Genomic DNA, 144,179 nt, shown 5'->3' on the forward strand with positions numbered 1-144,179 from the left:
AAAAAGAGGAAAAAAAATAGAGCTATGAACTAGAAAAAAAAAAAAAAAAAACAAAGCTATGAACCCACATCCAGAAACTGAGGTAAAAAAACAAAGCTATGAACTTAAGGAAAAATAAATAAATAAAAAGAACCAGGGTTAAAATAAATGAATGGAACAACAAAAAAGAAAGTGAGGAGATAAGAGTGCCTTACCTAGTGATGGTGGAGAAAAAATGAAAAGAAATGCATAGAGTTTTGTGCAGCTTTGTTCATCCTTCATGAATGCAAAGAGCTTTTTGGAGCTTTGTTCTTCGTTCGATGGTGATTCACTTCCTCTCCTTCGATTGTAAGCTTCTTTCACAGTGATAGGTAAAGTGCAGTGGGTGGGTTGGTAAGAGTTGATAGATAAAGATGTCTGGGCCATTGAATTTTATTTCTAGACAAATCTAGACCATTGAAGATAGTTTGTGGGAGAGATATTTGTGAAAGTAAATATGAGCTATTGTTTTTAAATTTGGACAAATCTGAACAATTATTTGAAAGACATTTACAAATTAACCCTTCCATTTTTATATAGATAAATAAATAAATATATTAATATTTTTTGCTTAACAAAAATATATTAATATTACTTGCTTAATAAACATTTTAGCATTTTCATTGCAACAATCGCCCACTCTCCAAACTAACAAACTTTAACAAACAAAAATATAACTCATTTTTATTATTTTTTGTCATATAATACATTTTAATACATATTTTAGTGACTCCATTGTGAATGCTCTTATAGTGTTTCAGACGATGGATGGAATATTACAAGGTTGTTTTGGGTTTGCAAGTTATTACACGTCTATTTTTTTAAATAAATAAATACAATTCAAACATATAATTATCGATATTTGATGAGTTTTATATTTTATATGAATAATCTACACAGAAAATATTAAATTTTGAACCGTTGAAATCATGAAGGCGGACTCAAAATGGCATGCAAAGCACCAAATTGGACCCTCCAGTTAGATTGAAGAGAAGCCTTCCTCTTTTTTCTCATTTCTAGACACAATATTTTCTTAGAAGGGAATTGCAAATGATTGGGGAAAAAATTATAAAAATATAAAATTGCAAGAGTTTGTAATAAGTTAGTCTAATTGTACCATCTCACAAACTGACTGGTGGGAGACACTTGGAACCATTTTGGTAATTCAAACAACACAGATAGAGGAATTTTGACTTTGCCAAACTCAAACCCAAACCCAAGTTTATTTGATTGTAATTTTTTTAAAAATAAAAAAAAACAAAAACACAAAAAGCTTTTCTTTCTATCTGACTCTCGCTCTCTCTTATTTCTTCTAAACTCCGGAAATTATAATGAGTAAAATAAACTAGTGTTTGATTTCACAAGCCCAAAACTCTTCTCTTGGCGTTGTTTGAATTACCAAATGTAATTTTAAGAGTCTCCTCCCTGCCACCAACAAAACTCACTTACATTTTCTCTTAATTACTCTCTGTTGGTGATACTTACAAATAAAACACCAGAAAATACACAAAATAAAAGTTACAACAATTAATATAAGGGCTGAGGCGCGGGAAATTCACTCTTTTTAAGGAGATTCAAGCCCTCTGCGGTTAGGCAAAGCCACACACCGGTGCAGTAGAAAAACCTTGACTTGTCCCCCCTAGGATACAACAGCCTGACTAAGTCATATGGTTCACCAATACTGCACAATTGGTTAAACCCAAAGCTTTATCACACACACCCTTTTTATTTGCCTGATAATCTCACTCAAGACATAACAACACAACCAAAACTTCTTCACTTCTCGTGTTCACCCAAGATAAGACATAGTTCAAATTATATATAACAATCTATCTTGGTGGCTAAGTAAAGATGGACTTAGAATGGATAAGTCTTGGTGGACCAAGACCAAGACTTGCAAAAACTTGGAGATTGTCTTGGTGGATAAGGAATGGATGACTTGGAGAAGACTTGGATAGATAAACATGGTGGACTTGACCAAGACTTGAAAACTTACCTTGGAAGTCTTGGAAATGATAGGAATGAGGAGACTTGAAAACTTGGAGGCAAAGAAAAGAAAAGACAACGATAACACATTAACACATTATAATATTAAAATACCTGCTAACATTCCCCCACCTATTTTAATATTATAGGTAACAAAACTGAGATTATTAGGCAAATAAAGATATTATGCATCATGGTAGGTGTGCTCTGCATTGAACCTCCATTAGTGAAACAATAATATCTACTCCAGAGCCAATAGTATGCTCAGCATTGAACTATGACTGCATAAGGGAAATAAATAATTATTGTACACACATAATATTCCAGGTGTTCACAAAAGCTTTAAAAGCTAGCACATTACGGCCTTGTGCGATCCCAGGATTCATGAGTGTATTTGAGAATTAGCCCAAATCTCATAGGTAGCGGCCCCACTACCACACTCACATAGGTGAATTCTGTTAAGGGTGCTCCTGTAACTATGACACCCCACTCAATAAGAGCTACAAAACTTCATTAAGAGTTTTTTTAATAACTCAACCTCTACAACGTTACAGGATAAATGCACTTACATCATAGGGATAGGAAAAAAGTAATTTAATGCATTTCTCATGGCCATCATATGATCGTTTTTCTCATTGAACCTAGTTACAGGATCTCTGGTCCGTGGGTTGAGTATCCTCATACATGGCTCCTGCTATATTCAATGGGCTTCAACCCATCCCCCACGATGTATTCCAGACTCTATCTCTTGCTAAGGCCTTAGTTAATGGATCTGTAAGATTATCACCAAATTTAATATAATCCACATGTATGATGCCATTATTCATATAAGATCTCACAGTACTGTGTTTTCTTCTGATAGGTCTGGATTTACCGTTGTAATAACGGTTATTAACGCGACCAATTGCTGCGGTGCTATCACAATGAATCAATATAGGTGGAATTGGTTTTTTCCAACAAGAGATTTCATTTAACAAATCTCTCAACCAATTTGCTTCTTCACTAGCTGTAGCTAAAGCAATAAGTTCAGCCTCTATAATTGAATTAGCAATAATGGTTTGTTTTTTCAATTTCCAACTTATAGCACCACCTCCCAATGTAAATAAGTAACCAGTGGTTGATAATGAATCACTTGACAAGGTATTCCAATCGGCATCACTGTAACCTTCAAGTACTACATGATACTTATTATAAAACAAGCCATATTTTATGATACCAGATAAATAATTCATAATACGCTCAATGGCTAGCCAGTGATCACTGCCAGGCTTGCTAGTAAACCTGCTAAGTACTCCAACTGCATAGACAATGTCAGGTCTAGTACAGTCAGTCGTATAACGCAAGCTACCAATCATACTAGCATATTCCTTTTGATTAATTACATCATCATCATTTTCAAGAGGAAATAAACGCACATGAGGATCAAAAGAGTAAGAACATGCTTGCAATTATAAAAGTTATATTTTCTCAAAATTTTCTCAACATAATGTGACTGATCAAGAAATATACCATCACAGGTTTTGGTAATTTTCATTCCCAAAATATAATTAGCCTCACCAAGATCTTTCATATCAAAATGGCTACTAAGCATATTTTTAGTTTCCACGATGATATGCAAATTAGAGCCAAATATAAGTAGATCATCCACATAGAGGTTAATAATGACATGTGAATTTTCTTCAGATTTATAGTAAATGCATTTATCACATTCATTCGTTTTATAGCGATTCTCAATTATGCAGGAATCAAATTTCTCATGCCACTGTTTAAGGGCCTGTTTTAAGCCATATAGGGATTTAACTAGCTTGTGTTAGATAATATCTCAATGGGACCACATAATTAAATGTGGTGTTATCATTTATAAGAAGCCTACAATTTAAGTGATTCAATTTAGTTAATAGGCTTAAGGGTATATGTGTTATGGACCTAATGTGTAGATACTAGTTGTATAATTTCTATTTCTATCAGGGGCAGAAATTGAAATTAAAACATATTGGTTAAAGTTGGTTTTCATTCCTTTTGAACTTCCACAACCTTTCAGTTTTGAAAACCAATAATGGTTAAAGTTGGTTTTCATTCATTTTGAACTTCCACAACCTTTCAGTTTTGAAAACCAATTACAACCTTTAAAAGGTTATGGTCCCTATTCCTTCCCAGGTGGAAATAAGAACACTGCCATTTTTTTTCTAAATCCTCTCAAGGAAAAACATAAGGCACCAAAGGGGAAAGGATTAGAAGGCAATAACATAATCAATAACAAAGAGTTCATTGATAATCACGCTTCCGTTTAACCGTTCATCAATGGATTCAGGTATGTCATTTTGTCTTGATTTCTTGATAATACACATGGTAAATGATCCAAAGTGTAAGGTTTATGTTCTGAAATTTATGTTGACAATTGGTATCAGAGCATGCATATCATGTGTCTTATCAGAATTGATATGCTTTATTCATTCTATTTAGTTTCCTGGAATCAGATTCTGAATTTTCTTATGGATGTAAATTCTGTTTTTTCCTGTTTTGTTCTGTGAAAATGGCAATCTGTTTTCTGGAATTGTAAAATGATTCGGTGGGCAGTTTTTTTTTTTTTTTCCTCTTAAATGGATGAACATCATGTATTTATATATATATAGATATATCTTGCGATTTGATCGGTTTAATTTTGAACATCATAAAAACAAAAAAAAACTATTTGTTTTTGGACCCGTCAATTCTATTTATATATGTATATATATAATTGGAATTGCTGCAGATTATATAACATATACGGGGTCACAAATTTAGAAATCTTTAAATTTAATGTAATTTCATACAACGTCTACAGAAATTTAATTTTCTAACATTCTCAATATAAGTCAATTCAAACAAGATGTCATAAAAGTGATCTCTCTTGTCTAGATTGTTTTATATGGAATGTTTTGAAGTTCATGTCTGTGTATCTCATACGGGTATTTATCGGTCCAAAGACATGATTAAGACTTGGCAGAATTACACACACATTTTGTGGTGATAAACATGTGCCAATTGTCAAGAAAACCTAATGTGAATAATAAATCCATCAAAAGATAGATTTGTTATTTGACATAACTTATTGTCAATGTTTGATCATTACAACAAGAATACCACTTACAGTTAATATCACTACCCAAAGGCTTGGTATTAATGTTGTGCTAGGTATCTTGAGATGTTGTCATTAAATTAATTTATTTAGAGATTATCTGTTTGGTAACTTAATGTGAGCATAATTGTTTATTCCTTTTATTTTCTTTTCTATTCAGCTTTAATGTCGACTACTTCAATCTCTGCCAACATGAACAATGTTCCAATGTTAAATGGAACAAACTTTAAGGACTGGAAAGAGAACATATTGATTGTTCTCGGCTGCATGGACATAGACTTGGCATTAAGGATGCCAAAACCAAATGCTCTCACTGCACAAAGTACTCCTGAGGAAACTGTGTACTTTGAAAAGTGGGATTGTTCTAACAGGCTAAGTCTTATGATCATGAAGCGTGGGATTCCAGAAGTTTTTCGGGGTGCAATTACAGAGGATGTTACCGTTGCCGGTGAATTTCTTTCAGAAATTCAAAAGCGTTTTGCTAAAAACAATAAGGCTGAAACAAGCACGCTTTTAGCAAGCTTGATTTCAATAAAGTATAAAGGCAAGGGTAATGTTCACGAGTACATCATGGAAATGTCTCATCTTGCTTCAAAACTTAAGGCACTAAAGCTCGACCTATCTGATGATTTGCTCGTGCATTTAGTTCTCATCTCTCTTCCTGCACAATTTAACCAATTTAAGGTCAGTTATAACTGCCAGAAGAAGAAATGGACTCTCAATGAGCTCATTTCATTTTGTGTGCAAGAGGAAGAGAGATTGAAGCAAGAAAGGACTGAAAGTGCTCATCTGGCAAGCACCTCCAAGCATACGGGCAAAAGAAAGCATAAGGGAAAGGAAGTTGCTATTCCTCAGGGTCCAGAACCAAAGAAACAGAAAGTGCAGGATGGTTGTTTCTTTTGTGGCAAGCCCGGACACAGAAAGAAGGATTGTGCCAAATACGTCACCTGGCGTGTAAAGAAAGGTACATTTCATGTTTTGGTCTGTTCTGAAATAAATTTAGCTTCAGTCCCAAGAAATACTTGGTGGGTAGATTCTGGTGCTACTACTCACATATGTGTTTCTATGCAGGGTTGCCTGAACTACCGAAAGCCAACTGATGCTGAAAGATACATCTTTGTGGGTGATGGCAAGTCAATAGAAGTGCAGGCAATAGCGCACTTTAGATTATTACTGAAAACTGGTTATTATTTGGATTTATTAGACACTTTTGTTGTACCGTCCTTTAGACGGAATTTAATTTCTGTTTCTGTATTGGACAAATTGGGATATTATTGTTCTTTTGGAAATATGAAGTTTAGTATGTCTATTAATTCCAATGTTGTTGGTACTGGTTTACTTAATGTGTTTGATAATCTATATTTGCTCGAAACTATTGCATCTTATAATGCAACCTTGCACGTGGAATCACGAGGTACAAAGCGTAAATTAACTAAGGAAAATTCAGCCTCATTATGGCACAAACGCCTAGGTCACATCTCTAAATCTAGAGTTGAGCACCTTGTGGCTGATGGAATTTTGGACTCTCTTGATTTTTCAGATTTTGATGTCTGTGTGAGTGTATCAAGGGAAAACAGACCAAAATAAAGAAATATGGTGCCCATAGGACTACAGATGTCTTAGAATTAATTCATACGGACATTTGTGGCCCATTCCCTATGGCGTCTTGGAATGGTCAACAATATTTTATCACATTCATAGACGACTATTCCAGATATGGGTATCTATTTCTTATCCATGAGAAATCACAATCTTTGGACGTATTCAAAAAATTTAAGGCCGAAGTTGAGTTACAACTCAACAAATGGATTAAAAGTGTCAGGTCTGACCGTGGTGGTGAATACTATGGCAGATATGATGGATCAGGTGAACAACGTCCAGGACCGTTTGCAAAATACCTGGAGGAATGTGGAATCGTCCCACAATACACCATGCCAGGATCACCTAGCATGAATGGTGTATCTGAGACGAAACCGAACTCTTAAGGATATGGTAAGAAGTATGATCAGTCATTCTACTTTACCAGAGTCTCTCTGGGGTGAGGCTCTAAAGACAGCAACTTATATCTTAAATCGGGTGCCAACTAAAGCAGTTGTAAAAACACCTTATGAGCTTTGGGTTGGGCGAAAGCCTAGTCTAAAACATTTGCATGTGTGGGGGTGTCCTGCTGAGGCAAGGCCTTATAAACCTCATGAACGAAAATTGGACTCTAAAACCATTAGCAGCTACTTTATTGGCTATGCCGAACGATCACGGGGTTACAAGTTTTATGATCCCACAAATAGGTCAATATTTGAGACGGGAATTGCAACATTTTTTGATGATGTTGAGTTTGGGGGGAGAAATCCAGTTAGAGACATTGTCTTTGAGTAGGAAGCAGGAGTAATCAACCTGTCATTGCTCGAGAAGTAATTTCGGATCCTCAACCAGACAATGTTGTTCAAGATAATATAGTTCAAACCCCCATTCAAGATGAGGTAATTGTTCCTGAGGAACAAACTCTACAACCTCAACCTCAAGAATCTGTGCCATTAAGGCGATCCACCAGAGAAAGGAGATTTGCATTTTCAGATGATTATATTGTATATCTCCAGGAACATGAGGTAGAAAATGGAATGTCGAAAGATGATCCAATCAACTTTCGTCAAGCCATGGAAAGTTCCAACTCTCATAAGTGGATAGAAGCCATGAATGAAGAATATAAGTCTATGCAAGACAATAAAGTTTGGGAACTTGTCTCATTACTAGTTGGTGCGAAGCCCGTAGGTTGTAAATGGATATTTAAAACCAAAAGGGATTCAAATGTTAATGTGGAGAGGTATAAGGCACGTCTTGTAGCCAAAGGCTTTACTCAAAAAGAAGGAATTGACTTTAAAGAAACTTTCTCTCCAGTTTCTTCGAAAGATTCTTTTAGGACAATTATAGCACTTGTTGCATATTTTGATCTTGAGTTGCATCAGATGGATGTCAAAACAGCTTTTCTTAATGGTGACATTAAAGAAACAATTTATATGGTGCAGCCAGAAAAACTTTGTGTCAGGAGACCCAAAGAATATGGTTTGCAAATTGACTAAATCCATCTATGGACTCAAACAAGCTTCTCGTCAGTGGTACTTCAAATTTCATCAAATTCTCACTTCGTATGGTTTTGAAACTAATGTTGTTGATGAATGTGTGTATCACAAGTTCAGTGGGAGTAAACACATATTTTTGGTTTTATATGTTAACGACATACTGCTTGCCACAAACAATATAAACTTATTGCATGACACCAAGAGATTTCTATCTAAGAATTTTGAAATGAAAGATCTTGGTGATGCTTCCTTTGTATTAGGAATCGAAATACTCCGAGATCGTTCTCGGGGTATTCTGGGATTATCACAAAGGAGCTATATCGAAAAAATACTTAATAGATTTGGCATGCAAAATTGTAAATCAGGTGAAACCCCGGTTGCTAAGGGAGACAAGTTTAGTCTCAGCCAATGCCCGAAGAACAGTCTTGAAATTCAAGAAATGCAGAAGATTCCTTATGCCTCGGCTGTAGGGAGTCTAATGTATGCTCAAGTATGTACGCGTCCGGATATTGCGTTTATAGTTGGCATGTTAGGCAGATATTGAAGTAATCCTGGCATGGATCATTGGAAAGCAGTCAAGCGTGTTATGCGATATTTACAGAAAACAAAGGAATATATGCTCACATATAGGAGATCGGATAAGTTAGAGGTCATTGGATATTCCGACTCCGATTTTGCTGGATGCCAAGACAGTAGGAAATCCACATCAGGCTATATTTATCTGTTAGCTGGCGGAGCAATTTCTTGGAGGTCTGCAAAGCAGACGCTCATAGCTTCATCCACCATGGCCGCAGAATTTGTAGCATGTTATGAGGCATCAAACCAAGGGATATGGCTGCGGAATTTTGTCACTGGGTTGCATATTTTGGAAGGCACTGCAAGACCACTTAAGTTATATTGTGACAATAAGTCTGCAGTTTTATATTCCAATAACAACAGGAGCTCGACAAAATCAAAGCATATTGATATCAAGTTCCTAGTTGTAAAAGAAAGAGTGCAGAGTGGACAGATTTCCATAGAGCACATTGGGACAAACTCCATGATAGCGGATCCACTTACGAAGGGACTACCACCCAAGGTCTTTCATGAGCACACTGCTCAGATGGGTGTTGTTCTATTTGAGAACATTCTGGTTTAGTGGGAGTTTGTATTTATATTACTGCTTTATGTCAGCCTTGAGTTTTATCTATGTAATTAGTTTAATTTCTGTAGAAATGAAATATTCAGTTTATTACGCTTTGTTACGTATTGTGAAGTATTGATCTCAATAAAGTTAAGTAGGACCAGTTGGAAATAGGCATGTATGGATCACATCACATGTAATTTCCATGCTATGCATCCATGATTGATCTATGTCATTTAGCTGTATTAGTATACGTGACCATTGGTGGGTCGAGTTACGATTGATGTAACGAAGACCGCTTTGATCCTATATTAATATAGTTAATGGCCAAGATTGTTTGGATACCCTCAAGTTATGATAACAAATTTCTGAGCTCACTAAAGTTAAGCACATTTTTCAGGATACATATGTGGTCCAATGGGAGATTGTTAGATAATGTCTCAATGAGACTACATAATTAAATGTGGTGTTATCATTTATAAGAAGCCTACAATTTAAGTGATTCAATTTAGTTAATAGGCTTAAGGGTATATGTGTTATGGACCTAATGTGTAGATACTAGTTGTATAATTTCTATTTCTATGAGGGGCAGAAATAGAAATTAAAACATATTGGTTAAAGTTGGTTTTCATTCCTTTTGAACTTCCACAACCTTTCAGTTTTGAAAACCAATAAATAGAAATTAAAACCAATAATGGTTAAAGTTGGTTTTCATTCATTTTGAACTTCCACAACCTTTCAGTTTTGAAAACCAATTACAACCTTTAAAAGGTTATGATCCCTATTCCTTCCCAGGTGGAAATAAGAACACTGCCATTTTTTTTCTAAATCCTCTCAAGGAAAAACATAAAGCACCAAAGGGGAAAGGATTAGAAAGCAATAACATAATCAATAACAAAGAGTTCATTGATAATCACGCTTCCGTTTAACCGTTCATCAATGGATTCAGGTATGTCATTTTGTCTTGATTTCTTGATAATACACATGGTAAATGATCCAAAGTGTAAGGTTTATGTTCTAAAATTTATGTTGACAGCTTGCACACTTTGCTTTCTTGATCGGGTTCCACAAAACCCTCAGGTTGATCCATATAGATTTCTTCACCCAGGTCTCTATTTAAAAAAGCTGTTTTAACATCCATTTGATGAATTTTTAGATCATGAATTGTAGCCATTGCAATTAATAATCTAATGGATGTAACTCTAGTAACCGGAGAAAATGTATCAAAAAAGTCAAGATCTGCTTGTTGTTTAAAACCTTTTGCAACAAGCCTTGCTTTATATTTATCAATAGTTCCACCCGGTTTAAGTTTTTTTCTCAAAACCCATTTATAGCCAATAGTTTTACAACCTGGTGGTGAATCTACTAATACCCAAGTTTTATTGGATAATAATGATTCCATCTCATCATTTACAGCCTCGTTCAAAAAACAGAGTCAGGAGATGCCAAAGCTTCTTGTAAAGTTAATGGAGTTTCCTCTACATTAAAAACATGATAATCAGGGCCAAAATCTTTTTCTAATCTGACTCTTTTACTCCTTCTTGGTTCAAAAACTACAGTATCTTGGTTTTATAAAAGAGGAATAGAGGAACCGGTTTCAGATAAAATATTTTCTTGATAATTTTGACCCCCACCATTTTTAGATTTAAAAGGAAATTTTTCTTCATGAAAAATTGCATCACCTGATTCAAAAATTATTTTGTTTTCAATATCAAAAAATCTATAGGCTGTACTATTTGTTGCATATCCAAGAAAAGCACAAGTGGCAGCTTTCACACCTAATTTAGATCTTTTAGGGTCCACAAGTCTAACAAAAGCTAGACAACCAAAAACTCTCAAATATTTCAAATTTGGCTTATGCCCTTTCCACAACTCAAAAAGTGTAACTTTTGTTTTTTTATGTGGCACTCTATTCATGACATAACATGCAGTTAAAATTTGCTTCTCACCACAAATTTGAAGGAGCACTTGCTTCAATTAGCATAGTATTTGTTAAATCAGTTAAAGTTCTATTTTTCCTTTCTGTTACACCATTAGATGCAGGTGAATATGGTGGAGTAGTTTCATGGATTATTCCCAAAGACTGAGCAAACGAGTTGAATCCAAAAGATTCATACTCCCGGCCTCTATCACTTCTATATCTTTTAATCTTTTTACCGAATTGATTTTCGACTTCAAGAAGGAATTCTTTAAATTTTTCAAAAGCATCACTTTTATTTTTCAACAAATATACATATGTGTATTTTGAAAAATCATCAATAAAAGTGATAAAATATCTATTTCCACCACGTGTTAAAATTCCTTCAAATTCACATAAATCAGTGTGAATTAATTCTAACAATTCAGTATTTCTCATCACACTTTTATGAGGCTTTTTAGTTATTTTTGCTTGACTGCAAACTTCACGTTTCTCAAACTTATTTGTCAGTTTGGGAATTAATCCTAAACTACTCATGACTCCCACATATCGGCTATTAATATGACACAGACGAGTATGCCAAAAATTCATAGAAGACAGCATGTAAACAAAAACATGTGCTTTCTTATTCTCAACATTTAATTTAAACATTCCATCACAGGCATACCCTTTTCCCACAAATATGCCTTTTTTAGTGATTACATATTGGTCACATTCAATAGTCTGCTTGAAACTAGCTTTGTTGAGCAAATAACTTAACATCAAATTTTTCCTCATAGACGGTGTGCACAATACATCTTTTAAAGCAAGCACACGTCCATAGGTAAAATTCAACTCAATATTCCCACACCCAAGCACCTTGGTTAAACTGGAGTCACCAGGCATAACAGTTATCTCCTCATTAAAAGGAGTGAAATCTTTGAACCAATCTTTATCATAGCAGACATGCCAATTGGCACCAGAGTCTGCCCACCACCCTTCCACAGATTGAACCATAAAAATATCTGTGATCATAGCCACAAATGGTTCCTCTGTAACATTAGCCTGTGGTCGAGACTGTTGTTTCCGAAATTTGCAAGTTCGAGCAATATGCCCACTTTTGCCACAAACAAAACATGTCACATTTGTTAGATCTTGTGAAGGGGGTTCTTGATTCCATTTCTTTTGCCTCGGGTAATTTTTATTTTGTGGCCTTCCAGTATTTTTTCAAATTTTCTTAGCTGGCTTCAAGTGACTATTTTTATGAAATCGACCTTTAGGTAAAGTATTTCCAGAAGTTAAATTTACCTTTGTAGTAGAATGCACTTATGTCATAAGCGCATCTTCTCCTCGTGCTTCCTCCTCCACCCAAATCCTTGTGATTAGAGTCTCCAAGGACATCTCTTTTTGCTTGTGACGTATTGACTTTTGGAACTCCCTCCAAGATGATGGAAGTTTGTTAACAATACCTGCTACAACAAGATTGTCTCCAATTTTGATGCCTTCAGATCTAACTTCAGCTACTAACATATGAAAATCTTGAACTTGCTCCACCACTGATTTTCCATCTATAATCTGATAGCGGAAAATATGGCTTGCAGCATATTTTTTAACGCCTGCCTGTTTAGTGTCATATTTGTTCTGCAAGGCTTTCCAAATTTTCTTGGCAATGGTGTAAGTAGTATCATAATAATCATAAAATTGATCTGAAAGACAATTCAAAAGATAGTATCGACATTTATACTCATCTGTGTTGTATTTTTCGATTTTTTCAAGATGAGCAGCATACTCCTCGTCGGTCATCTCTTCCGTGGGGACTTTGCTAGGATTTTTCCCAGTCAGGATATACGCCACCTTGAGGAGACTGAGGTAGAAAAGCACCTTGCCTTTCCATCTCTTGAAATGAGCTCCCTTGGACCGGAAGGGCTTGTTGAGATCGCCGGTATTCTCGTTGGGCTTCTCCAGTACTGGCTCCATGAACTTTTTCTATTTGAATCTCCTTAAAATTGTTGGTGATACTTACAAATAAAACACTAGAAAATACACAAAATAAAAGTTACAACAATTAATATAAGGGCTGAGACGCGGGAAATTCGCTCTCTTTAAGGAGATTCAAGCCCTCTGCGGTTAGGCAAAGCCTCACACCGATGCAGCAGAAAAACCTTGACATGTCCCCCCCAGGATACAACAGCCCGACTAAGTCGTATGGTTCACCAATACTGCACAATTGGTTAAACCCAAAGCTTTATCACACACACCCTCTTTATTTGCCTGATAATTTCACTCAAGACATAACAACACAACTAAAACTTCTTCACTTCTCGTGTTCACCCAAGATAGGACATAGTTCAAATTATATATAAGAATCTATGTTGGTGGCTAAGTAAAGATGGACTTAGAATGGATAAGTCCTGGTGGACCAAGACCAAGACTTGCAAAGACTTGGAGATTGTCTTGGTGGATAAGGAACGGATGACTTGGAGAAGACTTGGATAGATAAGCATGGTGGACTTGACCAAGACTTGGAAACTTACCTTGGAAGTCTTGGAAAGGATAGGAATGAGGAGACTTGAAAACTTGGAGGGAAAGAAAAGAAAAGCCAACGATAACACATTAACACATTATAATATTAAAATACCTGCTAACACTCTCAATTACAAATCCCAGCTAAGATTTAACATTCCCGCAAAGTCAATTATTAAATCTAAAATCAGAGTCGGCATAAATATAAGATTTAACAATTGACACACACTTTTTAAATCAACACTCTTCAAAAGTCTATACTCATACTCAGTTGTTCACTAGAAAGAATTTTCAATCAACATAAGATTAATTGTGGCTTTATTTGTTCTTACAAAATGGATTTGCTGCCATTACAAAGTACAAACTCATCATGCACCAATTTGTTTCAACTTTTTTCAACTTTCCATGTGTCATTCTCTATACTTCCAATCACTACAATTTTTTTCTCAATGTCGGCCACCGTATACTTCTCTCTCTCTGTCTCACTCTCACTCTCAATGTATGTGTATATATAGTTGCTGATGCAGTAGCACAAAGCATCAACATTCTTTCTAGTTTCTTCAACACTCATGAACAACTCGAGCATGGCTTCGATGTTGATTCTCAGTCTCATTTGCTTGTTTAATTTCTACCCCACCATGGCCCAAACAGAGAAAATCCCATTGGGAAATAAGCCAAACACATTGAAAACCTACATTGTACATGTAAACTTGCCAGAAAACAGAGTTTTCTCTAGGCATGAAGATGTTAAAAATTGGTACCACTCATTTTTACCCACTACCACTACAACCTCAAACAAACCATCATCGTCTCACATGGTGTATTCTTATCACAATGTGGTTAATGGGTTTGCAGCAAGATTTTCAGCCGAGGAAGTTAAAGCCATGGGAAAAATTGAGGGGTTTGTGTCAGCTCGGCCTCAAAGAGTATATTCTTTACATACTACTCACAGCCCTAGCTTATTGGGGTTGAATCTGAATTTTGGGGCGTGGAAGAGTTCAAACTATGGCAAGGGTGTGATTGTTGGTCTTCTGGACACCAGAATTACTGTCTACCACCCTTTGTTTAACAACGAAGGAATGATGCCTCCACTGGCTAAATGGAAAGGCTAGTGTGAATTTTAAGGGACAACCTGTAACAACAAGCTCATCGGCGCAAGGAATTTCCTCAGTGACCAAACCACCCCTCCATTTGAGACGCTAGGACACAGGACCCACACGGCAAGTACTGCTGCTGGGAATTAGTGAAAGGTGCCAATGTATTTGGTCAAGCAAATGGGACGGCGGCAGGGATGGTACCTCTAGCCCACTTGGCAATTTACAAAGTGTGTACAGAATTTGGTTGTTCTAAAGTTGACATGTTGGCTGCAATGGATGCAGCCGTGGAGGAAGGTGTTGATATCCTCTCACTCTCCATCGGTGGACCCTCCATTCCTTTCTACGACGATGGCATTGTGGTGGGAGTATTTGGTGCGATTAAAAAGGGCATATTCGTGAGCTGCTCTGCTGGTAACTGTGAACCCTTCAACGCTTCGCTAGCAAATAAGGCTCCATGGATTCTAACTGTTGGCACAGGTACCATAGACAGAAGCATAAGAACCACTGTAGTGCTTGGAAACAATGAGTCCTATGATGGACAGTCCGTATTCTAGCCTAGTGATTTCCCTTCAAACTTGATGCCTCTTGTAGACCCGAGCAAAGACAACCCAAATTCTACATTGTGCAGCCCCGGATCGCTGGATAAGATTGATGTCAAAGGAAAGGTAGTGTTATGCCAGAAACATAGTTCTAAATATCGACTGATACACTACGTATCAGCCGATACGTATCGAAAAAATAGGACACCGCAACAGATACAGGCTGGTGTACCACTGAGATTGAAAGTCGCAGGCGTATCGGCCGAGTCCCGGTATGTATTGGTCTATAACCATTAAACATGCCGTTACACAAGTCGCGACGGACCGATACTCACCGGTTCGGACCGGTATCGGAAAAAAAAAAGCTAAAAAACTTGTGAAATGATTTTTAAAATTTCACCGCCGTGACACTCGATTCCCGATACGTACCGATCAATACTACCAATACCGATACTCCGCGATCGATACTGTTATGTTACCCGATACCGCGATTTAGAACTATGGCCAGAAAGGTTATGGAGGAAGAATTATGAAAGGACAGACTATGAAGGATGCTGGTGGTGCCACTATGATTCTCATGAACGCACAGCAAGATGGGTATAGTACTGTAGCCGATACCCATGTTCTTCCCGTTTCACATGTGAGTTTTGCTGCAGGAATGAAGATCAAAGAGTACATAAATTCCACAGCAACACCTATGGCCACAATCATGTTTAAAAGAACCATCATTAGAGACGTCTCTACTCCCATGGTTAGTTCCTTCTCTTCAAGAGGCCCAAGCATACAAAGCCCTGGGATCTTGAAACCCGACATCATTGGTCCTAGTGTCAGCATCATTGCCGGGTGGCCTGTCTCGGTTGAAAACAAGACCTATACACCACTAAGATTCAGTATCATTTCCAGGATCTCAATGTCATGTCCTCACTTCAATGGCATCGCAGCTTTGATCAAGAGTGCACATCCAGAATGGTCCCCTGCTGCTATCAAGTCCACAATCATGACTACTGCTGATCAACTAACCTTGACACATACGCCGATTCTTGATGAAAGGTGTGGGGATATATTTTCTGAGTACCAACACGTGGCCAAGGTGACGCCGACGTGTCAGCCGGGGTGCCACGTGTCCTGGTCGTGACGTCGAGGTTATCTCGGCTAGGCCGAGGTTATCTTTGAAGATATCGGAGCCCGAGATAAGCGGATAAGGGACAAGAGTCCTAGAATGAGGAAGGACCTTAGCCTGGATAAGGATAAAGATCTTAGGGAGTTTATCTTTATCTATTGGAGAGTCCAAGATAAGCACTGAGCAGAAGTCCATTGAAGCTAGGCTTTTATTGGGACTAGGATTGAGTTGGCTATAAAAGAGAGGCACCCCCAATGGGTCTAAGGTACGCAATTTGTACTCTGAATAGTAAATTGAGCACTTTTTCTATCTTTGAAAGATAACTGACTTAATCATTGGAGTGCCCCCGAATAGACGAACCACCGCCGGAATCTCTTCTTTCTGTTGCAGGTCATTCAGGTGTCATCTATTCTGCCGGTGCTCTCCAGTTGAATACTGAGTTGGTAGTGTAGTCGGAAATACACACACACAATTTGGCGTCATCTGTGGGAAAGAAAGGATAATATATAGCCAACGACAGACAGAAAGAGAAGGTTGGGGACGACACCCCTACTGGGAGTGGAAGACCTATTGACCTAAACGTCGAGGAAGACAAATGCAACGAAGAAACTCGTGATCAGAATCACAGAGGAAAGGACGTCGGTCAGGAAGGCGACGTGCCAAAGAAAATGGACCAAAGCGGCTACTATAACGAGGATAACCTCCAGGTATGGAAACATGCATGCCTGTGGAGGGATGAAGAGATGAAGGGGTTGGCGAACAAATCGGCAAACCTGCAATCGATCGTCAATTTCATGATACAAAACAACGTCATGCAGCCACCATTCCCACTATAGGACACGCCGATTCCAGCGGCCAATGCCCAGAAGGGAGGGCAGAAAACAATCCCAGTAGCCCCCCAGCACACTAGGAGCGAAAAACATTCTCACTAGCCTTCAAGGGATTTCGGGAGAGAAGAGCCGAGAAGGGAAGAATCTCGAAGGACACAACGCACCAAGGGAGCAGATCCCAAAGAACATCGGCATGTTCAAAGGCATGAGTTGTGCTTCGACACAACTGATGGAGAAAAGTTGAAGAGGGCTCACAACGAAGCTAAGAGTAGTGCTCCTAAAAGGTTGAAGTCAAGAGATAGCCGAGCTCCTAGGCGGACCAAAGAGGACTTGAGAGATTACCTCAAGAGAAAGCAACAAAACGCCGAGGTAACTTCCCCTATTAAGCCGAGAACACCATTCTCGGTGGAGTTGGACAAATTTGAGGCCCCGAAAAGATTCAGTATGCTGAGGTTCCAGATATACGATGGTAAGTCGGATCCCAACTTTCACGTCGGTTTATACCTGAACTCGATGGCATTGTACACTGGGAACAAGTCGTTTCTTTGCAAGGTGTTCCCCTCATCCTTTGGGGAAATCGCATCGGATTGGTTTCACAAACTGCCGAAAGGAACTGTGAAGACCTAGGAAGGCCTGGCCGAGATGTTCATGGCCAGGTTCGTGACAAACAAACTACAACCATTAAGGGTAGACGCCCCGATGGCTTTGAGAATCAATGAGGATGAAGGCCTTAGGGCCTACGCAAAAAAGTATTATGAGGTGTTCAACCGAATACCCGAGTGCAACCAGGAGGTGGCGGTCGTGTCTTTCAAAAACAGCCTAAAAGATGATTTTGCACTACGAAAGTCATTGGGAAAGACATTGCCAAAAAGCATGGAGGAGCTTATGGCCAGAATTGCAAAATATGCCAGAGCCGAGAAAGACATATCAGGGATTAAGGCGACAAAGCAAGAGAAAGGAAACAGCTCGCCGAAGCGAGGTCGAGGTAACAATGGATCCAACAAACAAGAGATAGGACTGAGGACCGCACAGGCAGTCACAACTGTATTTCGAATCCCAGTTCACAAAATCTTGGATAAAATCCGAACCCAACCCTATTTCAGAGCACTGGCAAGGGTACCGGGAGAGTTTATGGAAAGAAGCCTTGGGAAGCATTGTGCTTACCATAATGAAGATGGGCATCTGACTCAGGGTTGCAGAGCCCTGAAGTCACACGTAGAAGACCTGGTAAGGCAAGGCCATTTGAGGGACCTTGTAAATGAGGCCAGGACAAGGGAAGAGCAAGCAAGACTTCCTCAGGCACCAGCAGCTCCACCTCCCCTAGCACAGCAACCACAGGTAGGCAGACCTCAAGTAATTAATGTAATTCACTCGAAGGTCAAAGAAAACGAAATACAGGGAGAGACCCAGAAGGTAAAGCACTTGCAGCATATGTACCAGGTCCGGCAGAAAAGACCTCGGGCCGAGGAGTGCCAAGGACCAGTAGTGTCCTTTACTGAAGCCGACCTGGAGATGGTACAACATCCGTACAACGATGCCTTGGTAGTGTCCCTCCAAGTTGGGGAGTGCCAAGTGAAGCGCATTCTAATTGACCAAGGTAGCACTTATGACATCATGTATGTCAGATGTTACAAGGAGCTTGGCCTTCACCCAGACGATATTGAGCAATCCAATGGCCCAATGGTGGGGTTCAATGGAACGCCGACGTGGCCACTGGGAGCAGCAAGCTTAGAAGTGCAGGTTGGCACCAAGAAGATAAAGACAGAGTTCACCATAATCGACACACCCCTCCCCTTACAATGTTATCCTGGGAAGGCCATGGTTGCATGCAATGGGGGCTGTTCCCTTAACATTGCATCAGTTATTGCGGTTCCCAATAGAGCATGGGATAGAGAAGGTCAGAGGGGATCAGCTACAAGCAAAGAACTGCTCCATGGCAGCAATGAAATCTATCTGCAACATACAAGAACCAGAAAGGGCAGAGATCGAAGACGAGGACGTGAAAGTCCTAGAGGACATCGGCAAGGAGCCAGCCGAGAAGAGTGAAGAAGCCCTAAAGAAAATCCTCATCCAGCAGAGGCATGAAAAACGCTTCTTCCTTCTTGTAGACGCGCCCGCGTGGGCCTCATGCTACAGTTCGGACTCGATTTGTGTCACGGTTCTAAGTCTGAACCAAAGAGTCCAAATCTGGCAAATCGTTTTGAGAAACAGATTTTTGAAAAAGTAGTGCCAAACATGGACTGCTTTGCCAGATACAGAGTCGCCACCTAAATATTTTTTGTGGGAGAATTTAGGAAACCCTGACTCGGTGCCGAAGGCCACATGTCCGTCATCACCGGAGTTGTCTCGGCTCGGGAGCTTGGGTACGATCGGGGAAGGTCAGCTATGAGCACCCCCTTTCGCCCGGTCCGAAGACCGGCCTCTACTAACCGTGATATCCGTTTTTGAAAACTTTATGTGTTCTTAAACCAATTGTTAGCCTAAAATTACTATGTTATGCGCGCAGCAAACAAGTATAGACCAAATCGCCCAAATTGGAATAAAAACATTTCACATTTATTTTGAAAATGGTTTGCTACTCGCAAGTAGGCTAAAATACAGATTTTGCAACCCTTAAGTGGGTTTTTTTGGAAAAGACGGTTTTGCCACTATCTAGTGGGCTTAAAACAAATATAGTTTTAACGCATTATCCCAATTTAAGCAATTTGACCTCCACCCACAGGCATTCAAGCAATTTATCTCATGTAAACACTTAGCCGCATGGCAAGCATACTTATTATGGCAACATTCACACACATGTTGGATGCTAAAGCATAACCACTTACATTGTACTCCGTGCCAAAACAATAAACTAGTTAGCAAATGTGCATGTCCTAGTTCATGTTATTTTGCCTAATGCAACACATACAAGATGCAATTTTAGTTAGGCTCGGTTAACCTAAATATGGCATACGATATGCAACCAACTGATTCATGTATTCAATTTTGAAATTTGAAAATACGAATGCGGTTAGTATGATGTACCGAGCTCGGTGCATGTCAATAAATGCAGGAATGCACGCATGCATATCATAAGGTATGCTAATTTCAAAATTGCCCTAATCTACCATCATAAGCAGGTAAATAAAAGGGAAGAAAGAAATGGGGATTGGAAGACATACACACACTCACCCACACTTATTACATGTTTACCCTCACTCAGAGGGTACGAATTAATATTACAGTCCCAAATAATAGACAAATAAAATTATTACAAAGATTTCTAATTTAATTTAAAGGAAAGGTGGCGAAGGAAAGAAAAGGGTAGCCGCAGCCTCTGCCTCGGGATGCGCGAATGATGCGTGCTCGAATCCGTCTCGTCCGAAAAACCCGTACTGTACTCCTGCCTCCTCTGTTTGTACTGCCTTGTCTTTCTGAAAATTGCCAAAGTACTGGAGCAAGTTCCTTGCGTCCTGCAGAGCACCACCGGCCGGACAGAATTACCACCGGCACTTCACAGTTCCCATCGGCATTTTATTGGATTCACCGGCACTCCAGATAGTGCCGGTCGGCACTAAATTCTGCCGGTCGGCAGAAACTTCCTGCAGAAGACAATTTGACAGCAAACAGAGAACAGACAGTGCATGGCATGGAGTTCTTGGACACATGTAAGCATGGTCATACTTCTTATCATATTTTGAACTCAAAGAAGCATGACCTTCGATCTTCGAGCCATCAATGGTGCATGATGGCTCAAGGGATCAAATTTGCCACTTAATGTAAGGATGTATGCAACAAACAAAATGAAAACCGAGGCCTTATCAAGTTGGAGTCAAAGGTCCCGATGACCGGGAATCGAGGCACATTACATCACTTGAAGTATGAATGGTCCTTGATTCCCACACTTGGTTTGACACCCCAAACCGAGTAAATGCAATGCATGTTATGCTCATAAGGCTCAAATGCACTATGCCACCAAGATGTAAAGCACAACAAACATTATGCAACCAACATGACAAAATGTATGATGCCAAGCATACAAGGTACAAACATGATGCAAACATGGACCAATTTGACCATGCGATTGATATGCTACAAGGCTTAATGGAATAACCATGCAACAAACATGAAGCAAGCATGCAAGAGGGCCTAAAAGTGATAAAGGTGCAGACCTTTATTCTCCTCTAAACAGCACCAAAAATGCTCAAAATGATAGACAATCAACTCATGTGAACAAGCAAACTTATGGTCCCAAAGTTAAGGCACAAAAGGGGACAACTTTCCCCCACCAATCATGACCTCTCATGGCATGATCAAAGCAAGTAAAAAAAGAATTTTTGCATGCAAAATAGGACCCCAAAAACTCCTAATATGGCAGCTAAAGTATCTCCCATGAAGCATATGCACTAAGGCTCATTCCTAGGCATAAGAGGACACACCCTCAAGGCATGAAAGAGGCCATGCATGCACACATACAAGCATGATTCTTGGACTAAAATGTGGTCCTTAGATGATGTTAAATCATGAGGGTAATCACAAACATACATGCTAGAAGTCAATATGCTCAAAGCTTTCAAGCCAAAATACAAGGCAACCCTAACAAGCATGTCAAGCATGATCAAATGGATAACCACCAAACTTTAAGCATGGGAAAACAATACTAAAGCTTCATGGGACCAAGCCAACATACACAAGAATCATGGCCTAATCATGATATGTACTTCTAAGCAAAGTAGAGCAATACAAAGCAAGTATTACAAGCATGCAAGGAGGCATAAATCCGGCCAAAAACAGAGGTTGCATATGACCTAAAATGCCTAAAAATTTTTTGAAATGAGGCCAAGGATCATCAAGCACACATGCTACCCTTTTGAGCTCAATAAGCAAGGAAACAAACCATGAAGGGAGAGGGGTGTCCCTCCCCTATGCAAGACTTCAAACCATCCTTTTTTGACACTAAAATACACTGATTTTCAGTGGTCAAAAGACCAAAACACTGAAGTGAACAAAACCTTATGAAAGGAGCAACAAAATGGATCAAACAAGGCCTATAAGGGTGAGTTTGCACTCAAACCACAAAGTGACCTTAATGAAAGTGCTAGAGCAGGAAAATATGAGCCTTTTTCATGTTATACATAAGAGCTAAAACAGCAAGCAAGATAGGTAGAAAACTATTGCAAGTTTGGGGAATAAAAAGCAAGATGCTCACCCTTGAAGAACCCTTGAAGAACAAATGGTCTAGCCCTCTTCTTTTGATCAAAACTAGTCCAAAAACTCAAGAAACAACCCCCCAAGTCCCTCAATCTCGGAATAAGGTGTAATGGTGTGTGTAATGGTGCAAAAGTAAGGTAAAAACCACCTTTTGAGCTAAGAAACACACACAAGAAGGGAGAGAGAGAGAGGTATAGAGATAATATGTATCTATATCTCTAAAGGCTGGTTTTTGCTTCTAACTTTCTAACCTAGAACCAAGAGGAAAGCCCCTCTCTTATAGGACTCCCTCTTGCAAAGCTTATACAACAAGCTTGGCTAGAGGGAAATCCCTCCATACACGTGTATGGAGGAGGGAAAGAGTTGGTGCCAGCTATCACAGCTGGCACAAAATATCTCCATAAAGTGGATGAACAGTGGTCGGCTTCCCAAAAATGCTATTTCGGCAAAAAACAGTGCCGACCGGCAACATATTATGCTGACCGGCAATAAAGTGTGCCGACCGGCAAACAAAAGTGCCGATGGAAGAGTAAGACCATCCGGTGGCCTCCAGCCACTGCCGGTGGTGTGTGGGGATGCCTCATAAGGCATTCCTTGCCCTTTCAAGGCAAAACACAAGTGTTCGGTGCAAAACCAGACACTAAACGGTCAAGTTCGGAGATATTGAGGCAGGGCGCGCGAGCCGAGACCTCCGGGAACTCTGAACGAACACGATCATGGATAATCACCGTGTGTTCAAACAGTGACGTCCAAGTCTTGAGGACGGTCAAAAATGGGGTGTCTACAGTTGCCCCTCTTTGACAGAGCTCGAGAGTCATAACAATGACGGGAGTGAATGTCAAAGTCCAGAGATGACCCATTTTTGACAAGGCCGAAGACTAAGACAAACATGCAAGACAAACAAGATATGCGCCCGAAGGCAGGGGCAAAATGCAAGACAATGCAGAGAGCCGGACATAACTTATGATCATTCAAAGAAAGCTGTAACGAAGCATACATGCGACAGTTTTAAGCTAGTATACACCAAACTATACTACAATGCAGAAAGGATGCAAGAGAATTATACAATTCTCGATACGTCTCACTCGGGAGATACAATACCTGTGCGGCTCGTCCGGTTACACCAGCCTTAAGCGAACCGTACATACAATATCGTGCCTGAAAAGAAAACAAACTTAACAGGTATAATATCGTTAGCAACATGCAAAGTAGTGTACTCGAAATGCGTGACAGCGCAAAGCAAGTGGGGAGCATGACAATGCATATTGAAATACAACTAGGCAAGTAGAGCAAGCGGTCTACGCAGGCGACGAAATTGATCATAAGCACGCGGTCTACGCAGGTAACGAAACAAACAAGCGGTCTACGCAATTAAAACATGCGGTCTACACAGGTGACGAAACTAAGCATGCGGTCTACGCAATCAAAATATGCGGTCTACGCAATCAAGACATGCGGTCTACGCGGGTAATGAAATCGATAAATCATGCGGTCTACGCAAGGAAAACATGCGGTCTACGCAGGTAATGAAATTAAACATGCGGTCTACGCAATCAAAACATGCGGTCTACGCAGGTAATGGAAATAAACATGCGGTCTACGCAATCAAAACATGCGGTCTACGCAGGTAATGAAATTAAACATGCGGTCTACGCAGTCAAAACATGCGGTCTACGCAGGTAATGAAATTAAACATGCGGTCTACGCAATCAAAACATGCGGTCTACGCAGGTAATGAAATTAAACATGCGGTCTACGCAGTCAAAACATGCGGTCTACGCAGGTAATGAAATTAAACATGCGGTCTACGCAATCAAAACATGCGGTCTACGCAGGTAATGGAATTAAACATGCGGTCTACGCAATCAAAACATGCGGTCTACGCAGGTAATGGAATTAAATATGCGGTGTACGCAATCAAAATATGCGGTCTACGCAGGTAATGAAATTAAACATGCGGTCTATGCAATCAAAACATGCGGTCTACGCAGGTAATGAAATTAAACATGCGGTCTACGCAGTCAAAACATGCGGTCTACGCAGGTAATGAAATTAAACATGCGGTCTACGCGATCAAAACATGCGGTCTACGCAAGTAATGGAATTAAACATGCGGTCTACGCGGTTAATGGAAAAGATTACAAACATGCGGTCTACGCAGGTAATGTAATTAACATGCGGTCTACGCAAGTAAAGAAATTGATTACAAACATGCGGTCTACGCAAGGAAAGAAATGATTACAAACATGCGGTCTACGCAGGTAATGTAATTAACATGCGGTCTACGCAAGTAAAGAAATTGATTACAAACATGCGGTCTACGCAGGTAATGTAATTAACATGCGGTCTACGCAAGGAAAGAAATGATTAAAAACATGCGGTCTACGCAGGTAATGTAATTAACATGCGGTCTACGCAAGTAAAGAAATTGATTACAAACATGCGGTCTACGCAAGTAATGTAATTAACATGCGGTCTACGCAAGGAAAGAAACGATTACAATGATGCGGTCTACGCAGGTAAAGAAATAAGGTGCGTAAAGCTGCGCAACGGAATGCAATGCACAAAACAGCGTGATGGTTTGAAATGCACAAAACAGTGCGCTAGTTTGAAATGCACAAAACAGTGCGCCGATTTGAAATGCACAAAATAGTGCGACAGTTTGACATGCACAAAACAATGCGCCGGTTTGAAATGCACAAAATAGTGCGACGATTGGAAATGCACAAAACAGTGCGATTGATATGCGATACACATGGGGCAACTTTTGGACCTTGTAAAAGTCAAAAGGATACGAAAGGATACACCTTGTATGAATTGGAGTGCCACGCACATAAGACACGACCCGAGGTCAAAACGGAGGCCGGTTGAGCATCGGAAATGCACTTTCTTGCACCTTCTTGAGCTATGAAGACCAAAAACTTCTCACATGGCCTAAACAAGGCTGTGGAAACACCACCGGCCAAAAGGGGAGGCCACCTTCATAAAAACAATTCTATCGGCACCAAAAAGTGCCGGCCGGCACAAAACATTGCCAACCGGCAAACAGTTGCTGATGCGGGGCAGTTTTGACTTTTCACTTTGGGTGTTTTAAAATAGGGCTTCAAGCCCTATTTCCTCACTTCTCCACCGCCGAAATCCCTTGCCCTCTCTCTCTAGAGTGTTTTTGTTTCACTTTTCGTCCATTTCTTCGCGTTCTACGCTCGTTTCGTCGTCGGATTCGCGATTCTCTTCGCGTTTCGGACATTTTCCACCGATCACATTTTCGTTTCGATGCCTCTTTTGGCGTTCCCGCCTTTTCGGGGTTTGTTCCCCTCACTGTCCTCTTCATTCCTGTGCCTTTTCACATTCCGGCCTTCCCGGTCATTTCCGACCCTCTCAGGAGTTGACTTTCCGGTTGACTCTTCGTATTCCGGCCCGGTTTTCCTTTTCCCGACCATTTTCACACCATTCTCTATATGGCGGACGACATTCCACGTGGCGGGACTCCCCCGGACCATGAGATGGATCCCGGGGTCGAGCTCTTACCACTGAGCGAGCGCCCGTTCGACCCGGCGACCTACCGGCCGGCGATTCATATTCTGCCCCCCGACGGCCTGCGTCAGTTCCGGAGCTTCGAGAGGCATGTGGCGCCTGAGCTACTGCTGCGTGAGCCTACCTCCCACCTTTCATTCGGCGCTTCTAAGGTAACTCCCTTCTTTCTGCTTTACTTTCTGCAATGTAGGATACAAAACTGCCATAGTTAGTTGTATTCTCTAACTGCTGAAATCTGATACGCCATAGACCGTAGTTGACTGTAAACATACATACAACAGATATCTGTTTGAGACTGACACATGCACACACACTGCACTAGCCCTAAATCACCCAAACACACGGCACACACTGTATTTCACTGCATACACATTGGCACCCAGTATTTGTCTGAATCTGTCAAACTTGCACACATGCCACATCTGTTCTGAAACACCCAAACACGCTGACACAGCACACGTATTTCACTGCAAGCACACCGGCACACGGTATTTGCCTGAATCTGACAAACTTGAATACATGCCATATCTGTCCTTTCAAAACTGCATTTTGAATGTTGTCTTGCAATTGTCATTTTCTGTTTGTAGGAGGGTTCCCATACCATTCGCGGGTATGGGAATACTGGTGCACGGGAGTGGTATGATGAGCTCCCTGATGCGGTCCAACGCATCGTGGACCGGGCGGGCTTCGACACCTTCTGCCGAGGGCTCTCTAGGTTGTCCACATGCAGACCTCTTCTTGCTGCTTTGGCGGAGAGGTGGTGGGACACCACCGATTCTTTCCACTTTTCTGCTGCAGGGGACATGACGATGACCCCTTATGACTTCTCGATGCTCACAGGCATCGGGGTAGGGGATGATCCGATCCCCTTCGACACCGACATGGATGAGTGGACCGCCGCTCAGGTCCATCTACTGGGGGAGGCGCCGCCACTAGCTCGTCCAGGTTTCGTCCGATACTCCTGGTTCGAGGTCCAGTTTCGGGTCCAGCCCGCATTGGAGGAGGAGGCGCAGATGACCCCAGAGGACGAGGAGAGGTATGCTCGCGGCTTCCTCATGTTCCTGTTCGAGACTACCATCTTCACCGACCGGGCGAACACCGTGCCTCTCTGTCTTCTCAGCGCACTGGTGGACGTCCGGGACATCTTGCACTATGACTGGGGTGGCGCTGCTCTGGCCACTCTCTATGGGTACATGAGCTCGGCTTCTCGCGGCAGCGGCCAGCTCCTCGGAGGCTACTGGCGGGCTTGGGAGGTACACTTCTTCTCCGCTTTTTTCATTTCTGTCTCGTACTTTCTGTACTCTGTACACTGCACACACTGTAGTCTGCTCTATACTTGTTGTATACCGTACACACGGCACACACATACATTGCACAACACACGGCTCTGCCATTTCTGCTTCATTCTGTGTATCCTGCTTTATCTGATGGTCATACTGACATCTGTTTTGCAGCTGTGGGTTTACGCCTACTTCCCTAGGCTTGCACCCGTACCAGTCGCGGAGCCTCCTCCGGCTGTCCCGTTCTCGAGTCGCTTCGACGGGAGATGCACCCGGCGACCACGGGAGACATTCGGCTTCTTCCGTCGATATTTTGACACCATCACCCCGGCCGAGGTATGTTTTATTTTCAGTTTACTTAGCTTCGCTTTCCCACTGCAAATTTCAATAACAGTAGATAACAAACTGTCTGTCACTTTCAGATCACTTGGCGGCCATGGGCTTCCTTGCCATCGGCGATGCGGGGTCGGTTCCCTAGTGCTGAGGAGACCTCGCGTTTCCGGATCTTGCTAGAGGGCCCGGTTTGTCGGGCTTGGTACCTGGGGGAGCGTTTTCTACGCCAGACCCGCGGGTTACCTGAGCAGATAGTCCCGGCTCACCCTCCTGCAGAGATGAGGGAGACCGAGGGGCTGACCACTGAGCAGCTAGATGATTACTCCATCGGCTGGGAGGAGGCCGGCTTCCGAGGCACCGGCGACTATCAGGAGTACGTGCGGACGTACCTGATGCGCCCCCTGAGTGGTCGTCGAGCAGAGGGGGCCAGGCCTGTAGCATCGGCGGCTGGGGCCAGAGCGGGAGCAGGGGTTGGATCTTCGAGGAGGGCCCGGGTCCGTGGTAGGGGTGGAGCGCAGGGAGGATGGGGAGCTAGCTGGCCTGCCCTGCCTGCTGTACTGACTTTCCAGGGGCAGGGTGGGTCGACCTATCAGATCCCCTTTGCCCCTCCACCGGCTGGTCATGAGTTCATTGACGTCCCCGACTTACCGTCGGTATGTTCTACTGCATTTTGTACAGTTATTCAATTCAGTTTACTTGATATTCCACAGAATATTGATGCGTCTGATACTTTTGCAGGCTTCTTCGGGGTACACCCGTCAGTCGTTGGCGATGAATGCCTCGATGATGGGGATGCTCCAGCGGACATTTGACCTCCTAGCCGTCTACAGCATACCGGTATGTTCTTCTGACATTGGCCTCAAACCATTCATACACTGATTCACATAATCTGATTCGTGGCACCACACTTGATACACTGATCTCACAGCATCTGACACACTACATACACTGTATTCTGCACCGTACTCTGTACTGATAAACTGCTCACGGCATTCCTACACTGTACTCATATACTGCATTCTGCACTGATAGACTGCTCACGGCATTCATACACTGTATTCTGCATTGCATTCTGCACTGATAAACTGCTCACGGCATTCATACACTGTACTCGACGTTGCATTCTGCACTGATAAACTGTCTACAGTATCCTGATGCATTTCACTTTTGTGTACTTTTTCAGCCTCCTTTCCAGATTCCCATGGCGGGAGGTGCTCCAACGAGACCTTCTGTCCCTGCTCGGGGGAGAGATGAGGAGGGCAGGATATTTCCCCGTACCAGGGGAGGGCGTACTCACGTCGGGAGTAGCTCGCGAGCTCCAGTCCCGGATGATGACGACGACGAGGAGTCAGAGGCGGAGGCAGAGGCGGAGTTTGAGTCATCGGAGGAGGAGACCGAAGACGGTTCTAGCTCGGGCTCTGACGACGATGCTGATGATGCTCCTGGACCCTCGTCCAGGAAGAGGACTAGGACGGACTGACAGCCTTTGGAGTGCTCGACATGGATGCAGATTTTTTTTATCTTTCTTCTTTCTTGTACTTTTCTTTTTGTTGGTAGATAGATTACCTTGTACTGCCGCAGGCAGATTTTTGTTTCCAAAACTTGTACATTTGAAAAGATGATGAAATGAAACAGACTTTTTATCTGAAAAAAGTGTTTACATTTACACATTTCATGCATTGCATCGCATCTCATCATGTTACACCTCAATGTAAATGAAATTGATTGGTTGTCTGAAAGTTAAACACTTGCACTGTAATAATCAGATAACTTAAACAGCCAACAGCAAAATACACCCAAGCAACCTATTGCCTGATTCTAGACACACAGCCCTTGCTCTACTGGGGATTAATCTGCATACAGCCCATAACACAACATTCGATTCATTCTGCACACGGCAATTCTCAAACAAACAGCCCAATTTGACAGGACGGACCTCAAAGATGGAACCGGTTGGAGTCGAAACACGTTCAAATGTAGAGAATGGCACATCATTCTGAGCATAAATGATTTTTGAAATCGAATGAGGGTTTTTCAAACTGGGATGTCGAGTCTACAACTGAACACAGCAGGGAGGACTCAAATATAGGTACACGACCTAAACACAACGAGACATGCTCGGAAAAGACTAAAAACAAAAGACGAGACCGTCAAATCAAAAGGACACGACACGCAGACGCTTTAGCGAAGATGGGGGACCTCGGACCACGAGGAGCCAGTTCAATCTGGGTATTGTTTCCCACCCTTTCTGATTTGTGATCCTTACATCACTCGACTCTCAAGCTCGGATTTTCTCTCAAAACCTTTTTCCTCACTTTTCTCTCAACTTACACCTCTCTATTCTTCAATCTCTCATTTTCCATCCCCCCCCCCGGGGTGACTGATGAATGAACAGGAAGTTGCGGGTTCACGCCCGATGCCGTTAGCTCACCGCTATTTCTTCTGGCGGGCAGAGTGCTCTTCTGGCAAGTACGTCGGTGACGGGGGAAAGACAGAACGCCTGGCTCAACTATGCCCCTAGTTCATCATTTTAACCATTTTTTCGTTTTTCCTTTCTACTAAAACGGTTTTGATCAAAACGAGAGTCGGATTAACGTACTTGCTCGATTTTTGATTTGAAAACCGTGCAAGTCAGGCTGTAAACACTGAAAATTTTCCCTTTTGGGTCCAAGACAATGGTCCGATTTTGGAAAATGGAATAGTTTTCGAGAGGATAGTCAACCTCAGTAAAAATTTTCAAAAACTATTTTTTTCAAACAGCTGATGCTTAACAAGCATAGAACTTACTCTTCGAGATGCGCAACCTCGGATCGGAGGCAATGGAAAATTGCCCCTGGTTTGAAGGGGGGTGGGAGGCAACGGAAAGTTGCCCCTAGTTTGAATGGCGGCTCACGGCGGCTCGTGGCAACGGAAAGTTGCCCCTTGTTTGGGATGGTGCCGCAGCAATCTGTAAACAGTCTCCATTGGCGATGGTCGAACTCTCAGACACAGAGATGACGAAGACGGTCACAACACATATATGGACACAATCACCTTGAAGGGTGTTGGCCACTAGACTTTGGGGATGAAATCGAAACCATTGCATGGACTGAAACGCTATGAAAGCGTTGGGGGCTGGACTTCATGATGAAGTTGCCTACGTATCCCAAACATGGGAATCAAGCCTTACGTAGTTCCGGTTAAGGTCCACTCGGGTATTTTAACCTTCACTTTGTTTGGCTCTCATTTTTGCCAAGGCGCCCAATGCGGGTTTTCGACCTTGCGAGCTTCTTTTCTATTTCCTCTCTTTTTTTTTTTGCATTTTTTCTTTTTCTTTTCTTTTTTTTTTCTTTTCATCATTTTTTTTTCTTTTCTTCTTTTTTGTCTTTTTTGTATTTTTCTCTTGCTCTAACTTTTGCCTGGGTCGCCCTTCCGGGTTTTCGGCCCAGCGAGCCTCTCAAAGGGTAAAAGTGTAGCAAGTCCATGCCAAATGGTTTTTTGGAATTGAAGCCTCTCTGTGTCTAGGAGAACGGCTGTTGCACTGATTTGCAGAAGAATCCATCAAGGTTGCTCCACGAGCTTCTTCCGGCGTGATCTACTCCTTCTGATTCGGCTTTTGGTGCCTCTTGCTCGAGGGCTACTTCAAAACTGGCCACACGGGCCTTTCATGGCGTTTGTCCGTTGAACTTTCTGAACGTTCTGAACGGGTTCAAACTTGGAAAACAAATAGGTTGAATCTTGAGGCTGAGAGCGATCCTAGGTTGCGCAATCTCAAGAGCGATTCCACACGGGTCTTCACAGGGCCGCGTAAAACATTTGTTTTTGAAAGTTTTTAAGAAAGCGACGAATCGCTCGCGCCGAAGATAGTGTGGAACCAATCTGGATCAGGCCAGGGTCCTTCTCAGTACTCACGCCGACAAGCATGATTTTATTCATTAAAAGGCTTAGCACGCCTCTCTTTCTCTCAAAATGATCAAAATTTTGCAAAACCCGAGGAATTCCTTCCTCTTCGTTTTCATCACCGCAGTGTTCAAAAGGTTTGTTTTTTTTAAAAAAAAAACTTAGGTTAATGCAATGAGTTTGGCGCGCAGGAGAGCAGGCGAGATGTACTGTCAGCCCGATCAAATTCTCTGGTACTTATGCTGAAAGCAAGCATGAAGTTTGAGATAGCAGCAGCTGTTTCAATTGGCTCTGTTGGTGCAACTGGCCCCTTGGCAGAAACAGACTCAAAACAAAAATAGATAATAATTACAAAACAAAATGGTGTTCGAGGCGACATCCCAGAATCACCTGGTATTATATACAACGGGGACTGACCCGATACAACCAGACAGACCCTTAAGCAAAAAAGACTGACTCGATATCCAAGCCAGGATTTACAAAACTCGGTTTCACCGATGCTCAAAAATGCGTGCCAGACGCTTCATCCAAAATGTATCAAATGTTGCCCGCAGGCGGTTCACTTTACATACTCGCAGTATCTGAGCCCTCGAAATCCAACAACTGAGTGGTGACGGGCTTGCTTGAGGTGGGTGGTAGGATAACCTTGTTATCAATCAAATCCTGCACTTCATGACGAAGGCGGGAACATCCATCGGTACTGTGACCGAACTGTTGATGGTACACGCAGTACAAGGTAGCATCATGAGTGGTGGGGAGATTCTTCGGGAGTGGCCGGGGCTCCAAAGGCTTAAGATGCCCATTCTTCGCCAATATTAACAATGCCCTAGACAAAGGCATGTGGAGGTCGTGAAAGACCCTGCGCCCTCGGGGCAGGTACTTTGCAGTTTGAGGATTCTTGCCAGATGCACTGGCGAAAGGATCAGCTGGCGCTGCCTTGGCTTTTTGAACCTTTCCCGGTGCAGGGTTGGGAACTACAGGGATTGTCTGGGCATGACGGGGCCCATCCCGGTTTTCTGCCTGGCTTGAACTGCCTTTGATTGGAGCGGGGAAAGCGTCATCTACAGCTTTGGTCACTATTGCAGATGTTTGTTACTTGTTCATTCCTCTGACTTTCAGAGCCTCGACTGCCCACAACAGTTGTTCAATAGGGTCGGCGTCTACCTTTGCCTTGTCCTTTCCCCTGGCCTCAGCCTGATCAAGGGTCTGGGTTGGTGCTGGCATGTCGTGGCTATAGCCGGAAGCCACCTCTGGCTGGCTGAGCTCTATCACAATCCGCCCCAGTAGCGGGGGCTCCTGTGGTACAAAATTCCCGGCATACGGCGCCGCTGGCGGTGAAGTCGACATTCCATAGGCCAGATCGGCCACGGACCTCTGGAGATCGCCTATCATCCCCATCAATTCGAAGGTGGTAGGCTCACGGGCATGGTATAACTGGGGAGCCCAGACTGGGTGCACAACGGGCAACCTGGGCGGGTGTGACATACTGATGTTGGCCTCACTCTGCGGAGCGGTCCCCAGCTCCAATGCAGCCGTTATAACCACAATTTCTTGTGAACTTTGTGTCGCCATAAATCTTGCCTCAGCAAAGGGGAGACACTGGCTGTTCTGTATCAACTCTGCAACTCTCTGAACTGAAAGAAAAACAGACAGCATTTCAGCCCAAACTGATCAAACACGGGTGTAGCCAAACAACTGTACCCTACTGCTGATCACTGTTCCCAGATTTCTGTTCCCAAAATACTGAATCTGATACCCGCGGATAACTGATTCTCAACAATACTGATTCTGGCGCCTTCGGGCCTGATACTCAAACTCGCAAACTGGTATATGCGTTCCTGTAGAGATACACTCTAAAAGCACATTGCAAGTAAAAGATAGCTCAAAACACCCCTATGTTGGGGTAGGGTTTCCCTGTCCTATTTTGTCAGGAGCTAGGGTTTCACTACGCACACAGCGGTTTCAAACAACCTATCGGGTAAGCAACCTGTCCTAGTTTGGAATGGTCACTACGGATTCCGAATATGCACTAGGTCAAATGGTCAAAAGGGTGCCCCGGTAAAAACCGGGGTTTGTGTTCCCATACTGTCACAGCCCATAGCCGGTCAACCTTACGGACATGCCTTGACAAGACAAGCCTCCGGCAAACCGTTCAGGAATGGCAGATGGCAAACACTGTGTTCCTAGGCGCACCAATGCACATGCAATGCAAAGAAACACATAAATGAGATCAAAACAGGATATCACGAGTTCGAGTCAAGCTCTCTAAGTCCCCAGCAGAGTCGCCAGAAACTGTAGACGCGCCCGCGTGGGCCTCATGCTACAGTTCGGACTCGATTTGTGTCACGGTTCTAAGTCTGAACCAAAGAGTCCAAATCTGGCAAATCGTTTTGAGAAACAGATTTTTGAAAAAGTAGTGCCAAACATGGACTGCTTTGCCAGATACAGAGTCGCCACCTAAATATTTTTTATGGGAGAATTTAGGAAACCCTGACTCGGTGCCGAAGGCCACATGTCCGTCATCACCGGAGTTGTCTCGGCTCGGGAGCTTGGGTACGATCGGGGAAGGTCAGCTATGAGCACCCCCTTTCGCCTGGTCCGAAGACCGGCCTCTACTAACCGTGATATCCGTTTTTGAAAACTTTATGTGTTCTTAAACCAATTGTTAGCCTAGAATTACTATGTTATGCGCGCAGCAAACAAGTATAGACCAAATCGCCCAAATTGGAATAAAAACATTTCACATTTATTTTGAAAATGGTTTGCTACTCGCAAGTAGGCTAAAATACAGATTTTGCAACCCTCAAGTGGGTTTTTTTTGAAAAGACGGTTTTGCCACTATCTAGTGGGCTTAAAACAAATATAGTTTTAACGCATTATCCCAATTTAAGCAATTTGACCTCCACCCACAGGCATTCAAGCAATTTATCTCATGTAAACACTTAGCCGCATGGCAAGCATACTTATTATGGCAACATTCACACACATGTTGGATGCTAAAGCATAACCACTTACATTGTACTCCGTGCCAAAACAATAAACTAGTTAGCAAATGTGCATGTCCTAGTTCATGTTATTTTGCCTAATGCAACACATACAAGATGCAATTTTAGTTAGGCTCGGTTAACCTAAATATGGCATACGATATGCAACCAACTGATTCATGTATTCAATTTTGAAATTTGAAAATACGAATGCGGTTAGTATGATGTACCGAGCTCGGTGCATGTCAATAAATGCAGGAATGCACGCATGCATATCATAAGGTATGCTAATTTCAAAATTGCCCTAATCTACCATCATAAGCAGGTAAATAAAAGGGAAGAAAGAAATGGGGATTGGAAGACATACACACACTCACCCACACTTATTACATGTTTACCCTCACTCAGAGGGTCCGAATTAATATTACAGTCCCAAATAATAGACAAATAAAATTATTACAAAGATTTCTAATTTAATTTAAAGGAAAGGTGGCGAAGGAAAGAAAAGGGTAGAAGCAGCCTCTGCCTCGGGATACGCGAATGATGCGTGCTCGAATCCGTCTCATCCGAAAAACCCGTACTGTACTCCTGCCTCCTCTGTTTGTACTGCCTTGTCTTTCTGAAAATTGCCAAAGTACTGGAGCAAGTTCCTTGCGTCCTGCAGAGCACCACCGGCCGGACAGAATTACCACCGGCACTTCACAGTTCCCATCGGCATTTTATTGGATTCACCGGCACTCCAGATAGTGCCGGTCGGCACTAAATTCTGCCGGTCGGCAGAAACTTCCTGCAGAAGACAATTTGACAGCAAACAGAGAACAGACAGTGCATGGCATGGAGTTCTTGGACACATGTAAGCATGGTCATACTTCTTATCATATTTTGAACTCAAAGAAGCATGACCTTCGATCTTCGAGCCATCAATGGTGCATGATGGCTCAAGGGATCAAATTTGCCACTTAATGTAAGGATGTATGCAACAAACAAAATGAAAACCGAGGCCTTATCAAGTTGGAGTCAAAGGTCCCGATGACCGGGAATCGAGGCACATTACATCACTTGAAGTATGAATGGTCCTTGATTCCCACACTTGGTTTGACACCCCAAACCGAGTAAATGCAATGCATGTTATGCTCATAAGGCTCAAATGCACTATGCCACCAAGATGTAAAGCACAACAAACATTATGCAACCAACATGACAAAATGTATGATGCCAAGCATACAAGGTACAAACATGATGCAAACATGGACCAATTTGACCATGCGATTGATATGCTACAAGGCTTAATGGAATAACCATGCAACAAACATGAAGCAAGCACGCAAGAGGGCCTAAAAGTGATAAAGGTGCAGACCTTTATTCTCCTCTAAACAGCACCAAAAATGCTCAAAATGATAGACAATCAACTCATGTGAACAAGCAAACTTATGGTCCCAAAGTTAAGGCACAAAAGGGGACAACTTTCCCCCACCAATCATGACCTCTCATGGCATGATCAAAGCAAGTAAAAAAAGAATTTTTGCATGCAAAATAGGACCCCAAAAACTCCTAATATGGCAGCTAAAGTATCTCCCATGAAGCATATGCACTAAGGCTCATTCCTAGGCATAAGAGGACACACCCTCAAGGCATGAAAGAGGCCATGCATGCACACATACAAGCATGATTCTTGGACTAAAATGTGGTCCTTAGATGATGTTAAATCATGAGGGTAATCACAAACATACATGCTAGAAGTCAATATGCTCAAAGCTTTCAAGCCAAAATACAAGGCAACCCTAACAAGCATGTCAAGCATGATCAAATGGATAACCACCAAACTTTAAGCATGGGAAAATAATACTAAAGCTTCATGGGACCAAGCCAACATACACAAGAATCATGGCCTAATCATGATATGTACTTCTAAGCAAAGTAGAGCAATACAAAGCAAGTATTACAAGCATGCAAGGAGGCATAAATCCGGCCAAAAAAAGAGGTTGCATATGACCTAAAATGCCTAAAAAAATTTTGAAATGAGGCCAAGGATCATCAAGCACACATGCTACCCTTTTGAGCTCAATAAGCAAGGAAACAAACCATGAAGGGAGAGGGGTGTCCCTCCCCTATGCAAGACTTCAAACCATCCTTTTTTGACACTAAAATACACTGATTTTCAGTGGTCAAAAGACCAAAAAACTGAAGTGAACAAAACCTTATGAAAGGAGCAACAAAATGGATCAAACAAGGCCTATAAGGGTGAGTTTGCACTCAAACCACAAAGTGACCTTAATGAAAGTGCTAGAGCAGGAAAATATGAGCCTTTTTCATGTTATACATAAGAGCTAAAACAGCAAGCAAGATAGGTAGAAAACTATTGCAAGTTTGGGGAATAAAAAGCAAGATGCTCACCCTTGAAGAACCCTTGAAGAACAAATGGTCTAGCCCTCTTCTTTTGATCAAAACCAGTCCAAAAACTCAAGAAACAACCCCCCAAGTCCCTCAATCTCGGAATAAGGTGTAATGGTGTGTGTAATGGTGCAAAAGTAAGGTAAAAACCACCTTTTGAGCTAAGAAACACACACAAGAAGGGAGAGAGAGAGAGGTATAGAGATAATATGTATCTATATCTCTAAAGGCTGGTTTTTGCTTCTAACTTTCTAACCTAGAACCAAGAGGAAAGCCCCTCTCTTATAGGACTCCCTCTTGCAAAGCTTATACAACAAGCTTGGCTAGAGGGAAATCCCTCCATACACGTGTATGGAGGGGGGGAAGAGTTGGTGCCAGCTATCACAGCTGGCACAAAATATCTCCATAAAGTGGATGAACAGTGGTCGGCTGCCCAAAAATGCTATTTCGGCAAAAAACAGTGCCGACCGGCAACATATTATGCTGACCGGCAATAAAGTGTGCCAACCGGCAAACAAAAGTGCCGATGGAAGAGTAAGACCATCCGGTGGCCTCCAGCCACTGCCGGTGGTGTGTGAGGATGCCTCATAAGGCATTCCTTGCCCTTTCAAGGCAAAACACAAGTGTTCGGTGCAAAACCAGACACTAAACGGTCAAGTTCGGAGATATTGAGGCAGGGCGCGCGAGCCGAGACCTCCGGGAACTCTGAACGAACACGATCATGGATAATCACCGTGTGTTCAAACAGTGACGTCCAAGTCTTGAGGACGGTCAAAAATGGGGTGTCTACAGTTGCCCCTCTTTGACAGAGCTCGAGAGTCATAACAATGACGGGAGTGAATGTCAAAGTCCAGAGATGACCCATTTTTGACAAGGCCGAAGACTAAGACAAACATGCAAGACAAACAAGATATGCGCCCGAAGGCAGGGGCAAAATGCAAGACAATGCAGAGAGCCGGACATAACTTATGATCATTCAAAGAAAGCTGTAACGAAGCATACATGCGACAGTTTTAAGCTAGTATACACCAAACTATACTACAATGCAGAAAGGATGCAAGAGAATTATGCAATTCTCGATACGTCTCACTCGGGAGATACAATACCTGTGCGGCTCGTCCGGTTACACCAGCCTTAAGCGAACCGTACATACAATATCGTGCCTGAAAAGAAAACAAACTTAACAGGTACAATATCGTTAGCAACATGCAAAGTAGTGTACTCGAAATGCGTGACAGCGCAAAGCAAGTGGGGAGCATGACAATGCATATTGAAATACAACTAGGCAAGCGGAGCAAGCGGTCTACGCAGGCGACGAAATTGATCATAAGCACGCGGTCTACGCAGGTAACGAAACAAACAAGCGGTCTACGCAATTAAAACATGCGGTCTACACAGGTGACGAAACTAAGCATGCGGTCTACGCAATCAAAATATGCGGTCTACGCAATCAAGACATGCGGTCTACGCGGGTAATGAAATCGATAAATCATGCGGTCTACGCAAGGAAAACATGCGGTCTACGCAGGTAATGAAATTAAACATGCGGTCTACGCAATCAAAACATGCGGTCTACGCAGGTAATGGAAATAAACATGCGGTCTACGCAATCAAAACATGCGGTCTACGCAGGTAATGAAATTAAACATGCGGTCTACGTAGTCAAAACATGCGGTCTACGCAGGTAATGAAATTAAACATGCGGTCTACGCAATCAAAACATGCGGTCTACGCAGGTAATGAAATTAAACATGCGGTCTACGCAGTCAAAACATGCGGTCTACGCAGGTAATGAAATTAAACATGCGGTCTACGCAATCAAAACATGCGGTCTACGCAGGTAATGGAATTAAACATGCGGTCTACGCAATCAAAACATGCGGTCTACGCAGGTAATGGAATTAAATATGCGGTGTACGCAATCAAAATATGCGGTCTACGCAGGTAATGAAATTAAACATGCGGTCTATGCAATCAAAACATGCGGTCTACGCAGGTAATGAAATTAAACATGCGGTCTACGCAGTCAAAACATGCGGTCTACGCAGGTAATGAAATTAAACATGCGGTCTACGCGATCAAAACATGCGGTCTACGCAAGTAATGGAATTAAACATGCGGTCTACGCGGGTAATGGAAAAGATTACAAACATGCGGTCTACGCAGGTAATGTAATTAACATGCGGTCTACGCAAGTAAAGAAATTGATTACAAACATGCAGTCTACGCAAGGAAAGAAATGATTACAAACATGCGGTCTACGCAGGTAATGTAATTAACATGCGGTCTACGCAAGTAAAGAAATTGATTACAAACATGCGGTCTACGCAGGTAATGTAATTAACATGCGGTCTACGCAAGGAAAGAAATGATTACAAACATGCGGTCTACGCAGGTAATGTAATTAACATGCGGTCTACGCAAGTAAAGAAATTGATTACAAACATGCGGTCTATGCAGGTAATGTAATTAACATGCGGTCTACGCAAGGAAAGAAATGATTAAAAACATGCGGTCTACGCAGGTAATGTAATTAACATGCGGTCTACGCAAGTAAAGAAATTGATTACAAACATGCGGTCTACGCAAGTAATGTAATTAACATGCGGTCTACGCAAGGAAAGAAATGATTACAATGATGCGGTCTACGCAGGTAAAGAAATAAGGTGCGTAAAACCGCGCAACGGAATGCAATGCACAAAACAGCGTGATGGTTTGAAATGCACAAAACAGTGCGCCAGTTTGAAATGCACAAAACAGTGCGCCGATTTGAAATGCACAAAACAGTGCGACAGTTTGACATGCACAAAACAATGCGCCGGTTTGAAATGCACAAAATAGTGCGACGATTGGAAATGCACAAAACAGTGCGATTGATATGCGATACACATGGGGCAACTTTTGGACCTTGTAAAAGTCAAAAGGATACGAAAAGGATACACCTTGTATGAATTGGAGTGCCACGCACAGAAGACACAACCCGAGGTCAAAACGGAGGCCTGTTGAGCATCGGAAATGCACTTTCTTGCACCTTCTTGAGCTATGAAGACCAAAAACTTCTCACATGGCCTAAACAAGGCTGTGGAAACACCACCGGCCAAAAGGGGAGGCCACCGGCTGGCCACCGGCTGGCCACCGGCATAAAAACAATTCTATCGGCACCAAAAAGTGCCGGCCGGCACAAAACATTGCCGACCGGCAAACAGTTGCTGATGCGGGGCAGTTTTGACTTTTCACTTTGGGTGTTTTAAAATAGGGCTTCAAGCCCTATTTCCTCACTTCTCCACCGCCGAAATCCCTTTGCCCCTCTCTCTAGAGTGTTTTTCTTTCACTTTTCGTCCATTTCTTCGCGTTCTACGCTCGTTTCGTCGTCGGATTCGCGATTCTCTTCGCGTTTCGGACATTTTCCACCGATCACATTTTCGTTTCGGTGCCTCTTTTGGCGTTCCCACCTTTTCGGGGTTTGTTCCCCTCACTTTCCTCTTCATTCCTGTGCCTTTTCACATTCCGGCCTTCCCGGTCATTTCCGACCCTCTCAGGAGTTGACTTTCCGATTGACTCTTCGTATTCCGGCCCGGTTTTCCTTTTCCCGACCATTTTCACACCATTCTCTATATGGCGGACGACATTCCACATGGCGGGACTCCCCCGGACCACGAGATGGATCCCGGGGTCGAGCTCTTACCACTGAGCGAGCGCCCGTTCGACCCGGCGACCTACCGGCCGGCGATCCATATTCTGCCCCCCGACGGCCTGCGTCAGTTCCGGAGCTTCGAGAGGCATGTGGCGCCTGAGCTACTGCTGCGTGAGCCTACCTCCCACCTTTCATTCGGCGCTTCTAAGGTAACTCCCTTCTTTCTGCTTTACTTTCTGCAATGTAGGATACAAAACTGCCATAGTTAGTTGTATTCTCTAACTGCTGAAATCTGATACGCCATAGACCGTAGTTGACTGTAAACATACATACAACAGATATCTGTTTGAGACTGACACATGCACACACACTGCACTAGCCCTAAATCACCCAAACACACGGCACACACTGTATTTCACTGCATACACATTGGCACCCAGTATTTGTCTGAATCTGTCAAACTTGCACACATGCCACATCTGTTCTGAAACACCCAAACACGCTGACACAGCACACGTATTTCACTGCAAGCACACCGGCACACGGTATTTGCCTGAATCTGACAAACTTGAATACATGCCATATCTGTCCTTTCAAAACTGCATTTTGAATGTTGTCTTGCAATTGTCATTTTCTGTTTGTAGGAGGGTTCCCATACCATTCGCGGGTATGGGAATACTGGTGCACGGGAGTGGTATGATGAGCTCCCTGATGCGGTCCAACGCATCGTGGACCGGGCGGGCTTCGGCACCTTCTGCCGAGGGCTCTCTAGGTTGTCCACATGCAGACCTCTTCTTGCTGCTTTGGCGGAGAGGTGGTGGGACACCACCGATTCTTTCCACTTTTCTGCTGCAGGGGACATGACGATGACCCCTTATGGCTTCTCGATGCTCACAGGCATCGGGGTAGGGGATGATCCGATCCCCTTCGACACCGACATGGATGAGTGGACCGCCGCTCAGGTCCATCTACTGGGGGAGGCGCCGCCACTAGCTCGTCCAGGTTTCGTCCGATACTCCTGGTTCGAGGTCCAGTTTCGGGTCCAGCCCGCATTGGAGGAGGAGGCGCAAATGACCCCGGAGGACGAGGAGAGGTATGCTCGCGGCTTCCTCATGTTCCTGTTCGAGACTACCATCTTCACCGACCGGGCGAACACCGTGCCTCTCTGTCTTCTCAGCGCACTGGTGGACGTCCGGGACATCTTGCACTATGACTGGGGTGGCGCTGCTCTGGCCACTCTCTATGGGTACATGAGCTCGGCTTCTCGCGGCAGCGGCCAGCTCCTCGGAGGCTACTGGCGGGCTTGGGAGGTACACTTCTTCTCCGCTTTTTTCATTTCTGTCTCGTACTTTCTGTACTCTGTACACTGCACACACTGTAGTCTGCTCTATACTTGTTGTATACTGTACACACGGCACACACATACATTGCACAACACACGGCTCTGCCATTTCTGCTTCATTCTGTGTATCCTGCTTTATCTGATGGTCATACTGACATCTGTTTTGCAGCTGTGGGTTTACGCCTACTTCCCTAGGCTTGCACCCGTACCAGTCGCGGAGCCTCCTCCGGCTGTCCCATTCTCGAGTCGCTTCGACGGGAGATGCACCCGGCGACCACGGGAGACATTCGGCTTCTTCCGTCGATATTTTGACACCATCACCCCGGCCGAGGTATGTTTTATTTTCAGTTTACTTAGCTTCGCTTTCCCACTGCAAATTTCAATAACAGTAGATAACAAACTGTCTGTCACTTTCAGATCACTTGGCGGCCATGGGCTTCCTTGCCGTCGGCGATGCGGGGTCGGTTCCCTGGTGCTGAGGAGACCTCGCGTTTCCGGATCTTGGTACCTGGGGGAGCGTTTTCTACGCCAGACCCGCGGGTTACCTGAGCAGATAGTCCCGGCTCACCCTCCTGCAGAGATGAGGGAGACCGAGGGGCTGACCACTGAGCAGCTGGATGATTACTCCATCGGCTGGGAGGAGGCCGGCTTCCGAGGCACCGGCGACTATTAGGAGTACGTGCGGACGTACCTGATGCGCCCCCTGAGTGGTCGTCGAGCAGAGGGGGCCAGGCCTGTAGCATCGGCGGCTGGGGCCAGAGCGGGAGCAGGGGTTGGATCTTCGAGGAGGGCCCGGGTCCGTGGTAGGGGTGGAGCGCAGGGAGGATGGGGAGCTAGCTGGCCTGCCCTGCCTGCTGTACTGACTTTCCAGGGGCAGGGTGGGTCGACCTATCAGATCCCCTTTGCCCCTCCACCGGCTGGTCATGAGTTCATTGACGTCCCCGACTTACCGCCGGTATGTTCTACTGCATTTTGTACAGTTATTCAATTCAGTTTACTTGATATTCCACAGAATATTGATGCGTCTGATACTTTTGCAGGCTTCTTCGGGGTACACCCGTCAGTCGTTGGCGATGAATGCCTCGATGATGGGGATGCTCCAGCGGACATTTGACCTCCTAGCCGTCTACAGCATACCGGTATGTTCTTCTGACATTGGCCTCAAACCATTCATACACTGATTCACATAATCTGATTCGTGGCACCACACTTGATACACTGATCTCACAGCATCTGACACACTACATACACTGTATTCTGCACCGTACTCTGTACTGATAAACTGCTCACGGCATTCCTACACTGTACTCATATACTGCATTCTGCACTGATAGACTGCTCACGGCATTCATACACTGTATTCTGTATTGCATTCTGCACTGATAAACTGCTCACGGCATTCATACACTGTACTCGACGTTGCATTCTGCACTGATAAACTGTCTACAGTATCCTGATGCATTTCACTTTTGTGTACTTTTTCAGCCTCCTTTCCAGATTCCCATGGCGGGAGGTGCTCCAGCGAGACCTTCTGTCCCTGCTCGGGGGAGAGATGAGGAGGGCAGGATATTTCCCCGTACCAGGGGAGGGCGTACTCACGTCGGGAGTAGCTCGCGAGCTCCAGTCCCGGATGATGACGACGACGAGGAGTCAGAGGCGGAGGCAGAGGCAGAGTTCGAGTCATCGGAGGAGGAGACCGAAGACGGTTCTAGCTCGGGCTCTGACGACGATGCTGATGATGCTCCTGGACCCTCGTCCAGGAAGAGGACTAGGACGGACTGACAGCCTTTGGAGTGCTCGACATGGATGCAGATTTTTTTTATCTTTCTTCTTTCTTGTACTTTTCTTTTTGTTGGTAGATAGATTACCTTGTACTGCCGCAGGCAGATTTTTGTTTCCAAAACTTGTACATTTGAAAAGATGATGAAATGAAACGGACTTTTTATCTGAAAAAAGTGTTTACATTTACACATTTCATGCATTGCATCGCATCTCATCATGTTACACCTCAATGTAAATGAAATTGATTGGTTGTCTGAAAGTTAAACACTTGCACTGTAATAATCAGATAACTTAAACAGCCAACAGCAAAATACACCCAAGCAACCTATTGCCTGATTCTAGACACACAACCCTTGCTCTACTGGGGATTAATCTGCATACAGCCCATAACACAACATTCGATTCATTCTGCACACGGCAATTCTCAAACAAACAGCCCAATTTGACAGGACGGACCTCAAAGATGGAACCGGTTGGAGTCGAAACACGTTCAAATGTAGAGAATGGCACATCATTCTGAGCATAAATGATTTTTGAAATCGAATGAGGGTTTTTCAAACCGGAATGTCGAGTCTACAACTGAACACAGCAGGGAGGACTCAAATATAGGTACACGACCTAAACACAACGAGACATGCTCGGAAAAGACTAAAAACAAAAGACGAGACCGTCAAATCAAAAGGACACGACACGCAGACGCTTTAGCGAAGATGGGGGACCTCGGACCACGAGGAGCCAGTTCAATCTGGGTATTGTTTCCCACCCTTTCTGATTTGTGATCCTTACATCACTCGACTCTCAAGCTCGGATTTTCTCTCAAAACCCTTTTCCTCACTTTTCTCTCAACTTACACCTCTCTATTCTTCAATCTCTCATTTTCCATCCCCCCCCCCGGGGTGACTGATGAATGAATAGGAAGTTGCGGGTTCACGCCCGATGCCGTTAGCTCACCGCTATTTCTTCTGGCGGGCAGAGTGCTCTTCTGGCAAGTACGTCGGTGACGGGGGAAAGACAGAACACCTGGCTCAACTGTGCCCCTAGTTCATCATTTTAACCATTTTTTCGTTTTTGCTTTCTACTAAAACGGTTTTGATCAAAACGAGAGTCGGATTAACGTACTTGCTCGATTTTTGATTTGAAAACCGTGCAAGTCAGGCTGTAAACACTGAAAATTTTCCCTTTTGGGTCCAAGACAATGGTCCGATTTTGGAAAATGGAATAGTTTTCGAGAGGATAGTCAACCTCAGTAAAAATTTTCAAAAACTATTTTTTTCAAACAGCTGATGCTTAACAAGCATAGAACTTACTCTTCGAGATGCGCAACCTCGGATCGGAGGCAATGGAAAATTGCCCCTGGTTTGAAGGGGGTGGGAGGCAACGGAAAGTTGCCCCTAGTTTGAATGGCGGCTCACGGCGGCTCGTGGCAACGAAAAGTTGCCCCTTGTTTGGGATGGTGCCGCAGCAATCTGTAAACAGTCTCCATTGGCGATGGTCGAACTCTCAGACACAGAGATGACGAAGACGGTCACAACACATATATGGACACAATCACCTTGAAGGGTGTTGGCCACTAGACTTTGGGGATGAAATCGAAACCATTGCATGGACTGAAACGCTATGAAAGCGTTGGGGCTGGACTTCATGATGAAGTTGCCTACGTATCCCAAACATGGGAATCAAGCCTTACGTAGTTCCGGTTAAGGTCCACTCGGGTATTTTAACCTTCACTTTGTTTGGCTCTCATTTTTGCCAAGGCGCCCAATGCGGGTTTTCGACCTTGCGAGCTTCTTTTCTATTTCCTCTCCTTTTTTTTGCATTTTTTCTTTTTCTTTTGTTTTTTTTTTCTTTTCATCATTTTTTTTTCTTTTCTTCTTTTTTGTCTTTTTTGTATTTTTCTCTTGCTCTAACTTTTGCCTGGGTCGCCCTTCCGGGTTTTCGGCCCAGCGAGCCTCTCAAAGGGTAAAAGTGTAGCAAGTCCATGCCAAATGGTTTTTTGGAATTGAAGCCTCTCTGTGTCTAGGAGAACGGCTGTTGCACTGATTTGCAGAAGAATCCATCAAGGTTGCTCCATGAGCTTCTTCCGGCGAGATCTACTCCTTCTGATTCGGCTTTTGGTGCCTCTTGCTCGAGGGCTACTTCAAAACTGGCCACACGGGCCTTTCATGGCGTTTGTCCGTTGAACTTTCTGAACGTTCTGAACGGGTTCAAACTTGGAAAACAAATAGGTTGAATCTTGAGGCTGAGAGCGATCCTAGGTTGCGCAATCTCAAGAGCGATTCCACACGGGTCTTCACAGGGCCGCGTAAAACATTTGTTTTTGAAAGTTTTTAAGAAAGCGACGAATCGCTCGCGCCGAAGATAGTGTGGAACCAATCTGGATCAGGCCAGGGTCCTTCTCAGTACTCACGCCGACAAGCATGATTTTATTCATTAAAAGGCTTAGCACGCCTCTCTTTCTCTCAAAATGATCAAAATTTTGCAAAACCCGAGGAATTCCTTCCTCTTCGTTTTCATCACCGCAGTGTTCAAAAGGTTTGTTTTTTTTTAAAAAAAAAACTTAGGTTAATGCAATGAGTTTGGCGCGCAGGAGAGCAGGCGAGATGTACTGTCAGCCCGATCAAATTCTCTGGTACTTATGCGGAAAGCAAGCATGAAGTTTGAGATAGCAGTAGCTGTTTCAATTGGCTCTGTTGGTGCAACTGGCCCCTTGGCAGAAACAGACTCAAAACAAAAATAGATAATAATTACAAAACAAAATGGTGTTCGAGGCGACATCCCCAGAATCACCTGGTATTATATACAACGGGGACTGACCCGATACAACCAGACAGACCCTTAAGCAAAAAAGACTGACTCGATATCCAAGCCAGGATTTACAAAACTCGGTTTCACCGATGCTCAAAAATGCATGCCAGACGCTTCATCCAAAATGTATCAAATGTTGCCCGCAGGCGGTTCACTTTACATACTCGCAGTATCTGAGCCCTCGAAATCCAACAACTGAGTGGTGACGGGCTTGCTTGAGGTGGGTGGTAGGATAACCATGTTATCAATCAAATCCTGCACTTCATGACGAAGGCGGGAACATCCATCGGTACTGTGACCGGACTGTTGATGGTACACGCAGTACAAGGTAGCATCATGAGTGGTGGGGAGATTCTTCGGGAGTGGCCGGGGCTCCAAAGGCTTAAGATGCCCATTCTTTGCCAATATTAACAATGCCCTAGACAAAGGCATGTGGAGGTCGTGAAAGACCCTGCGCCCTCGGGGCAGGTACTTTGCAGTTTGAGGATTCTTGCCAGATGCGCTGGCGAAAGGATCAGCTGGCGCTGCCTTGGCTTTTTGAACCTTTCCCGGTGCAGGGTTGGGAACTACAGGGATTGTCTGGGCATGACGGGGCCCATCCCGGTTTTCTGCCTGGCTTGAACTGCCTTTGATTGGAGCGGGGAAAGCGTCATCTACAGCTTTGGTCACTATTGCAGATGTTTGTTACTTGTTCATTCCTCTGACTTTCAGAGCCTCGACTGCCCACAGCAGTTGTTCAATAGGGTCGGCGTCTACCTTTGCCTTGTCCTTTCCCCTGGCCTCAGCCTGATCAAGGGTCTGGGTTGGTGCTGGCATGTCGTGGCTATAGCCGGAAGCCACCTCTGGCTGGCTGAGCTCTATCACAATCCGCCCCAGTAGCGGGGGCTCATGTGGTACAAAATTCCCGGCATACGCCACCTGGGCGGGTGTGACATACTGATGTTGGCCTCACTCTGCGGAGCGGTCCCCTGCTCCAATGCAGCCGTTATAACCACAATTTCTTGTGAACTTTGTGTCGCCATAAATCTTGCCTCAGCAAAGGGGAGACACTGGCTGTTCTGTATCAACTCTGCAACTCTCTGAACTGAAAGAAAAACAGACATCATTTCAGCTCAAACTGATCAAACACGGGTGTAGCCAAACAACTGTACCCTACTACTGATCACTGTTCCCAGATTTCTGTTCCCAAAATACTGAATCTGATACCCGCGGATAACTGATTCCTGATAACTGATTCTCAACAATACTGATTCTGGCGCCTTCGGGCCTGATACTCAAACTCGCAAACTGGTATATGCGTTCCTGTAGAGATACACTCTAAAAGCACATAGCAAGTAAAAGAGAGCTCAAAACACCCCTATGTTGGGGTAGGGTTTCCCTGTCCTATTTTGTCAGGAGCTAGGGTTTCACTATACACACAGTGGTTTCAAACAACCTATCGGGTAAGCAACCTGTCCTAGTTTGGAATGGTCACTACGGATTCCGAATATGCACTAGGTCAAATGGTCAAAAGGGTGCCCCGGTAAAAACCGGGGTTTGTGTTCCCATACTGTCAGAGCCCATAGCCGGTCAGCCTTACGGACATGCCTTGACAAGACAAGCCTCCGGCAAACCGTTCAGGAATGGCAGATGGCAAACACTGTGTTCCTAGGCGCACCAATGCACATGCAATGCAAAGAAACACATAAATGAGATCAAAACAGGATATCACGAGTTCGAGTCAAGCTCTCTAAGTCCCCAGCAGAGTCGCCAGAAACTGTAGACGCGCCCGCGTGGGCCTCATGCTACAGTTCGGACTCGATTTGTGTCACGGTTCTAAGTCTGAACCAAAGAGTCCAAATCTGGCAAATCGTTTTGAGAAACAGATTTTTGAAAAAGTAGTGCCAAACATGGACTGCTTTGCCAGATACAGAGTCGCCACCTAAATATTTTTTATGGGAGAATTTAGGAAACCCTGACTCGGTGCCGAAGGCCACATGTCCGTCATCACCGGAGTTGTCTCGGCTCGGGAGCTTGGGTACGATCGGGGAAGGTCAGCTATGAGCACCCCCTTTCGCCTGGTCCGAAGACCGGCCTCTACTAACCGTGATATCCGTTTTTGAAAACTTTATGTGTTCTTAAACCAATTGTTAGCCTAGAATTACTATGTTATGCGCGCAGCAAACACGTATAGACCAAATCGCCCAAATTGGAATAAAAACATTTCACATTTATTTTGAAAATGGTTTGCTACTCGCAAGTAGGCTAAAATACAGATTTTGCAACCCTCAAGTGGGTTTTTTTGGAAAAGACGGTTTTGCCACTATCTAGTGGGCTTAAAACAAATATAGTTTTAACGCATTATCCCAATTTAAGCAATTTGACCTCCACCCACAGGCATTCAAGCAATTTATCTCATGTAAACACTTAGCCGCATGGCAAGCATACTTATTATGGCAACATTCACACACATGTTGGATGCTAAAGCATAACCACTTACATTGTACTCCGTGCCAAAACAATAAACTAGTTAGCAAATGTGCATGTCCTAGTTCATGTTATTTTGCCTAATGCAACACATACAAGATGCAATTTTAGTTAGGCTCGGTTAACCTAAATATGGCATACGATATGCAACCAACTGATTCATGTATTCAATTTTGAAATTTGAAAATACGAATGCGGTTAGTATGATGTACCGAGTCCGGTGCATGTCAATAAATGCAGGAATGCACGCATGCATATCATAAGGTATGCTAATTTCAAAATTTCCCTAATCTACCATCATAAGCAGGTAAATAAAAGGGAAGAAAGAAATGGGGATTGGAAGACATACACACACTCACCTACACTTATTACATGTTTAACCTCACTCAGAGGGTCCGAATTACTATTACAGTCCCAAATAATAGACAAATAAAATTATTACAAAGATTTCTAATTTAATTTAAAGGAAAGGTGGCGAAGGAAAGAAAAGGGTAGCCGCAGCCTCTGCCTCGGGATGCGCGAATGATGCGTGCTCGAATCCGTCTCGTCCGGAAAACCCGTACTGTACTCCTGCCTCCTCTATTTGTACTGCCTTGTCTTTCTGAAAATTGCCAAAGTACTGGAGCAAGTTCCTTGCGTCCTGCAGAGCACCACCGGCCGGACAGAATTACCACCGGCACTTCACAGTTCCCATCGGCATTTTATTGGATTCGCCGGTCGGCACTAAATTCTGCCGGTCGGCAGAAACTTCCTGCAGAAGACAATTTGACAGCAAACAGAGAACAGACAGTGCATGGCATGGAGTTCTTGGACACATGTAAGCATGGTCATACTTCTTATCATATTTTGAACTCAAAGAAGCATGACCTTCGATCTTCGAGCCATCAATGGTGCATGATGGCTCAAGGGATCAAATTTGCCACTTAATGTAAGGATGTATGCAACAAACAAAATGAAAACCGAGGCCTTATCAAGTTGGAGTCAAAGGTCCCGATGACCGGGAATCGAGGCACATTACATCACTTGAAGTATGAATGGTCCTTGATTCCCACACTTGGTTTGACACCCCAAACCGAGTAAATGCAATGCATGTTATGCTCATAAGGCTCAAATGCACTATGCCACCAAGATGTAAAGCACAACAAACATTATGCAACCAACATGACAAAATGTATGATGCCAAGCATACAAGGTACAAACATGATGCAAACATGGACCAATTTGACCATGCGATTGATATGCTACAAGGCTTAATGGAATAACCATGCAACAAACATGAAGCAAGCATGCAAGAGGGCCTAAAAGTGATAAAGGTGCAGACCTTTATTCTCCTCTAAACAGCACCAAAAATGCTCAAAATGATAGACAATCAACTCATGTGAACAAGCAAACTTAAGGTCCCAAAGTTAAGGCACAAAAGGGGACAACTTTCCCCCACCAATCATGACCTCTCATGGCATGATCAAAGCAAGTAAAAAAAGAATTTTTGCATGCAAAATAGGACCCCAAAAACTCCTAATATGGCAGCTAAAGTATCTCCCATGAAGCATATGCACTAAGGCTCATTCCTAGGCATAAGAGGACACACCCTCAAGGCATGAAAGAGGCCATGCATGCACACATACAAGCATGATTCTTGGACTAAAATGTGGTCCTTAGATGATGTTAAATCATGAGGGTAATCACAAACATACATGCTAGAAGTCAATATGCTCAAAGCTTTCAAGCCAAAATACAAGGCAACCCTAACAAGCATGTCAAGCATGATCAAATGGATAACCACCAAACTTTAAGCATGGGAAAACAATACTAAAGCTTCATGGGACCAAGCCAACATACACAAGAATCATGGCCTAATCATGATATGTACTTCTAAGCAAAGTAGAGCAATACAAAGCAAGTATTACAAGCATGCAAGGAGGCATAAATCCGGCCAAAAAAAGAGGTTGCATATGACCTAAAATGCCTAAAAAAATTTTGAAATGAGGCCAAGGATCATCAAGCACACATGCTACCCTTTTGAGCTCAATAAGCAAGGAAACAAACCATGAAGGGAGAGGGGTGTCCCTCCCCTATGCATGACTTCAAACCATCCTTTTTTGACACTAAAATACACTGATTTTTAGTGGTCAAAAGACCAAAACACTGAAGTGAACAAAACCTTATGAAAGGAGCAACAAAATGGATCAAACAAGGCCTATAAGGGTGAGTTTGCACTCAAACCACAAAGTGACCTTAATGAAAGTGCTAGAGCAGGAAAATATGAGCCTTTTTCATGTTATACATAAGAGCTAAAACAGCAAGCAAGATAGGTAGAAAACTATTGCAAGTTTGGGAAATAAAAAGCAAGATGCTCACCCTTGAAGAACCCTTGAAGAACAAATGGTCTAGCCCTCTTCTTTTGATCAAAACCAGTCCAAAAACTCAAGAAACAACCCCCCAAGTCCCTCAATCTCGGAATAAGGTGTAATGGTGTGTGTAATGGTGCAAAAGTAAGGTAAAAACCACCTTTTGAGCTAAGAAACACACACAAGAAGGGAGAGAGAGAGGTATAGAGATAATATGTATTTATATCTCTAGAGGCTGGTTTTTGCTTCTAACTTTCTAACCTAGAACCAAGAGGAAAGCCCCTCTCTTATAGGACTCCCTCTTGCAAAGCTTATACAACAAGCTTGGCTAGAGGGAAATCCCTCCATACACGTGTATGGAGGGGGGAAGAGTTGGTGCCAGCTATCACAGCTGGCACAAAATATCTCCATAAAGTGGATGAACAGTGGTCGGCTGCCCAAAAATGCTATTTCGGCAAAAAACAGTGCCGACCGGCAACATATTATGCCGACCGGCAATAAAGTGTGCGGACCGGCAAACAAAAGTGCCGATGGAAGAGAAAGACCATCCGGTGGCCTCCAGCCACTGCCGGTGGTGTGTGGGGATGCCTCATAAGGCATTCCCTGCCCTTTCAAGGCAAAACACAAGTGTTCGGTGCAAAACCAGACACTAAACTGTCAAGTTCAAAGATCCTGAGGCAGGGCGCGCGAGCCGAGACCTCCGGGAACTCTGAACGAACACGATCATGGATAATCACCGTGTGTTCAAACAGTGACGTCCAAGTCTTGAGGACGGTCAAAAATGGGGTGTCTACACTTCTCGGCTTGGGCTTAGCCAAAGAAGAGGAAAAAGAACTGGAGGCATTCTTGAGAGCAAACATTGAAGTGTTTGCCTGGGCGCCTTATGAAATGCCAAGCATTGACCCCGAGGTCACTTGTCATAAACTGAACGTAGACAGGTCGGCCAAACCTGTAATCCAACGAGTAAAAAGACCGACATTGATGCATGTCGAGGCAGTGAAAGTGGAAGTAGACAGACTTCTGAAGACCAGAGCCATTCGAGAGGTAAATTACCCGACATGGCTATCGAATACAGTGGTGGTAAATAAAAAGAATGGTAAATGGAGGGTCTGCGTGGACTTTACCAGCCTAAACATGGTCTGTCCCAAAGGCAGTTTTCCTTTACCCAAGATTGACCAACTGGTGGATGCTACTTCAGGGTATGGAAGGATGAGCTTCCTAGATGCCTACAGGGGGTTCCATCAAATAGCCATGTACCCCCCAGATGAGGAGAAGACTGCATTTATCACCCCAAAAGGGTTGTATTGCTACAGAGTGATGCCTTTTGGGTTGAAAAATGCAAGAGCAACTTACTAGAGATTGGTAACCAAGATGTTCAAACACCTGATTGGCGGAACAGTGGAGGTATACATTGATGACATGGTCGTGAAGACCAAGGAGCCTGAGAATCATCTTGAAGACTTGAGGGCAGTTTTTGACATCCTTAGAACATATCGGCTCCGACTCAATGCATCGAAGTGTGCATTTGGAGTTGGATCTAGTAAGTTCTTGGGATACTTGGTAACCAGAAGGGGCATTGAGTCCAGCCTAGATCAAATCAAGGTCATCCTAAAACTGAAAAGCCCAACATCGGCAAAGCAAGCACAGATGTTGACTGGAAGGGCTGCAGCCCTGAATAGGTTCATAAGCAGAAGTTCTGACAAATGCAAACCCTTCTTCAGCTTAGTGAAGAAGGCCACAGACTTCTTATGGACAGAAGAATGCAAAGTCGCCCTGGCCGACTTGAAGAAGTACTTAACCATGGCTCCAGTTCTTTCAAATCCAGAACCTAAAGAGGAGCTATTTATGTACTTAGCAGTTTCGAAACATGCAGTAAGCGCAGTGGTAATCTGAGAAGAAAAAGGGGAACAAAGGGCTGTTTATTATGTAAGCAAAACCCTGGCTGATGCAAAAACTAGGTATTTACCCTTGGAGAAGTTAACGCTGGCCTTAGTAATGGCTTCAAAGAAGCTGAACCATTACTTTCAAGCCCACAAAATTGTGGTGCTAACTGAACATCCTTTGAAGTCCCTGTTACAGTAGGGAGATCTGACAGACAGAATAGCCAGGTGGGCAGTGGCCTTGGGCCAGTATGACCTGGAATACAGACCCAGAACAGTAATCAAAGGCTAAGTCTTGGTCGACTTTGTGGCTGAGTTCACTCCAGGATCCATTGTACATCGGGCTCCATTGAGCCGAGGTGAACGATGTCCAAGCGAGCAAAAGGGAGCCCAGCCGAGGGCAACAGAACAAAGGAAAGAAGAAAACCTCAGGCCCTGCAGCATTTACATCGGCGACTCCTTTCGACTGTTTGTTGATGTGATTTCAAACCGACAAGGAGCGGGGCAGGAGTAGTACTGGTATCTCCAGATGGCCAAATACTAGAACAATCCATTCGTTTGGGGTTCAAGGCGTCAAACCATGAAATGGAGTATGAAGCACTGATTGTAGAACTGAAACTGGAAATAGCAGTAGAAGCAGATGAGGTGATAATCTTATGTGACTCTCAGCTTATAGTTAACCAGACAACAGGCGAGTTCGCAGCCTAAGACGAAAGGATGTCGGCCTATGTGAAAGAGGTCGGCAGATTGATGGCCCTATTTCAGAATTTTCAACTATAGAAGATTAGCCGAGATGATAACAGTTACGCCAATGCCCTGGCCAACTTGGCTAGTGCAATACAACCTAGAAAGGCAAGGACAATAATGGTTGACTACTTGTCGGGCCCGAGCATCAAACCACTGACCACAGAGCGTAAAGCAATGTGTGTGGACATGGGACCAAGCTGGATGGATGCAATAATAGCATTCCTGAAAGAAGCAAAACTGCCAAATGATCACAAAGAGGCACACAAGATCAGATTGAAGTCAGCAAGATTCAGTCTGACAGCAGAGGGACATCTCTACAGAAGATCCTTCGTTGGATCCCTTTTGGGGTGTGTACATCCTTTACAAGTTGAAGATTTTTTGTACGAAATACATGAAGGAATATGTGGAAGCCACGCTGGGGGCAGATCACTTGCTCATAGGGCCATTACCCAGGGGTATTGATGGCCCTACATACAGAAAGATACAGAAGCCTATGTCAAAAAGTGTGAAAAGTGCCAGAGGTTTGCACCTCTGATACACCAACCAGCAGCAGACCTAAACCCAGTATCCAGTCCTTGACCGTTTTCCCAATGGGGTATGGATCTTGTTGGGAAACTGCCCCAAACAATCGGGCAAAGGAAGTACTTGCTGGTAGCAACAGATTACTTCACCAACTGGATAGAAGCTGAACCCCTTGCCAAAATTAGAGACGTGGATGTGAAGAGCTTCATATGGAAGAACATCATCACCAGGTTTGGGATCCTAAGAGCAATAGTTGTAGACAATGGAACACAATTTGACAGTAAGCTACTCAAGAGCTTCTGTGCAAAATTCAAAATCAAGAATTATTTTTCAACCCCAAGTTTTCCTCAAAGCAATAGACAAGCAGAAGCGTCCAACAAAGTTATCTTGGATGGGATAAAGAAGAGGTTGCAAGCAGCAAAGGGAAAGTGGGTAGATGACGTGCCCAGTGTACTCTAGGCATATCGGACTAGGCCGAGAAGATCAATGGGGGAATCCCCATTTGCCATGGCCTACGACACAGAAGCAATCATTCCGCTGGAGGTCGGCATCCCAGGAATCAGAACCCAGGCAATGGAGAATGGAACTAATGATGTACTCTTAGCCTGAGATCTGGATCTGCTAGAAGAAAGAAAGGAGAGAGCTGCAATTCAGCTGGCAGCATACCAGCAGCAACTTGCCAGGGCTTATAATAAGAAGGTCAACCCAAGGGAGTTTCAAGTCGGTGACCTAGTCTTGAGAAAATTCGTTGGCAACAAGAAGGATCCTAGAGAGGGCAAGCTTGGCCCAAATTGGAAGGGACCCTATAGAATCATCTCGGTATTGGGCAATGGGGCATATCGGCTTGAAGATAATGAAGGCAAAGAGTTGCCAAGGCCCTAAAATACTTGCAATCTAAAATTTTTCTATCATTAGACTATCTTGTTCTTTGTTATTAGCCGAAGTAATAAATAAAGTTTTAGCTTGATTTTTCATACTTGTGACTGATAAGGTAGTTGATGATGTTTTTGGAAAACATGCATAATGAGAACCCAAGTGGAACTTAAGTTCACATTATGGGGCTGATAGTTGGAAAATGGTTCCTGGCAAGGTAGAATATACAAGCTAAAATCAGTCTAACACTTGTTGAAATTTGTGAAAAATTTACAAGTTGAAGTTAAACCGAGATCATATTTAACACTTATTGAAATTTGAGAAAAATTTACAAGTTGAAGTTAAACCGAGATCATGTTTAACACTTGTGGAAATTTGTGAAAAATTTACAAGTTGAAGTAAAACCGAGATCATATTTAACACTTGTTGAAATTTGGGAAAAATTTACAAGTTGGAGTTAAACCGAGATCATGTTTAACACTTGTTGAAATTTGAGAAAAATTTACAAGTTGAAGTTAAACTGAGATCATGTTTAACACTTGTTGAAATTTGAAAAAAAAAATTTACAAGTTGAAGTTAAACTGAGGTTATGTTTAACACTTGTTGAAATTTGTGAAAAATTTGCAAGTTGAAGTTAAACCGAAGTCACGATTAAAGGAAGATTGATTTAACACTTGTTGAAATTTTGAGAAAAGTTTACAAATTAAGGCCAAGGTTATATTAAAATAAGTACTTGTGTACTTGCTGATGTAAACTGCTGGTGGGTATAACCGAGGTATTTCACCCCGAGAAGATTACACAGTTAAGGTGTACATTGAAGATATGCACAATATTCTAAGTATAAGAGTCATACAAGCATTCAAAGGAAGAAGTTGTATTTACATTCAAAAGATGGAATGTCGGCCACATAAAGAGCTTACATTGTTTCAAAGAAAGAAAAAAATTACAAAGGAGAAAAACATCAAACTAAGGCTCTTCAGAGCCTCCGACTGGTTGGGTCTGAAGTTCGAAAGACTGCTGAAAAGACATCTCGGCGGCCTTCTCAGCCGCAAGCTTGGCATCTATTTCTTGAAGGGTTTGGTCGAGGCTCTTGTCGACGATAGGCACGTCCGATGTTTCCTTCCCAGGAGTAGCATCCTTGGAGACCTCCTCACCCTCCTCATCTTGAGTCAAGTCCAGGACTTGCGCATTTGGAGTAGGGGACTTGGCCCCAGCAGCTTCCTTCGACTTCCTCACCAAAGCTTCCTCCTCAGACTCAGAATCGTCTTCGGATTGGCTTGGAGTAGAGGGGGAATGGCAGGGGTAGGACGTCGACTTTCTTGAGGGGGGAGTCCTCGGGAACGTCAAGCTTTTTTAGAGTGGCCATCCAACCAAGGGTGAAACCCTTGTTGCAAGCCTATTTCATTTTTTTTTTTGTAATCCTCCTTGACGTCGGCCGCCCCCTCTGCATATGCCCTCTCATCGGCGGCCTTGATCTCGGCCTCCTTTGTGGCCAGGGCATCTTGGAGTTCTTTCTGGGCCTCGGCCGTCTTTTCTTCAGCCTCTTTCTTCTGGGCCTCAAGAACTTTGTTAATGGCCTTAGCGACATCCGTTTTTTCTTCGACATCATCCTCAGCCTTGACAGCAGCCTCAGCCTGGTCTGCCAAATTCTTCATTTTTGCCTCGGCCTTTTTGATGACCTTCTGTAGACTAGCAACCTCCCTAGTCTTGTCGGCCAACTCCTTCCTTGTCTCAAAAGATTGCATTGAGAAGGAGTGGGTGTGCTGGATCGCCTGAAGAAAAATAGACAAAGCAGAAGTTATTAGAAAATTTTCTAAGTATAAAAAAAAAGAGAAATAAAGAAAAATATCAAGTATATAGAACTTACTTGAAAGGAATGCTACAACATCAAAGCAAAATTTTCGTATTCGCTCATCTGAGCATTACGATTAAGATCTTCGGGCAATAGCGAGGCGGTGGAAAGGGCAACGCCGACCTCAATGTTGTTAGCGCTATCACCAGCCTTAACCGGCTTGTCGTCGATTGTATTTGGCGGGGCCCAGGGGAAATCATGTTTTAATGGCCTGAGGTGGTCGCAAAGGATGACCTCGGCCTCTTTGATCTAGTAGATTCGGATGGTTGGGCATCGACGGGCCTCTTCCCGGCAGCAGAAGGGGTCTTATCGCTCTCGGCCAATTTAGAAATTGGCAAGGTGTCCTCAGTGTCAATCTGAGTCACCGTTGCCTTGAGCTGAGCCTTCTTCAGACATTTTGGCTTTGGCTTTGGTTGAGGTTGGGTTTGTGCTGGTTGAGCATCAACTGAGTCAGGGATGTTGGATAGAAGATCGTCAACGACAGCTTTTTTGCGACCCATCTCGGTGGAAATTGCAGTTCTACAGCGGCGTTGGCGTTGAGATGGTGGGATTAGATATGGAGCCGAGGTTGACGAATGGTCTGCTGGATCAGAGGTCGATCCTTGATCTGTCCGAGCTATTGAAGTGATGGAAGGTGTAGTGGCGGAAGGAGAAGACTGACTCTTCTTTTTCTTCTTTAGAACGTCGGGAAGAACCGACTTGTAAGTAGGAATGAAATTGTGCAGCAGAGGGGCTCTCCCCTTGCGGACTGGCAAATCCAATAGCTTCTTCAAGTCCTTGCTGGGGAAGAAAGACTTGCGGAAGCCCTTTGGTGGCTGGGGAAGAACTGCAAAAAGAAGGGCACAGACGCTAGAACAAAGTATTGAAAACTTTAAAAAAGAGAGCAAGAAAAAGTGACACTTGGCCCTTACCATCTCCTTTCCCGAAAACTATTCGGCTTAGGGGATAAAGGTGGAGGTCATCATTTGGCTGAAACTCCCAGTTGCTCGAGACAATGAAGTAATCGTCTCCAGCACCCTTGTTTGAGTTTGGGAGGTCGGCAATGAGCTTGTACTCAATGGACCTCGACTTAAGGTAATAGATGTGGCCTTTTTCTGATTTCAGGCAACACATAGTGTAGCAGTACTAGATATCGGTAAGAGTAACCCTAGCATTCTCTTGTTTGGCTAAGGTTATTATACCATTAATAACTCGGTAAGAATTGATGGCAAGCTACATTGGGTTCAATTTATAGTAATGAAGGATTTCTCAGAAAAATGTGTCAAGTGGAAACCTAAGACCACACTCGATAAAGGCCACTACTGGGAAAGGCATGAGGTTCACATCGGGCATAATCGAATCTTCCTCCCCTACCAACCTGAGGTGGGCGTCGGTAGGGATGGAAAACTCCCGCCTAAAGTATTCTAATTTGGTCGGGGTGTCTACCCTATACTTCCATATACCCATGACGTCGGCTTAGTGGAAGGTGTACAAATTGGAAATAAAGTGTTCTGTAAAGGCTCAGAAGACCTCGACAAAACCTAAAATTCACGTTGGGGTAAGAATTCGTGAAGATCAGAGAGGGATTCGTTTCAGTTTTCCCTAAGATTCGTGTGTTCTAGGGCAAATGTCAAACCTAAGTCTAAGCTAACGGAGATTGAAGGCAAGAATCTGGAGAAAATATAGAAAACACAAACAGGAGCAATGATTCAGAATCAAGAATAGTGGTGAATCATCAAGAACACTATGACAGAGTGTGTTCAAAGGTGCAAGGCCAAGAACAGCGGCAAAAGTGAACAAATTTGTGAGCAGTGTGTGAATATTCCAGAAAGGATTGGGCAAAAATAGAATCACGAAGCAAACATACTCAAACACATGGTGAAAATTAAGGTACAGATTAAAATGATCAAAGACATGAGGAAGTTCGCAAAAATGACAGAGTTCAAGGTAAATCAAAAACTGAAACCAGAAGGAACAGTGGCTTACCAGAAAAAGTGAGGCTGATATGGGGATCGCCGAAGTCAGACGATGGTGGCAAAAGCAATAGAGCGGTGAAAATCACGCCAGAAGAGGAAAACAGAGCAAAGTTGCAGAGCTAGGAAAGCTTGAACAATGGCAGATTTTGGAGAAAAATTTAGAAAGAGAAAAAGCTTCAGAAACAATGGTGTAAAGTGAAAAGACGGAGAGAGGAAGGACGTTTTGTCTAAAACACAAAAACGGCGGTAAAGAGCCAGTTAATGTGCCTAAAACAACGTATGCGTCAAGCGGTGCACGCAAGAAAATTTTGACTTACAGGCACGTATCAAGTACGATCCAGTGAGGGGAAGACGCATGGCAGAAATGGCTGATTTATTTTACGTGACAGCTCATATGCGTGATAAAACTCTTGGAGTTCTTCGTTTAAATGAAGTAATGACCTCGGCTGATGGGAAGATCTCGGCTAAATAACTCAAATGAACTAGGTTATTGGTTCTAAAAGCCTTGATGAGATAGAGTACAGGACCCGGTTGTGTGAAACCGATGTATTGGATGATACAGCAAAGATCGCCGACATTCACGATATAGGTTCCATCACCTTAGGATGCCGAGGTAATAGAACCTAGGGAGCAGTTGTGGGGATATATTTTCTGAGTACCAACACGTGGTCAAGGTAACGCCGACATGTCAGCCGGGGTGCCACGTGTCCTGGTCGTGACGCCGAGGTGATCTCCGCTAGGCCAAGGTTATCTCCAAAGACATCGGAGTCCGGGATAAGCGGGTAAGAGACAAGAGTCCTAGAATGAAGAAGGACCTCAGCCTGGATAAGGATAAAGCTCTTAGGGAGTTTATCTTTATCTATTGGAGAGTCCAAGATAAGCACTGAGCAGAAGTCTATTGAAGCTAGGTTTCTATTGGGACTAGGATTGAGTTGGCTATAAAAGAGAGGCACCCCCAATGGGTCTAAGGTACGCAATTTGTACTCTAAATAGTAAATTGAGCACTGTGGGAGCCGAATTATATTAGACCCATAGGGACGGATGTGAGTCCGATCTGAAATGTAACCTCTATTCGGCATATACCCCAACCAACCAAGGAGCCGAATAAAATAACCAGTATCCTAGCCAGTAGAACAGACGCCGAGTAGAGGTACATGGGACGGAACAAAGATGGGCCCAGCCTAGAGGCCCAAAGAAAATACTACAAATACAGGATCACCCATCAGAGAAAGATATGTGAGAATTATTACACTTTACTTAGATTATAAGCAATTCAGATATTAAAGACTGACTTGCCCGTCGGAGTGGTAATTCTGGCACCCCCGACCGGAGTGTTTATTCCTTTTTCAGGTGACTAGAAGAGGATCACTAGCATCCCCCGGGATCAAAAGAGTATTCCTAAACCACTTCTCCATAATTGGCGCCGTCTGTGAGAATACTCAAATATATCCATGGCAGGCGTAATAGAAGATCCTCTAATAGTCACTGATTAAACCACGCAAACAGATGACCTCACTCCAACAAACATGCTTGGATTGGAGACTATCGCCGCAAGACGTGCCTTGAACTTCGCCTCACCCTTGACTTCGGAGCATGAGACAATGCAGGCAATCATGGAACAAGCAAAGAAAAATGAATAGAGGTTGGAGAACATGATCGCTGAGAACGAACATCTTCGTGAAGATTTGGCCTTGGAAGTAGCGAAGTCCAAACAAGCTGTACACCTAAATCCGGAACGATCTCCGAAGGCAGGTGGTCGACGACCTCGACCCCGACAAGACGACACTGATAGCGACTCCGACTCGTTATCCCCGGAGCCCAAGAAGAAGGGGCAACCTGAAACCACCAGTTCTTCTGAAGAAAGTCCCCGTATAAGGCACAAGCGAAGAAGGAACAGCTCGGACGAAGATCAACACGATCCCTTCATACGACGGATTGCAAAGGCAGTGCTACCCAAGAAATTCAAAGCACCGTCATTCACCTTGTACGACGGCAAATCAGACCCCACCGACCACATCTGCCACTACAAGCAAGCCATGGCATTGCATGTAGACGACGAGGCCCTCATGTGCCGAATAGTTCCCAGCAGTTTGAGACCATTGGCTGTCAGGTGGTATTATAAACTTGAGCTGGCTTCGATCAAAACCTTCCACCAATTGCAGAAATCCTTCAGGGCCAGATTCATCACCAACGAGGTCCAGCCGAAACAAGCCGATTCCCTCTGGGCAATGCAAATCCTGCCAGGAGAAACACTAAGAGCATATTCGGCGCGATATTGGGAATGCTTTAATCTTGTTGATGACGCTTGCAACGACTCCATGGCCATCACCGCCTTCAAAATGGGATTACATCCAGATAGTGCCCTCTGTAGTTCCTTGACTAGAAGAACCCCCCAAACAGTCTGGAGGTTGATGAAGAAAGTAGAGGAATATTGCAAAATGGAAGATGACGCCTTGCGGGTTAAAGCGGGACACATGGCCAACAAAACGGATCCTCCTGAAATTGCTCAGCCAATAAGTTTCGTACCACTTTAGAGCCTTGAACCACGACAGCGAGCTGAACGAGACAAGAGACGAGATTCTCACCGATCAAGCGATCAATGCTCACACTGAGCAAATGAGCAACTGCAAGTTGATACTAGGCGCACAAAGCGCACCGACAAGAAATATACGGAGCTGTCAGAGCCAATCAGCTCGATTATGTCCAAAATCCAACATCTTCCGTTCTTCAAATGGCCGTCCAAAATGGTGGGACCTCCTGACACGAGAAGGCGGGACAGGCGGTGTGAATATCACAAAGATCATAGTCATGATACGGATAGTTGCTATGCTTTAAAAGACCACCTTGAGGAATTGGTGCAAGATGGTCGGCTCCAGCAACATGTCCGAAAGAGCGCAATCCAAACAGTTGTCCTTCGGCAGGATTCACCTCCGCTCGGCGTCATTCATATGATATACAGCCCTCCAACGCCTCTTACCGTACACGCCATTCAGTTAGCCCCCCAGAAGCAACACACACCAACAAAACGGGCCCACGAAGCTCCGAGTGCTATCTTCGACGATTCCGATCTTATCGGCATAACACTCCCCCATATTGATCCATTGGTCATTGAACTACACGTAAACCGATTTACCTTTGAATGCGTCCTCATAGACCAGGGGAGCACTTCGGAGGTTATGTATTACGAGACCTTCATCAAACTCGGCTTCAACGAATCAGACCTGTCTCCGGCTCCTTATCCATTATTTGGCTTCACCGCAAATCCAGAGTATCCGTTGGGGAAAATCACATTACCCGTTCGAGCGGGCTCCCAAACAGTGGATGTGGAATTCTTGGTCGTCAAGCTCCCTTCGCCGTATAATCTCATCATGGGGTGAACTTGGTTGCATACTATTCAGGCCGTGCCAAGCACCTATCATCAACTATTACGCTTCCCGACCGAACACAGCATTGAGCAAATCCGTGGTTCCCAGCAATCCGCACAAGCATGTTATCTCCTTTCTGGAAAGACACCAACGGAGCCGCAGGTCAACTCCACTGAAGTGTCGAATTGAAACAGCCTCGACGATGTCAGACGGCTCCCTAGCAAAAAGCCACGGAAGCCCTAGGCGATACCAGCAGTAGCTTGCCAAGTCGTAAAATCAGCACGTTCAGCTGCGCCGTCACACACCGGGAAAGTTGATCCTGAAAGTACTTCCGGATGACAAGAAACCGGTTGATGAAAAATTGGGTCCTAACTAAGACGGCCATTATCGGATAGATTCCATATCGGCTCAGAAATATGTCAGGAAGGAGTCTACCACGGCCTTGGAACTCGACGCACTTGCAAAAATTCTGTCATTAAACCTGACTTGTGGGGAATGATCCCAGTTCTAAATGATTCCCCATGTACATGTTTCACTTTTGTAATGCAAGGATTCTTGTTGAAAAAGTTATAATCATGCCCACTGCGAAATCTAGTTAAAAAGTGCTCTGACGAAAAAAGCCTCCGGATTCGGAGCCCCCTCGGCGCATGATGCCTTTGGGTCGAAAAAGCCTCCGGATTCGGAGCGCCCAACGTGGATATCACGATTGGCCAAAAAGCCTCCGGATTCGGAGGCCCCTCAGCGCATAACGCCTTTAGGTCAAAAAAGCCTCCGGATTCGGAGCGCCTTTCATGGATATCACGATTGGCCAAAGAGCCTCCGGATTCGGAGCCCCCTCGGCGCATGACGCCTTTGGGCCAAAAAAGCCTTCGGATTCAGAGCGCCCTTTGTAGATATCACGATTGGCCAAAAAGCCTTCGGATTCGAAGTCCCCTCGGCGTATGACGCCTTTGGGCCGAAAAAGCCTCCGGATTCGAAGCCCCATCGGCGTATGACGCCTTTGGGCCGAAAAGGCCTCCGGATTCGGAGCGCCCTTCGTGGATATCAAGATTAGCCAAAGAGCCTTCGGATTCGGAGCCCCCTCGGCACATGATGCCTTTGGGCCAAAAAGCCTCCGGATTCAGAGTGCCCTTCGTGGATATTACAATTGGCCAAAAAGCTTCCGAATTCGGGGCGCCATCAGCGCATGACGCCTTCGGGCCGAAAAAGTCTCCGGATTCGGAGCGCCCTTCGTGGATATCACGATTGGCCAAAAAGCCTCCAAATTCGGAGCCCACTCGGCGCATGATGCCTTTGGGCCGAGAAAGCCTCCGAATTCAGAGCGCTCATTGTGGATATCATGATTGGCCAAAAAGCCTCCGGATTCGAAGTCTCCTCGGCGTATGATGCCTTTGGGCCAAAAAAGCCTCCGGATTCGGAGCCCCCTTGGCGCATAACGCTTTTAGGCCGAAAAAACCTCTGGATTCAGAGCGTCCTTCGTGGATATCACGATTGGCCAAAGAGCCTCCGAATTTGGAGCGCCCTCGGTGCATGACGCCTTTAGGCCGAAAAGGCCTCCGGATTCGTAGCCCCATTGGCACATAACGTCTTTGGCCGATAAAGCCTCCAAATTTGCCGGACCAAATAGTGTCCCACCGGGCGACGCTTAAGGGCCGAGTAATATTCCGAATTCGGAGCGCCATCCAGAATGAAAAAACATTTACACATCAAAGTAGGGATATGTAAGTTGTGCCGGCACAACCGCATGAACAAAACAAAACGTGCCAACATTCGAAATTAGATGCTTAATTAAGCACATAAAAATTCAGAATGAGATGTAAACTTTTAAAATAAAGCATTTTATTCGATTAAACAGTAATTACAAAAACGCAATCCGCATTAGAGCATTACAATATCTATTTTCATACGGCGTCGCCTTCGTCCTCACTCTTCTCTTCCAAGGCGAAAAAGGGGAAGTGGTCACGATGGTACAGCGGCGGCGCCGAATCAACGCCCGCTGCTCGAAGAGCATCCGCAGCTTGAAATGCTTTGATCTGACCGCGCTTGAATCCACGATGTTCACACCGGCGAGACAATCACCCTCGAGATGGAAAGCTTTGACACCATAGACAACGTCAAGGCCAAGATCTAGGACAAGAAAGGAATTCCCTACGAAAACAGTAAAACTCAACAGCCGCGACACTACGTCGGCCTCATTTCTGGGTTGCAGTTGCGGAGTGTGGAGAAGTGATTTTTGGAAATACTCTTCTGATCCTGAGGAGCGCTCGTGATCCTCCGATAGTCACCTGAAAGGAAATAAACACTCCGATCGGGCGTGCCGTAATTAGCACTCCGACGGACAAGTCAGTCCCAAGCTCTAGGTTACTTGTATTCTAAGTTCAATACCACAATTATCACACATACCTTTCCAAGATTGCAAGTCTCCTATTTATAGTATTCTCCTTGGGTCTGGGAGCCTGGTCCACTCCTAGCCCCTATAATGCATTCCTACACGGCACTTATTAGTAGGAACGCCGGCTCTTATACTCGGCCCCTTAACTGGATAAGGTAAATCCCGAATAGAAGTCACGTTCGGGGCCAACTTGTCTTACTCTCGTTGATCTAGAATTTATTCGGCTCCCACAATTGCCCCCCAAACACCCTGCTAGCAACAGTTTAGTCGGCGTGTTTGGCTCCTGGTCTGGAGCTTAGAAATCCGGCGGTTATTCCTCTTCCCGATGCGTGTCAGAACGCGTTTATGCTCCTTGGTCATTGCAACGCTTTCCCGCCCCTTCGTTCGCTTCCTCCATTTAATGCGATTTGAATTTGCCTCTTCGAATGTGTGTTCTGCATACTCAAAGATATCTGGCTCACCTTCTAATGGGACTCCTGTACTCCGCGGCTTCCGCAACCCTTTGTTCCTCACCTTTTCCTTCTCCTCCTGTAAGTCTTCTTTCTCCTACATTCTTTTTTATCCTTTTCTTTATCCACTTTTAGTTTTTTTCTCTATAATCCTTAGGTCGGCCAAAAAATGGCAAAACACCTGAAAGATCTCCTTTCTGCAGATCGAATTTTCGGCTTTAGACGCCATTTCTCCATCTCCGACGACGTCCATCTATCACTTCTGGCAGACAGTACCACTGATATGGTGAGGGAAGATGAGAACTTGATCGTCTTTCCTCTCCTATCAATTGCTGAGAGCGGCGTCCGTTTTTCACTTTACCCACTTTTGAGGGCCGTCCTTCGGTACTGGGGTCTCATCCCTTCCCAGCCCAACATTCCCATCGCGCGAGGCGATGACCATCTGACGGCCCTGATCTTCCCCAGCTTCAAAAACTTGAGACAGATCGACCTCGAATCATCTAACTCTGAGAACGAACAAGTGGTCGAACCAATCGCTGAGGACCTAGAGGAGTTGGCCGCGGAAGTTGACGAAGCCATAAATTCGGCCTTTGAGGAAGCCGGGTTGAACTCTTCTGACCCTCCGTCTACACCAGGCCAAGGGGACGCCTACGAAGATATCTTTATAAACTTGGGAGGCCTTCCCGGCAATTTCTCTGAGGATATGGCTGGAGAAAGCCTGACGCAGATGGCACGAAAAAAGAATGTCGAACGTTGGCCGCCCGACAAAAGGCCGTAGCCGTTTGTTCTGGACTTATTCCGTCTGAATCTGTTACCCCGACTGTTGTAGAAAAAACGGCTCACGTCGTCGTAGTCGAGACGGAAAAAGAGGTCGATCGCCCGATTGCGGAAATACAGCCGATTTCGAAAGAACGAGGCAAAAAATGAAACGCAGAGGGTGAGGACGGCTCCGAAGGGGGTCCTACTGAAAAGCGGCCATGCTTAAAGGAGTCGGCCGTGGTTGCTCCTTTTGTTATAGAGCCAAAGATAAAAAATGTGTCGATCTCCTCCGAAACGTCGGCTTTGAAAGATCCAGCCGTGGCCCTAAGCCTGGCTGCCTTGATCTCCTTGCCGGCGGACAAGGCAACCTTTCTTTCCGAGCTGGATTTGGTGACAGTAGCTTTAGCTGCCCAGTCGGCTCTTCTGGTACGTGACACTGGTTTGGTTTGCACTTGATATTTCTCAGCATATGATGATCCTTTGTTTTGCAAACGGTTGGAAGGATTGCAGAATTGGGCCGCCGCCAACATGACGCTATGGAAAGGATTGGTCATTTGCAATCTAAAGTCGAGGGTCAAATGAGCAAGGCGGAGTTTAAGGTGATGAGAACCGCCATGGAAAACGCACGGGCCGAGGCCGAGGAGGAAAAGGCCAGGACGGTGGATCGACTCAGTGCTGATGCCGAGAAGAGGGCAAATGCGAGCGAGGAATCGCTTAAGTTAGCCAAGGAGGCGCTTGCCAAACTCGAGGCCGAGTTTGAGGAGTTGAAGCAGGCCAAGGAGAAAACCGACTTTGAGTCTTCGGCAGTGTTTAAGGCGGGAAAAAACTCCGCCCTTTAGGACTATGTAGAAGAGGTTCCCAAATTCGAGAATCGGGAGTTCAAACACGGCTGGCTCAAAGCCCTTGCTGCCACTGGAGTTACATTTGCCATGCCAATTCCTTACGAGCAAGTGGATGTTGAGCCGCTTGAGTCTGAACCTGAGACTTGATTTGGGAGACATTCTAGTTTTGCTAGGCTTTTCTTACTTTCAATGTCTGTCTTTTGTCTAGTAGATTTTCGTCTATTTTGGATTTTCATATGTAAAATGTCCGCTGTTAGCGCTCAATTTTATGAATGAAAATTTTATATGCTTTTCCAGACATTTTTCGTATAGTTTGTTGTATAAGTAGACAATTAGGAGCATCAGTAGTTATGACAAAATTTCAATACTACGTGAGCCGGCAGGCTTACGAACCGAATAACACTTTGATGATGATTCTTGTGTTGATGAATCAATTCGTGGAACGACTGGGGCATTTGAGCCGAATGGATTGATGAATCTCCCCTTGCACCAGTGGGTCCACAATCGCAGATCGCCGAATAACATTTTCATGATTCTTGTGTTGATGAATCGATTCGTGGAGCGGCTGGGTCGTTTGAGCTGAATAGTTTGATGAATCTGCCCTTGGCCTAACGGGTCCACAATCGCAGCTCACCGAATAACACGTTTATATCGATTCATGGAACGGCTGGGGTATGGGGGCCGAATAGATTGATGAACCTGCCCTTGCCCCAACGGGTCCACAATCGCAGCTCGCCGAATAACATTTTGATGATGATTCTTGTGTTGATGAATCGATTCGTGGAGCGGATAGGTCATTTGAGCCGAATAGATTGATGAATCTGCCCTTGGCCCAGCGAGTCCACAATCGCAACTCACCGAATAACATGTTTATATCGATTAATGGGACGGCTGGGGTATGCAGGCCGAATAGATTGATGAACCTGCCCTTGCCCCAGCGGGTCCACAATCGCAGCTCGCCGAATAACATTTTTATATTGATTCATGGAACGGCTGGGGTATGCGGGCCGAATAGATTGATGAACCTGCCCTTGCCCCAGCGGGTCCACAATCGCATCTCGCCAAATAACATTCTGATGATGATTCTTGTGTTGATGAATTGATTCATGGAGCGGCTGGGTCATTTGAGCCAAATAGATTGATGAATCTGCCCTTGGCCCAACGGGTCCAATATCGCAGCACACCGAATGACACGTTTATATCGATTCATGGAGCGCCTGGGGCATGCGCTCGGGCGCACGACCCGGTCGATGCCGGGTTGCTTGGCGTTTCGACATTAAGGAGATTGTCTCGGAGGTGCTGCACCCACAGGTAATAAATGGGTGTATACTTCGTGAACGACGGTTCTATTTACGTGCTCAGTCAGCAGTTCAGTCCAGCTCTTTCGAGGAAGATTAAATAAGCGCAAATGTCAGATAAACTTTTCTTCAACAACAGAGGAGAAACGAAGACGCTAGCTGAGCTGGGAGGAGCCATGAGTCGAAGCGGTGAGCCTTCACGCACGGGCAATAGGACTTCGAGGGATCGGGAAAGACGCCAATCTCCTCGTCGTCGGAGTAGGTCGCCCAGGAAGGACAAACAACCTCACCGTAAGTCTCCTCAACCCGGTCCAGGCAGGCAATCTGACGTGACTCCTCGACCATTGATTTTTGCGGTCTTCGTGGGTAATAGACCAATGACAGAGGCAGACTCAATTATTCGAGATCCAAACATGGCAGTCGAGTTTGCTCGACAGATTTTCCCGCCCGAAGTTCAGCAGTCGATGGTAGGTCGACAGGATTTTGAAGTGTTTTGCGAAGGTGTTCACGGGGCAGTGAGGGGACTGTACACGGCTTATGAGATTGCCATGCGTCTCTGCGCTGCTCGTCATGATATCGAACAGAGAGATGACCGCATTCGGAATTGGAGGCTCGCGTCGAAAAGGCCGAGCGCAAACTAAGGAAAATCAAGTTTACGGGGCCCCAATCGACCAGCCACCCCAACTCGATTGTTGAAGAGAGGGTTACTCAAAGGCTAATTAACGATGCGATCACCGATCGAAATACGGCTAGCATGTTTGAGATCGAGACTGCTGTAGACGCGCCCACGTGGGCCTCATGCTACAGTTCGGACTCGATTTGTGTCACGGTTCTTAATCTGAACCAAAGAGTCCAAATCTGGCAAATCGTTTTGAGAAACAGATTTTTGAAAAAGTAGTGCCAAACATGCACTGCTTTGCGAGATACAGAGTCACCACCTAAATATTTTTTTATAGGAGAATTTAGAAAACCCTGACTCGGTGCCGAAGGCCACATATCCGTCATCACCGAAGTTGTCTCGGCTCGGGAGCTTGGGTACGATCGGGGAAGGTCAGCTATGAGCACCCCCTTTCGCCCGGTCCGAAGACCGGCCTCTACTAACCGTGATATCCGTTTTTGAAAACTTTATGTGTTCTTAAACCAATTGTTAGCCTAGAATTACTATGTTATGCGTGCAACAAACAAGTATAGACCAAATCGCCAAAATTGGAACAAAACATTTCATGTTTATTTTGAAAATGGTTTGCTACTCGCAAGTAGGCTAAAATACAGATTTTGCAACCCTCAAGTGGTTTTTTGGAAAAGACGGTTTTGCCACTATCTAGTGGGCTTAAAACAAATATAGTTTTAACGCATTATCCCAATTTAAGCAATTTGACCTCCACCCACAGGCATTCAAGCAATTTATCTCATGTAAACACTTAGCCGCATGGCAAGCATACTTATTATGGCAACATTCACACACATGTTGGATGCTAAAGCATAACCACTTACATTGTACTCCGTGCCAAAACAATAAACTAGTTAGCAAATGTGCATGTCCTAGTTCATGTTATTTTGCCTAATGCAACACATACAAGATGCAATTTTAGTTAGGCTCGGTTAACCTAAATATGGCATACGATATGCAACCAACTGATTCATGTATTCAATTTTGAAATTTGAAAATACGAATGCGGTAAGTATGATGTACCGAGCCCGGTGCATGTCAACAAATGCAGGAATGCACGCATGCATATCATAAGGTATGCTAATTTCAAAAAAGCCCTAATCTACCATCATAAGCAGGTAAATAAAAGGGAAGAAAGAAATGGGGATTGGAAGACATACACACACTCACCCACACTTATTACATGTTTGCCCTCGCTCGGAGGGACCAAATAAATATTACAGTCCCAAAATAATGAACAAATAAAATTATTACAAAATTTCCTAATTAATTAAAAGAAAGGAAGCAAAAGAAAGAAAAGGGTAGCCACAGCTTCTGCCTCGGGGTGCGCAGATGATGCATGCTCGGAACTTGACTTGCCCGAAAAACCCGTACCGTACCCCTGCCTCCTCTGTTTGTACTGCCTCGTCTTTCTGAAAATTGCCAAAGTACTGGAACAAGTTCCTTGCGTCCTGCAGAGCACCACCGGCCGGATAGAATTACCACCGGCACTTCACAGTTCCCATCGGCATTTTATTGGATTCACCGGCACTCCAGATAGTGCCGGTCGACACTAAATTCTGCCGGTCGGCAGAAACTTCCTGCAGAAGACAATTTGACAGCAAACAGAGAACAGACAGTGCATGGCATGGAGTTCTTGGACACATGTAAGCATGGTCATACTTCTTATCATATTTTGAACTCAAAGAAGCATGACCTTCGATCTTTGAGCCATCAATGGTGCATGATGGCTCAAGGGATCAAATTTGCCACTTAATGTAAGGATGTATGCAACAAACAAAATGAAAACCGAGGCCTTATCAAGTTGGAGTCAAAGGTCCCAATGACCGGGAATCGAGGCACATTACATCACTTGAAGTATGAATGGTCCTTGATTCCCACACTTGGTTTGACACCCCAAACCGAGTAAATGCAATGCATATTATGCTCATAAGGCTCAAATGCACTATGCCACCAAGATGTAAAGCACAACAAGCATTATGCAACCACCATGACAAAATGTATGATGCCAAGCATACAAGGTACAAACATGATGCAAACATGGACCAATTTGACCATGGGATTGATATGCTACAAGGCTTAATGGAATAATCATGCAACAAACATGAAGCAAGCATGCAAGAGGGCCTAAAAGTGATAAAGGTGCAGACCTTTATTCTCCTCTAAACAGCACCAAAAATGCTCAAAATGATAGACAATCAACTCATGTGAACAAGCAAACTTATGGTCCCAAAGTTAAGGCACAAAAGGGGACAACTTTCCCCCACCAACATGACCTCTCATGGCATGATCAAAGCAAGTAAAAAAAGAATTTTTGCATGCAAAATAGGACCCCAAAAACTCCTAATATGGCAGCTAAAGTATCTCCCATGAAGCATATGCACTAAGGCTCATTCCTAGGCATAAGAGGACACACCCTCAAGGTATGAAAGAGGCCATGCATGCACACATACAAGCATGATTCTTGGACTAAAATGTGGTCCTTAGATGATGTTAAATCATGAGGGTAATCACAAACATACATGCTAGAAGTCAATATGCTCAAAGCTTTCAAGCCAAAATAGAAGGCAACCCTAACAAGCATGTCAAGCATGATCAAATGGATAACCACCAAACTTTAAGCATGGGAAAACAATACTAAAGCTTCATGGGACCAAGCCAACATACACAAGAATCATGGCCTAATCATGATATGTACTTCTAAGCAAAGTAGAGCAATACAAAGCAAGTATTACAAGCATGCAAGGAGGCATAAATCCGGCCAAAAACAGAGGTTGCATATGACCTAAAATGCCTAAAAAAATTCTGAAATGAGGCCAAGGATCATCAAGTACACATGCTACCCTTTTGAGCTCAATAAGCAAGGAAACAAACCATGAAGGGAGAGGGGTGTCCCTCCCCTATGCAAGACTTCAAACCATCCTTTTTTGACACTAAAATACACTGATTTTCAGTGGTCAAAAGACCAAAACACTGAAGTGAACAAAACCTTATGAAAGGAGCAACAAAATGGATCAAACAAGGCCTATAAGGGTGAGTTTGCACTCAAACCACAAAGTGACCTTAATGAAAGTGCTAGAGCAGGAAAATATGAGCCTTTTTCATGTTATACATAAAAGCTAAAACAGCAAGCAAGATAGGTAGAAAACTATTGCAAGTTTGGGGAATAAAAAGCAAGATGCTCACCCTTGAAGAACCCTTGAAGAACAAATGGTCTAGCCCTCCTCTTTTGATCAAAACCAGTCCAAAAACTCAAGAAACAACCCCCCAAGTCCCTCAATCTCGAAATAAGGTGTAATGGTGTGTGTAATGGTGCAAAAGTAAGGTAAAAACCACCTTTTGGGCTAAGAAACACACACAAGAAGGGAGAGAGAGAGAGGTATAGAGATAATATGTATCTATATCTCTAAAGGCTGGTTTTTGCTTCTAACTTTCTAACCTAGAACCAAGAGGAAAGCCCCTCTCTTATAGGACTCCCTCTTGGAAAGCTTATACAACAAGCTTGGCTAGAGGGAAATCCCTCCATACACGTGTATGGAGGGGGGAAGAGTTGGTGCCAGCTATCACAGCTGGCACAAAATATCTCCATAAAGTGGATGAACAGTGGTCGGCTGCCCAAAAATGCTATTTCGGCAAAAAATAGTGCCGACCGGCAACATATTATGCCGACCGGCAATAAAGTGTGCCGACCGGCAAACAAAAGTGCCGATGGAAGAGAAAGACCATCCGGTGGCCTCCAGCCACTGCCGGTGGTGTGTGGGGATGCCTCATAAGGCATTCCCTGCCCTTTCAAGGCAAAACACAAGTGTTCGGTGCAAAACCAGACACTAAACGGTCAAGTTCAAAGATCCTGAGGCAGGGCGCGCGAGCCGAGACCTCCGGGAACTCTGAACGAACACGATCATGGATAATCACCGTGTGTTCAAACAGTGACGTCCATGTCTTGAGGACGGTCAAAAATGGGGTGTCTACAGTTGCCCCTCTTTGACAGAGCTCGAGAGTCATAATAATGACGGGAGCGAATGTCAAAGTCCAGAGATGACCCATTTTTGACGAGGCCGAAGACTAAGACAAACATGCAAGACAAACAAGATATGCGCCCGAAGGCCGGGGCAAAATGCAAGACAATGCAGAGAGCCGGACATAACTTATGATCATTCAAAGAAAGCTGTAATGAAGCATACATGCGACAGTTTTAAGCTAGTATACACCAAACTATACTACAATGCAGAAAGGATGCAAGAGAATTATGCAATTCTCGATACGTCTCACTCGGGAGATACAATACCTGTGCGGCTCGTCCGGTTACACCAGCCTTAAACGAACCGTACATACAATATCGTGCCTGAAAAGAAAACAAACTTAACAGGTACAATATCGTTAGCAACATGCAAAGTAGTGTACTCGAAATGCGTGACAGCGCAAAGCAAGTGAGGAGCATGACAATGCATATTGAAATACAACTAGGCAAGCGGAGCAAGCGGTCTACGCAGGCGACGAAATTGATCATAAGCACGCGGTCTACGCAGGTAACGAAACAAACAAGCGGTCTACGCAATTAAAACATGCGGTCTACGCAGGTGACGAAACTAAGCATGCGGTTTACGCAATCGAAATATGCGGTCTACGCAGATAATGGAATTGAGCATGCGGTCTACGCAATCAAAATATGCGGTCTACGCAATCAAGACATGCGGTCTACGTGGGTAATGAAATCGATAAATCATGCGGTCTACGCAAGGAAAACATGCGGTCTACGCAGGTAATGAAATTAAACATGCGGTCTACGCAATCAAAACATGCGGTCTACGCAGGTAATGGAATTAAACATGCGGTCTACGCAATCAAAACATGCGGTCTACGCAATCAAAACATGCGGTCTACGCAGGTAATGGAATTAAACATGCGGTCTACGCAATCAAAACATGCGGTCTACGCAGGTAATGGAATTAAACATGCGGTCTACGCAAATCAAAACATGCGGTCTACGCAGGTAATGGAATTAAACATGCGGTCTACGCAATCAAAACATGCGGTCTACGCAGGTAATGGAATTAAACATGCGGTCTACGCAATCAAAACATGCGGTCTACGCAGGTAATGGAATTAAACATGTGGTCTACGCAATCAAAATATGCGGTCTATGCAGGTAATGGAATTAAACATGCGGTCTACGCAATCAAAATATGCGGTCTACGCAGGTAATGAAAGGATGTACCATTACATAGCATAATTGAAACAATTTGCGGAGTTCACAAAGCATGAAAAGGATACGGGGCGGGACATTCTTCGCACGCATCGAGCGTTGCTCGAAGAAGTTGTGGCCTGAGGTCAACTCAAAGGTTCACGTTTCAAAGGTGTGATTTCCCGTATTGTGAGGGCGTCCAACGACGCGGCTGACCCGAACAAAGATGCGGAAGGTGCGTTAACCGCAAGGGGAGTTTCACTGGTATCAATTCTGATACTTGGCTACCCTGCCATTCTACGTTTTATTTTCTTTTTTACTAGTAGTTTAAGCACATTGCACTGCCTCAGGCAGGTTTATTTTCTTTCTCAAAATTCACGCACTTTGCAAAACATGTGATGGAAATGAAACGATCCATTTTGTTCAAAAGATGTTGTATTTGTGGATCTTCTGTGCATCGCATCGCAGGGTATCACACCACAATGTGAACGAAATTGAACTCATTTTGGAAATTTGCCATCGTAATAATCAGGTAGTGAACCGACTTACAACTCGATAAGCAAAACAAGGACATGACACGACCAAAGAAGTGTGGATACAACTCGATAAACAAATCAAGAGTTCAAAGAGAGCGAAATACGACTCGATAAGCAAATGTTCAAAAACTCGACAAGCAGACAGGCGTGGCTCCGCAAGAGTCTATCGCCGGGGAGGGGGTTGGAGGTGGTGAAGTTCCCCAATTCTTAGCATAAACAGCTCAGGAAACTAGGAGGAAGCCCACCGGCACGGTGTAGGGACCACCGGCTGCAAGGAGTGGCTACCGGCCATATGCCTGTTTTGTCGGCAAACTAAAATGGCCGATCGGCAGATTTTTTTGGCCGGCCGGCACTAAACGAGGGGGACCACCAGAATGTTGACACCTGTCCCCCACTCAACCTTATCTCCTACAAAAGATCCCAGCTTCGTAGTTTTTCTCATTTTCACACTGATTTGCTCCAATGGAAGAGTTTCTTGCTCAAAATCTCACAGCTTGGATTGCTAGCTTGGATGGCTCGGAAAAAGTGAATTTCCAGGGTTTTGGCATAAATGCACTATTCACTTTGGGTCGTACCCCCTTGCACTTCCCATTTCTTCATGCCGCGGCAAGGTTTTGGAATCCGGTGACACATGTCTTTAGCTTCGCCGGGCAAGAGATGTGTCCTACCTTCGAAGATTTCCGAGCTCTAATGGAGTCCGAGCGCGACGAGGAGCTCCTGCCCCAACTTAATTTTGGTCATGCCCAATCCTTAGAGCGAATGTGTGGACTCAGCATGCGTGACGCTCGGTCTCTGATTTGTGACGGGATGCTGGACATTCCGAGTTTGACCGATCGATTTTCTGATGCTGGTGATCGCAACAACCATCGCTGGCAAGGTTTCCGACGGCACGCCCTCTGTTTATGCATGCTATCCCATTTCCTGTTCGTCTCAGGCTCTGGAGGGGCTAGTGTCCGGTTGATTGAGGTCGCCCAAGGCTTGAAGGAGGGCAAGAGCTGCATTGCGATGACTCTGGCCGAGACGCTAATGGGCTTAGACGCCTTTTATCGCCATGAGACGTCTAGATTGGCGGGGAGTCCACTACTACTACAGGTAATGTTTTCCACCCAATCTCGCATTTCTGTATTGCTCACATCACTCGGCCCTCGAGCTCAGTCTTTTCTCACAAAACCCCATTCTCACTTTTCTCTCCTCGTACATCTCTCTATTCTTTATTCTCTCATTTTCAATCCCTCCCCAGGTGTGGCTGATGGATAAGCTGCAGGTTGTGGACTCCTGCCCAGCATATTCAGCTCGCGGCTACTTCTTCCGGCATCGTCTAGTCAATGCCTTGGATGAGGAATGGTGGTTCGCTTGGATGTGCCACTTGTCCGCAGACCGTATCGCTTGGCGGTGCCCTTGGTTGAACCTTCCGGCAATGAGTTACAATATGCCTCGGCAGACTGGGATTCAACTGGTTGGTCTCACTCATTGTGTATTCTATTTCCCATTTCGAATTCGACGCCAATTTGGCCATGATCAGACTTGCCCGCCAGAGGGAATAGAGTATCCTGCTGCATTTCCAGCCCGAGGCGCGCAGCTTGCTTGGCAGGCCACTGCGTGGAGGATGAGAGAACTCCTGGCCCCCGCTCCTACTTTCAGTTGCACTTTGTCTGACGAGTGCATAGATTGGCTCAATGAAGAAGCACAGATCGGGCCCAGCTTGGCATCAGAGGCTTCAACCAGCTCTGGGAGGGGGCGCAGGAACACCTGACTTGACCATGCCCTAGATTTATTGCTTTATTAGTACTTTCAAGTTTTCTTTCATGAATGTAATAAAAAGCAGCTTCAATTGTATGTAAGAGCAGGAGAACTCTGTTTTGAAATCAAAGAAATTGAAAGTTGTGGCACTGAAAATTTTCCACCTTGGTCCAAAAATGATCAAAGTTGTAAAAAGATTATTTGAACAAAGTCAGCTTATGTTAAAACTTTTCAAAGGTATTTTTGATGTGGATCAGAACTGGACACGCCTGAGATCTGTCACTCGAGATGCACAACCCCAGATTCCTGCAACTGGAAAGTTGCCCCTAGTCTGAAGAGCGCCGCAGCACTGCATAGCAACGGAAAGTTGCCCCTAGTCTGAGTGGCATCGCACCGGAGATTCCAACGAATGCTGATGAACAAAGATGGCTGAGATGATCAAATGGACAAAGTTGATCGGGGAAGTGTTATGGCTGAACTTCAGGATGAAGCTGCCTACGTATCCCAAACATGGGAATCAAGCCTTACGTAGTTCCGGCTTGGGTTCGCTCGAGTATTTTCACTCTCCTTTTGCGCTCTAACTTTTGCCAAGGCCGCCCTTTGCGGGTTTTCAGCCTTGCGAGCTCAGTTTTTATATTTTCTAATTTTTTTGTGCTCTAACTTTTGCCTAGGTCGCCCTTTCGGGTTTTCGGCCTAGCGAGCCTCTCAAGGATAGTATTTCTTCAACTTGTCCATATTGATCGGTTGAGAGAATTCTAAGCCATCTAAGTCCATCAGAACCACAGCTCCGCCTGACCAGATAGCTTTGATGATGTAGGGACCAGTCCAATTGGGTCTGAACTTGCCCCTCGGGTCATGGATGGGAGCTCAGTTGTCTTTGAGTACCAAATCCCCTTCCTTTAGATTTCTGGACTTAACCCTCTTGTTAAAAGCCCGAGCAATCCTGCGCTGATAACTCTGAACGTGGTACAGTGCTTTCAGCCTTCTTTCGTCAAAGAGCATTAGTTCCTCGAACCTGCTCTGCTGCCAATCTGCCTCAGCTATCTGACACTCGGCCAATACCCGTAAAGACGGAACTTCAATTTCAATAGGTAGAACAGCCTCCATTCCATAAACTAACGAATACGGAGTTGCTCCCGTAGAAGTTCTAATTGAAGTCCTGTAGCCCCACAGAGCAAACGGCAACTTATCTGGCCAATCTCGATAGGTCTCCACCATTTTCCGCAATATATGTTTGATGTTCTTGTTGGCGGCCTCAACTGCTCCATTGGTTTGCGGCCGATACGTAGATGACTTATGAAAAGCCACGTTATACTTTTCCAACAAGTCGACCACTTCTTTCTTAAAGTGGGATCCATTATCCGAGATGATCTCATTTGGCACCCCGTAGCGACAAATGATGTTGTTTCTAATGAACTTTGCGACATGCGACGCTTTCAACACCGTGTATGATTGGGCCTCGACCCACTTTGTGAAATAATCTATCGCTACCAGGATATACTCGTGTCCGTTCGACCCCTTTGGGGTAACAGCTCCGATCACATCGATCCCCCACACGGAAAACGGCCACGGGGAAGTCATGTTGTACAACTTGGATGGTGGGAAATTCATACGATTTGCATGGATCTGGCATTTGTGGCATCACCGAACAAAGCCGATACAATCCTCTTCCATGGTCGACCAGTAGTAACCCTGCCGGAGGATCTTTCTGGCCAGCATTACTCCATTCATGTGTGCACCGCACTCTCCTCCGTGGATGGCCTCCATTAGGCGCTTCGACTCTTCAGCTTCTACACAGAGCTTATGCATTCCCAGATGACCTCTTTTGTACAGCTTACCTCCGCAGATGATGAACTGAATAGCCATTCTTCTAATGGCCCTCTTATCCTTGGCGCTTGCCCCTAGGGGATACGTCTCTTTTTCCAAGAAGTTCCAAATATCATAATACCAGGGGTTGTCGTCTTGGGCCTCATCTATGGCGGAAATTGACTCGTATGCTGGCGCAAACTTCTGATCAATGATGACTAGACGCATCCGGACTCCCGACGGGATGTCTATCATGGAAGATAGAGTTGCTAGTGAATCTGCGAACCTGTTGTTCTCTCTTATGAGGTGGGTGAAATTTAGTTTCTCGAACCGAGGAATTAACAAATCCAAGGTTTGGTGGTAGATTATCATCCTTTCCTCCTTGACCTTCCAGTCTCCTTTCGCTTGAGACACAACAAGATTCGAGTCCCCAATGACGTCCAACCGTCTTACCCCTAGCTCTAGGGCTGCTTCCAGACCAGCAATACACGCCTCATACTCTGCCTCATTATTCGAGACTCTGAACTGGAGCTTGAATGCTAAAGGGATATGGGAATCGTCAGGCGCTATCAGCAATACCCCTATCCCATACCCATACTGGTTTGACGCTCCGTCAAAATACATCGTCCAAGTTTCATCCTCGATATGCAGAATGGCTTCATCTGGGAATAGGTACTCAACCGCTTCATCCCCCTCAACCGGGTGGTCGGCAAGGAACTCCGCTACCGCTCTCCCTTTCACCGACTTGCGTGTTACATACTTCAAGTCAAATTCGGAAAGCAATAGCAACCAACGAGCTAGCCTACCCGTAAGTGCTGGTTTCTCAAAAAGATATTTGATGGGATCCAAACGTGAAACCAACATTACAGAGTGAGCTAACAGGTAGTGCCGCAGCTTCCTGGTTGCCCATACCAAGGCCAAACAAGCCTTCTCTAGTGGTGTATAGCGGGTCTCGTAATCCAGCATCTTCTTGCTCAGATAGTAGATAGCCCTTTCCACTTTGTCTTCTGACTCCTGTGCGAGCATGCAGCCCATGGTGGTCTCAGTTACCGAAAGATACAATATCAACGGTCTCCCCGGCTCTGGCGGTGACAACACAGGCGGGTTCTGTAGATACTCTTTGATCTGTTCAAAAGCTGCTTGACATCGGCCGTCCCATTGGAATTTCTTTCCTTTCTTTAGGAGGCCAAAAAGTGGTTCACAAGTCAAGGTTAATTTAGAGATAAACCGCCTTATGAATTGCACTTTACCTAGAAAGCCTCGCACCTCCTTTTCAGTCCTCAGTGGTGGCATTTCTAAGATGGCCTTGATTTTGGAAGGGTCGACCTCGATGCCCCTTTGCGTTATCAGAAACCCTAGCATCTTCCCTGCTGTAACACCAAAAGTACACTTCTGGGGATTCAGCCGCAGCCGAAATTCTCTGATCCTTTGAAAAAACTTTTGTAAGGCGGTGTAGTGGCCCTCTCTTTCTTTGGACTTGACAATCATGTCGTCCACATACACCTCGACCTCTTTATGGATCATATCATGCAATATTGTGGTTACTGCCCGTTGATAGGTAGCTCCCGCGTTTTTCAGCCCAAATGGCATCACTCGATAACAATATGTACCCCACGGGGTAGTGAATGCAGTCTTCTCCCGGTCTTCGGGTGCCATTACTATCTGATTATAGCCTGAGAAACCATCCATAAACGAAAGCAAGGCGTGTCCTGCCGTGAAATCTATCAGTTCATCAATGTGCGGCAAGGGAAAGTCGTCCTTCGGACTGGCCCTGTTCAAATCTCTGAAGTCTACACAGACCCGAATTCTACCGTCTTTCTTCGGCACCGGAACAATGTTGGCCAGCCAAGTCGGATACTCAGACACCAACAGGAAGCCTGCATCAATCTGCTTGGTGTCCTCTTCCTTGATCTTAATGGCCCAATCAGGGCGGATCCTCCTGAGCTTCTGTTTGACAGGTCGGGCCTCGGGATCAAAAGGGATCCGGTGCTGTACAATCTCAGGATCGATTCCAGGCATGTCTTCGTAGGACCACGCGAAAACATCTTTGAAATCTTTTAACAAAGCGACTAAGCGCTCGCATTCCTCAGAAGACAACGTGGACCCGATCTGGACTAGCCGCGGGTCCTTCTCAGTACCAACATTCACAGTAGTGATTTCATCCATTAAAGGTTTAACAAATCTTTCCTGCTCTTGATCAATTAACCGTTGCAAAACCGGAGGAATTTCTTCCTCGTCGTTTTCATCAAAATTTTGAAAATCCTGATTTAAGCAATAAATCAAAGGCACAGAAAAATACTCCGAAACCACATCCACGTCATTCTCATTAAATACTTCCGAGCCGTCGGATTCCTCTGTTACAACAGACTCAAAAGAAAATGAAAAAGATGACCTAGACAGGACTGTGGCATCCGGGTTATCACCCCCGGGAATACCGGACTCAGACTCAGTTGAGCTGGAATCTGATTCCGACGTACAAGATTTGGTAGAATCAGATTTCGGCTCACTACCTGACCCGGTGCTGCTTGATAAAAAGCCTTCTTCATATTGCCAGATGAGAGAAGGTGCGATGGATGCATCCAAAATAGCTGATGGTAGGCCCGCAGCCGCTTCATTCCCAATCACACATACCGAGGAGCTATCCTCCAAGCAACTCTGTTCGATCGGAGGATCTGAAAGTAGACACGCCAGCGCTGCCCCCATTTCATTTTCGGCGTCCTCAGACTGCACTTCCTTACTTTGCTCAGCCTCAGCCGATAAATTTGCCTGCCCTTCGGCGGTGTCATCCTCAGGTAACTGTAAATCAAAGAAAATCTCAAATCCCGGTACGCGCTTCTTCTCCGCGTTGAGCCACGGCTCTGGGAAGCCACAGAACGGAAAGTCCTCCCCCTCCCGGACGAAACGTCCGTTCAGGGTCCCCCGAATGGGCTGGTGCATTAAGTCAAAGGGCTTCCCCATCTGTTTCGCTCTGGCCCTTCCGGCCATTTCCTTTCCTTTCCTTATCCAATCCTCTTTGGTGGGTAGGTAGCCCAAACCAAAGGTATGGGGGTTATGTGGCACTTCGACCGATGCTGCGGCACCTTTCCTGCCACTCTTACCTAATCCCATCCCGGGGATGTGCTGGAGTTTGTTCATGAGATAAACTGCTTGGGCACTGACGTACACCCCTTCGTTAGCTGCCATGATGTTCTGTACGACCCGAGCCTCGGCCAAGGTAAAACCTGATATCAACACATCTTCTATACCGTGCTCAATTTCTAGAACAGGCGTAGATACCTCTGGTGGTGGATGAATTGATGAGTTTCCAAAAACAATGGCTACTCCCTTCCCATAGGGGTATTTCACCACTTGATGTAGGGTAGAGGAGACCGCCTTTACCTGATGCAGCCACGGCCGACCCAAAAGCAAGTTGAACGTTGCAGGAACCTCCAAGACATGGAAATCTATCTCGTGCTGTCCTGGCCCAACCTTTGTTTGAATCTTAACTGTCCCCATCACTTCCCAGCTTGTGTTGTCATACACCCGAATCACCTGGGCCGTTGGCACAAAATCCGCGACTTTCAAACCAATCGCATAAGCTGTCCTTGCCGGGCAGACGTTGATGGCGGACCCCGTGTCGACAAGTACCACAGGTATCCATTTATCTCTGCACTCGATAGAGATGTAGAGCGGCTTGTTATGGTTCGCACCCTCGGGTGGCAGCTCTTTGTCAGAAAAACTCAATGCTGGGGAACTTCCTCCCGAAAAGACTAAGCCCACCAGCTGTTCGGGCGTGGTATCTATGGAAAGTTTGGCCTTATCCATGGCTGACAGGACAGCCTGCCTATGTACTCGAGAAGCCATAAGCAGTCCCCAGATGGAGATGTCTGCTTGTATCTTTTTCAATTGTCTCAATACGGCCTCGTCTTCGAGTTGCTTCTCCTTTTGTTTCTCTGCTTCATTATCTTTTCCAGACGCCTCTGTTGATCTAGGTGTGGAGGCTTGAAATACCGTCCACTCCTAGTCATGTGATCGACCTCGCCGATATACCAGGTATCATCTGGTTGGTTACCTTTCCAATCCTCGTCTGTGTGGGCAAGACATAGATCGTCGTCTTCCCACCACATACCATCTGCAGCTGACAAGCATCTGTCTGGTTCTGGCACAACTATCCCGATACTTGCAGTACCTTTTATCCCTATGCTCGTAGCATCCTTCATTTCCGTACTTGTGGCGGTTTCGACCCCCACGTGGCCTTTTGCCTTCCTGATCCTCTCAGAATCCTCGAATCTTCCTTGTTCTGACTGTGTCAATGCAGTAGATGGCTCACTGATCCCTGTACTCAAAATGCTCCATTCCCGAGCGAAACTCTCGACACCGGCGCTCTCCGGCGATGTATTCTGCTCTTCAACACTCCCGGCCGTTGTTGACATTCCTGCCCCTGCCGGGCCTTGTTCTGACTGGAACTCCTCTATCACATCCGGCTGATCGTCTAACCACCCCGTGGCTTCTGCTGACTCTTCATAATCGAACCAGTTGATGGCTGAGTCTTGGTCATCGTGAAATTGGAACTTGACAACGTCCTTTTCCACGGCTGTCAAATCATCCGTTCCCTGTCCGGAATTGTCCCCTCGGATTACACACAGCTCTCCCCCGACTGGAAATTCGACATCTCGTCTATTCTGGCCCACTGGTGAAATGTAGTCACTCGGACTGTAAGCATTCCCAACATCATTCTCAGACTCCGCAGACTCTGGTTTGACAACCTCTTTCCTATTCTCGATGGTCACCACCACTGGCTTGGGTTGGGCTATGGAGACGTCCATCATGCACAAATCGGTGCAATCAGGGAGGAAAACTTTAGGTTTAGGCAGGTAGGAGGGTGTGATGTAGATACTAGGATCGTAGGATGCGACCCCAGTGTGGATGAAATTGATTCTTTTGGGTGGTGGAATTTGGTTATGTGTGGGGAGAGGATTTGTAGTAACATTGGGTTTCTCAGGGGGTAAAATCACCCCATTATCAATGAGATCTTGAATCTCATGACGTAATTGAAAGCATAGGTCGGTGTCATGACCGTGCTGCTGGTGGAACGCACAATACTTGGCTGGATTGTGGGTGTCGGGTAGTCTTTCAGGTAAGGGCCGCGGCTCTAGGGGCTTCAGATGCCCTTTTCTGATCAAAACCCCCAAAGCTTTGGACAGGGGCATATAAAGTGGAGCGAAGGTTCTGGTGTTTCTGGGAGGGTATTTGGCTGTTTGTGAGTTGCTTCCGGACGCACCGGAGAATGGTGTGGCTGCCGTGTTTCTTGGGGAAGGGTTAGTGGTGACCATACTCACTTCGGAGGTCCTGGCAGTCGTAGCGCCGCTCGGGCCTGCATTAGCACTACGATTGAAATTTCTGCGGGGTTGCTCCCAGTCATTATCAATCCAACCTTGTCTCAAGGCGTCCTCGATCTGCACCCCCATTTCATGCAGATCAGCAAAGGTGGGAAAAGGGACTACAATCATCTTTTGCATTAGCTTCGATTGAAGATTGCGCACAATCATCCGAATCTGGTCTTTGTCTGTGGGTCTCAAGGTCATCATTGAAGCCTTAGCCCGCCATCTAGTTACAAACTCTGAGAAGCTTTCCTTGGGTTCTTGCCTCGTTGTCTCGAGATCCCGGGTCGTGATCTCGATTTGCGTATTGTACGAGTACTACAGGATGAAGGCCTCAGCCATCTCGTCCCAATTTCTCTTGACGTCGTCCTCTAACTTGGCATACCATGCGGCCGCCACACCTGACAGGGTTCGACCAAACAAAGACAGCTTTTGTAATCTGGTGAGGCCCATTGGCCGCAAGACATCTGAAAATAATCGCAGGTGTACCATGGGATCCTCAGATCCGTCAAAACGATCAATTTGTGGCATCTTAAACCGATCTGGCAGCGTCACAGCTGTGTCGATGTATCCATCTCCAATGTCGGGAATGGACTTCGTACCTTGGGATTTCTTGAACAGCTTTTCAAGCTTGTGCATTTTCAATGTCACAGGGTCCACCTCGGACTCGAAGGGAGAATCCGATAGATTGATGGGGGTGGGTGCCTTGGATTGTTGAGGCAGAATCGGGGGTGGAGCCGGCCCCGTTGGGATGTCTGTATCTTCTTGGACATTCCGGGCATTTGGTGTCTCTTCGGGTATTGGAACCCTTAATGGAGGAGGGATTTGCTGTGAAGGTGATGCCCCAGTTTGCTATTGCAATCTCCCAATTAAATCCGCTTGCTCACTCATGACTGTAGCTTGTTGTCTGGCGAATTCTGCCTGTCGGACAGCATCTTGCTGCATCATTTTCATGCTTTCCTGAAGTTGGCGCACCATCTCCTCTAAGCTAGCCATACTGTTCTGCTCTGGTTGAATTGCTGGTATGCGTTCCCTCTCTGTGGGTGAAACGGGATCCTGATCCCTACTGTACACAGGTGGGGTAGACGAAGCCCTTTGCACTGACTGTTGAACCGATGTCCTCTGCCTAGTTGCTTTCCGTTTAGTAACCGGGGGTAGAGAATGGTACACTGGTTGTCCTTCTATCAGATCCTCAGATCGATGGAGCCGGCGACCTCTGATCCAGAGTGCTTGGGGAATGTCTACTGGGTTAGACGCAATGATGCTAAACTACCTAGCAAAAAGATAAATAAAGCAATAAATAAACCAACAACTGGACAGCACAACGGCATAAAATAAACAAATAATATACAATTGGATATTCAAAACACAGTCGATAAGCCGAACACACTGTTCCTCGATACTGATCACTGTTCTCAAAATCTCTATTCCCAATACTGAACCTTGGTACCCGCAGATAACTGATTCTCTTAAAACTGATACCGATGCCCTCAGACCTGATGCCCAGACTTACAAACTGGTGTGTTCATTTCCCCTGCAGAAATACATTCCCTAAAAGCACATAGTAAGTAAAGAGAGCCAAAACACCCCTACATTGGGGTAGGGTTTCCCTGTCCTATTTTGTCAGGAGCTAGGGTTTCACTACGCACACAGCGGTTCTCAAACAACCTAATATTGGGTAAGCAGCCTGTCCTAATTTGGAATGGTCACTATGGATCCGAATATGCACTAGGTCGAATGGTCAAAAAGGGTGCCCCGGTAAACCGGGATTTGTGTTCCCATGCTGTCAGAGCCCATAGCCGGTCAGCCTTATGGACATGCCTTGACAAGACAAGCCTCCGGCGAACCGTTCAGGAATGGCAGATGGCAAACACTGTGTTCCTAGGCGCACCAATGCACATGCAATGCAAAGAAACACATAAACAAGATCAAAACAGGATATCATGAGTTCGAGTCAAGCTCTCTATTTTTTCCCCAGAAGAGTCGCCAGAAACCGTAGACGCGCCCGCGTGGGCTTCATGCTACAGTTCGGACTCGATTTGTGTCACGGTTCTTAATCTGAACCAAAGAGTCCAAATCTGGAAAATCGTTTTGAGAAACAAATTTTTGAAAAAGTAGTGCCAAACATGGACTGCTTTGCCAGATACAGAGTCGCCACCTAAATATTTTTTTATGGGAGAATTTAGGAAACCCTGACTCGGTGCCGAAGGCCACATATCCGTCATCACCGGAGTTGTCTCGGCTCGGGAGCTTGGGTACGATCGGGGAAGGTCAGCTATGAGCACCCCCTTTCGCCCGGTCCGAAGACCGGCCTCTACTAACCGTGATATCCGTTTTTGAAAACTTTATGTGTTCTTAAACCAATTGTTAGCCTAGAATTACTATGTTATGCGCGCAGCAAACAAGTATAGACCAAATCGCCCAAATTGGAACAAAACATTTCATGTTTATTTTGAAAATGGTTTGCTACTCGCAAGTAGGCTAAAATACAGATTTTGCAACCCTCAAGTGGTTTTTTGGAAAAGACGGTTTTGCCACTATCTAGTGGGCTTAAAACAAATATAGTTTTAACGCATTATCCCAATTTAAGCAATTTGACCTCCACCCACAGGCATTCAAGCAATTTATCTCATGTAAACACTTAGCCGCATGGCAAGCATACTTATTATGGCAACATTCACACACATGTTGGATGCTAAAGCATAACCACTTACATTGTACTCCGTGCCAAAACAATAAACTAGTTAGCAAATGTGCATGTCCTAGTTCATGTTATTTTGCCTAATGCAACACATACAAGATGCAATTTTAGTTAGGCTCGGTTAACCTAAATATGGCATACGATATGCAACCAACTGATTCATGTATTCAATTTTGAAATTTGAAAATACGAATGCGGTTAGTATGATGTACCGAGCCCGGTGCATGTCAACAAATGTAGGAATGCACGCATGCATATCATAAGGTATGCTAATTTCAAAAAAGCCCTAATCTACCATCATAAGCAGGTAAATAAAAGGGAAGAAAGAAATGGGGATTGGAAGACATACACACACTCACCCACACTTATTACATGTTTGCCCTCGCTCGGAGGGACCAAATAAATATTACAGTCCCAAAATAATAAACAAATAAAATTATTACAAAATTTCCTAATTAATTAAAAGAAAGGAAGCAAAAGAAAGAAAAGGGTAGCCACAGCCTCTGCCTCGGGGTGCGCAGATGATGCATGCTCGGAACTTGACTTGCCCGAAAAACCCGTACCGTACCCCTGTCTCCTCTGTTTGTACTGCCTCGTCTTTCTGAAAATTGCCAAAGTATTGGAGCAAGTTCCTTGCGTCCTGCAGAGCACCACCGGCCGGACAGAATTACCACCGGCACTTCACAGTTCCCATCGGCATTTTATTGGATTCACCGGCACTCCAGATAGTGCCGGTCGACACTAAATTCTGCCGGTCGGCAGAAACTTCCTGCAGAAGACAATTTGACAGCAAACAGAGAACAGACAGTGCATGGCATGGAGTTCTTGGACAAATGTAAGCATGGTCATACTTCTTATCATATTTTGAACTCAAAGAAGCATGACCTTCGATCTTTGAGCCATCAATGGTGCATAATGGTTCAAGGGATCAAATTTGCCACTTAATGTAAGGATGTATGCAACAAACAAAATGAAAACCGAGGCCTTATCAAGTTGGAGTCAAAGGTCCCAATGACCGGGAATCGAGGCACATTACATCACTTGAAGTATGAATGGTCCTTGATTTCCACACTTGGTTTGACACCCCAAACCGAGTAAATGCAATGCATGTTATGCTCATAAGGCTCAAATGCACTATGCCACCAAGATGTAAAGCACAACAAGCATTATGCAACCACCATGACAAAATGTATGATGCCAAGCATACAAGGTACAAACATGATGCAAACATGGACCAATTTGACCATGGGATTGATATGCTACAAGGCTTAATGGAATAATCATGCAACAAACATGAAGCAAGCATGCAAGAGGGCCTAAAAGTGATAAAGGTGCAGACCTTTATTCTCCTCTAAACAGCACCAAAAATGCTCAAAATGATAGACAATCAATTCATGTGAACAAGCAAACTTATGGTCCCAAAGTTAAGGCACAAAAGGGGACAACTTTCCCCCACCAACATGACCTCTCATGGCATGATCAAAGCAAGTAAAAAAAGAATTTTTGCATGCAAAATAGGACCCCAAAAACTCCTAATATGGCAGCTAAAGTATCTCCCATGAAGCATATGCACTAAGGCTCATTCCTAGGCATAAGAGGACACACCCTCAAGGTATGAAAGAGGCCATACATGCACACATACAAGAATGATTCTTGGACTAAAATGTGGTCCTTAGATGATGTTAAATCATGAGGGTAATCACAAACATACATGCTAGAAGTCAATATGCTCAAAGCTTTCAAGCCAAAATACAAGGCAACCCTAACAAGCATGTCAAGCATGATCAAATGGATAACCACCAAACTTTAAGCATGGGAAAACAATACTAAAGCTTCATGGGACCAAGCCAACATACACAAGAATCATGGCCTAATCATGATATGTACTTCTAAGCAAAGTAGAGCAATACAAAGCAAGTATTACAAGCATGCAAGGAGGCATAAATCCGGCCAAAAACAGAGGTTGCATATGACCTAAAATGCCTAAAAAAATTCTGAAATGAGGCCAAGGATCATCAAGCACACATGCTACCCTTTTGAGCTCAATAAGCAAGGAAACAAACCATGAAGGGAGAGGGGTGTCCCTCCCCTATGAAAGACTTCAAACCATCCTTTTTTGACACTAAAATACACTAATTTTCAGTGGTCAAAAGACCAAAACACTGAAGTGAACAAAACCTTATGAAAGGAGCAACAAAATGGATCAAACAAGGCCTATGAGGGTGAGTTTGCACTCAAACCACAAAGTGACCTTAATGAAAGTGCTAGAGCAGGAAAATATGAGCCTTTTTCATGTTATATATAAAAGCTAAAACAGCAAGCAAGATAGGTAGAAAACTATTGCAAGTTTGGGGAATAAAAAGCAAGATGCTCACCCTTGAAGAACCCTTGAAGAACAAATGGTCTAGCCCTCCTCTTTTGATCAAAACCAGTCCAAAAACTCAAGAAACAACCCCCCAAGTCCCTCAATCTCGAAATAAGGTGTAATGGTGTGTGTAATGGTGCAAAAGTAAGGTAAAAACCACCTTTTGGGCTAAGAAACACACACAAGAAGGGAGAGAGAGAGAGGTATAGAGATAATATGTATCTATATCTCTAGAGGCTGGTTTTTGCTTCTAACTTTCTAACCTAGAACCAAGAGGAAAGCCCCTCTCTTATAGGACTCCCTCTTGCAAAGCTTATACAACAAGCTTGGCTAGAGGGAAATCCCTCCATACACGTGTATGGAGGGGGGAAGAGTTGGTGCCAGCTATCACAGCTGGCACAAAATATCTCCATAAAGTGGATGAATAGTGGTCGGCTGCCCAAAAATGCTATTTCGGCAAAAAACAGTGCCGACCGGCAACATATTATGCCGACCGGCAATAAAGTGTGCCAACCGGCAAACAAAAGTGCCGATGGAAGAGAAAGACCATCCGGTGGCCTCCAGCCACTGCCGGTGGTGTGTGGGGATGCCTCATAAGGCATTCCCTGCCCTTTCAAGGCAAAACACAAGTGTTCGGTGCAAAACCAGACACTAAACGGTCAAGTTCGGAGATCCTGAGGCAGGGCGCGCGAGTCGAGACCTCCGGGAACTCTGAGCGAACACGATCATGGATAATCACCGTGTGTTCAAACAGTGACGTCCAAGTCTTGAGGACGGTCAAAAATGGGGTGTCTACAACTGCGAGGACAACGGCCTATGAAAAAGGCTTCCACAACGGCCGAAAGATCGGAATTCAGAAGACCAAGGAGAAGCTCGCCGAAGAAGTCTGTCGATGTGAAAATCGCTGATTTAAGCACGGTTGGATCAAGGCCCTTTAGCAAGCGGAGAGTCTCCGGTCAGCAGGGCTGGATTCGGCATTTCCGTTGTATCAATAGAATGATTTTCCCTTCTCTGCATTTGAAATTGAGAAGAGCGATGATGAAGAAGTCGACGAACCGAAGAAAACTTTGTAATACTTTGTAATGCTTTGTAAAAGTGAAGTTATGTATTTACTTGCTAAATTTAATAAAATGCTTGATTTTCAGTTCTTTATAGTAGCGTACTTGTTATTTATATTAGTACGCCCTTTATTTATATTAGATGCATGTGCGGCTTGAACATTCTTATTCGGAATTTGAAAATTTTGTTCGGCACATGCGTAATTTCTGCAGGTCCTTTTTTGGCCCAAAGATTTGGACTGACTCCGAACTCAGAGACTCCAATTGGCTAATCGTGATCTCTACGAAGGGCGCTCCGAATCCGGAGGATTTCTCGGCCTAAAGACGTCTTGCACCGAGGGCGCTCTGAATTCGGAGGCTTTGATTTGGCCAATCGTGATATCCATGAAGGGCGCTCTGAATCCGGAAACTTTCTCAGCTCAGAGACGTCTTGCGCCGATGGGGTTCTGAATCTAGAGACTTTGATTTGGCCAATCATGATATCCACGAAGGGTGCTCCGAATCTGGAGGCTTTCTCAGCCCAAAGACGCCTTGCGCCGAGGGCGCTCCAAATCTGGAGGCTTTGATTTGGCCAAACGTGATATCCACGAAGGGCGCTCCGAATCCGAAGGCTTTCTCGGCCCAAAGACACCTTGCGCCGAGGGCGCTCCGAATATGGAGGCTTTGATTTGGCCAATCGTGATATTCACGAAGGGCACTCCGAATCTGGAGGCTTTCTCGGCCCAAAGACGACTTGCGCCGAGGGCACTCCGAATTCAGAGGCTTTGATTTGGCCAATCATGATATCCACGAAGGGTGCTCCGAATTCGGAGGCTTTGATTTGGTCAATCGTGATATCCACGACGGGCGCTCTGAATTCGAAGGCTTTCTCAGCCCAAAGACGCCTTGTGCCGAGGGCGCTCTGAATCCGGAGGCTTTGATTTGGCCAACCGTGATATCCACGAAGGGTGCTCCGATTCTGGAAGCTTTCTCGGCCCAAAGACGACTTGCGCCGATGGGGCACCATTGAACTACGTGTGATAAATGAACGGGAATCTTTGTATTACAGAAGAAAAAAGATGTACATAGCATTATGTCCCACAAGCCAGGTTAATGATAAAATTTGTGTAAATGTGTGGAATTCCAAGGCCGTGGCAGACTCCTTCCCAACATGTCTTTGAGCCGATATGCCCCTACTCCTGCGATCGAATCAATCTCATAAGGGTCGTCCCAGTTAGGACCTAATTTTCCATCGGCCGGTTTCTTGACAGCTGGCAGTACCTTCTTCAGGACCAACTCTCCTAGTGTGTAGCGGCGCAGCTGAACACGTTGATTGTGCGACTTAGCCAGCTGCTGTTGATACCGAGCCATGGATGCGAGGGCACGATCTCTACGTTCTTCAATTAAGACTAAGTCCAAGGCCAGCATCATATCCTTTTGGCCCATATCGAAAACTGCCGATTTCAGGGTTGGGAGGCCGATCTCCAGAGGTATGATGGCCTGGGTTCCGAAGCAGAGAGCAAATGGAGTTTCCCCAGTAGACCGCCTTGGCGTAGTTCGATGAGCCCATAACACACTTGGCAATTCCTCGACCCATTTTCCTTTGGCCTTTTCTAGCCTCTTCTTGATGCCGTCCAAGATAGATTTGTTAGAGGCTTCATCCTGACCATTGCTTTGTGGATAAGCCGGGGTAGAAAAGTAAGGCCGTATACCATACTTGTTGCACAGCTCTCGGTAGACGCCACAATCGAATTGGGTGCCGTTTTCTGAGATAAGTGCTCTTGGAATGCCGAACCTTGTTATGATGTTTCTCCAAACGAATTGCTTCACGTCGGTGTCTCGGATGTGGGTTAGTGCCTCTGCTTCTACCCATTTTGTAAAATAATCTGTCGTGACAATCAAAAATCGCTTGTTACCTAGGGCACGAGGCAGTGGTCCGACGATGTCGAGTCCCCATTGGGCGAACGGCCATGGACTGGTTATGGAGCTCAGCTCTTTAGCAGGCAGGTAGGTCAAAGGAGAGAACTTCTGGTATTGTTTGCACTTTTTCACGTAGCATTCGGCATCTGCTCTCATTGTCGGCCAGTAATATCCCTGTGTCACGGCTCGGTGGGCCAACGACTGCCCGCCAGAATGGGCGCCACAGCTGCCCTCATGTATTTCATTCAAAAACTCTTCAACTTTGTCTGGGTGCACACATTCCAAATATGAGCCAGAGAGGGATTTTTTTATAAAGCCTTCCTTGCGAGTCCAAGTAGTAGCGCAAAGCTTTGTTTCGCAGCTTGTGCGCTTCTTTCTTGTCTTCTGGGAGCTATTTGGAAGAGAGGAACACGGTAATGGGATCCATCCAACTTGGTCCAAGTTCTACAACATTGACCTGGAATTCCTTTGAAGAGCCAATGCTCGGCTTTGGGATGAATCCTACCTCGATGGTTCATTTAATCTCCGAGTTGATGGCGGAGGCTAGGCAAGCAAGGGCATCTGTATGTGTGTTTTGATCATGTGTTATCTAGTTCAGCTCATGATGGTCAAATTTTGCCAGCAAGGAGTTGGCCGTTTTCATGTAAGCCGCCATACGGTCGTTTCTTGCCGCGTACTCCCCCTTTAGCTGATTGATCACCAGTTTTGAGTCACAAAATACAAGCAAACACCGAGTGCCCAGAAGATGTGCATTTCTCAAACGGGCTAGAAGAGCCTCATATTCGGCTTCATTGTTTGATGCTTCGAAGCCGAGCTTGACAGCTTGCTCAATTATTGCACCATCTGGAGCCATGATCACAACTCCTACTCCATTGCCCCGCTGGTTGGATGATCCATCACAGTACAACTGCCAAATGTCCCCGACATAAATCCTCCAGTTCGGCTCCGATCGACTCTCCTTAATGGACTTGAAATCGGCAAGACCCCCAGTGAATTCAGTAACAAAGTTGGCAAGAACCTGTCCCTTGATTGAAGTTCTTGGTAGAAACTGAATGTCGTATTGGCCGAGTTCAAGAGCCCACTTTGAAACACGTCCTGACGCTTCCGCACTTCGTAGTACTGATCGGAAGGGATAGTCTGTTAGGACCCCAATGTTGTGGCCCTGGAAGTAATGCATCAGTTTTCTTGCCGCCATGACTAGGGCAAGGATGAGTTTTTCCAGCGGAAGGTAGCGTGTTTCAGCGTCAACCATAGCCTTGCTTACGTAATACACTGGCCGCTGCTCCCTCAGCTCTTCCTTTATCAGTACGGCGCTGGCGGCCCTGTCGGAGACTACCAAATACAAAATGAGCGGGTCACCAGCAGTAGGTGTTGACAAGAGTGGTACTGACCGAAGGTAGGTCTTAAGCCCGTTGAAAGCGGCTTCGCATTTGGCGGACCATTCAAAAGTCTTGCCTTGCCGTAGTGTATGGAAGAATTGTCGGTAGCGATCTGTGGACCGACTGATGAACCTGTTGAGTGCAACGGCCATCCCCATCAACTTTTGAACCTCTTTTATCGAATGGGGGGAGCCAAGTTCCAAGATTGCTGTAATTTGTCTCGGGTTGGCCTCGATTCCTCGGTGGTTGACAATGTAGCCCACGAACTTACCAGAGCCGATTCCAAACGCACATTTGGAAGCATTCAGCTTCATTTTGTATTTTCGTAAAATGTCGAATGTATTCTCTAGATCGGCTATATGATTCTGTTCTTCCTTGGATTTGACCACCATGTCATCAATGTACACTTCCATAGTGTGGCCAAGTTGTTCCTTGAACATGTTAGTGACCAGCCTTTGGTAGGTTGCCCCTGCATTCTTCAGCCCAAAAGGCATGACCTTGTAGCAGTAGGTTCCTCTTGGGGTGAGAAATGCAGTTTTGTCCTGGTCTTCTGGATGCATGGCGATCTGATGGTAGCCTCTGTAAGCATCGAGGAAGCTCATACGTTGATGGCGAGCCGTCGCATCGACAAGTTGGTCGATTCTGGGTAGAGGAAAACAATCTTTAGGGCAAGCTTTGTTTAGGTCGGTAAAATCGACACACACTCGCCAAGTCCCGTTTTTCTTCTTCACCACCACTGTATTAGAGAGCCACGTAGGGTAGGTTACTTCTCTAATTGCCCCGGCGGCAAGTAGCCTGTCAACCTCCTCAACAACGGCGGCAGTGTGTTCTGCGTCTGACCGCCGACTTTTCTGAATAATCGGCTTGCATTTTGGATCGACATTCAACTGGTGCTGAGAAACTGACGGATCGATACCTGGCATCTCATACGAAGTCCAGGCAAAGACATCCAGGTTACTGAGTAGGAAAGAGACCAACTGCTGTCTGTCGGCCTGATTTAGGAAGGAGCCGATCATGAAGAACTTGTCCGGGCTTCCATCGATTTCAACTTGGTCTAAACCTTCCGTGGCCTTTTCATTTATGAGCCGCCCAACATCGTCGAGGCTCTCTTGATCTGGGACCTCAATGGAATTCACCTGCAGTTCCTTTGGCGTTTTGGCAACAAAGAGATAACATACTTGTGCCGATTTCTGGGAGCCGCGGATTTGCTCAATACCGCGCTTCATTGGGAAGCGTAGCAGCTAATGGTAGGTGCTTGGCACGGCTTGCATTGTATGCAACCAGGATCGTCCCATGATGAGATTATACGGCGATGGCAGCTTGACGACCAAGAATTCGACATCCACTGTTCGGGAGCCTGCTCGAACAGGTAGCTTGATTTTCCCCAACGGATACTCTGGATTGGCATTGAAGCCGAATAGCGGATAAGGGGTAGAGAGAGATCGGATTCGGAGAAACCGAGTTAGGTAAAAGTCTTAGGGCATGTTTGATTGGATGGATTAGAGCATGAGATTGGGATTATTAATTTGTGGGCCCAATTATCCTATGTTTGTTTTAACATTTTGGTTTAGGATTATTAATCCAATGGATAATTAATCCAACAAATTTGTGGGATTATTAGTAATGGGGTAGACGTAGGATTATTAATCCAATGGATAATTGATCTAATTGAATAGTGAATACCACACTAATTTGATAGGATTATTAATACTTCACTATTAATCTTCTGAATCAAACATGGCCTTATAGTACATAATCTCCGAAGTGCTCCCCGAGTCAATGAGTACACGCTCAACTGTGAACCGGTTTACGCGTAACTCAATTATCAAGGGATTAATGTGGGGCAGTGTTACTCCGGCCAAATCTGAATCATCAAAAGTAATGCCCTTGGCTTCGTGGGGCCGTTTAGCCAGGGTGAGTTGGTTTTAAGGCTCAAACTCTGACTGGGTCGCGTGCACCGCTGATGACATCAGCAGGCTGTATATCATGTGGATTACACCGGGCGAAGGTGAATCCTGTCTCAAGGCTATTGCTTTGTTTGGGACTGCCGGTGCTTTGAATTTCTTGGGTAGCACTGCCTTTGCAATCCGTCGTACAAAAGGATTATGTTGATCTTCATCCGAGCTGTTTCTTTTTCGCTTAAGCCTTATACGGGGCCTCTCTTCAGAAGAGCTGAAAGTTTCAGCTCATCCCTTCTTCTTGGGCTCCGGGGGTAATGAGTCGGAGTTGCTATTAGTGTCTTGTTGTTGGGCTCGTGATCGTCGACCATCTGTCCTCATGGGTTGCTCCGGGCCTTGGTGTGCGGCTTGTTTGGACTTCGCCACCTCCGGGGCCAAATCCTGGCGAAGACGCTCGTTCTCTACGCTCATATTCTCCAACCTTGGTTCGTTTTGCTTTTCCTGTTCCATGATCGCTTGCATTGCTTCATGCTCTAGAGTCGAATGTGAGGCAAAGTTCAGGGCGTGTCTTACGGGGATGGTTTCCGGTCCAAGCATGGTTGTTGGAGTGAGGTTGTCTCTCTGCGTGGTTTCATGAATGACTATCAGAGGGCCCTCCGTTACGCCCGCTATGGATGTGTTTGAGTATTTCCACAGACGGCGCCAATTGTGGAGAAGTGGTTTTTGGAAATACTCTTCTGATCTTGGGGAGCGCTCGTGATCCTCCGATAGTCACCTGAAAGGAAATAAACACCCCGGTCGGGCGTGCCGAAATTAGCACTCCGACGGACAAGTCAGTCCCAAGCTCTAGGTTACTTGTATTCTAAGTTCAATACCACAATTATCACACATACCTTTCCAAGATTGCAGGTCTCCTATTTATAGTATTCTCCTCGGGTCTGGGAGCCTGGTCCACTCCTAGCCCCTATAATGCATTCCTACACGGCACTTATTAGTAGGAACGCCGGCTCTTATACTCGGCCCCTCAACTGGATAGGGTAAATGCCGAATAGAAGTCACGTTCGGGGCCAACTTGTCTTACTCTCGTTGATCCAGAACTTATTCGGCTCCCACACGGAGAACTTCCCCGTTGTTATTTCTCCCTTCGGGGTGATCTGCTTCGACAACTTGGAGGCTGACGTTTTTCCCGTTCTTTGAACGTCGTACCTCTCGTACGGGTGGGCTCTCTGCTGCGATTCATTGCAGTATCAAGCTCAGCCAAAGTTCGAGCTTCTCCTCTGCTATTGAAGAAAACTCCATTTGACATTCACACTTATCTAACCCCACGCAACAAAATTGTTTTAAATCGAGTCTGAACACAGTAAGTGAAGATTACTAGTGCACAGAGTTCGGGGCGATTTATTTCTAATCCTTGCAGTGACCCCGAAGCGATTTCATTAACACTGAACTCCAAAAGACGGACGCCAATCGATATTGGCCACAGCCACCCCATGTACTAATTTTTGGCTTTTTGGAGTTAAAATGGCCTAATTATCTAAACGGCAATTATAGATGGGCTGACAATCTCCGGATTCGGAGCCCCTGGTGCATGACACCTTTGGGCCGATTAAGCCTCCGAATTCGAAGCCTTATCGGTGCATTGACCGTGCCTGACGTATACCAAATATATATTTAATGAAGAATGCTCATGACAAGTCAGCATACAACCGCTCGGAATTAAATGCCTAGTTGACTCGGGCCGGTCAATGTTTATACAATGAAACACACGCAAACACGTGTGTGCTGAATGCAAATTACAATGAAACATTTAAAATAGGACATTTTATTCAATCAGGCAATAATTACATAATTACATAGTATTTTTATATGGCGTCGCCCTCATCACTCTTCTCGACTTCAAAAATGAAAAACGGAAAATGTTTACGTCGGTAGAGTGGCAATGCCGAATCAATGCCCGACGCTCAGAGAGCTTCTGCGGCTTGAGATGCCTTGATCTAATTGTGCTTAAATCCATGATTTTCACATCGGCAAACTTCTTTGGCGAGTTTCTCTTTGGTCTTCTGAATTCCGGTTAGTCGGCCTTCATGAAAGCCTTTTTCATAAGCTGCGGCTCTCGTAGTCTCAATTGCGAACATGTTATCTGTATTACGATCGGTGATCGCGTCACCAATCAGCCTTTGAGTAACCCTCTCTTTGACAACCGGGTTGGGGTGGCTGGTTGATTGGGGGCCGGCAGACTTGGTTTTCCTTAGCTCATGCTCGGCCTTCTCGGCCCGAGCTTCTAACTTCCGTATGCGCCCATCTCTCTGTTCTATGTCGCGGCAAGCAACGCGGAGACGCATGCGGATCTCATAAGCCGTGTACAGTCCCCTCACCGTCCCGTGAATGCCTTCACGAAACACTTCAAAGTCCGGCCAACCTACCATTGACTGCTAGACTTCGGGTGGAAAAATCCGTCGAGCAAACTCAACTGCCACATTTGGATCTCGAATGATCGAATCCGCCTCTGTCATTGGTCTATTACCCACGAAGACCGCGAAACTCAATGCGCGAGGAGTCGCGTCAGATTCCCTTCCAAGACGGGGTTGAGGAGACTTACGTTGTGCTGTTTGTCCCTCCTGGGTGACCTACTTCGACGACGAGGAAATTGGTGTCTCTCCCGATTCCTCGAAGTCCTACTGCCCATGCGTGAAGGTTCACCCCTTCGACTCATGGCACCTCCCAGCTTAGTTAGCATCTTTGCTTCACCTCTTTTATTGAAGAAAAGCTTATTTGACATTCGCACTTGTTTAATCTTCCTCAAAGAGCTGGACTGAGTTGCTAACTGAGCACATAAATAGGACCCTCGTTCATGAAGTACACACCCATTTATTCCCTACGAGGGCAGCACCTCCGAGGTAATCTCATTAATATTGAAGCGTCAACAGCCCGGTGCCGACTAAGTCATATGCCCCAATCTCCCCATAAACTACTGATATTCGGCGTTCTACGTTCATGAACCAGCTGGGGCAAGGGTAGATTCATCAATCTAGATGGCTTGAATGCCCCAGCCGTTCCACGAATCGATTCTACAGTATAAGATTCATAAGTAAAATGTTATTCGGCGTTCTACGTTCATGAACCAGCTGGGCAAGGGCAGTTCATCAATCTAGATGGCTTGAGTATCCCAGTCGTTCCATGAATCGATTTATCTGTACAGTAGTCATGAATTCATTTTGTTTATGATTAAATCAGATCCCTAATTTTAATCAGCTGTCAAGTCTGCCGTCTCACATAATCTTGACATTCTGTTCTAACTGCTAATTCTCCTCACTATATACTCATAGAGCAAACAATACGAGAAATAATATGAGAGCATATAAAATTTTCATTCATAAATCGGGCGCTAGCAGCGGACATTTTACGTATGAAAATCCAAAAAAGATGAAAGTCAACTAACAAAAAACATACATTGAAATCGAGTATAGCCTAACAAAACTAGAATGTCACCCAAATCAAGTCTCAGGATCAGACTCAAGCGGCTCAACGTCCACTTGCTCGTATGGAATTGGCATGGCCAATGTAACTCTAGCGGCAGCAAGGGCTTTGAGCTAGCCGTGTCTGAATCCCCGATTCTCAAATTTGGGGACTTCTTCTATGTAGTCATTAAAAGCGGCGCTCTTCCTAGCCTCGAACGCCGCGGAAGCCTCAAATTCAGTTTTTTCCTTGGCCTGCTTCAACCCTTCCAACTCGGCCTCCAGTTTCGTAAACGCCTCCTTGGCTAACCTGAGCGATTCCTCGCTCGCGTTTGTCCTCTCCTCGGTATCAGCCCTGAGTTGATCAGTAGTCCTGGCCCTTTCCTTCTCAGCCTCTGCCCGTGCACTTTCCATTGCGGCTCTCATTGCCTCAAACTCCGCCTGGTCCTTTGGCCATCGACTTCCGATTGCAAACGGCCAATCCTTTCGACAGCGTCACGCTGGCGTCGGCCTAATTCGGCGATCTTTCCAACTGTCTGCAAAACAAAGGATTGTCACATTCCAAGAAACATCAAATGAAAACCAAAAGATCGCCACATTCCAAGGATAAACATGTACCAGAAGGGCCGAATGAGTAGCTAATGTTACCGTTGCCAAGTCCGGCTCAGAACGAAAGGTCGCTTTGTCAGCCGGCAAGGAGACTGCGGTGGCCAAGCTCAATGCCACACCTGGATCTTTCAAAGCCGACGCTTCAGAAGAGATCGGAATGTTTTTTTGTCTTTGGTTCAATAATGAAAAGGGCAACCACAGCCGACTCCTCTAAGCGTGGCCACTTATCAACAGGGACCTCTTCGGAGCCGTCCTTGTCCTCGGCGCTTCTTTTTTTGCCTCGATCCTCCGAAATCGGCCGCTCTTCTGTAATCAGGCGCTCGACATCCTTTTCCGTCTCGGCGACGACAACCTGAGCCGATTCCTCTACAACAGTATGTTACAGAACAGTAGGTTGAACAGACTCAGTCGGAACAAGTTCCGAATGGATGGCCTCGGCCTTTTTTCGGGCGGCCATGCGTTCGTCGTTCCTCTTCCGTGCCATCTGGATAATATTTTCCCTAGCCATATCTTCAGAGTAATCGCTGGGAAGGTCTCCCAAGTTTGAAAAAATATCTTCGAAGGCGTCCCCTCGGCCTGATGTAGACGAAGGGTCAGAAGAGTTCAATCCGACTTTCTCAAAGGCCGAATTGACAGCTTCGTCAACTTCCGCGGCCAACCGGTCCGAATCCTCGGCAATTGGTACGGCCACTTGTTCTTCCGCGTATTTAGAATCAGATGACTCTAAACCGATCTACCTCAAGTTTTTGAAGCTGGGGAAGATGAGGGCAGCAAGTTGATTGTCGCCTCGTGCGATCGGAATGTTGTCTGTCGCCGAGAACGTTATGTAAGTCGGCTCGTACCGCAGGAGAAATGTGGATAGCCCTCCCTTGTTTTGAAGATTTGGATGGCCGACGAACTGTAGTGCGGTTTTGATTTTTGCGAGCACGACGTCGTCGTCTGAAACCAACACTCTCTTCAAATCGCTGCCTGCACAAACAAAACGATAAGATGAACATAGTGCCGAAAACATATACATGTGTAGACATCCCATTTTTGACCGTCCTCAAGACTTAGACGTCATCGTTTGAACACCCGATGATCATCCATGTTTGTGTTCGTTTTGAGTTCTCGGAAGTCTCGGTTATGCGCCTTGCCTCAAGATCTCTTAGCCTTGCCTCATGATCTCTTAACTTGTTTGTTTTGTGCTTGCTTGTGGACCAAACACTTGTGTTTTTGGCTTTAGAGGGTAGGAAGTGGCCTGTTAGCCATCCTCTCAACCCACCGGCCATGGCCTGAAGCCACCGGCCTTGTTTTCTTGCCACCGACCAAATGTATTGGTCGATCGGCGCTGAATTTGGTCAATCGGCCAGTTTCTTGGTCGATCGGCAACTTTTTCTGGCCGAGGCCTTTTCTTTGCCTTTTTCAGGCATTGTGCATGCCAGCTGTGCCAGTTGGTGAGCACAGACTCTGCCCTCCATACACGTGTATGGAGGGATTTCATCCTTACACTTAGCTTCTCTAAGAAGCTTAGAAATTGATCTTCTATAAGAGGAGGGCCTCCCCTCCCCTTTCAGGGGTTCAGCAATCTGATATAGGGCATATATATCACCCTCTCTCTAGATAGTTGTGTGAGTAATAGTGTTCTAAAGGGTGTTTTTGTTCATATTTTTTGCACTAAGGCACCTAATGTTACACTATCCTTTAGTTACTGAGGTGCTAAGGAGTTGATTTTAGAGTTTTTGAGTGGGTTTTGATCAGAAGGAGGTACTGGAGTTGGTGTTCTTGAAGTGTTCTTCAAGGGTGAGAAACTACTCTTTTATTTCCCATTTTTGCTCAAACTTTTAGCAATACTTGCATGCTATTTTAAGCTTAGTGTCCTACATAAAAAAGTTCTATATTTTCATGCTTGAGACGTTTCATTAAGGTCACTTTTGTGTTGGGGGTTGTCTACCCCTCTTAGGCCTTGTTTGGGCTCATTTTGTGCCTCTTCCTTTTGGCTTTGGAACATTTCTTGTTTCAACCTTCTCACCACTGAAATCCAGAGGATTTTCAGTGGTGGAGAAGTGGTTTTGAGGTCTTGTATAAGGGAGGGACACCCCTCTCTCCTTATGTCTCATTTGCTTGCCTTAAGGGGTCATAATGGTAGCATATTTACTTAGTTTGTTTTAACTCCATTTTAGCAAGTATTTGGTGTTGTTTGGTCATGTTGTACCTCTGTTTCATGTTGATTTGATGGCCTCATGCATACTCCATGCACTTGTCTTGCAATCCTCTCATTTGCCATAACATGTATCTTGCATTTGGACTATCATGCTTGCATATCTTGACTCGACCCAAAGGAACTTTTAGTCATATTTCAACATGTTAAAGCTCTTTTTGGTGTCATTTTGATCATATATGTCATGTTTTGTATAGCCTTAGTTCATCCTAGCTTGTTAGCTTTGAAGGCCTAAGTCGCATGATTACATTACTTGGCTCATTTTCATGATTTGGCATCATTTCACGTGAGATTTCAGTCCATATAATGTGGCCATGCATTCACATTCATAACATTCTCCATGCATTAGAAGGTTTGTGTTTTATGTTTCAAGATTGGACCATTGTGCATGCCTTTATGCTTAGACCATTTAGATACCATCTAAGTGGGTTTTTGAGTTTGTTTCAACATGCCATAACTCTGTTTTCCATTGCTTAAATCATGCCATGTTTGGTTGTATTAGGCGTAGTATAACACCTCTTTGATAACGTTGCATGCCCCATTGTTTTGGCATTGTATTCTAGCTTGTTTTGGCTAGCTTTGAGCTCCCTTTTGGTCTTGCTTGGACCTGCCTCGGGACTGTTTTAGGTCCTCTTGGCCCTTTGGGGCTTGCTTCACATAGCCATGGCTTATGCCCCTTGGCTAGTCTCAAGTTTTAGGCTCCTTTGTATGCTTTACTTGCATGGCTTGGTTGATTTGGCATCATCCCTTGAATATTTTCAGAGCTAATCATGCTTGTTACATGTCCATATTTGTCTCTTTTAAATGTGCTTAAGAGTCGACCTTTTTTGTGCCTAAGTGTTGGACCTTTACATGCGCATGTTTGGGTGTGTTTTGTCCATCACTTCTTGGCACTTTGGCCACTGTTTTGGCACGGCTGAGGTCTGCCCATTTCAGTTTAAGTCCATTGAGCATGTTTGCTTTCATGATATTTGCATGCTTTTATTGTATCATGTTTGCATGTTTGGTATATCACATGATATTTAGCTAATTGTATTACATAGCATTGTTGTATACTTGGCGTGCCCATGTTACATTAGCTTAAATTGCATGCTTAGGTTGCATTGCATTTGGCATGCTTGCTACCTTAGTCTTGTGTGCATACTTGAGTCCTATTGCATTTGGCATGCTTAGGTTGCATAGCATTGCTTTTGCATTACATTTGGCATACATGCATTGTATTGTGTTTGGTTTGGGGTGTCAAACCAAACATGAGGAATGAGGGAAGTTCATACTTGAAATGACGAAACGTACCTCAATCCTCGGTCGCCAACGCTCTTGATCAAATATGATAGAGTTCAAGGCATTCATGTGTTTTATTGCATTTACTCCACATTGATTTGCACACTTGGCACCTTTGGCCATCATGCATTGAAATGCGTGATTGGTGGTCCGAGGGTCGAGAGCCATACTCCCTTGAGTTCATAGTATCATAGGGAGGGTGGTCGTGCATACATTGTCTCGTAAACGCCTTGCCATGCACTTTTTGTCCTCTGCTGCAGCAAAAACAACATTCTGCAGGAAGGGATGGCTGGTCGACCATCTTCAGTGCCAGCCGGCTAACTTAATCTGGCCGAGAGATCCACTTTTGGTCGATGACCATTTTTCCCATGGCCGGTGACTCCATCTTTTGGTCGGTGACCTCCCACAGTGCACAGGGAGTGTTTCAGAAACATCCTAAGGATTTTCACAATTTTTAGAGATGCAAAACAGTGCAAGCAGAGGCAACATGCGGCATGGCAACGGGTTTCTGAGCGAGGCAATCGAACATGCATCAGTCAATCATTTCGAGGCAGAGCTGCGGCAGCCTCTTTAGTTTCATACTTAGATTGTTTTGTAATTAATTTGTTAATTAATTAAGAGTTTGTAATAATTAATTAGCTAGGATAGTTGATTTATTTGGTTTGTATTATTCTTTCGGACCCTCCGTCGAGAGGGCGAATTTGTAATAAGTGTGTGTGTGTGTGTGTGAATGTTTTCCAACCCCACGTCTTTCTCCCTTTTACTTACCTGCTTTTGATGGTTAGTTTTAGGTCATGTTTCAATTAGCATACTTATGTTAGCATGTTTGCATACATTCGTTCGTATTGCACGCACCGGGCTCGGCGCATCATACTAATTGCATAGTATTTTAATTCCAACTTGAATACGTGTATCGAATTGTCACATTTCACATGCCATTCTTAGATTAGCCGAGCCTATTCTAGTTGCATTTTGCGTGTGTTGCATTAGTCATCTTAACATGAACTAGGATCATGCATGATTTCTAACTAGTTTCTTGTTTTGGCTCGGAGTACTAGGTAAGATTTTACGCTTTAACATCTTGCATGAGTGTAAGTGTTGCCATGTTAGCATGCTTGCCATGAGGCTACCTGCTTAAGTGATATAAACTGTCTGAATGCCTGTGGGTAAAGGTTAGATTACTCGAATTGGAACAATTCATCAAAATATGTGTTTTAAGCCCACTTAAGAGTGGCAAAATCATATTTTTCTATGCCCACTCGAGGGTGGCAAATCCACGTCTTAGCCTACTTGTGAGTAGCACCATCAAACCATTTTCAAACAAACAAACATGAAATGTTTTATTCCAACTTAGGCAATCTAGTCTATACTTGTGTGTTGTGCGCATCACATAGTAAATTCTAGCTAATAACCGAAATAAGAACACATGTGTTTTCAAAAACAAAATATCATGCTTAGTACAGGCCGATCTTTGATCGGGCGAGCGGGGATACTCATAGATGACCTTCCCCAATCATACCCAAGTTCCCGAGCCGAGGTAACTTTGGTGATGACGGACACATGGCCTTAGGCACGAGTCAGGGTTTCCTAAATTCTCCCAAAATAAAATATTTAGGTGGTGACTCTGTATCTGGCAAAGCAGTCCATGTTTGGCACTTCTTTCTTAAAAATCAATTTTCCAAAACGATTTGTCGGATTTGGACTCTTCAGTGATTTATCAGTCTCACATTGCACTTTGCGGGATTAGATTCAGAACCGTGACATTTGAGTCCGAACTGTAGAAGCAAGGCCCTTGGGGCGCGTCTACAACATGTGAATATGAAAAGCAAAGTGATCTAATCGGTCACCTGGTTCGTCTTTTTTCCTCGGCACTGTGTCTAGGCGATCTTCGCCTTCGCCGAACTCCCAGTTGCCGCGGACAACGACCGTCACGTCGTCGACACGCTTGCCAGAGCTGGCGAGCATAGTCACTAAGTGATGATCAGTATCCTTAGCTCTAAGAAAGTAGCGCCCTAGCCGGCCAATAGATTTGGCTAGGGCGTAACAGTACCGAATGGCAAGAATACCTAAATTGGTCTTAAGACGACGATTTAGTTCTACGATCCCCATTATGATGCGAAAGAAATTGACATTGGGCTGGGAAGGGATTAGACCCCAATATCTAAGAACGACCCTCAAAAGTGGGTGAAGAGGAAAGCGGACTCCGCCCTCAGCAATTGATAGGAGAGGAAAGACAATTGTGCTCTCATCTTCCCTCTGCATATCAATGATGCTATCTGCCAAAAGTGACAGATAGACGTCATCAGGGATGGAGAAATGGCGTCGAAAGCCGAAGATTCGATCTGCCGAAAGGAGCTCTTTCAGATGTTTTGCCATTCTTTTTAAGCCAAATCCAAGGATTACGGGAAGTTAAAAGCAAATAAAGAAGCGGGATCAAAAATGAAAGAGAAGAAGACTTACAGGAGATAAAGGGAGAAGCGAGAAACAAGGAGTTGTAGAAGCCACGAAGAGATAGAGTTGCACTAGAGGGCGAGCAAGATATCTTTTGAACATTCAGGACATACACTTGAAGAGACAATTTCAAATCATATTAAATGGAAGCAGTGTACGAAGGGGCGGGAAAGCGTTACAATGACTAAGAAGGGTGTGCGCATTCTTACACGCATTGGTAAGAGGGTTAACCACCGAATTTTTGACTTTCCAGGCTAAAAGCCAAACACGCCGACTAACTGATGCTAGTAGGGTGTTTAGGGGGCAATTGTGGAAGTCGGATTATATTAGACCCATAGGGACGGATGTGAGTCCGGTCCGAAATGTAACCTCTATTTGGCATATACCCCAGCCAATCAAGGAGCCGAATAAAATAATCAGTATCCCAGCCAGTAGAACAGACGCCGAGTAGAGGTACATGTGACGGAACAAGGATGGGCCCAGCCTAAAGGCCCAAAGAAAATACTATAAATACGGGATCACCCATTAGAGAAATGTATGTGAGAATTATTACACTTTACTTAAAATATAAGCCATTCAGAGATTAGAGACTCATTTGCCTGTCGGAGTGCAAATTCTGGCACCCCCGACCGGAGTGTTTATTCATTTTTTAGGTGACTAGAAGAGGATCACTAGCGTCTCCTGGGATCAGAAAAGTATTCCTAAACCACTTCTCCACAAGCACTTTTTCTATCTTTGAGAGATAACTGACTTAATCATCGGAGTGCCCCCGGATGGACGAACCACCGCCAGAATCTTTTCTTTATGTTGTAGGTTATTCAGGTGCCATCTATTCTGCCGGTGCTCTCCAGTTGAATACTGAGTTGGCAGTGTGGTCGGAAATACACACACACAAAAGGTTATTACCAGTTGCCGTCTTTGCTATTGGTGCAGGCCATGTCAACCCATCAAAGGCAATGGATCCGGGATTTGTTTTTTATCTTAAACCTCTTGATTACACACCTTACTTGCACGGCTTGGGTTAGACAGACAAAGATATTGGATTTATCACAAGCAGCACGGTAAATTGCTTGAATGTATCGATCATACCAGAAGCATAACTAAATTATCCTTCACATTCTATCACATTGGGGTCTGGCAATAAAGCATACACAAGGACAGTGACGAATGTTGGGCCGGCGAGTTCATCTTATATTGCCTTCTTTTCTATTTCACAAGGTATTCAAGTGTTGGTCAGTCCTAGCATTCCCCAATTCACCGAGGTGAACCAGCAAATGACATATCAACTGACATTTATCCGCCTTTCCAATAGCCCGAACGCAACATTCGTCCAAGGTTCTTTGGTTTGGGCATCTATTCACAGCAACCACTCTGTTTGTATCCCAATATCTCTTAAGTTGGTGTGGGGAAAAATGAGGCAAAGGGGGCTCAGGCATGCAAGTATTGCCGAGTCCAAAGGCTATAACTCCCTTTTATAAGTATCTTTTCAAAACCAATTTCTTGGTGTGGTGGAATTGAATTCCTAATGTAAGCTAACTTATGGTGTTTATCTGTTTTACGAGTAAAAATTGAGTGTAATGGTGATATTGCTGATGTGATATCACCAATATATAATAAAATTTTAAGGTTAATCTTATATTTCATGCATAATTGTTTGTCACATACACATTGAGGGCAAAATATAAATAAATAATTGGATAACAATACTAATGACATGTCACTGCTATATTGAAGTTTTTTTCCCTCTTAGAGCATCTCCAATGCACTAGGCATATAATACTTGTTAGTTAAAATGCCTAGTGTGATTCACTTTTTTCAATTCCAATGCACTAGGCATATGATTAGGCATTTTGGCTCAACTCATATTCACTAGCTACATGTAGCTAGCCTTCAACGCTAGGCAAAATGTATTCAATCATTAGGATCATTTCCCTCCATCTTTGTTGTTGATGTGGCATTCTATAAAATTAATAGTATTTGGATAAATAGCTAAAATAAAGAGCATGGTTGGAGTAAAAACATAAAACAGTTGATAGGCAAAATAAAATATATACTTTATAGTAATATTTAGATAGGTAAAATGCTTACTACCGTTGGAGATGCTCTTACTAAATGAAATTAATTAAGTAAAAAATGTAGAGATTCTAAAATTTCTATTAAAATTTTTACTAAACACTCACATGGTATGGGGCCTATATGGGATAAAAAAATTGTACCTTTTAAAAAAAAAAATTAAAAATTACACTTTAGTGCATGTTTTAAAAAAAAAAAAATTATAAATCAGTGATTAACTTCACGAAAAGACTACTGATTTGCAATTTTAGCTCATTGACATGACGCTGTTTTATTCATTATGCAATTATAGAGTTAAGTTCCCATCATTGTCCAAATTAACTACCACAACTGATTAACAAAGCCCAATTAATTTATGCATTATAGTTAGCACCTTTTATAATTCTACAATTAGAGGTGATTGAGAATAAGATGTTTAGTCACTCTCCATTGGAAGACATAGAGTGGTCACATACCACATCATGCTTTCGTGTTGCAACACGTATTGACATGTGAAATTTTTAATAATTTAAAACTTCATAAACTTGAAAAAAATTAATTGAGAATTTTAATCTCAAACGTCTAGCAACAATGTATATATTAGATAAAAATATTATATTTATTTTTAAGTAAAAAATCTAAGTAATTGATATAAAGAGAATAAGATTTTAGTCCCGTCTCCATTATTAAATCACAGTCTTCTTGGTTGAATTGTTGTCCCACCTCCTTGCAATTTCTACACTTTGGTCGGATCATTATCTAACCATCACCAATGTATAGTTCTAAAAATCATTTGTTGGTGTCATTGTTTTACTTTTGATTTTTTGGAACAGATATATATCACCTCTTTATTTCACTAAACTTTTTTACTTATGTGATTTCTTATATAGCATGATAAGTTAATCACACCCGAGTGGTGTGAGAGAAAGGAAAAAAAACGACACAATCACAATAAAGATTACAATTTTAATTATTAATAAGGCAAAATTTACTTTACCCTCTTATAGTTTGGACTGGGTGCGATTTACCCTCTTAACATTTGAAAATCCCCACATTACCCCATTTGGTTACTGAATTGAAGTGCACACTAACTTCTGTTAATAGAAGAAGTAAATTGAAGTTATACCCTAGTCTTCATCTTTTTCATTTTCTTCTCAGTTCTCCTTCTCCTCTTCTCCATTCTTCTTTTCTTTTCACAGATCCAAAAGCTAGAAGGTAAATATATATGTATACACATTCTTCTTTTGAATTAATTAAATGAATGTATATATATAATTTAATCGAATTATCCTTTCAATCCAAAAACTTAATCACCTACCAACAATGAAATCTGACGTAAGACAAGATTTTAACAATTTTTATATTTTTAGTCTTAATATTTTTGATATATTATTTTATTAGGATTCTTGTAATTTACTATAAATAATTTAGAATTATTAGGTTTCTAAATTTTAATAGTTTGGAATTAGTTTTTGACTAGGATTTTAAATAGTTTAGAATTTTTTGTTTCCCATGCTCTTTGGTTTCCTAATTTGTATTGATTTAAGTTTCCTAATTTATTTTAGAATTACTTTTCCTACAAATATTAGGTTTAGTTTATTATAAATAGCTATGTAAACCTCATGGCAAAGACAATTTTTATTCATTCAATCAATAATATTAAGATATTTTCTCTTCCTTGTGGATTCAATGTTCTATTTTTCTCATAGATTCGAGAACCCCTTTCGTCTACTAGAACGGTATCCAGTCTCGTATGATTTATTCCGCTACGTCAAGTATATTTTAAAGAGCTTTTCTACAAGCATATGTAATTCATTCATTCATTCGATAATATTTTAAAGAGCTTTTCTTCTATGTAAAAAATTTTCTGATGTAGGACAAGATTTAACAATTTTTATATTTTTAGTTTTAATATTTCTGATATATTATTTTATTAGGATTCTTGTAATTTAGTATAAATATTTTAGAATTATTAGGTTTTTTAATTTTATTATTTTGGAATTAGATTTTAACTAGGATTTTAAATAGTTTAGAATTTTGGTTTCCTATGCTCTTAAGTTTCCTAATTTGTGTTGATTTAAGTTTCGTAATTCATTTTAGAATTATTTTTCCTACAAGTATTAGGTTTAGTTTATTAAAAATAGCTATGTAAGCCTCATGGTAAAGACAACTTTTATCCATTCAGTCAATAATATTAAGACATTTTCTCTTCCTTATGGATTCAAGGTTCTATTTTTCTCATGGATTCGAGAACCCTTTCGTCTACTAAAACGATATCTAGTCTTGTGTAATTTATTCCCCTGCGTCAAGTGGTATTAGAGCATGGATTTGCCTAGCTCGATGACACAAGACAATGGAGAACAGACAATCCCTATTGACGTTGATCGTAGGGTAGGAGCCATATGGGATGCGATTGAGGAACATCGGCTAGAGGTGCACGAACTTCGCAATGAGATTTGTAATCTACTTGCCGCTTTGGGACTAATCGTCAACCAGAGGCAACCAACAGTTGACAGCAATTGTACCGGAGGATTCACCCGAGGCCAACCTGTTAGCTTACGTTATTTTTCACAAATTTCATATTTTAACGGTTCAAGTAAGTTTCAAAAAGAAGATTTTCTTGATTGGTTGCTTAATCTTGAAAATTTCTTTGAATTCATGAAGATTCCTCATGAAAAGAAGGTTATATTTGCAACCTACAAACTTGATAAAATTGCATGGAAATGGTGGAATGGATTACAAGATTATTGAGTTTGCAAAGGTAAAGACAAAATTCATTCTTGGTTAACAATGAAAACGTTTTTTAGCAACAAAATTTTACTTTCATGATTATGAAGATATATTGTCGTATACAAATCAAGATACTTCTATGGAGTTGGTAAAAATTTGCAATGAAATTGTAGTTGCGAAAGAAAAGAATTTGCTTCCAAATATTATTTGTGATAAGATTGGTTGTAAAACTAACAAAGAAGATACAAAGTCTTATTCGAGTGTTGATAATGCATCAACACATGGTAATTTGAATATTGGGGAGGAATTTTTACAAACAAATCATAAAACTATTGAGGAAGAAGGAGATCTAATTGAGCCCAGTAACAAAGAGAAAATAGAAGAAGAGATAATACAACCGCTGCATGCAATAAAGAAATTGGCTGATGCTACACTTGATAGTCTAAGGTTGATAATTGAATGATGAATTGAATCTGGGATGGTGCAACATCAAGAGAGCAAGCAAGTTCTACATAAAGTAAATTTGGTTGATTTTCTTGGTGTGGAGCAATTTAATTTGATTTTCAATGCTTGTCTAATTAATCTTGCCAACCAGTTGAAGTGTATAGAGAATAACTTTTAGAAAGTAGACTTCTTTGCATATAATTTTTGAAAGAGGGACAAACAACTGAAATATTTCAAGTATCTTTTTATTTGACATGGACGATGGCAAATCTCTAATATGAACTCGAGGGGGAGTTCTTTTAAAGAAGAGGAGTCTGATGTAGGACAAGATTTTAACAATTTTTATATTTTTAGTTTTAATATTTTTGATATATTATTTTATTAGGATTCTTGTAATTTAGTATAAATGTTTTAGAATTATTAGGTTTCTTAATTTTATTATTTTGGAATTAGATTTTGACTAAGATTTTAAATAGTTTAGAATTTTAATTTCCAATGCTCTTAGGTTTCCTAATTTGTGTTGATTTACATTTCCTAATTCATTTTAGAATTGTTTTTTCTACAAGTATTAGGTTTAGTTTATTCTAAATAGCTATGTAAGCCTCATGGCAAAGACAACTTTTATTTATTCAATCAATAATATTAAGATATTTTCTCTTCTTTGTGGATTCAATGTTCTATTTTTCTCGTGCATTTGAGAACCCCTTTCATCTACTAGAACGATATCTAGCCTCTTGTGATTTATTCCATTGCGTCAAAATCAAAGAACACGACCAACACAATAATTATACTTTCAAAAAAAAAAGTCAATAAAAGTGAAAGAAACAAGTAGCAAAAAAGTAATTGGAATTGGGTTTGTGAAAAGGAAAGACCTTGAAATTGAGCATAGTTCCACATAGATATATATATGGAATTGGGTTTGCAAATTAATGGAGCCTTCTGAAGCGAGATTGTGAACAAGAGCCATGAAAGTGTCTCTTTTTTTCCCAAATCAAAAATCAAAACCCACAAAAACGAAAACAAAAACCCAAAACTCATGCTTTTTGCTCTTTGATTGTACTCCAATTCATAAACTCCATGGTTTTTGCTCTGTGTTTTGGATGATGATGTTGATGAATCCAAAATAATTTTATGATTCCAAAAATATGATGTTGATTCCAAAAACACACACACACACACACATATATATAATGATGTATATGATTTTAGAAAAATAAATATGTGATGTATATGTATATGAATGTATATATGTTTGTATAACCACGTTCTTTCTTCACTGTACATATATATGTGTGTGTGTGTGTGTGTGTGTGTGTGTGTGTGTGTGTGTGTGTGTGTGTGTGTAAAATATAGTTTTGGAGATGAGTCAATTTGATGTGGGAAGGGGTTTAGGGATGGCGTGTGAAGGGAGGGGTTGTGGTGTTGGTGAGATAGATATGGGTGGTGGTTTGAGGGGAGGAGAGGGAGAGAGAAGAGGTGAAGAAAAAGAATGAAGGAAGAGTGGAGCTGCTAATGGTTGAAAAATAGAAATAGGAAAAGAATGGCATCTTTTATAAATTTGAAGAGGTAGAAATGATATTTTCATCATAAAAACTAACTCATTCTCTATAGAGGCACGTGACTTTCACATTTGGCTATATTAGACAAAAAAAGCTAACAGTGCGTTTTAGTCCACAAATCACATGGGAGTTATGTGGTGATTTCCAAATGTCAGGGGGTAATCCGCACCCGGTCCAAACCACAAGAGGGTAAAGTGAAGTTTGCACTTACTAGTATGTATAAAGTTTTTTATTGATTTGTAAATATTTTTGTAAACCTACACTGATTTGATATTTTCTCTAACTTAAAAATATAATGAGTCATAAAGTTTTCAACTGATTTGTAAATATTTTTGTAAAACTACATTGATTTGATATTTTCTCTAATTTAAAAATATAATGAGTCACACATGTTTGCATCATAAATTGTTTTCTATTGATTATGGCCTGTTGATTGTGGCCAAATCCAATTTTATAGATTGTGACCTGTCGATCATGGCCAAATCTAATCTCATTAGTTGTGACCAGTCGATTTAGATCATAAATTATTTTCAACATAAAATTATGGCCATATATATTTATATTTATATTTATATTTATATTTATTATTATTGTTGTTTCTTATAATGTTTTGCAAGATGCAATGATTCCAAAACATATGGTATAATTGAAAAGAAGTGGAAACGCGGGCATAAAATGGTGGCAACTTGTGAACTTCTCATGATGTGTTAAAAGTGTGGTTGTGAAAGTAACTATCTAATAGTCAGCAATTCAAAAGAAGAAACTACCTAGCAGTTGTGGAGTTTACGATGGTGAGCCTATAAATGGACCAAGTAAAACAAGTAGATGGGAGACATTATCATCACAACAACACATAACTTTTAGATTTAGGAGTAGTTTATTGTAACTTAGGAGTAGTTTCTTCTATAATTTACAGTTTGTAACTTGGTAAACTTCAATAGTTTCATTTTGAAATTACTCTTTGTTTATCTTATAATTATTAGTTGTTCCAAAGAAATCCTCATTCTTTTGAAACATTTGAACCAATTCCACAATTGCTTGGTTGTTCTTGTTAAATTATCTTGTTTAAATTATTGCTTGGTTGTTGTTATCGATCAAGACCTAACATAATTTTTACTAACACATGTACATGCCTTTTATGGCATGAATACATATAAAAAGTGAAATAAAAAAATAGATATAAATTGGGTGATAAATATCATTTCTATTTTTTTAGAATTTGTCCATTGATATTGATGGACGTCCAAGAGGGCCCAACTCATGGCCCAGATAAGCCCACAGCTCACAGCCCAAGCATTAAAGCCCAATAACTTTAAGAAACCAACGCTGGGGCCAGGACCAATAGCATGCAAACACTTGTCAAGCAGGAAATTACCATGTAAGTAGACAAAGATCCTGCAAAGTTATTGCACTCACACATCAGCCATTTAATGAGGCCACTATAACATTAAATACAGCCAAACCCCTAGCGTCAGAGTATGCAGAATCACAATAAACGATATCAATTGGACTATAGACTTTTGGCCAACAAGACAACTGGGAATGGATAGGGAAACGATGAGCAAAGGATATAAATAACCTTTTCAAGATATGTTAAATGTTAAGTTTTCAATCCAATTTCTCCTCTCTCTCAAAAAAAAAAAAAAAACTACAGTCTATCCTAACCTAATTTGATTGTCGAAGTGTCCAACGACTTCCCTATTTTCGGACCTTTTTGTAGGCACGCTTTGAGGACACCGAGGCTAGCAGACTGATTAGAAGTGTGGATTAGTCTGACCCATCCACCATTGGACCTACCGCATTATCAGTTGGCGCTGTCTGTGGGAACCTTGTCTCTAGTCGACAATTGTGCTCATTGTCACCGGAGGAAACTCCGTTACCACCCACCTCCCACTCTAGAGTGGATGGTCACGATAAGGTCCATGGCTTCACAACACAATGCTGGCAACCTTGAAGCCGAATCCTCCAACCCAGATAACCCGCCTCTATATTTCGCAGAGCTCACCAACAATATCAACCGACTGACAGAACAAAACCAAGCCCTGATCAACGCTTTGCTCCAACGCGACTTACCTATCCCACCTCCACCACCACAAATAGTCCTTCCAAATCCAAAGCAAGCCCACATCATCATCAATTTCCACCACATATGTCTCAAGGAATATTTCCACTATTCGTTTGGCAGCCTCAGCCGTCGAATCTTAACGATCTGCGCACCCTTCTTCCAGGCTCGCAACCTCGCCAAGAGAGACCACCGCCTTTCCATAACCACCCTCCCCCATACCACGCTACCGTCCATGAAGGCGAGGCTAGTAGTGTTCAGCTCTCGTTTCATGCTTGTGGGGACAATGCCCCCATTTGGGATAAAGAACTACGGGCCATGAAGATTTAGCTGCAATAGGTCATGTAGAACTTGCAGCACAAACCTTCCTCCATCGTCAACTCCCCTTTTACCGCTTCCATCAGGGATAAAGCTCTACCCCCTAAGTTTAAAATTCCATAGATTGACACCCTCGATGGTACCATCGATCCAGTCGACCACGTGGAAGCATATTGCACACTTATTATCCTCTACGCCTTTCCAGACAAGATCATGTGTCGTGCTTTCCCCGTCACATTGAAAAGATCGGCGTGACTCTGGTTCAGCCAACTCTCCCTAGACTCCGTCATTTCTTTTCACCAGCTCTGCGAATCCTTCTTGAGCCATTTCATTAGCGCTTAGCGGTAACAACATCCGACAACCCAACTACTAAATATCCGACAGACCGAAAGGGAATCGCTCTGTAGCTTTGTTACCCGTTTCAACACGAAGGCCCTACAAGTAAAGGAAAATGATGACAAGGTCATCCTCACAGCCTTCATGGCTAGTTTGCGCCCATCAAACTTTCTCTTTTCCCTCTCCAAAAACCCCCCGACCGTAATTGTCACCCTTCTCGCAAAGCATATAAATACATGAATGTCGAAGACTCTCTAGCAGCTCGCTAAGATTCCACATCTAAACCTCGCAACCCAGGGAAAAAAGAAAAGAACCTGAGCCCAGACACTCACAATGTACCCACTGAACCCCCCAATATACAGACTGACCTCCACGCTCGGACCAGCCACCCCCTACCCGACCACCTGGTCGATTCGAATGGTACACACCTCTTTACTAACCTATGGAGTAAGTCTTGCACCAGATCCAACGTGACTATAACCTCAAATGGCCCCAACCGTCAAAATCCCCCTCCACCCGGTGGGACTAATCCAAGTATTATCATTTCCACCGTGACCACGACCATACCACTGAAGAATGTGTCAACCTTAAACACCAAGTCGAGAGTGATTTGCCAAGGGTGTCTCAACCGGTTCACAACAACCCCTCCCCATCAAAGAACCAGGGCCACCCCTCCAAGGCATAATGATCGATACACTCTTCCCAGACAGCTTGAACCACTTAGGCGGCAGGATGACCGGGCTCTATAACAACCCCACGCGTAAGGCGGTCATGCCTCTCCAGTAGGCGAGATCAAAGTCATCGCTAGAGGGCTCACGTGCAGTGGACCATCTCAGTCGGCACAACGAGCTGAACTCAAAAAAATTAGGCAAGACTCCGATAGGGAAGTAACGACGGTGGATTGCCCTTACAAACAACCTAAGCAATTGTCCGAGCCGATCACCTTTATGGAGGCGAATTGCACAGGCATTCACTACCCTCACGACGACCCCTTGGTCATTTCTGCTCTTTTATCGAACTACAGAGTCAGGCGGGTACTTATCGATAATGGCAGCTCCTTAGACATTATCTTCCTCAACACCTATCGACAACTCCAGGTCAGAGAAAAAAAGATGCCACCTCTACAAACCCCTCTGGTCGGCTTCACCGGGGATCGGGTGACCTCTCTCAGCTCTACAGAGCTTTCAATCACTATTAGAGAATACCCACGACAGTCCATAAAACTCCTCACTTCCTTGTCGTCAACTGTCCTTCCGCTTACAACATTATACTTGGGCACACAACTCTCAACGATCTCCAAGTTATGACCTCCACATACCATTTGGCTATGAATTTCCAATCGATCAAGGGGTCGGCACTATGTAGGGTGAATAGGCAGTTGCTAGAGAATGCTATGTCTCCTTGTTAAAAAAGGTCAAAATGAGGGAGGCTATAATCATAGGAGGCCTGGATGTTAGAGATGAGGGAGAGCTAATCTGAGGAGAACCAATGGAAGAACTAGTCAACGTACCCATTGATCTCACTAACCTAACGAAAATGGCTAAGATTGGCAACTAGCTACCTCCTCAAGCCAAGGCCACCTTATAGCTCTCTTAACCGAGCATAATGATGTCTTTGCTTGGACTCACTTAGATATGCCAGGTATTGGCCCATTTTTTATTTCTCACTGCCTCAGTATCGAACCTTAGTTTCAACCTTTCTACCAAAAGCAGTGCATCTTTCACCCAGAATGCAACAATCTTATCGCTACTGAGGTGGACAAGCTATTGAAATCTCAATTCATAAGAAACGTTGACTATCCCAAATTATTATCCAATGTGGTCTTGGTCCGCAAAAGTAATGGCAAATAGAGACTTTGCATCACTACTCCGACCTCAACTAAGCTTGCCCTAAAGATAGCTACCTCCCACCCAGGATAGATTTATTGGTCGACGCAACTGCGGGACACCAAATGCTTAGCTTCATAGATGTCTTCTCAGGCTACAATCAGATCTTAATGCATGCAACTGACCAAGAGCACACCTCCTTCATTACTGATAGAGGGACTTATCATTATCGGGTGATGCCATTCGGTTTGAAGAATGTGGGAGCCACTTATCAGCACCTGTTTAATGCTGTCTTCAAAATCCTGATAGGTCGGAATATGGAGGTTTACGTCGATGACATGCTCGTCAAACGCAAACTCTCCTCCAATCGCTTAACAGACCTACGGGAGACTTTCTGTGATATCCCTGTTGCGTAATATGTTAATTGGTCCTTAATATGAGCATGATTATATGTTTAATATGATTTTGTGAGCCGTTATGTGAAAATATGTGGTTTTGAATTTCTATCTGTTCACTGTAGGAATATCTGTTTGCTTGTCTGCTTTGGAAATTAAATTGAAGGCCTTATCGGCCACAGAACCCGAAATTGATTGTGCCATTGTGATTAGCGTAATTTTTAGAGCCTGCGGTGAAATTTAATTGAAAATTAATTCAGATCAAATTAATTAGATTGAATTTGATGAATTAGTGCTCAATTATTTTATATTAAAATAATGTGACCAAGGGAGCTCTTATTAAGGCCATTACACTCTCATTTTTGTTTCTTTTTGAGTTCAACTTCTAAAATCATGCTCTAGAGAGAGAGAGGGGCCGGATTTAGTGAGAGAAGAGGCTCAAAGTAGAGATTTGCTAAGGAACTTGGTAATCTTGAAGCTACACTCAAGAATTAAGCATAAGCTTGGAAAATAAAGCTCCTAGTTGAGTAAATTCATGAGTTTGAACTTGTGATTTTGTGAATTAAAGATTAATTAGTGATCAAGAACAAGAGTTGTGCTATAATTCATGAATTTGAAGTTAATGTGCACATGCATGTATAGGATCACCATGATTTTTGCATAATCAAGCATGTATTAAGTTGAATATGGAAATATGAGTGTTGAATCATACATGCAAGCATGTTTTTGTTGTGTTCCATGAGAATGAACACCATTTTCATTATTTGGAATGGAAATGAAGTCAAGATTAGCATGCATGTTTGAATAATTAAAGATATGGAGCTTGTATGAGGTTTGAAGACATGAGTTTGAATTATACAAAAGGAACGTTAATTAATTTTGAAGATTGGCTCCATGTTGTTTGTGTACTCATGCTATATGATGTATTTCTCCATTTTGGTACCTTAATTCGAGCTTTGGAGCCCTTGAATGTCAATTTGAAGCTCAAGAACATGTTCTGGATTTTCCAGAATTTTGATGTCCGCTCGAGCGGGGAAACCACCGCTCAAGCGTGAAAATCGCGTTCCCAGTATTTTCTGCAGACATGGTGTCCGCTCGAGCGGGTAAGTTCATGCTCGAGCGAGAAGCCATGTAGAGAGGCTTTCCGCTCGAGCGCCATAGTTCACGATCGAGCGTAAATTTGACATATCCAGTACTTTTGTAGGCCTCAAGAGTCCGCTCGAGCGGGGACCCTGTTTTCTGAAATTTTGAAAAGACATTCTGTGTTTCATTTTCTGTTCTCTTTCACTTCTAAGTACTCTTAGGCATGCATTGAGCATTGTAATTGAGTTAGAGAGATAAGAATGAAGCCTAAAGAGGAAAATGTGAATTTAGAATAGATTGAATTGTTTGTGACCCTTTTGTGTTCATGAAATGTGTAGGGTCGAGCTCCAGGGCAAACCAACCAACCGATCACTGTGAGTAATATCTTAATAGAGATATATGAAATATGTTGTTGTCCAATTGCTTACTTCTATGTAAGTTTTATAAGTTCATTGATCCGATTGGTGGACAATGTTTGCTATATCAAATGAAAGAATGGGTTGGAGGCCGTTTGACATGAATGAATGGGCCGGAGGCCGTTTTGACATGAATGAATGGACTGGAGACCGTTTTGACATGAATGAATGGGCCAGAGGCCGTTTTGACATGAAAGAATGGACCGGAGGCTGTTTTGACATGAATGAATGGGCCGGAGGCCGTTTTGACACGAACGAATGGGCCGGAGGCCGTTTTGACATGAACGAATGGGCCGGAGGCCGAGGCCGTTTTGACATGAATGAATGGGCCGGAGGCTGTTTTGACACGAATGAATGGGTCGGAGGCCGTTTTGACATGAATGAATGAGCCAGAAGCCGTTTTGATACAAATGAAAGTTTAAATAGGCCAAAGGCCAGTTTGTTTGGAACCGTAGTCACTTGACCTAAATTGTGTATATATGTTAAATAGAAATATGAATTGGGCCCAAGGCCGTTTGAAGCATGTTGTTCTATATATCGTTTGTATAACTTCTGCATTTGATATTATTCACTGGGCTTTCGCTCACACTCATTCATATGTTTGTAGGTGAGCCAAGAGAAGTCCAAACCCAGCCCCAGTGAAGTCTATGTGGAACAGCAAAGGGTTTTGGAGAGTTAGCCCTTGTGTCTCACGCACGAGACCCGTCTTTGCCCTTTTGTTATGTATTTATATTCCGTCATGTTGGCGAAGACTTTGCATCTGTTGTATATAGTTTTGATGGGTTGACTTAGACTATTATGATCCTGTATGTACAGAACCTGGTGTGGTACATATTTTGTTGTGAGTTATTAATATGCATATGTATGGTTTGTTATGATGTGCCATGTAAGCACAGCTCTATAGACAAAGTTTTAAATTGCTTCCGTTTGGCCCCCATTAACTCTGTTAAAATACGTTTAGTTTAGTTTGAGGCTGTAGGTAATCTCATGATTACTGGCCGGTTATGTCCTTAACCCACGGAGGCAGGTTCGGGTTGTGACATTTTCTAAGCCTTGCGCAAGTATAAGATGAAGCTAAATCCAGAGAAGTGCACCTTCGGCGTTGGGTCGGGTAAGTTTTTGGGGTTTATGGTCAGCCACAGAGGAATTGACGCCAATCTAGAAAAGATCAAGGACTTAATAAAAATGCAGTCTCCAAGAACGATAAAAGAGGTTCAGCGGCTCACGAGTAGGGTAACTGCCCTCAATCGCTTCATATCGAGGGCAACCGACAAGTGCCTTCCGTTCTTCAAGGTGCTTAGAAAGGCTTTCGACTAGAACGCCGAGTCTAAGGAGGCATTCCAACAACTAAAACAATGCATGGCAAACCATCCCCTCCTCTCTCAAGAAATTCCAGGGGAGACCCTCTTCCTTTACTTAACCATCTCCCGCATGGCAGTCAGCTCCGCCCTCATCAAAGAGGAAGATTCAGTCTTGTAACGCCCCAAAAAATAATACAAACAATCCAACTGACACATGGAACAAATGCAAAAGATTTAATATACTTTCATTAATGGGGGTTCAAATTACAAGGGATATTACATGCGTTATGCATTCATAAATGTTCATCTTGAATCTACAACATGTAATATTAGTAAGGTAAATAACTACAAAATAAATGCCCTACGGGCTTACCTCTTTCCAAGGCACTTCTTGGCTACAACAAAAAGGAGTTATAAGCTCCATACATGCAAAGCCCTTGGCTTAAATTAAACTTTTAAATATAAACACAAAATAGTAAAATAGAACTCCCAACTCCTGAGTCCTCCCAAGCTATGTCCTTGGAAGAGGCATGTTACCTGAACTTGAAAATGGTGTTCCAAGTAGGGTGAGCCAAAGCCCAGTAGAAACATTCTAACACAATATATGAAGTTTAACTAAGATATAAGTGTTAGAGGTATATTCAACATTCTTGACCAACATGCATTCTACACATAATTTCACAATATCGATATTCACATTCCAATCCATTCTCGATTATTCATTTCAACTCAATTCATTTCATTTCAATTCATAAGCCATATTTATAATTCTTCAAATAACCTAATAAAGACTACAACTCTGTGGTTCTCAATTAACACAGTCATCATATAAATACTTTAATCTTGCCATTTTACGAAAATTTTATCCGCGGGATCGGCACCCATGTATACATATGATTTCGGGACTTTCACCCTGAATATTCTGGCCAACTTAATTTCATTAGAATCCATCCCTTATCTCCTCCCAAAACATGGAGTATATCCCCTTTTTCCTCCCAAAACATTATACATATGCAATGTATTTAGAGTACCGTCATATATATTGACTATCAATCACACATATTCAATGTCTTAGCACATCATCATATTCAATGACTATCAATTTAAATGATGAGTTTCGATTCACCTAATCCTCATGCACTTTCTACAACAATCATAGCTATCCTCCGCCGATAGCCCAAAAATAGATATTTCTAAACAGATACACAATCTATATAACAGATAATTTATTAAATTTCCACAAGTGAGTGATTGAACAAATCCAACTACACCATTCATTCATACATCCTCCCAATTTCTTATTTCCCATATCAATTTCATTATCTATACAGATTAATTATTTAACTCAAAATTAGGGCAAATTTTCCCCTTTTTCAAATATCAATTCCAAGGCTAAATCTCACCATTTTAACCCAAGTTAACCTCATATTCAAAACCCCATATTCATTTATAGAGCCTAACATAGAAATCCCTCTTTCAATTTTGAATCCAAACCCTAACTTTATCCAAATCCTCCCAAATCCCACAATTTACCCAAAACAACAAATATCTAGGTTAAAAACCATAACAAGGTGTAGAACATTCCTACCTCAAAGGGAGAAGACGAGCTAAGCAAGAGAGAAGCCTCAAAGATGCCAAATTCCAACTTCAATCGGTTCAAAGTGATGATCTTGAGGAGTTCCACCCTTTTAATGACGGCACAAGGGTTGATAGACCACTAGATCTAGGTGAAAATCTAGAGAGAGAGAGGGTATTTTAGAGAAAGAGACGGTGTGGATTTAGGTTTTTGGACAGTTAGAGAGAGAGAGAGAGGGAGCCGAAAAAGTGATATAAAATGTCACTTTCGCAATCTGATATACACACAGTCCACTCGAGTGGAGAAGTTTACACTCGAATGTAAGACACAACATTTTGTTCCGCTCGAGCGCAAAAGATCCCGCTCGAGCGTAGAATACACATATCCAGTACTTATGCAGACAACAAACAACCCGCTCGAGCGCAAGGAAGGCCGCTCGAGCGTTAACCGCTTTAGCGTCAAAAACGCAGCTCAAGCGTGAAAAAAACTCCTCCAGTACTTCTGCAGACGTACCAAGTATTGAGAGTTTGCAACTTCTGCTCGTGCGCAAGAAGGCCCGCTCAAGCGGACGACCAAAATTCTGGGCAACTAAGTTTGGGAAAAACAAGCAATTAACCTGTTCCAAACGCAACCACGACAATCCACAGGCCCATTTCAGGAGATACAAGGAAGAAAGAGGTAAACAACAATATGGAAACATTAAACTCGAGTCCGAAATACAACAAATGACGGGTTAAAAACGGGATCGCTATAAGTCCAGCGTCCGGTTTATTATATCAACCGCACATTTCAAGGGACAGAAAAAAATTATCCTTTATTGGAGAAGATGGCCCTAACTCTGGTCATCGCCTCTAAATGCCTCCGGCCCTACTTTCAAGCCCACTCCATTGCGGTTCTCACTGACCAGTCTTTGAAAAAAGTTATATAGCAACTAGAGTCGTCAGGCAGGCTCATGCAATGGTCTGTTGAATTAAGCCAGCACGAGATCTCCTACCGACTGCGAATGGCCATCAAAGGCCAGGCTATTGTAGATTTTATCTTGGAATTCACCAATCTCACTCCAGACATAACCCCCACGTCAGCACTTGCCATTCCTAACACAAAGGACCCCCACTCCTAGACTCTTAGTGTTAACGGTTCATCCCGCAAAGAGGGTAGTGGAGCTGGCCTGATCCTCACCATCCCAGAGGGTGAATACTTCAAGTGTGCTCTTCGATTTCTGTTCGATGCAAGTAACAACGAGGCCGAATATGAGGCCCTAATAGCAGGTTTATAGTTGGCCAGAGACATCAGGGTCATCTATCTCCGAGTGTTTAGTGACTCTAGGTTGGTCGTCGGGCAGATAACAGGTGAGTTTGATGCCAAAGAGAAAACAATGCGCTCATATAAGGACATCGCTCTCCCTCTCACCCGCCTCTTTAATAGTTTCCACATCAAGCATATCCCCAGGGTAGAGAATTTCCAAGCAGATGCAATAGCACAGTTGGCCTCAGCCGACCAATCAGACCTCAACCACGATGTCCGAGTTGAATACCTGGCCTACCCAGCCGTTTCACCAGATCAACAAAAGGTTCACTTGCTCCAAGAAAAGCCCATCTTATGCGCCCACGACATCATCCCATTTTTAGAACAGGGAGTCCTACCAGAGAATAAGCAGGAGGCCGATAAGATCCGGGCTCGGTTGTCTAACTATGTTATTATCATTGGCATCTTGTACAAACAGGGGTTTTCACGACCATACCTCAGATGCTTAAATGCTGATCAAGCTACATATGTGATGCGAGAAATCCATGAAGGGGTTTGTGGCAACCATTTTGGGGGATGATCTTTAGTCCATAAAATCCTTTGGATAGACTACTTCTGCCCACGCTCAACCAAAACACCGTTGACTTTGTACTCAAATGCGACAAGTGCCAACGCTTCGGCAACATCCTTTTTACCCCTCCAACAGAGCTGATTACGCTCAGCAATCCTTATCCCTTCGCCAAGTTGGAAATCGATCTCGTAGGCCCCTTGCCGACCAGCCAAGACAAAGTAAAATTTGTCGTGGTCACCATCAATTACTTCACAAAGTGGGTAGAAGTCGAGCCCTTGGCCAAGATTACCAAGTGGAATACCACCAGGTTTATTTGGCAATCTATTATGTGCCGCTTCGAGGTTCCTCAGGCCATCGTCTCCAACAATGGCAAGCAGTTTGACAACGCTAAACTCAGAGAATTCTGCAACGAGCTCAACATTAAAACCTGTTTTTCTTCCCCTGGCCATCCCCAAGCTAACGGCCAAGTAAAAGTCACTAACCGCTTCCTGTTGAAAATTGTTAAGACCAAGTTGGAGGTTGCCAAGGGACTTTAGGCAGAAGAATTACCCAAAGTGCTCTGGGCCTATCGGGCGACAGCCAGAACCTTTACTGGGGAGACCCCTTTTTCACTTAACATACAGCGCAAAGGCGGTCATCCCCGTGGAAGTTGGCCTACCAACCCCTAGGATCACTCACCTCAATCCATAACTGAATGAAGAATTGCAAAAGGTCAACTTGGACCTCATCGAAGAACTGTGAGAAACAGCTACGGTCCGATTGGCTTCATACTAGCAAAAAATAAGACAGGATTATAATCGTAACGTCCGACCTAAAGAATTCGTAGTAGGAGACTTATTCCTGCAAGAAGCCATTCTTGCTACCAAAAACCCGACCGATGGGAAGCTAGCAACTAAGTGGGAAGGACCTTACATTGTCAAATTTAGGCTATGCCTAGGCACCTACCATTTACAAGATATGGAAGGCAGAGACCTCCCTCACCCATGGAATGCTAAACACTTGAAGCAGTATTTACAATAAGACGGAATCCTCAGCAAGACTAAGCCTGAAGAGCTTAACCAAACTGAGTGAAGCACAGCCTCAGCCAGACTAAGCCCTCCAAACCTCAACAAGACTAAGCCTGAAGAGCTCAACCAGACTGAGTTAAGCAAAGCCTCAGCCAGACTGAGCCCTCCAAGTCTCAGCAAGACTGAGCCTGAAGAGCTCAACCAGACTGAGTTGAGCACAGCCTCAGCTAGACTGAGCCTGAAGAGCTCATCCAAACTAAGTTAAGCAAAGCCTCAGCCAGACTGTGCCCTCCAAGTCTCAGCAAGACTGTGCCTGAAGAGCTCAGCCAGACTGAGTTGAGCACAGCCTCAGCCAGACTGAGTCTTCCAAGCCTCAGAAAGACTGAGCCTAAAGAGCTCAGCCAGACTGAGTTGAGCACAACCTCAGCCAGACTAAGCCCTCCAAGCCTCAGACAAACTGAGTCGGAATCCTCAGCCAAACTGAGATTAGCATGCTTCAATTAGACTAAGTCTACCATGCATTCCTGTTAACCCACGACCAATTTTTTAAAACGTACAATACAAACCCCTCTTTGTTTGTCAAGGTAAAAATTAATGCATTTAATAATTTCAATACTTTTTCTTTTTTTTCCTACAAAAGGCAAAGCTCCAAACTTACAATTACAGCTGTATATTCCTTCCATCAACATTCACCAGTGTGAAATTCAACTCAAACTCAAGCCATTTTTTGACGGTCAAATTTAAGGCCAGTTTATCTTTACAAATGGCACAACAAACACAGAAACAGAAATAATTTACTACTCCACCAACTAGACTAACAATCTTTGTAATTCAACACAAATATTCTTACAAATTCCAAAATTCTTTAAACCAACACAAGATAAATCTTTACCAAAACAAATTACAACACAACAAAGTATGAACTACTGTTGGCAGCAAAACTAGGTCTTCACTCTTCTCCACCCCCGTCTCCCTCCTCATTGGATACTAGATCTTCCTCATCAAGGCCCTCATCCAGGGGGGTCTGAGCAATATTTCCCTCTCCTAGCTTTAGGAGTTTGACATCAATGTTTAGGAAGATCTCTGCTGCCCTCCGTTGGCAACTCACCCACCCACTGTCCAAGTATATACTCAGTTCATGTTTGTACACGTCTGACTGCTGAAAACTTTGGATTATTTCTCCTTTGGTCTGCTCCTCAACCAATTCAGCAATAGCTACATTCGATGGCCCAGCCCCACTTTTCCCACTTTCCCCTTTTCTAGCCAAACCCCTCACCACCGCTGCGTCAACTGCCATTTGAAACTCAAATGATAGCTTGAACTGTTCCACCACGGCAGTGCACAAATCTAGGTAAGCAGCTCTCTTCGACGCCACCATCCGAGTTAGCTCTGTTGTCTTGACCATTTCCTCTACCAAGGCCTTCACGAACTCTGCCACCCGTGCCTTCGCCTATTCCTTCTCCTTCAAAGATGTTTCACGTAGCTCTTCATTGTTGACTAGGGCTTCTTCCAACCTCTCCTTTGTGGTCTCACAAGCCGCTTGGATTTCTTGGACTCGTCTCTACCCCGCAGCCAATTTCGCTACCTTCTCGTCCAGCTACACCCTAGCATCTGCCCACTGTGCCTTGGTTTCCTCATCCCCACCCTTGGCGCGCTCGGTCATGAAGCCCTGGTAGCGCGCACTTCGTGCCGCTGAACACCAGCGCACACATTCCACATTCGCTTTCCTTAGCTCTGTCGGGCTTTCTCCAACTATGCTTTTAGTGGGGCTATCTCCATCTTTGTTTCCACACCTTTCCCTACCAGCGCTGCTGCCAATGTCAGCAATTCCATTTGGGCCGAACAGAATGCCCTTATTAGGTCAGTCTCCTCAAACCTGGAGACATCCCTGACTACTGCATCCTCTATCGTTCCCAACAAACGTTCCACTGTCACTCGCACATCACTTAACACATTGGCAAGCTCTTCCCTCTTACTGATAAGAGACCAACTACCGCTCCTAAATGGCGAGTAGCCGTCCTCCTAGCTCCCACCGTTGCACTCGTTGGGACAGGCCTCTCCTCACCCACATTCCTCTCTGCCAAGACCTCTTTCTCCTTTCTTTTCTCTAGCGTCCGCCCATTGCTAGTCTACTCCTCGACCTGCCATTCCTTTGTCCCTCCCAACTCCACTATCTTTGCGATTGGGGGCTCAGCCCCTTCTTCAACAACCATCCCTGGCCTGTGCCCCACTTCCACTTCGCCACTCGCCGCCACTCCCTTCACTTTCTTTTGAGTAGTCCCTCTCTCTCTCCCCTTGGTCGCCCATTTTCTTTTCTTCCCCAACACTCTCTCTACATCTGCCCTACTCTTCTCCTTCAAGGGGTCCATCGGTGCTTTTAGCGACACAAGTATGCTTAAGTCCTTCTCTGCCAGTGGTTTGGGCCTTGGACGTGCCTCTAGCCTCACATTCACCCTTGGCACCACCGCCATTTCCTTCTCTTTGTATTTTTTTACCGCCTCCATGATACGCTTATCTTTAACTTCTTAGGCCTTCCTCATTGCCTTCACTTCTTCGACTGAAGGGTCACTCTATGCTGGTTCAGCCCCTAAACCCATAGCGAACAATGCAGATGACTTTACCAAGTTGTCCCAGTTCAACCCCTCCTTATCCTTCCACACCCTCACCTGTTTCACCTTGCCCTCCGCCTCCGCGTCTAATTTCGATTCTAGCGACTTTATGAGGACTTTCCACATCGTCTGTACCCCTCTTCCACCATTCTCCAACACAAAAAACCACTTCATTCGCCAGCCCTTCACAGACAAGGACAATCTAGTGACCAACCCCCTACCAGCTATCGCTTGCAGAGTCACCCAAGTCTCTTGCTGGCCTAAGGCCTTGTAACATGAGAAAAAATCCTCCACCGTCATCGCTTTCTCGTCAGTCGCCCGTGGCCAGGAAATCGCGCACGCCAATACAATCTACTACACATTAAGCATCAACTGGCCAGGCGCCACCTCTAGTCAATTCAGCACCTCCACCACGATTTGAGACATGGGCAACCTCAATCCCCCTCAGAGTGCCTCTTCATAAAGCAAAAATTCTATGGGCCTCACACTGATGACCTCTTTTTTGCCGACGGTAGCCTCAACTCCACCTTCTTTGGAATATGATATTTCACTCCTAACTCCTTCAGGTCTTCCAGCATCAATGTTGATTTATCTACTTTGGCATGCCAATGGTCAGAGGCCATTTGACTTACAGGTTGGGCGGGTGATATCATCGTCGTTAACATGGGTCGTGGTTGTCTATTCCCCCCATTTTCCACCAACCTCCCCACCTTGTATTCCTCCACCAGGGCAATGCCATCATCATCTCCTAAAACATCCAGCATTAGTTCAGGGTCTCTCTCTTGTGCCATCTCACTCACGTTTCTATAAATTGCTTCGGTCGTAGGGGCAAGAAAACTCGCAATGTGTAACAATGGTGAATCACACGGGATGAACGAGGTTAGGTCTGGGATCTATCGGTTTCTCACGATTAGATACGTAAATCGTACAAGCCCAAACGCCCAAGTTCTGCTTGTGTTCCACGAATCGTAAGTGAACTTCGCCAGTTTAAAACCCAACATCCAAGATAACACCCCCACATTTTTTGAAATCCCCCGCTATAAACAACCTTTTCACTTTCCCTCAAAGATACCACATTTTCATCAACGGTGCTGATCCCCTCACGCCTGCCCACGCGCTACACTACCACCATTAACTATCTTTTCTTTTCCCGTCTTTTCCTTTTCACATCATCACGTGCATATCTGGCCCTCGAGCCTCGTGCCCATTAATGCCCCTTGACGGTTCTCCTCTACGCTCGGCCACCTTCGCGGTCGGCCAGCCTTACAGTCACTTTTCACTCTCGGCCACCTTCGTGGATGCCCAGACTGACGGTCATTCTTCACGCTCGGCCACCTTCATGATGGACATTCTAACTGTCATTTTTTACGCTCGGCCAGCCTCGTGTTTGGCCAGTCTGACAGTCATTTTTCATGCTCGGCCACCTTTGCGGTCAACCAACCTCACGATCCTTCTCCCCGCTCGGCCACCTTCGGGGTCGGGCAGCCTGACAATCATTGTCCTTGCTCGGCCACCTTCGCGGTCGGCCAACCTAATGGTCATTCTTCATGCTCGGTCACTTTCGCAGTTAGTTAGCCTAACGGTCATTTTGCTGCTCGGCCACCTTCATGGTCGGCCTGCCTAACGATCTTTCCTCATGTTCGGCCATCTTGCCGGCCGACCACTCTTGCTAGTCAGTCGTTCATCACAATCGGTTACCTCCACAATTGGCCTTTCGGACGGCCAGTCGGTCTTTCATCTTCACTCTACCACTCTCCCAAAAGCACCCCCTCTCCCCCTCCCTTTTTTACCCGGCCTTGGAGGACTACCTCCACCTTTCTTATTCCCTTTATTGGACTAAAGCTGAACTTGGGAATGAGGGACTACCGATACTAACGGGCGCCCAAGAGGGCCCAGCTCAAGGCCTAGGCATTAAAGCCTAGTAACTTTAAGAAACCAACGCTGGGGCCAAGACCAATAGCATACAAACACTTGTTACGCAGGAAATTAGCCATGTAAGCAGACAAAGACCATGCAAAGCTATTGCACTCACACATCAACCATTTAATGAGGCCACTATAGCATTAAATACAGCCAGACCCCTCGCGTCGGAGTATGTAGAATCACAATGAACGATGTCAATTAGGCTATAGACTTTCAGCCAACGAGACAGCTAGGAATGGACAAGGAAATGATGAGCAAAGGATATAAAGAAGCTTTTTAGGATACATTAGAGGTTAAGTTTTTCAATCCCCTTTCCTCTCTTTCTCTCTCTCAAAAAACCAACTACAGTCTATCCTAACCTAACTTGATCGTCGGAGTGTTCGTCAGGGGACGACTTCCTTTTTTTCGGACCTTTTTGCAGGCACGCTTTGAGGACACCGAGGCCAGCAAACCGATTAGAAGCGTGGATCAATCCGACCCATTCACCATTGAACCTACCACGTTACCATCCACTAACGCGCCATCTTGACTATTTATCCCTTCTTCTTTTTTTCTTATCTCTAGAAAGAGAATTAAGAGGAAAAAAATACATATACTCAGAAATTAATGAGAGTAAAAATTCAAAAACCCTTTACCAAAAAAAAAAAAAATGTAGCTTTTTTGGTACTAAAGAGGCCAAAGCAAAAACTAAATCAGAAATGAACACATCAAAGAGTCCACTATCGGTTATCCCAAACCAACATGGTCTAACGCCAAAAAGGTGGAGAGTCCAAGACTTGCAATTCTACAGACAATCCCATTTCTTAACACAAAATGTAATGCAACAGATAGTCCCAATTGTGCATCATCAAGCTATAAGTTCGGATCCAAAACAAAAAAAAAAAAAATCAAACTATAAGTCTTCAAGCTTACATTAACATCAGAATGTAACAGCAAATGGTAGCATAAAAATTCCATCGATTCCTGGACACTATGAAATCCCCGAGCAAACCAAACCTACCGAACCCTTAGAGGCATAAATTATCCAGTAGATCAGACCTATATCCTCTGTGGTCTGCCTTTTTAAGTGTAATTGGGCTATGTAACTAATTTTTTCAACTTTATTTCCTAAATTTTAGACAAATTAATTATATTTCTTTTTATTATAAAATGGACACACAACCATCTAGTAAGTCAGACTTACCAAATAATTTATCGCCGGGAGGATAACCCCATAAATAGGGGTGCAATTCTGGTGGACCCAACTCTAGCACACGAGCTCATTCTGAAACTTTTTAGGATATATGCAACATATTTTTGAATTGAGTGCGGATTTGGACAAATTAAGATACCCAAATTAAATTTGAGTTGAGTTTGGGCGAGGACCCTGGATGGCTAAAGTAATTCGAAGCCAAATTGTATACATAAATATATATAAAAAAAATATATTAAATTTACTTAAATTATTAGCTATTGATGTTCAGTAATATGGATCTTTGGATCATATGCACTTTATATATGGTATACACAAATATCACAATACAATATTTTTTTTCGCACTAAAAAATGACAACGGCTACTGTCCATATAGGCCTGTAAATGGATCGGATTCGGATCGGATCTGTCAAAATCCGAATCCGAATCCGATTATGTCAAACCCGAATCCGATCCGAATCCGTTTAGTCTATATCCGATTATAGATATCCGAATCCGAATCCGATGATTTCGGATATCCGATCCGATAATCCGATCCGATCCATTTATTTATTTATTGAGCTATAATTTTATATAATTTGATTTTTTTTTCATTTTGTGTTTTTTTTTCATTCAAATTGATAATACTCGGATCGGATTATCGGGTTATCGGGTCGGATCGGATTTTTGCAGATTCAATCCATTTAATAAATGGATTAAACGGATTCGGATTATCGGATTATCGGATCGGATTTTTTTGTAAACGGATTCGGATTATCGGATCGGATTCGGATCAGATTCGGGTTAAATCCGATCCATTGACAGCCCTAATGCCAACTATGTCTGGAGTCCAGACATAGTTGGCATTAGCATAAGTTGATGTACACTTTGTACATTTGAAAAGAGTAGTTTTCACAAAGGAAATATAAGAACTCATAAAAAAATTATTAAGGAATTTATTTTAAAAAATAATGTGGATTTTAAATTCAATTATTATATAATAAGACCAGACATGAAATAAATCTTAACTATACAATACAATTTATTATTATAATTTTAGATTTATTTTTTTAGTCCCTAAAGATCCAAAAATCTATGATAAATACAAACTCACATTTGTGATTTAGCATAGGATTGACAGATGACGGAGCTTTTTGAACAACTGTCTCCAAAAAATTCTTGAACATAAGATTAATGGGTGGAGCCAAAATAAGTTCATTGTTTGATTTTTGGTTTATTTTAGAAGGGAATAAATAATGATATTTATTTATTATTCTTTAACACGTGACAAATGTGGAAATATTTTTAAAATTTATTAATTTTTAAAAAGTTTAACTGTGAAGATAAAGACCAAGTTATTTCAATTAAAATAATAAAAATTAAAATAAAATTTAAGTCAAACTCAAAATTTTCAACTTCCACGCTTATTTTAGAGAAAAATTAGGAGAAATGCTACTTCCACATAAATTTTTACTAACATTTTGATGAAAAATATACATGTCCAAACATTTTTTTTGACAACCAATGACTTTTGACATCTTGTATTTTTAGTATGATTTTTAATAAGATTATTAATGTGTAGAATTATTAAAAAAATTAGTGTTTTAACTTTTTAAACCTTGTTAGGAAAGTGAATATTTTAGTCAATAACTCAAAAAATCAACTCATTCCCTTTAGTTTTTGAATAATGTTAAAAACTTCAAAAGATTAACCAAATCTACCAAATGTCTCACAAGCAATGTGTCCACTTTTGGTCAATTTTTTTGAGTTTTTTAGCAATTTCCTTATATATATATATATATATATATATATATATGTGTGTAGAAAATTAAAGTCACTAAAAAAAAAAAAAAAAAAAAAAAGTCAATTCCCAGCAACACCTTAATGTGTGCTAAATGATAAAAATAACTTTTTGATTTATTGAATTAAAAAGGTCAAATAACCTCACCTATTATTGATTATCAAATAAATTCTTTCAATACATGCCTCTTTAAAAAGTATGTACTGTATGTACTTTATTACGTTTTTCTTTTATGTATGTTATTTACTTTTACGGAAAATTATATGTATTTTTGTAATAAGCATTGTTACATTCATCGAATTTGGGCTTGCTCAAATTGTCCAAATTTGTGCATTCTGGTTGTCCAGCCGGTCATTCAGACGGATGTCAGTTGATAAAGGTGATAGCTGTAGTAGATAAGGATGACAATACCAATTGATAAGGGTGAAGCTGGTCGTCCAGCTTATGCAATTTGGACAATCCAGACATATCCAAATTCGATAAATCAATCAATTTTTTTTTTTTTTTTGTAATAAAATTAAAACAATTTGTGGCCTAGAATTTAAAAATGTAGAACAATTTGTGATTTAGAAACATTTTTATGAAAAAATGTATAATATTACCAAAAAAAAAAAAAAACGTAGCTTCATTTTTAAACCCCAAATTATTATAACTACACCAGAAAAATACATAACATATATCAAAATAATATGTAACACGGTGCATATCCTACACACTCTATTATGAAAGAGACCTTAAAATAATATTACAGGTATCACCTCAATTTATTCAAAATAAGTTTGTTTTTATATGGGAAAATGGCTAACAACTGGTATTTCTACAAAATATTTATAAATTCATGAAAAAAGAATTATAACTTTAATTACTAAAATTGTTAAATTTTTCCACCAATTTGTATTTATTTCTTTTATTTTTTTTGAAAACTTGCACTGAATTGCAATTTTCACATTTTATAACACTATTCAAATTGGGCTCAGTTTAAGAATTTTTTTTTTTTTTTAATTTTAAAAAGCAGAAATGATAAAGTGATTTAAGAAATTAATGAAATATTGAGGCTTCAATTTTTTTATCTCTAATTTATCAACAATGGCACCATAGGTTATGAAACATTTTGATTTTGTCACAAACTTCATCATATAAATCCTAACTCCACTTGCCACATTATTGTGGGTAAATTGTAAATATCTAACATTTCTCATTTCTAAAATAATAATGATAAAAAAAAAATCAAAACCCATAGTATTTAGCTTCTTATTAATTTTTCATAGAAAATTTTTAATTAAACCAAACATTAAAAACAATTATTTTATCTTATAATAATAATGGGATTCTTAATAATAAAAATATTCATGCCGATGACGCCATCGAAAATCCTTGTATATTAAAACAGCTTTCAAAAGTCGGGAAAGTCTATAGTACATTTTGTTCAAAAAATGTACGGTACATAAAAAATCAATGGCTAGGATTGAGCCACATCATTAAAAGTGACCTGCTAAACAGGTCACTTTTTATAGTTATGAGTTAAAATCATATTTTTTCATAACTATAATCAAATTGATCATAACTTAGTTATAACCACATCTCATAACCAACACCATTTTGTTCATAACTAATATCACATATTTCATAATCATAATCACATATCTCATAACCAACACCACTTTAAACATAACAAATACCACACATCGCATAACCATTGATCACATATCTCATAACTACTACCCACATAAATCATAACCACATCTCATAACTAGTCCCTTTGAGTCATAACCAACATCACATATCTCATAACCACTAGTCACATATCTCGTAGCCAATACCTTTCTGTCATAACCAACATCACATATCTCATAACCACTAATCACATATCTTATAATTAACACCTTTTTACTCATAACCACACCGCTTTGATCATAACCAACATCACATATCTCATAACTACTAGTTACATATCTAATAACCAACATCGCATATCTCATAACCACTAGTTACATAACCAATATCTTATAACTCATAACCATTAATACATATAGCATAACCTCATCCTTTGACACCACTTTGCTCATAATCATTACCCACATATCTCATAACCACTAACACATATAGCATAACTAAACACCCTTTGACATCACTTTGCTCATAACAATTACCCACATATCTCATAACCACTAACACATATACCCACATATCTCATAACCACTAACACATATAGCATAACCAATACCCTTTGACACCACTTTGCTCACAACCATTACCCACATATTTCATAACCACTAACACATATAGCATAATCAAACACCTTTTGACACCACTTTGCTTATAACCATTACCCACATATCTCATAACCACTAACACATATAGCATAACCAAACACTCTTTGACACCACTTTACTCATAACCATTACCCACATATCTCATAACCAACATCACATATATCATAACTACTAATCACATATCTCATAACCAAACACCCTTTGACTTGTAACTATACCATTCTGCTCATAACCAAAATCGCATATCTTATAATCACTAATCATATATCTCATTACCTTTACCCACATATGTTATAACCACATCTCATAACCAGCACCCTTTGTTTCATAATCAATATCACATATATCATAACCACTAATCATATATCTCATAACCACTACCCACATATAGGGGTGTAAATTTGGCCCACGAGCTCGCGGCACACCCCAAGTCTACTCGTGTCCTAGGTAGGCCCAACTAGGCTCGAGGCTAAACCCAACGTAAGATATGTGTTCTAGAGCCCGGCCCGACCCTGGCGTGTTATGGAGTGTGACCCATCTCGTGAGCTCGTCCCGAAATTTTCTTCCCCATCTGGCTCGACCCGACCCCAATGGTTCGCTACCCCCTTTGTTAGTGCAATGGTAAAAAATTTAAATCAAAACAATTTGAAAGAATCATATAACCGTGAACTCCACCAACAATCAATTTTTATTTTATTTTATTATATATATATATATATATAAATTAACTCCTCCCTCCCAAGTCCTATAAATACCACCCCTCTCACATTTTATTTCTCACAAACAAATCTGTCTCTCAAACTCTCTTTCTCTCTAAACTCTCAACTCTCTCAATTAATTTTGAAGTGTCATCCCTAAGTGACAATTGCAATTGATCACCTATCTCTATTTTAGATTTATTTTTAGTCATGGTATCTTCATTAAAGATAATAGAAATAATAATATACAAACGATATGCTTTTTAAAATATCTATATACACTTATAGACATATATATATATATATATATATAATTTAACTAAATTTTAATAAAAAATATGCTGATAAAAATTATCTATGACGTGATTTTATTTTGTTGCACTAAATAATTTTTCTCCTAAATTTTTTTCCCAACTTTTCTTCATTTTTTTCTCCACTCAATTTTCTTTCTCTTGATTTGTCCTAGTTGTGCCTGAGCTCTCTCTATTTCTTAATTAGACTTCTCTATTTCGCTGAATCATCGAACGACCATCGTTGATAGTTCTTCCTCACTGGATTCTTCTTCTCTATACTCTTGTGTCTCTGCAATAGATCCTTGAACTCGTCACTATTTTCTTTGTCTATTTCAACACTATTCATTTTGGTGACATTTCTTTATCTAGTAAATACATTTATCTCAAAACTCTGGCTCTTTCGCATTAATATGTCATACATATACAAATCTTTGGCCGTAGTTATAATTTTATCAATTTGTACATATGTTATAGAACTGTTGGGTTATTTTTTTCAATTAAATTTTTGGGATATTTACCGATAAATCCCATCCAACAGACAGTTGCACCAATTGGTCCCAACGTTGCATCTGTTGTTCTAATTAGTCCTATGGGCATTGCTTCCGACACCCAGTGGGGGTGACCCCCAGTGGCACCCCCAGTGACGTGGCAGCGTGTGGTTGGCTGAAATCCAAAAAAAAAAAAACTGTTTTTGCACCAATCAGGGACGACCCCCAGCACCCCCAGCTGGGGGTTTAAGTCATTTTCCTTAGTCCTATTAGTGGGGAAATATCTTCCCGTTTGATCCTATTTCTCTTATTTGGTAACATTTAGTGGTCAATTATACCCTTCCTTTTCTATCAGGATGTTTTTGGTGGGATTAGTTGTGCATATTTGGCAAGTCAAAAATTGTAGTAGAAGATGTTTCCTCCATTACGTTAGGGTTTTGTGATTGTTGTGACGGGGTGTGTGGGAGGTGCTTTGTGTGCCGGACTGACGGAGAATCGGAATTTCGCTGTCGACATTCTTCGAATTCTAAAGGCATGGTTTGTTTTTGGTGATTGCGTGTTAGGATAGCTATGTTGCATACATATGTCAGTTCAATTGTATGGTGTGCCACACCGAGGTCATTTGTCTGTGTTGGGCACATTCGTATTCAATGTTTTTATTGGGTTCATGTGTTTAAATCAGTGTGTGTGGTGCCACATTGGGGTCATTCATTTTAAATGGGTTGTTTCAGTTTAATGCAAAAAGTACAACAAGCCTTAGTGTACTTACCAATGTTGTGGCACCCAACAAACACCCTGAGCATGCCACGTGGCGAGCCATACTCCAAACCTCTAACACACGGGTTGTGGCAGGTGACCAACACCTATTCCAAAAACATAATACAACACCAAATAACACGGACACACGCGTAATCAACAATCTGGGTCTTTCGCGAATGTGGGCTTTATTCACAAGGATTTGCACAATTATATTCAAGCCGAGCGCAAAATAGAAATGAAGGATGGTGACGCGGAGTGTGCTTTGGCTTACTTATGTGCAAAAGCTGATGCTAACCCTTACTTCTTTTACAAGTATGACAAGGATCAAGAGAACCGGCTTGGCAAATTGTTTTGGGCAGATTCAAGGTCTCGCCTAGACTATGCTGCATTTGGTGACGTGTTGGTCTTTGATACGACTTATAAAACGAATGCATATAACAAACCTTTTGTTATTTTCGTCGGGGTCAATAACCATTTTGAAACCACCATATTTGCATGCAACTTGCTTGTTGATGAGACAATTGCAACATACACATGGGTTTTGCAGAAGTTGTTAGAAACCATGGATAACAAAAGACCGGTGTCAGTGTTGATAGATGGGGATATGGCCATGCGTGAGGCAATACAAAAAGTCTTTCCAAATGCCAAGCATCGTCTATTTAATTGGCATATGCACAGAAATGCCAAGCGAAATGTTCGAGTCGATGGATTTGAAGGACATTTCAAGCATCTCATGGATCTTGATGCGAATGAGGTTGTATTTGAGGAAGCTTGGAGTAAGATGGTCAGAAAATATGGCCTTCAAAATAACAAGTGGGTATCAGACACCTACAACAACAAAGGCATGTGGGCTCAGTCATATTTGTGTGGTCATTTTTTTGCTGGAATGAAGAGCAGTCAGCGTTGTGAGGGTATGCATGCTTTTTTCAATGAGTGCCTCAAATGAAAACTGAAACTATTCGAATTTGTTAGATGTTTTGACATGGCCCTTTATTGATTACGGAACAAAGAAGCAGATGCCGAGGCAAAAACTGACAACAGTGATCCTTGTCTTACCACAACACTTCAGCCTCTAGAGAAACATGCAACAACCATCTTTACCAGACGTTTGTTCTTAATGTTCCGTAATGAAATAATTGAGGAAGCATTGTTGATTTTTGATGGAAGGAAAGAGGAGTTCGATCATCGCATATACAAATTTTCAAAGTACACTGGATTTGGTTCCACATGGGAAGTGTCATACCATCCCGCAACTAGCATAATGAAATGTAGTTGCAAAAAGTTTGAGTTCTTTGGACTTCCTTGCAGCCACATGATTTCTGTGATGAAATGCGAACACATGACTGAAATTCTCCCAAGTTGTGTGATGTATCGTTGGACAAAGCAAGCAAGAAAGGTTGGTGAACAACATTGCCAAGCTCAATTCTCTAGCACTCTCACACAGGAGATGCGTTTTGGGGTACTTTGCTCTTCTTTTACTGAAATGTGTTACTATGCCTCACAAACATCTGAAGGATTTGAAGAGGCTAGGAATGCATTTTTCACTATGACATGTCGGATGAAGCAGCTTTGCATGGCCAAGGGAACTAATGTTGATGAAGGAAAAAGTTCACTGCCGCCATTTGGGGTTGGGGATTCGAAAGTAGTGAACACGAAAGGGGAATACTGGGGGATCCTACATGGCTAAACCTCGAAAGCCAAGGCGATGCCAGTGTTGCAGGTATACATTATATTGTGCTTTGTGTCTTAATTTTGTTATTGTGAGGTAGTGTTGACATTTTTGTTCTCTTTAATGATTGGTGATTTACTTGACAATGTAGGGTCGTCGGCCACACAAGGAGAACTTGCTCCCAAAACGATCATAAAACGGGACAAGTGGGTAGCAATTTGTTTGAGGAATAGGATGATTATGATCCAATTGGTACTCCCACCCCTTTTACACCGAAGCGTCCCAGGAATAATATTAGGCCATGTAAGACCCACCCTGTGAAGAGACGACTTTTTGTCACTAATGTGGATACGTCTCCAGTGCAGTTGAGCAAGGATGTTAATGACTTGCGTAGTTGCGATGCACAAGTCGTCCAAAATTCAGCGTTCATTGATGCGGATACGTCTCTAGGTGATTACTTTTATGGCATCTTTTCAGTTCAAATTATGTTCATTTTGCTTACATTTGCTTTGCAAATTTTATGTGGCTGCTTAATTCTAATTTCTTGATATGCCAAGATAGATTTTAGCTAGAACATTTTGATGTCATAACTAATTATGATGTTTACAACTTGATTATGAAAATAAATAATTTACGAAAACAAAATGACAAAAGAGTGTGTAATGACCAATATATCAAAATTCAATTTGTTATGATTTGAATCATAAATTTCAAGTGAACAAACCTTAACGACAATTTAATTTGTTTTTGCAGGTGTTGCTATGGGTAATAGTTGCTATCATCCGAGTAGTATAGTTATAAGTCAAAGGGTGTTTGGTTATGAGATATGTGATTAGTAGTTATGATATATGTGATGTTGGTTATGAGATATGTGGGTAATGGTTATGAGTAAAGTGGTGTCAAAGGATGTTTGGTTATGCTATATGTGTTAGTGGTTATGAGATATGTGGGTAATGGTTATGAGCAAAGTGGTGTCAAATGGTGTTTGGTTATGCTATATGTGTTAGTGGTTATGAGATATGTGGCTAATGGTTACGAGCAAAGTGGTGTCAAAGGGTATTTGGTTATGCTATACATGTTAGTGGTTATGAGATATGTGGGTAATAGTTATGAGCAAAGTGGTGTCAAAAGGTGTTTGGTTATGCTATATGTGTTAGTGGTTATGAGATATGTGGGTAATGGTTATGAGTAAAGTGGTGCCAAAGGATGTTTGGTTATGGTATATGTGTTAGTGGTTATAAGATATGTGGATAATGGTTATGAGTGGTTATGAGATATGTGGGTAATGGTTATGAGCAAAGTGGTGTCAAAGGATGTTTGGTTATGCTATATGTGTTAGTGGTTATGAGATATGTGGGTAATGGTTATGAGTGGTTATGAGATATGCGGGTAATGGTTATGAGTAAAGTGGTGTCAAAGGGTGTTTGGTTATACTATATGTGTTAGTGGTTATGAGATATGTGGGTAATGGTTATGAGTGGTTATGAGATATATGGGTAATGGTTATGAGCAAAGTGATGTCAAAGGGTATTTGGTTATGCTACATGTGTTAGTGGTTATGAGATATGTGGGTAATAGTTATGAGTGGTTATGAGATATGTGAGTAATGGTTATGAGCAAAGTGGTGTCAAAGGGTATTTGGTTATGCTATATGTGTTAGTGGTTATGAGATATGTGGGTAATGGTTATGAGCAAAGTGGTGTCAAAGGGTGTGGTTATGCTATATGTATTAATGGTTATGAGTTATGAGATATTGGTTATGTGACTAGTGGTTGTGAGATATGTGATGTTGGTTATTAGATATCTGACTAGTAGTTATGAGATATGTGATGTTGGTTATGATCAAAGTGATGTGGTTATGAGCAAAAAGGTGTTAATTATAAGATATGTGATTAGTGGTTATGAAATATGTGATATTGGTCATGACAAAAAGGTGTTGGTTACGAGATATGTAACTAGTGGTTATGAGATATGTGATGTTGGTTATGACTCAAAGGGATTGGTTATGAGATGTGGTTATGATGTATGTGGGTAGTAGTTATGAGATGTGTGATTAGTGGTTATGAGATATGTGATATTAGTTATGACAAAAAGGTGTTGGTTATGAGATATGTAACTAGTGGTTATGAGATATGTGATGTTGGTTATGACTCAAAGGGATTGGTTATGAGATGTGGTTATGAGATATGTGATCAATAGTTATGAGATATGTGATATTTGTTATGATCAAAGTGGTGTTGGTTATGAGATATGTGATTATGATTATGAAATATGTGATGTTAGTTATGACTAAAATGGTGTTGGTTATGAGATGTGGTTATGAAATATGTGATATTAGTTATGAACAAAATGGTGTTGGTTATGAGATGTAGTTATAGCTAAGTTATGATCAATTTGATTATAGTTATGAAGAAATATGATTTTAGCTCATAACTATAAAAAGTGACCTGTTTAGCAGGTCACTTTTAATGACCTGGTTATGAAGTAATATGGTATAAGTAAATAATTGAATATAACTAAGTTATGAGTTAATATGGTGATAGTTATGACTAATATGGTATAGGTTATGATATAAAATCATATAAGTTCATAACTAAATGTATGGTACACCTAAATGTACCATAGCATCACCCTCAAAAGTCAGGCATAATTCCAAAGTCACAGTCTGCATAAGCATCAGATTAACAGTTGATACACCCACTGTTTGATCAAAATTCTCCAAAAGTATAAACTTAACCCACAAGAAGCACTGTGTTTTCAATCAAACATCAGATTAATCGCCCCCTTTGTTCTTTAACAGAATCAATATGTCATCAAACTAATCACAGATTGTCACATTTATTTATTTTTATTTTTTTTTGCACAATGCAGGCCATCGGACTTTCCAATCTCTCTCTCTCTCTCTCTCTCTCTCTCTGCGTGGTGATCTATATAAGTAGACTTGTTGATGGACTATCACAAACCATCAACATTCTCTCGAGTTTCTTCAGCAATCATGAAGAACTCGAGCATGGCTTTGATGTTGATTCTCAGCCTCATTTGCTTGTTTAATTTTTACCCCACCACAGCTCACAAAGTGAATACTCTATTCCGAAGATTTACCAATGAGCCAAACACGTTGGAAACATACATTGTTCTCGTAAACTTGCCTGAAAACAGAGTTTTCTCTGGACCTGAAGAAGTTAAAGAATGGTACCACTCATTTTTACCCACCACCACTGCAATCTCAAACCAACCATCATCTTCTCGAATGGTGTATTCTTATCACAATGTGGTTGATGGGTTTGCGGCCAGATTGTCAGCTGAGGAAGTTAAAGCCATGAAAAAGATTGAAGGGTTTGTGTCCGCTCGGCCCCAAAGAATATTGCCTTTGCACACAACTCACAGCCCCAGCTTCTTGGGGTTGCATAAGAATTTGGGTGTCTGGTTGGGCTCAAACTATGGCAAGGGTGTCATTGTTGGTCTTTTGGACACCGGAATTACCCCAAACCATCCTTCATTTAGCGATGAAGGAATGCCGCCTCCACCCGCCAAATGGAAAGGCAAGTGCGAATTAAACGGGACAGCTTGCAACAAGAAGCTCATCGGCGCAAGGAACTTCATCAGTGGTCAAACGGGCTCGGTAATTGACGAGGAAGGACATGGGACCCACACGGCAAGTACTGCCGCCGGGAACTTTGTGGAAGGTGCTAATGTGTTCGGGCAAGCCAATGGGACCGCCTCGGGGATGGCGCCTCTTGCCCACTTAGCAATGTACAAAGTTTGTGGAGACTTCGGTTGTGCCGAAACTGACATATTGGCTGCCATGGACGCTGCCGTGGAGGATGGTGTTGACATCCTCTCGCTCTCGCTCGGGGGACCGTCCCAGCCTTTTTATGAGGACAGCATTGCATTGGGCGCATTTGGTGCAATAAAAAACGGTGTATTTGTGAGTTGCTCTGCAGGTAACTCAGGCCCCTTCAAGACTTCGCTATCAAATGAGGCTCCGTGGATTCTAACTGTCGGCGCAAGTACATTGGACAGACAAATACAAGCCCAGGTAGTGCTCGGAAACAATTATCAATTTAACGGAGAGTCCCTATTCCAGCCTAGTGATTTCCCATCAACCCAGTTGCCTCTTGTCTATGCTGGCATGAACAGTCCAGACTCTGCCTTCTGCGCACCCGGATCATTGGACGACACAGATGTCAAAGGAAAAGTAGTGTTATGCCAAAGAGGTGGTAACATAGCAAGAATTGACAAAGGGCAGACGGTGAAGGACGCAGGTGGAGCCGCCATGATTCTCATGAACGCAGAGCAAGACGGGTATAGTACACTAGCCGATGCTCATGTCCTACCTGCATCGCATGTGAGTTATTTCGCTGGAGTATGGATCTTAGATTACATAAATTCCACAGCAACACCTACGGCCACAATCATGTTTAAAGGCACCATTATCGGAGACCTCGCTGCTCCGGCAGTTGCTTCCTTCTCATCAAGAGGCCCAAGCTTCGAAAGCCCTGGCATCTTGAAACCCGACATCATTGGTCCTGGTGTGAGCATTATAGCCGCATGGCCCGTCTCTGTCGAAAACAAGACAGGCACAATATCTACATTCAACATGATATCCGGCACCTCAATGTCCTGCCCTCACCTTAGTGGCATTGCGGCTTTGCTCAAAAGTGAACATCCGGATTGGTCCCCTGCGGCTATCAAGTCTGCAATCATGACTACTGCTAATCAGCGAAACTTGGGAAACAGTCGGATTGTTGATGAAAGGTTACTACCGGCTGACATCTTTGCCATTGGTGCAGGACATGTCAACCCATCAAAAGCAATTGATCCAGGGCTTGTTTATGATCTTAAACCTGTTGATTACATTCCTTACCTATGCGGCTTGGGTTACACAGACAAAGAGATTGCGCTCATCACAAGCAGCCCGGTGCAGTGCTCGAATGTATCGATCATACCAGAAGCACAACTAAATTATCCATCCTTTTCTATCACACTGGGGTCTATCAATCAGACATACACAAGGACAGTGACAAATGTTGGGCAAGCTAATTCGTCTTATGGCTTCTATTTCGGTTTACCCCAAGGTGTTGATGTGTCTGTCAGTCCTAAAAGCCTTTTCTTCACCGAGGTGAACCAACAAATGACATATCAAGTGACATTTAGCCGCCTACCCACCAGCCCAAATAACACATTTGTTCAAGGTTTTCTGGCCTTGGTTTCTTTTAACACCGGGCACTTTGTTCGTACCCCAATATCTGTTCAATTGGTGTAACGAAAATGAGGCAGAGGGGCTCAGGCATGCCAATAACATCAATACCGTGTCTGTGCTAACTAAACTGTCTTAATTGACAGTGGTGTCGAATAATTGTAAGTCTAATTTGTATTGTGTTGAATAATCGCAAAAAATGGCGAAGAAAAGCAAAGGGAGCAGTTAGATTGTAATGTTGCTATAATTTACTGATTATTTCAATGAAAACTTCAAAGCGGAAAGAAAAAATACATATATATATTTCCTTACTCAAATGTTGCATGATATTCTTGCTAATCTAAGTAATGAAGCAGAGAACGGGACAATATTATGGTTAAAAATTATATATCCATGGTTGCAGAGCCGACAGTAGTGATAGGTGTTGTTTATAAGCTCTGAGTCATAAAAGCATAAAAGTCAAATATGGTTGTAAAGGAAGAAAAGAATGGATGCGGATTGCAGCTAGAGGTTTGGCGCTGGAGATTCAATCGAGCTACGCTGTTGTAGGGTGGCTATTATAAATCTTGTTGGTGGCTATTCGATGGTTGTGCTAAATTTGGCCCTCCAATTGCAAATATAAATAGCCTAGGGAATGTATGGGATGGGTTCAAAGTTTACAGTACTGTGAGATGAGTGAGAAGCTTCGAGTGCAGAAGTTTAGAGTGAGGTGAAATGTGTGAGAAGTTTATAGTGTGGTGAGGTGAGTGGAGAACAATTTTGAATTTCTCTCCAAATAGTGCAATTCACTGCAGGTCGACATAGGCGTATTGTGAAATCAGGTAAATGTCATTGTCTATGTTGTGTGATTGTGTATTGGTGTTTGGTTCTTGACCCTAGACACAACAAATTGGTATGGGATTGGTATGGGAATAAGGAGCAAGGATTATCCCTAAATATTTTTATCCCTTTGTCTCAAATCACTCACAATTATTAGATTATATGAGAATTCTAAAATTTAAGAATCTCAAGACATATCCAATAGTTTTGAGTGATCTGAGACATGGGAATAAAGATATTTGGGGACAGAGAATCCTTGGGCGAGAATAAGATTTTACGTGATTGGGATCAACACATTGATAGGGTTGATAGGATCCCATCTACTCATCACCCTAACAAAAGTCTCTTAATTTTTTTATTTATATAATTTTTATGATAAAATTTTATTTAATAATTTATGGGATACTTACGTATAGGTCTTAATAAGTGTACTTATTGTCTAATAGATCATATGGAAAAAATTTGTCAAAAAAACGTAGTAATTGTAAGTTTTAACTATTATTTATAAAAATCATGACAACAAAATGTCACTAATTATCAATTTTTAGCGATATATATGAAAAATTGTAACAAAAAATTATTTTTAACTATAATTTTACCAATATTTATTTTCAATAGGACTTGATGGGAATTAAGTCAAACTATTAGGACATATTGGCAATTTATCGATAATTTTTTTATTAATCTCGTCAAAAAAAAAAAAAAAAAAAAGGACATTAGAAATCAAAACCCA

General features: G+C 43.1%; 3 protein-coding genes and 2 pseudogenes across 3 annotated transcripts; all 5 read left to right on the plus strand.

Moving 5' to 3' along the window:
* Positions 1-4,584: 4,584 nt before the first annotated feature.
* On the plus strand, positions 4,585-6,435 carry LOC145805842 (uncharacterized). Its single transcript, XM_082901058.1, has 2 exons — positions 4,585-6,086; positions 6,194-6,435. The coding sequence occupies exons 1-2, from the start codon at positions 5,288-5,290 to the stop codon at positions 6,220-6,222; spliced, it is 828 nt and encodes a 275-aa protein (XP_082757184.1). The 5' UTR covers positions 4,585-5,287; the 3' UTR covers positions 6,223-6,435.
* Positions 6,436-14,323: 7,888 nt separating this feature from the next.
* LOC114267250 (subtilisin-like protease pseudogene) lies at positions 14,324-106,298 on the plus strand (annotated as a pseudogene).
* Positions 106,299-122,293: 15,995 nt separating this feature from the next.
* LOC145805450 (uncharacterized) lies at positions 122,294-122,743 on the plus strand. Its single transcript, XM_082900585.1, has one exon. It carries the CDS (start codon positions 122,294-122,296, stop codon positions 122,741-122,743), a length of 450 nt encoding a protein of 149 aa, XP_082756711.1.
* A 13,250-nt stretch (positions 122,744-135,993) lies between these two features.
* LOC114315939 (protein FAR1-RELATED SEQUENCE 5-like) lies at positions 135,994-137,445 on the plus strand. The gene is made up of 2 exons (XM_082900586.1): positions 135,994-136,669; positions 136,769-137,445. The coding sequence occupies exons 1-2, from the start codon at positions 135,994-135,996 to the stop codon at positions 137,443-137,445; spliced, it is 1,353 nt and encodes a 450-aa protein (XP_082756712.1).
* A 3,217-nt stretch (positions 137,446-140,662) lies between these two features.
* Positions 140,663-142,693, plus strand: LOC114267646 (subtilisin-like protease pseudogene; annotated as a pseudogene).
* Positions 142,694-144,179: the final 1,486 nt, after the last annotated feature.

The sequence above is a fragment of the Camellia sinensis genome, chromosome 13 (genome assembly GCF_055761805.1).
Source record: "Camellia sinensis isolate YWXY chromosome 13, ASM5576180v1, whole genome shotgun sequence".
NCBI classification, from domain to species: domain Eukaryota; kingdom Viridiplantae; phylum Streptophyta; class Magnoliopsida; order Ericales; family Theaceae; genus Camellia; species Camellia sinensis.

Coding starts and splice junctions, on each gene's coding strand:
- LOC145805842 (XM_082901058.1), top strand. CDS start 5,288: ATGTCGACTACTTCAATCTCTGCCAACATGAACAATGTTCCAATGTTA. Junction 6,087..6,193: donor CACCTGGCGTGTAAAGAAAG/GTACATTTCATG, acceptor GTTTCTATGCAG/GGTTGCCTGAACTACCGAAA.
- LOC145805450 (XM_082900585.1), top strand. CDS start 122,294: ATGCGCTCATATAAGGACATCGCTCTCCCTCTCACCCGCCTCTTTAAT.
- LOC114315939 (XM_082900586.1), top strand. CDS start 135,994: ATGAAGGATGGTGACGCGGAGTGTGCTTTGGCTTACTTATGTGCAAAA. Junction 136,670..136,768: donor GAGCAGTCAGCGTTGTGAGG/GTATGCATGCTT, acceptor TACGGAACAAAG/AAGCAGATGCCGAGGCAAAA.